General features: G+C 32.0%; 7 protein-coding genes and 1 pseudogene across 32 annotated transcripts; 3 read left to right on the forward strand and 5 right to left on the reverse strand.

The window, feature by feature from the left end:
• Positions 1-4,703: 4,703 nt before the first annotated feature.
• On the reverse strand, positions 4,704-17,466 carry LOC105768655 (protein MLN51 homolog). Of its 17 annotated transcripts, XM_052630601.1 has the most exons (13): positions 16,515-17,466; positions 15,953-16,055; positions 15,638-15,840; positions 14,710-15,542; positions 14,178-14,292; positions 13,650-13,772; positions 12,832-12,887; positions 12,706-12,760; positions 12,527-12,599; positions 12,370-12,449; positions 12,118-12,152; positions 11,817-11,906; positions 11,197-11,717 (listed from the first exon to the last, which is right to left on the reverse strand). In XM_052630601.1, exons 1-9 carry the CDS (start codon positions 17,051-17,053, stop codon positions 12,572-12,574), a joined length of 2,055 nt encoding a protein of 684 aa, XP_052486561.1. In that variant the 5' UTR covers positions 17,054-17,466; the 3' UTR covers positions 11,197-11,717; positions 11,817-11,906; positions 12,118-12,152; positions 12,370-12,449; positions 12,527-12,571. The 17 variants fall into 17 exon arrangements, with proteins under 17 accessions (XP_052486553.1, XP_052486560.1, XP_052486556.1 ...); XM_052630602.1 differs by lacking the exon at positions 12,118-12,152 and having other exon boundaries at positions 12,374-12,449; XM_012588717.2 differs by lacking the exon at positions 12,118-12,152.
• A 2,185-nt stretch (positions 17,467-19,651) lies between these two features.
• On the reverse strand, positions 19,652-30,336 carry LOC105768101 (coatomer subunit beta'-2). 4 transcript variants are annotated; one of them, XR_008195858.1, is made up of 26 exons: positions 30,149-30,335; positions 29,731-29,751; positions 29,551-29,612; positions 29,402-29,456; positions 27,845-27,881; positions 27,402-27,727; positions 27,173-27,304; positions 26,937-27,085; positions 26,516-26,584; positions 26,079-26,229; positions 25,912-25,977; positions 25,561-25,749; positions 25,051-25,191; positions 24,884-24,958; positions 24,574-24,750; positions 24,378-24,469; positions 24,152-24,268; positions 23,657-23,771; positions 23,427-23,498; positions 22,744-22,940; positions 22,566-22,659; positions 21,753-21,859; positions 21,370-21,499; positions 21,024-21,241; positions 20,433-20,499; positions 19,652-20,075 (listed from the first exon to the last, which is right to left on the reverse strand). XR_008195858.1 is itself a non-coding variant. In XM_012587848.2 (26 exons), exons 1-25 carry the CDS (start codon positions 30,149-30,151, stop codon positions 20,480-20,482), a joined length of 2,739 nt encoding a protein of 912 aa, XP_012443302.1. In that variant the 5' UTR covers positions 30,152-30,336; the 3' UTR covers positions 19,652-20,072; positions 20,433-20,479. The 4 variants fall into 4 exon arrangements, 2 of the variants coding, with proteins under 2 accessions (XP_012443302.1, XP_052486567.1); XM_012587848.2 differs by having other exon boundaries at positions 19,652-20,072; positions 21,100-21,241; positions 30,149-30,336; XM_052630607.1 differs by having other exon boundaries at positions 21,100-21,241; positions 30,149-30,336.
• Positions 30,337-46,725: 16,389 nt separating this feature from the next.
• On the forward strand, positions 46,726-51,156 carry LOC105768102 (probable sulfate transporter 3.4). Its single transcript, XM_012587849.2, has 13 exons — positions 46,726-47,193; positions 47,681-47,729; positions 47,834-48,041; positions 48,354-48,525; positions 48,913-48,978; positions 49,062-49,175; positions 49,263-49,379; positions 49,530-49,656; positions 49,744-50,030; positions 50,135-50,325; positions 50,468-50,553; positions 50,641-50,717; positions 50,819-51,156. Exons 1-13 carry the CDS (start codon positions 46,834-46,836, stop codon positions 50,960-50,962), a joined length of 1,998 nt encoding a protein of 665 aa, XP_012443303.1. The 5' UTR covers positions 46,726-46,833; the 3' UTR covers positions 50,963-51,156.
• A 14,362-nt stretch (positions 51,157-65,518) lies between these two features.
• Positions 65,519-67,694, forward strand: LOC105768104 (uncharacterized). Of its 4 annotated transcripts, XR_008195860.1 has the most exons (5): positions 65,519-65,663; positions 65,841-66,000; positions 66,090-66,161; positions 66,261-66,419; positions 67,384-67,694. XR_008195860.1 is itself a non-coding variant. In XM_052630608.1 (3 exons), exons 1-3 carry the CDS (start codon positions 65,621-65,623, stop codon positions 66,388-66,390), a joined length of 333 nt encoding a protein of 110 aa, XP_052486568.1. In that variant the 5' UTR covers positions 65,519-65,620; the 3' UTR covers positions 66,391-66,446. The 4 variants fall into 4 exon arrangements, 1 of the variants encoding a protein (XP_052486568.1); XR_008195861.1 differs by lacking the exon at positions 67,384-67,694 and having other exon boundaries at positions 66,090-66,175; positions 66,261-66,446; XR_001125770.2 differs by lacking the exon at positions 67,384-67,694 and having other exon boundaries at positions 66,261-66,446.
• Positions 67,695-67,774: 80 nt separating this feature from the next.
• Positions 67,775-70,421, reverse strand: LOC105768103 (uncharacterized). Its single transcript, XM_012587850.2, has 3 exons — positions 69,625-70,421; positions 68,582-68,805; positions 67,775-68,229 (listed from the first exon to the last, which is right to left on the reverse strand). Exons 1-3 carry the CDS (start codon positions 69,846-69,848, stop codon positions 68,222-68,224), a joined length of 456 nt encoding a protein of 151 aa, XP_012443304.1. The 5' UTR covers positions 69,849-70,421; the 3' UTR covers positions 67,775-68,221.
• Positions 70,422-71,203: 782 nt separating this feature from the next.
• Positions 71,204-75,909, reverse strand: LOC105769330 (MAR-binding filament-like protein 1-1). Of its 2 annotated transcripts, none has more exons than XM_012589883.2 (4): positions 75,553-75,909; positions 73,891-73,931; positions 73,639-73,776; positions 71,204-73,156 (listed from the first exon to the last, which is right to left on the reverse strand). In XM_012589883.2, exons 1-4 carry the CDS (start codon positions 75,830-75,832, stop codon positions 71,441-71,443), a joined length of 2,175 nt encoding a protein of 724 aa, XP_012445337.1. In that variant the 5' UTR covers positions 75,833-75,909; the 3' UTR covers positions 71,204-71,440. The 2 variants fall into 2 exon arrangements, with proteins under 2 accessions (XP_012445337.1, XP_012445336.1); XM_012589882.2 differs by having other exon boundaries at positions 73,891-73,943; positions 75,553-75,908.
• A 2,312-nt stretch (positions 75,910-78,221) lies between these two features.
• LOC105769482 (hypothetical protein) lies at positions 78,222-81,180 on the reverse strand. 3 transcript variants are annotated; one of them, XM_052631574.1, is made up of 4 exons: positions 80,984-81,180; positions 80,848-80,901; positions 78,891-79,987; positions 78,222-78,800 (listed from the first exon to the last, which is right to left on the reverse strand). In XM_052631574.1, exons 3-4 carry the CDS (start codon positions 79,901-79,903, stop codon positions 78,644-78,646), a joined length of 1,170 nt encoding a protein of 389 aa, XP_052487534.1. In that variant the 5' UTR covers positions 79,904-79,987; positions 80,848-80,901; positions 80,984-81,180; the 3' UTR covers positions 78,222-78,643. The 3 variants fall into 3 exon arrangements, with proteins under 3 accessions (XP_052487534.1, XP_052487533.1, XP_052487535.1); XM_052631573.1 differs by lacking the exon at positions 80,848-80,901; XM_052631575.1 differs by having other exon boundaries at positions 80,848-80,996.
• Positions 81,181-90,725: 9,545 nt separating this feature from the next.
• On the forward strand, positions 90,726-92,831 carry LOC105770987 (trihelix transcription factor ASIL2-like; annotated as a pseudogene).
• The last annotated feature ends 10,849 nt before the right edge of the window (positions 92,832-103,680 follow it).

The following is a 103,680-nucleotide window of genomic DNA, read 5'->3' on the forward strand; positions in this document are numbered from 1 at the left end:
GAAGATTATCAAAATAATAATAGTAATCATTTATCGTTTTATTAATAACATAGATATATCTAAAACAAATAAAAATAAGGGTTTGTCCTATTTGCTAATTTAAATTTTTTTTCTCAATTTTTAGTCCGTCTAAGAAAATTTTGTTAATTCATTAAAGTGTTGCTGTGGCACGCTAACCAATTGAATAACGACGCATGTAACTCTTTTTTACTTTTGACCAATGCTTAAGGACCTATCTGTAATTATTCCAATTTTTTCTTTATCTTCTCTTTGAAACTTGTCTTTATCCACCATCATGGAAACTAGTTGGTGGTAGTGATGGCGGCACTGGTGAGGATCCTCCACAAAGCGTCAATACCCACCGTCGAGTGACAACGAGAGGACGTCGATGGCGCTTGCACCGGTTTCCCTCATAGACAATTAAAAATCTCATTCCATTGACACAATTCTTTTGTTTTTTCTATTTTTCAGATGCAAAGCTTTGATTTTTCTGATACTTACTGATAACTAATATCTTTAATTTGTTTGGGCATATCTTAATTTTATTGTCATTGCAATTGTTTTGCTGCAATTATTGACTTGAAATTTGTTGATGTTGGAAGGGAAAGAAGTATTTTATTCTTCTCAGAACAATAGCTCTTAGTCTGGTAATTTTCTCTACATTAGAAACTTTACAATATGCTTTTCTTTATCATCTTGCCTAGAGCATTAATGATACCAAACTATGATTCCACAAGTAACAACTCCCATATTGGTCAAATGATACCTTATATGATAAACTTGGGTGTTCTTTTGCACTGGTTTCCCTTAGAGAGCAACTCAAATTATGAGGTCTCTCGCTTTTCTCTCTGTTTCAATTTGTATACATAATTACAGAGGTTGCAACACATGGATGGACCATCATCATTAACACATGGATAAATCATTCCCAGTTGTTGAAATTGATCATTCACAATAGTTTTTTTATGGAAGTATATAGCTATTTAAACCTCACTCAAATTTTTGCAAGAGAAAGTTTCCATCAATGAAGCGCTCAACGAGTATTGGGAGACGATATTTTGGCCGGTATAAAACGCGCCAGCAAAAACGGGGTCGACGTCCTCTCATTGTCACTTGGTGGTGACACTTCCTTCCTCGCGAATGAGTATTGGCGCTTTTTGGAGGGTCTTCGCCGATGTCGCCATCATTGCCACCAACTAGTTTCCTGGTGAATAAGAAGGACAAGTTTAGAGAGTAAGAGACAGAAAGAAAAAAAAAAAGATTTTGGAATAATTATAGATAGTTCCCTAAGCTTTAGTCAAAAACGAAAAAAACAAACTGCCGCGTGTCACCATTAAATTGACTAATGTGTCAGCTTAACAATCCGTTAGTGAATTAATAGATTTTTTAACAATGGTGATTATTTTGAATAAATATCTTAATTAAAGTGACTAAATTGTAAAAACAAAATAGAGTGATCAAAACAGGACAAACTCTATTTTAGAGTGACATTGGGTGTAATTTACCTAAAAATAAATACTTTAATTTTTTTTCTAAATATATTTCATTTTTTTTACTTTAACTTTAATGCTAACAAACAATTTTTGATCTAAATATATTAGGAGTTGGATCACATTTTATCTTCTCTACTAAAAAATAAATAAATTAATTTCGTAAATTAGATAAAATAGCACAAGTTACATGTGTAAAGGTCGATTATTCTCTCAAATAGGTCAGTTTTTAACAGTTGAAATAGATGAAATTTTTAATTAAAATGGTCATTTTGCTCTTTGATCTAACGATAGGATTAATTTATCTATTTTTAATAAATAGGATAAAATGTAATATAACTCCTAATACATCATCTCCATGGTACTTTTACCAATAGTTTTACTATTCAATTATTAACCATGCAAAATATATATATATTACAAATATAGAACGCCTTAATGAAAAAAAATTAATTAAGTTCCTCCGTTAATAATTTCCCTCTTTAACCATATTGACCAGATGGACCAATCAAATGACGATTAATCTTTCACTTTTCTAATAAAGAATACCATAAAATATAATAAAATATTAAATTTTATATAAACTTACAAAAAATATGTATAAAATCATAACAACTTATAAATATTATAAAACCCTATAAAAATTCTAATAAATTAAAAAATAATAAGAAAATATAAAACATATAAATAAATATTTAAAATTTTATATAAACTTACAAAATTATAAAAATATAAAAAATCAAATTTTATAAATATTATAAAACTTATAAAAATCATACTTTCTCATTTTGAAAATTAAATACCTGAAAAAATAAACACGTGACATCAAGCCAACCATTATATAACATGAATAGTTGTCATATCATATCATTGGGTCATCTTCATATTGAATCAAATGATTTTGACCTTCCACATATAAAACATCAATTATAGGACACTCTCATTTTATTGATAATTTTTTTATATCTGATATTTAACTATAATATAAAAGTTTGAACCTTAAATATTATATGTTGTAAAATAATTTTGCTACAACTAATTATTATAAAACAAAACTTCATTAATTCAGCTACTAATTTTAAAGATGCTTGATTCAAAGGATTTTTAAATTGAGGAATATAAGTTTTGTATCTTCTTTCTTAGTTTACAAATAATTTTGTATTTAGCATTTAAATTAATATTTATAATTTAGGTTTTCTTATATAATCATGTTTTTCATCTATTTACTATAAGACTAAATTCATTTGGACTGATAGTAATATAAATTCTAAACCCTAAGTTCAACCTCATTATTCATCAACTTTAAATCATAAATTTTAAATACTAAATCATAGAATACAAAACATTAAATACTTCATTAAAATTTAAACATTAACTTTACAGCTTTAAAAATATAATGACTAAATAATATTAACGTTTAATCCTTGTACTTAATAATTTTTCTATCTTGGTTCCTAAACATTTTTAACCTACACTAATTTTAGAACTTGACAGTTTTTACAAGTTGATCGTTAACCTTGGATTTTATTATTTTATGATGACGTGATACTTTGAGTTTTTACATCATCACTTGAATTTTCTTTTATTTAAAAATGCTATAATTTATTTAGATTTTAAATATTTTTTGTACTTTTATATAAATTATTTTTAAATTTTAGATGATGACATAATATAATCTTAAAATATTGCACCATCACTTCGATCGAAATCTGGTTTAATAACCAAATTGAAAAAATCTAAGATTTATAGACCAAATGTTGCTTTATCCTATTAAATACTATAAGTTAAAGCTTCTATTTGACATCTAAATTAGACGAGTTTAAACCCTATCATCCCTTTCTCCTCCCACGATATTGTAATAAATAAATAAAAATACTAAATACTAAATTACAACCTTAATCTAAAATAAAAATAAAATCAAGATGAGTTTTCCTAAAAGTACGTAGGGCTTGAGGAAAAAATTAAATTTTACTTTCATATGTATTTATGTTATAATTAAGTTATTTTGACTCATTTCATTTGTTAAAAAAATCTAATTTTTGCATAAATACATCAAATCCATAAAGTTAAATTGAATTGATTGGATTAAAATATTATTGTTTAAATTTAAAAGGAACCGAACTATTATGATTTAAAAAATGAAATAATAATTAATATAAAGTAAATTTTTGAATAATGTAAATTAAAAATAGATTATTATTAGATAAATTTTTGAGAATATTATTAGACTAATTCAACGTAGCATGTTATAACTCATAGAAATTGATTTATCATATTTTCTCTAGGGTTAAATCTCAAAATTATATATGAATTTTAATTTAATGTGCAATTGTATACATGAACTTTAATTTGGTGCAATTATACACGTGAAACTCTAATTGTGGTTTAAATGTATACTTGAAACTATAATTTTGATTTAATCATGCATATTTAAAGAAATAAATACATTAATTTATTTTTATATTAGATAAATATAATTATTTACCTATGAAATATATAAATATAAAATGATGTTATATCAATAATTGCGTTAATAATTTACAAAATTAGATCAAAACAAAATTTCACGTATAAAATTGTACAAAATCAAAGTTCATGTATACAATTGCACATTAAACTATAAGTTAGTCTAAATCAAATGCTCATAATTTTGATAAAGATGTGATGCAGTGATTGCTCACCTTATCCATTAACTATAAGGTTGGAGGTCCGATCTTTGCTTATGGAAATTGAACAAATTTTGTGATTAATTGTTTACCTCTTTTTTTTCAAAGAGTACCCACAATGAAGGAATTAATTACTAAATGTAAGAAAAAAACAAATAAAGTACTAGTTCAACTGAATTAACGTTCGATTGACTCGTGATACCTAAATAAAAATTTAAATAATAACATAAGAAAAGAATCGTAGAACTAAATAAACTATTAGCATCAAAATTAAGTATTATAAAGACGGAATTGAATAATTAACTCATTTATGTATAATTTAAACAAGTAAAATTCTATGGGATAAATGACATAAATAATATTCGATTAATCAACTATAATTTGTTTTTCTTCAAAATTGATCGACCAAACCATGTCGTGATTTTGATCTTCCAAAGAGAATTTGATAAATTTTCAATTTATTATAGTACCACAACACATGTTAAGTAAATCTCCAACAAGCTATGTGTATGATATGCATACAATTATGTATATTCTGACCAAAATATAAACATATTTTTAAAGGAGTTTACCATTGGAGAGATTACAAAGTTGAATATTGTTTCTATGTGCTTTTAAAGTCTTTAAACTGAATTAAAAGGCAATATCACATCTCCTGACAGGAAAAAAGGTAGCTAAAGAAATTGTACGACAAATGACAGGGGGTTGCAGATGACTGATAGACAAGTTCCTAAGAAATGAAAATAAATAAAAGAATGAGAGTGGTGTACCTAAAATAGACACAATAGGATGCTATCGGCTTCTCATACACCTGGTCAGAACCTCTACAAATCTCTTGTACATGTGCTTCTTTAGATAATTTCTTTCTACCTTCTTTCTTCCTTCCATCCCCATTTGTTTCCTTGCAGACGGATTTTTGAGAAAAAACCGGAGATTTTCGGCAAGAACTTGGGTCCCTGGGTGACCCATAGGGTGCAAAAGCCCTGTCACATTGTGATCAACTATCTCTTTTGTGCCTCCAGCATCAGTCCCTAACACCTGTGCCCAGTTCATATATACACGTATATCGAAGTAAAGAAAATCAATTGTCAATATAACAAGAAAACCGAGCATCTATCTTTTTATGCAATAAACCCAAATTTTGAATCACCTTGAACTTTAAGTGATAATTAACTTAGATCCACGCAAATCATAGGCACAGTGCTTGCGAAAGTAAAGACACTGCTTATGAAGGTCTAGCTTCCATGACCAAAAAGTTTCTAAATATACATTATTACCTTTGCCATTTATTTATTCAAGTCAATGTTACTTACAAGTAAAAAAGTTTATTTGATCTCGATATGGAAAATATCATTTATGAAATACCTTCGTATAATTGTCTAGAGTTAGCTTAGTTCATACTCATGTGGTCAAACTGATATAACACATTCTAAATAATCTATATGCATGCCATTAAGCTTGGAAATACATGCACAGATAAAATTTGCATGATGTATGGACACATGAAACTCAACAAATATCATATGTTGGACTTTCCAAAGGGCGGTTATAAGGAAGAATAGGATGAAAGCAATTAGAATGGAACTTCACGTACTAGGACATGCAACCAATAGAATCATTGAATCTGTGATTAATACGTAGCAGGGGATACTCCTATAGAGAAGAAGTTATCACTCACTAGTACAACCTTAATATAATACCCAACAAAAGCTGTCACATGCAGGCATAAACAAATGATTTCTTACCGGAAGACCAAATGCCATTGCTTCAACAGTCACTCTCCCAAATGTTTCTCCTAGTCCCTGTAAACAGAATGTAGGCATCATTACATGTTTCCCTTTAATCGAAAAGAAACCTAAAACTTGATAAATAAGTGTTAACTAGGTTGAATGTAATTAGAATGTGAATTCAGATTCATAATTAACCAGACTTATAGGTTTTAATCTTGCCAATATCCTATATGTTGTTTCCATGAAGAAAATCAATCTGTTGAAATCACATAGATTTCTCATCTCCGTAACAAAAACATGAAACAATGACAACCAGAAATAATATAAGAAACTTAAGTGCTACATGGAATCCAAGACCAGTAATGTTTTGATAAGGCATGACCCACCAAACAACCATAATATGTGCTTCTAGCACCAGATGATGAAATTCCCTCGTTAAGTTTATTTCAACTCCTCATGCAAAAATGTTTAAACCAGGTTAACATATGCTTGGTAAGGTGTTCCTTATCGAAGTTCTAGTTAGTTGGCTATCAGTCATCGAAACCAATAGCATCAGATATAGGCCTTTTTTGCTTGAAAATGCTTGGAAAGAAATCCACATTAAGCACTGCCCAAATGGTTCAAGAGTTTTTTTTGTCGGTCCAAATGGTTCAAGAGTTTAAAAAGAGAACACCAAAAGGAAGTTTGAAAATAATATCATAAAGTTTTAACACAAAGAAAAATATCACACTTCCATTTAGATGTGAGAGAGATTTTGGTTCTAGTTTCTACTAGTTTTAAATCATTCAGGACTGTAATCAAGTAACTAATCACCACCATAAAAAATGAGTCAAAGTGCTGCCATAGGCCTATCATAATGTTGAAGTCTACACCAAAGGCTATGAGAAGATCGAAAAGTTCCTGAAAAATCCCTATCATAATGTTGGTGACAACTCACTGCTCAAAAGCAGAAGAGATTTCACACCAGTAATTCTGTGTACACTTTCAACGCTTTTGAAATTTTTGAATGTACAAGAAATTGGACCTTGTAATTTTATCTGTGAACTTTGGTACGAGGGAAAGAGAGGATTGAGTCTAAACTTATAACCTGCTAACAATAAGACAAAATACTGCTACTTTTATGGCCATATCTCTTTTCTGCAATTTCGTGTGTTGTATTAATCAACAGCATAGCAGTAGAAATACAACTTCCTTTTTTCCTTCATTCAAAAAGTTTGCCATACAGTTGCACATAGAAACAACACGATATCAAAACACTTATATGCACTATGAGCACAAACTCTACCACTAACTGTAAAATGGGATAATTTCAGCAATGTCTTGATCAGACGAGGCAAAAAATGAATCTATGGAAGAGTAAATAAGTGCTAATTTTCTGCTTCAATCATATGGAAGAATACCAGCAAAGACATTAATTATATGGAAGATATAGTTAATCAGATGAAAGGATTGATTATATGCAAAATATTCCATCTGAAATGTAAGAAAACCAAAAAGGATTAGCAATAAAATGTGGAAGAAATAAGAGCACATCAATGCTAATTTAATCAAAAACCATATATGATCTGTCACCTGGGAGTTCATGACGTAAACATCTGCTGCTGAATATAGAGAAGCAACACGTGTAGTTGTAGGAGTCCAGAGTACAGACTCTGACAACTTTGCATGCTGAGACAAAAATCTAAGAATTTCTTTAACATAAGATATCTTATTGCTCTTAGATCCAACAGAACCAATAAGAACTTTAAGAGCTTGTTCTTCTGTTCCTTGGCTATCAAACAGCATCTTCCTTCTGTGACTGTTTCTGGTCCGCAAATCTCTAGACGATAAATCACCGTTGCTTGACTTCAAAACCAAACCTCTTAAATGATGCTTTACACCCAAGGTAGAATGATCATGCCTGATATCCAATGATTTTTTAACTTCAGAACCAGTTTGCAAAGGATACTGATCGATGAAGAGGTGTGCTGCCTCAAGAAGGAAGAGCTGGCCCTTTCCAGCATTTATGCTACTTAGGGACATCACAAGCATATCATTATCTTTCAAACCCATCTCTTTTCTTACTGCATCACGCAACAACTGCCTTTTCTCTAGCATCTTTTCTGGACTGGAAGATGGAGTATTTAAAGAACAAGGAATGCCAGCTACAAAAGCCAGCTCATCATTAACAGCAAGTGGAACAAGAGCAGGCTGAGATCTCAGCTTAATATTTTCTTCTTGACACCAGGTAAGCCACTGTTTACTCTGCAATTCAGATAAGAAAATAAGCATTTTCACCCGGTGTAGAACAAGCTTTGACCGATCAAAGTATTCTCTTCTATTTTCCATGATCCACCAAGCAATTTGACTTCCTCCAGCGGGAAAATGTGCAATATATTGATCTGAAACCAACACATCACATTTAAGCAAAGCACGATGACTCAGAACTCGAGATGCTGCAACCTTACATCAGATCATGGTTGCTCTTCATATCTGCATAAGCAATAACTTAAGAAAAAAAATCTCCTATAAATTTCTCACCTATCCATGATGCACAGACTGCTGACCCTGCAATCACAAGGTCTGCCTTCATTGCAGTTTTGAAGCTAAGGTCTGCTCTGTCTTCAAGCACTTTGATCCTTCTCCTTGCAAGCTCGGACGCAAGTCCTCCTTTCTTACTCAGAACAACAGCAGATACAGTGGCTCCACAGCTCAAGAGCTCTGTTGCCAACTCCATCATTGAAATCGGAGCCCCAGTCATTGAGAGTTCATGAAATACCAACACTAACCTTCTGGACCAAACAAGGCGTGCAAAATGCCCCTTCCTATCACATGTTCCAGACCGCTTTTCAGGACTCCACTCCAGAACTCTGTCCTCCACTGATCCAAATGGACCAACAAGCAATCTGTAAGTAGAATTTGTAAGTAGAATTTCCTGTTCTTGATCCTCGGTGTCACTAATTTCATTGTTCATTTTTTCCTTTGGTTTACCACGCATCTTGTGCAAATTACGCCTTGCTCTTTTACTCCTTTTCTTCCTTGATGAGACTTCATTCCCTTTCTTGGCCAAAATCACATTAAACTTTCTATCACTAGACACCTGAGTTTTATTAGTTCCAGTATTCACTGCTACCAAACTGTCATCAGCAAGCAAATCTCGTCGTGCATTCTTTTCAGCATCCAAAAGTTTATTTCTTGGATCACCAGTGAAGCCCAAAAATTCCTCCTTTTTATGACCATGAGCCCACCTGGATTGTACATAAAATCCAAGGTAAGCCCAAAGAGTAATCAAAAGCAACCAATAAACTAATCGATTGCTCCTAAACCATTGAATGCCACCAGCTCCACTTCTTGCTTCTCTTCTTGGAGTTCGGCTTGAATGCAGTCGCCGAAATGTAGGAGAACTCTTTGGAGTAGATCTTCCAGAAAGACTGGACTTAAAGCTCCCTAGCGTTAGTGACGGTGGTACCTTGCTGACACTTTCCTCCATTAGCTGAGGGATATAGCTACTTCTGACAACCTAAATCAACATTCTTCTTATCTTAGTGAATACCAAAAACAAAGAGCAATTAACGATCTGTGTCTGTTCTTCTAGCTCCAGAATGCTTACAATTACCGTATTCTACAGGTTTCTGAACTCCAAACCTACATTAACGAAGAAATAAAGATTTGATGTTCTTTGGGTAACAGATTAATATCTAATGCAAAAATTAAAGAAACAGAAGTAGAAAATATATGCAGAGACACACACACACACAAAGTTGGCATAGGTGAAGAAAAGATACAGATTAAATTTGTAAAAGGTCTCTGTCCGTTCCTGTAGCTCCAAAATGCTTACAAGTATATTATACAGGTTTCTAAACTCCAAACCTACATCAATGAACAAAATTCAGGTCTGATGTTCTTCGAACAACAGCTTCAACATCTAAAGCAAGAAAAGTAAAAGATAAAAGAATATAAATTCGTGGAAGTTACCAATGTTAAAAATAAAAAGTATATGAAACGATCAACGGATAAAGAACCAAGTTAAAAATTTTCAAAAATATCGTAATGTTCTAAAAAAGGCTGAACTTTACTTGCACTTTCCTAGAAATCAATCAAAATTTGCACTAAGAACTAAATCAAAGGATAAAAATCAAATACCTCTGTTTGTAACTCAGTATCTAAAACATCAAGGCAATAAATATCAAGAAACTGATCAAGAAGCAATTCACATTCTTCAAAGTTCATGAAACATTAAACCATCCTAAAAGAAAAATCGATTAATCTATTTCCTACCGAACAATGTGTAGAGAGAAACTATTTCCAACTTTCTGTTTGCACTCATTGAGTAACAGTTTCTTAGGACCAATCAGAATATTGCAAATGAAAAGCTAGATTCAATAACTCTTAATAAGCGCAGATCCTTTTTCCCCTCATTCCATTTACTTTCTCAGCAACCAAACATATTTTAAGAAAAAAAAGCACAAGAAAAGGTCTTCAATTTCATTACATACCACATTCTCTTTTCTTACATTTTCTCGACAACCAATGCATCTTTGCGTTTCTAACTTAGCAGTCGACAACCAAAGCTAGAATCAAACTTTTAACAGTTACAGGAACTTAAGAGCTGCAAAAGCAGAGCACTGAAACTTGAGATCACATATATTTAAGAAAAATATCTATCTAAAAAGTAAACGTAAAAAAGCAAATAGAGTTTAACTTACACTAAAAGAGTCGAAAGAAAATGAAGTTATCACTACATTTTCTCATATCTGATCTCCATTATTGATTGATCTAACTTCGAAGCTTACACTAAGCAATAAAGTTGCTAAGAACGGGAGAAACAGAGTTCAAAAATGTAAAAAAATTAAATAAATATTGCATATTGAGAAACATGGGAGGTTTAAGAGAGAGAGAGAACCGTCTGAAGGTTTTTTTTTTTTAAAACGGATCGCACGTGCCATAGAACACGAGCGAAAGGGGATCTTAGAACAAAATATTTGAAGGATGGGAGGGAGGCTGTATAACCAACAGTACGATAAATTTGTAAAGCTCAGTTGTTTTGCGGATGGTTCGATCTCTCTACGAGATGACGTATATATAAATCGGACGGTGGTAAAAGTTATGACGGGCAATTGTTGGAAGAAGCCGTAGAATAGTTGTAGTTTGTGTGAATATTTGCACAATGAGCTGTCGGTGGATTAAATTAATAATTAAGGCCGTTAGGTTTATTTAAGAAGATTTGCAAATGCTTTGATTGATGAAGGCTCACCAAACTCTGGGTCCCACTAGCGTCATTTCTCCATTTAAAAAAGAAAATCATAAAGAAAGAGAAAGATGACATAAGTATTATGTAGAACCATTTTTTAATTCAATGGATAAAAAGATCAAAGAAAGCAAAACTAGCTGTTCTTCTTTTACTAATTTCTGCCTACCACGCACCAAAACATTCTTAAACTCCAGTTCTTAAGGATTTGATCTCAACAATCTCTTCCACTATCTCCAAATATAACCTCCGTTGTATTAAGGTAAAAAAGAAATAAAGAAAAAAGGATCTTCCAACTTCAAAATGATTTGCACTCATAAAATTAAAAGAATCCACCGAACAAGAGCAGAACCAAGCTGTGCAATGGATCAGCCTTCAAAATCTCAAACATTGATCACGTCCTCTCAAAACCAGGCAAGCGTGCTCACCAAAGAGAAATAATAACACCATCTGTGCAAATAAAAAAGAACGAAATAATAACAATAAAACTAAGGTTCATCAAGCAAACAGCAGCTGCACAATCATTCTTGTTCATACTTCTTATGAATAAGCCCGCCTAAAACCTCTCAGAAGCTTCATTAGAAATTCGAGCCACAAGAAAAACCTGCCAGAAATTATAATATAGCAGTTTTAGGAAATTTTACAGTGGAAGTCGGACTGAGAGAAAAAGAAGATTATTTTTCTCTAATATCTATATTCATACCGCACATTTAAACAAAGCGAATGCCACCCGTCAAGCCACACTACCATACTTGAACTGACTGCAGCATGAGCAGGCGCTTGTCATATATAACTGCCAGAACAAAATTGGAAGCAAGAGAAAGAGACTTCAGTTGTAGAATGAAAGAAAAATGATACCTCCAATTAATGGGAGGGAATAAGTACTGCACATAATGAACAGATCGGAACTCATTTAAGCACAAACGCCAGAAAAAAAAAATTCAACACAGATGAAATGCCAACAGGGCCATGTTAAATCAATGCCACAGTCTCTGAAATGTTACCAACATTAAAACTGCACAGATGATGCCTAATCCTCCTGTGCCAGTGACAAAAGAAATCTTCAGTCTCTTACTGGAAGGAGGGGGAAGTGCAGACAAGTTAATTACGTAGTTACTTATTTTTGTTTCTATTTTTATCTTTTGAACATCAAATAATAAGGCTAATGAGTAATAACTTACTTCTAAAGAACATAAGATTTTAGATCCCAATCAGAATAAGCAAAACATTTAACTAGGGATGAAGCAATGATTTACCTACACTATCCTGGAACAAGTTGCAGCCCAAAGTGGTCCAGGTCAAAAGCTGGGGAACACAAAGGGCCTGAAAGAAAGGCCTGCACCACCAAGTAATTCACGAATAAGAAATTCCAACCATCCACAAAGACAATAAAAACTTTTGAAAAATTGTAACCTTCATCAATTTTTATTTGGACGGGCTCCATCTTCAATAAGCGAATCACTTGCTAAAGCTCATTTCTGAATATCTGCATGGATATTAATAACAAAACAATTCGAGAGGCTTAACAGATGCAGAATGAAGAAAAAAAATTCCAACCCTCCAGAGAAAAGAAGTTAAGATTTTCAACTTGCCTGCGAGGCTGTTTATTTGGGTTATTTTGTCGTTGCCCAAATTCATCACTAAGCTCTGCACGGGAAAAACTTTATTTAACTACCAAAGTTCAGAAGTCCACCAATAACAGCAAAATCATTGCTTACCAGTTCTCTGGGAAGGCTTCCATTCGTTATTTGGCTTGTTAGAAGTATTTTCTTTACTGCAAAGGGTAATTAAATATTAATAAACAATCAGCAAGCAGTGATAATGAGCAACTGTTTAACTAGTAAATAGCATAGAACATAACCAGTAACAGTGTATGTAATCTCATATTTCATGTACTTTTTGCCACCCTCCTCTCTCTCTCTCACACACACACACACACCTGCAGGTGTAAGGTAAATTGCAGAATATCTATCTTTAAGAGTGCACAAAGAGTGCACAGCTTTGACCATCAAACAATCTACAGATGAAAACATTGCAAAAGAAAGAGAGGCAGCAATGCGCTATTACAAAAATAAATTAACAAGAACTTCAAAACTAATAAGTACAGTTTTAAAACATCCTTCAATAATTATATTTTGTTTTAAAGTAATCTATGTGAAAAGCAAATAGTTCTATCTTCCATATAAACCAATTATACAATCATCTTCCAAAAGGTCTCACATGTCACAGCAAATATAGTGATTGGGATTCTACAAAAATGAAGACACAGCCATGTTTGTTTGAATAAACAGAAGAATGCATATAGCTAAAACACACAGCTGAGCTTAATCATGTTTTAATGCTGATTAAAGGGTTTCTTGCAAAAACATTCCAACCAGATCTTGACCTTCAAACCTGACAATAAAGAGGCAAAATATTGCATGCTTCCAGTTTCCAAGACAATTGGAAGCTAATATTTCCCTCCCCCGTTTGGGAAGAAGGAAAACAATGGGAACCAATGCTATTAAAAACACACAGGTTGAGTCATGCCACAAACCTTGAGGCTCCAGTTGAAGATATCTGTCCCGATGGACGAGCATGATAAGACCCATCAACTGCAATATAAGGTGGACAATATGTTGCCCCTAGAGCCCCAGCAGCACCTGTCAATACTGGCAGCCTAAACAAGAACATGAAACTCATTAATCCTTTTGGCTTCAACATATAAATTAATCAGAATAAAATAATAAGGATAAGCAATCAATTGAGGCATTTAGCATTGCAATGGTAGCCAAGTAAATGTCCAAGCTCTAAGCAAATCCTAACCCTTTCACTACTGTCAAAATCTATAGCAAATGAGATTAGCCATGAAAGGATTATCTGGAAATGAATGGGGAGGCTTAAAAGATGGCTCATAACCGAGCTTATTTTGCATTATTAAAAGGTGACTTCTCTCAAAAGAAAATCAATTTGGCAGTTAAAGAACTAACCAAGATGACCCTCATTTCTCACTGGAAAGCAGACGTAGTTCTTTTTTCATTTTTGGTGTGTGGGGGGTGTTCTACAGGGAAAAGAATTACTGTACCATGTCATTTCAGAATTTCCCCTTCCAAGTTGCGGCTGGGCAACATATCCAGGGAATGCCATGCCAACAGCAGGAACACCAAGGCTACCAGGGTGCTGACCCCCAAATTGCATAACTGCATGTTGATCATTCAGGGGATAAAAGCATCAAAAAATTGAGCTTAGAAAAAGTTAAATACCAGGAATGAGGAAAGAATAGAAATATTGAAGAGAAGATATAAAATAATAGAACTGAATATAAGCAACCCAGTAAATAAAAGCTATTCCTTAATAGTATTTCAAAGACAAACAAGCTCCAATCTCTAGCCAACCCTGAGCATATCCCAATTAAAACCAACTCCTTGCCAGGAATCAAAACTCCATCTGATGTCTTATCCATACTCAGATGAAAACTAGATCCATACAAAATTGGACCCAGTATTTTCAATGCATGGTTCCAGGCAAGCTGATTTCCCCTTCTACATTTTACTTTTTCTGGTACATGCTGCTATCTAGATAAACTATTAACGAACTAAACACATAAAAAGCTTTACCAGGCAAAAAGGCAGGAAAGTTTTGATCACCATGGTTAACAGCAATACTCCCAGTAGCTCCCATAATCTGAGCTCCACCATATAGAAAAGAGCCCCTTCCAGCTCCTTGAGCACTGCTTTTTCCCTTGCTCACCAATGCACCCTTGGATTTACTTGTTTCTGACGATTCAACCTCTCCAGATTCGTAGGAACTGACTGACATAGCTGTTTTTGGAGGAGAGGAAGCTTGAGACCCAATACCAGGATGCTGGCCCAACTGCTGAGCAGCTGCTTGTACAGAAGAGATAGCCCTGCCATGAACAGGATTTCCCTGAACAGAATTCACCTGTGTTGGTGGAGAAACTCTGTTTACTTGGTTCTGATGTGGAGCAGGATGATAGGCCTTCGGTCCTGGAATATCTACACCTCTACCCTGTACCCTGGACTGAGAGGGTTGACCAGTATTACCCGATGAAGGTCCTGAAGGTAGCATCTGCAGGTTGGATAAAGGCTTCACAGAAGTTGACGTGCTGGAATCATCTATATAAAGCTTTGCCATGCTGAGAGAATCGAGTACATTCTTCCCTTGTAATGAATTGGATTGTGACACAGAAAAATTCTCATCCGTAACAGAAAGGTGAAGCTTCCTGCTTAGGCCTCCAGCTTGCACGTCCTTCTTCTGAGCTAAAGTAATGTCTTTGTTGGAAGACCCTGAAGGATAAAAGGGTGGAGAAGCAGAACTCAAGCTTGATTCAACAATATGTTTCCTAGCAGAAGCTGATGCAGTGTCTGCATTTGTTTGTGGAGCTCTACTTGAATTGGTTTGTGAAGTTCTCTCAAGAGGCTTCCCAGAACTAAAAGATTTAAACTAATTCAAAATCATGCAGGCTTAATCATGGTAGGAAGAGATAGAAAATTGAACAAAATAAATGTGCATATGAATACTCACGATTTGTTTAGTGTTGGAGTTGCCTGACTGCTCTTTCTCATACTAGGTTCATACCTCCTAGGTCCTCTCCCCCTTACAGCCTTAGAAGCATGGGTCTGATTATTACTTTTCCCCAATGCTTTGGTCCTACTTCCCCTAGGATAACCACTATCTGGATCTGTATTTTTACTCCGAGCTCGATATCTACCTCTAGAAGATCTTCCCTGAATGTGAAAGAAAAAAAATAATCTCAATGTGAAAAAGGAAAGGATCAAATGATATTAAGAAAGGAAATGAACACTTTTCCTGCAAGTTGAATATGTACAAAACCCTTACGTCTTCATAATGCTTTTCTTGCAATGTCATCTCCTCAAATTTGTCATGTCCCCATTTCCTATCATCTTTAGATTCCCACAATTTTCTTCCACCATGTGTTCGCCTAAAATGGACATATCAAGTTGATACACGACTTAGAAACATTTGTAAAAGCTTTAACGGAAAAGGCAGAGCAAGGACATGGCAATGCAAGCCTAAGAGTATAAAGAAAAAAACCTAAGTACAATAGTGACTATCGAACCGCAAAAAGATCAAATTAAGACCAGAAATCAAGCAATGGAAACAAAGAAGTAATTGGGTTCAACAGTTGGATTATACTGCTAATCTTCACAAAATATGCACACGCTATAAACAACGTATGTCTTTGCACACATATCAATGAAAAATGTGGATATAAATAAAGATTTGGACCATAGTTATTAAAATTGCATGTAGTTGTAATGGCATTGCCAGTATAAGAAAGAGTATGTTGACAATTGAAAGTTACTTTTTATAAGTTAGTCATGTTATTAGTTAAGATGGCAATTTAGACCCAGAAAAGCTAAAGAAAAAGAATGGAGACCTATGACGACCGCCAACATTGTCTCGGAATCTATCATCGTGCATATAAAACGCCCCAGCAGTCGGCACAGCAAATGGCTCATTTTCCTTCTTTTCTTCATTTTCCTCTCCTACATGATTATTATTAATGTCCACTCCGTCATCCACATTCCTACTCTCATCAACCACCAGTGCGTCTTTTACATCTTCTACAGTTTTCTCCACATTCCCTTGCAACTCTCCTTTCCTTGCTTCCTCCATCTCCTCTTCATCAATTTCTTCCTCCTCTTCATCATATACTTCTTCTTCTACTACTTCGTCTTCTTCCAAGTCTGATTCTTCTTCTTCGTCATCATCATAATCTGCAGCACCGCCCTGGCCATCGGATTCATCGGACCGAATCCCAGCCTTCCGATCCATCCTCCCCTCAGTGTTATTAACCTCTTCCCTTTCACCTTCCTCATCGTCACTCGCCGCCTCTCTCCTCCGCATCCCCAGCGAACGCTTCACCTCCTCTGGATCACTCTCGTACTCCACCTCTTCTTCCCCCGTCGTAGCCATCACGTTATTGCGGACCGAAACCAACTCGACTAAACTTCAAAAAGGAAAAGAGAAGATGAAGCAAACTTTGTAATGAAGCAAAGACCAAATTCAAAACCGATCGCCTAAAAATCGAAGAGAAATCAATAACCCAAAGAGCCTTGAAATACAAGGGAAAAAAATAGATTTCTTATTTATTTTCAAAGAGTAGGATCTAGGAGGAAGCGTTATTTAGGAAAACCCTAGACTTTTACAGGATTTTTCTTTCTTTTTTGGAGGGGGCGTAAAACTAAAATTGAACGGTGAAAAGAGGGGACTTTCAACTTTGTTTTGTTATGAAGCTCTTTTTTTTTTTTTTGGTTAGAGAGGATTACTTGCGTGGGATAGGGTTATTTTAGGAAATTAAAGTAAAGTAACTCGCAAGTAAGATTGGGATTTGGGAGAGAGAAGAAGACTTTCGGAAACTTTATCCTATTCTATATAAAAGTAAATGTTAGTAGTTTTATTTTCTTTCTTATCAGAAAAGGGGATCGAGTATTCCAACATTAATAAGTTACCAAAATAGAATTGCTGAAGTATAAAAATATTACTATAATAATAAATAGAATATTAACTAATTCTTAATCTCAACGTCTATGTAGTAAACATTAAATTGCGAAGTGCAAAAGCTTAAAAAATATTGAAATAAACGACAATAGAAAATTTTATCAAATGAAAGGTTGAATAACACCTTATTAATTCTATCATATGTTAAAGGTGCACACGAAATGTAGAACAAAATTTCGAGTTAAGGTTATTGCACTTTGTGATAGCAGAGGAATTCAAGTAGTTTTCAAGAAATAATATGGAAACTTGGAAAAGAAAAACAGTTTATGGATATAAGAAGAAATTTGATTAAATGAGGAAGTTTTTACTTACCGGAATTAAGGTTGGCGGGGCATGGATTGAGCACAATTATCACTACAACTCCGAATGATAAAAAAGATAGGAACATTGCTAATGGAGGCAAGGGGATTTTCAGGAGGTAATAAAGGGATTGTCCGAGCCCAAGGACTATGAGTTGCCGCTGGCAATGAGGTCGGTGGACCCGAAAGAATGGCGATGGAAAACAGTGGCGAGGCTCTGCTAGCAGCTCGAGGAATTAGTTTTGGTTATTCATCTTTCGTCTCCGCATGTTAGCATTAAAAATTCATCCAATGTAGCTGTCTTCCACTGTACTAGAGGATGTTGCAAACTTCGTGCTGAATTCTTGTAGTCTAACAGCTATAAATTATACACATACACATACACATACACACGCACACATGTATATGTATGTATTCTCTACATTTAGTTAATGTTAAGAATTATACCATTATTTTCTCTATATAGTAGTCTTTTTCTTTTTCTGACACACTCGCAAAACAATAAGAACTACTGGTTCTTATTCCACTAGAAGTAAAATTAGCTACTATAAAATACTTAATATTATTCGGCCACTAAGGCCTTTGAGCCTAAATTAATTCTAAATTGAAGCGGAGAGGTATTATTGTTTCTTTCCTGTACCAAGCAAGAAAATAAACGTAAGAGAATTATATATACATTTTATTTCATTCTCTTAATACATTTTCCATTTATTATGGTTGATATTTCTGAGTTAGCTTCCTACTATATATTACAATAATCTCAAATATTTAATTGCCAAAGCCGAAGAATTGGTAACATATATTTCATGAGATGAGAAATTGAAAATATTGAAAGTTCTGGGTATCCTATGAGAAATGGAAAATTTTTACGATATTAACAGCTTAGAGGTTGAGACATTAAAATTCCACATTCATCCCAGGCCAAGGGCACGGGTTTATTAACAGTCAGCTTGGTAGATCATGGAATTGCTTAGTTCCAGGATTGGCACCAAAAAGAAAACCAGAGGAATAAGCATACCCAACTATGATATTTCCTCCAACAAAGGTAAGTACTGCCTGCAAATGGCAAGTTCAGGACAAACCAGATAGATCTAATGGGGATACCTTTTTCAGCATTCTGAAGCTTTAGGAGAATTTTCTGGTGTCTTCGCAACAACAGCCGCATGAAGCTCTCAGACCATGGAAGCATCCTTCAACTTCAATGCAAATGCAGACAGCTCCTCATCCTCTTCTACATATTTAGGTAAACACTTGCATTTAGAATCAATCTGTAATATCCTCTAGCTCCCTCTGTGACAACACTGGCTCTTTCTGTCCCAATTATGAGGACATTCACCTCAACTTTCTCCCTTCCTATCCCCATATATCAATTCACAGCTAAGAATACGACTCTCATTCTCTTTTCCCATCTCAACCGGGACGTCCTGTCGTAGATACAATTGAAGTCCCCAATGTGTTTTAGACGGAACAGCTTCAGTTCACTTTTTTATTTAAATTATCATTCTTTTAAGAGAAATTCCAGAAGATGTATCGTATTTGAAAATTTAATATTCAAAACATCTGAAACCCGAATGTAGTCACGTTCACTTATCAACTTCTGACATCTTGTATAAAATAGGAAATTTCAGGTTTGATTTGAAACCATTAAAATGACATACAGGACAGCTGTGCTATAAGACCAGCACAGGAGGACGAAGAGCAAGAATAGTAGTGATTGTGATTGAACAACCGTATGCGTTTTATGTAGAAATACGTTTACAGTACAAGTTCCATATGAAGAGACTAAAAACAGAGAATCCCCAAAAAAACCAACCAGAAGAGTCGAGGCCTCAAGAAGGGACCAAAAAATAGTGCCTAAAAACAACATAAAATGCACTGAATTGGGGAATCGTCAATAAATTCTCAAATTATTTCTACACTCACTATGGCACAAGAATTTTTTTTTAGGACCAAATGCCTCAGAAAGAATATGCTAAAACTTAAGACAAGCAACTAAAGTCATAATTTGAAAGCTAACCAAATAACTTGTATATGTTCCATCCCAAAATTCAATGTGCTTGAGGGATCCAAATCATCGGGAATGCAAAGACAATCAGCCCTTATATTTCACATCTTTCCAGCTTCTAGTTTGAAATCTGCTGATAAAATAAGAAGTTAATACCGTAATAATGACAAAAGGGGACCCCACTTTGAAAATAATTACTTATGGTCTAATTCTATTCCGGAATAATTAGAAATAAACTGTAACTGGTAAATCTTGACCGATAACTCCTATCCTATTGAAGCACTCCATTTACTTTTATTTGGAAGGGAACAAATACTATAATAGAGATACAAGAAGCTGGAGAGGTTCACCGTAAAGGTGAAGATGTTTATTGCCCTAACCAAAATAAGTCATGGGTCAAATGAATTCTATGTTTCTAATTGGTACGGTTAAAAATGCATTTTCGAGTAGTAGTAGTAGTAGTAGTAGTAGTAGTAGTAAAGTTTCTCACATTAAGTACATGCTGAATGGAGCTCAAACTGAATGTCTTCATGAAACCTAGTGATCTGGTGTAAGCACTGCCAACATGAAGGAAAATGGTAAAAAGTAAGAATTAAGGGATGACAGAACAAAAGAACTGCCAAAAACACCACATCAAAAAGAATATAACAAAATTTAAGGCTCTCATTAATGATCTACAGTTATTCAGAATACCAAAATAATAATACTTTGATATTAGAATGCAAAAAATTGATTGGGCAAACACAAAATAGATAAGAATAGTTACAGGGAAGGATGGATCAGAGCCACTAGATGAGCCTCATATTAGTCGATATCAATAGGTATCATATTAACTTGATCTTGCCCAGTTTGGCGCACAAAGTTGTCAATACAAAAAATAAAGGAGATACTTGCAACCAGCAGAGAACATGTATCAAATTCCAAATAATGAGAAAGATGGAAACAATTCAGGAAAACTGTTTAGAAGTCAGTTAGTGGTAGAGTGTTAGTTAGTGCTCCAATAAACGAATCACAAAAAATGAGTCAGAGAAGTCCAAAATAGAAAGAGGGTAGAGATGGCATGTTAGAAACAATTAATCACCAGAGACAAAATTTCGATTTTCACACTGCCCCAACCAATTGCTTTTAGGCTGACGGGGTTCCTTCAGTATTCGTACCCCACTCTTCTTCTGGCTCGTTACCATTAACGAGTACTGCACCATCGTTAGAATCAGCATCTACAACAACAGGCTCCTCTTGGCTACCATCTTCTCCATTCTGCTCCTCTGAATTCAGACCATGCCCATTTGGTTCTCCAGCCTGTGATGCCCACCAAATAAAGGACAGACAATAAAATCAAACCAGACTCCTGAACCACTCAAAGCAGTTCCTATTTTTCAAAATGTCGCCAACTTAAAAGAAAAAACAGATACAAATGGATTCTATACCTCATAATCAAGTACACCATTCACAAGAGGCTCCTCATCATCAATTTGCATGTTTCTGAAAGCCTCCAAAAGTGTCATCTTCGATCTATCAGCATGGTTCAAATAATCCGCTGCAAGGGGGTAAACACCCCTAAAAACCAATTGAAAGTAAATAGCATATCTATGTGAGACAAAAACCGGATGTGTCAACCATGAGGCTTTGCAACCAAGACAAAGTGATTAAAAAATTACAGCGCAACCAAAAATGACCAAACAACTGGATTCTGAAATGATTTATCCATAAAAGCGGTAACATTATTGAACAAAAAGGAATAATGTTTGACAAAATTGCCTAGAAAATAGTAACAAATAACAATAAAAGAAAAAGGAATAATTTTTTATACCTTGTTTCTGCCACTTTAGATTCAACAGAAAGAGCAAGTTCCCAATCCTCAAACAAGTTTGGATACTCTCTAGGATCAGCCAAAGATTCAGCAGCTTTTGGATTAACCTGCAGATAATGTAAAAATAACCGTCATTTTACAGTTTATACTGTTAAACAAAATAAGTAATAAAATGTCAGGGCAGGTAGTTTTGAGTATGACTACAAGAAACATGGAAGTCCAATAGATTCATGTCGCAAGGATACAAAGAAATTACATGTTATTGCTCTTAGGGTGCAAATAAAAAGACTCCAAATGCTCCACCCCCCATTGGTTTATTAGAAAAAACAGATTCCGACTTACGATTTCAGCAGTACATTACTGGTACATTATTTTAAAAAAAGAAAAGAAAGGATAAGAGTAATTTTCTTAGCCTTCAGATGCAAAAGCTCTATAAGCAGAATTTCATACCAATTTTTTCCAGAAAAGTACCAAGATGCTATGTAATAGTAATAACCATTATCTTGAACATAAAGGAAAGAAGTCAAGCTATACTAGTTTACTCTGGGATAACAAGGGGTAAATAGATATTTTGCCAATGGTATTCGGGGCAATGTTGAGACATGCTTGACTCATGGATTAAAGGAAAAGCAGAGGAAGAGGAATGCTTCATAATTTTTATTATAGACATGCAACTTTTTGAATCTTGTAAAAACTATACAGAAAATCAAAAAGAGGAATTAAAACAAACAGAAGGTTATGTACGATATAGCTAACCCCGTTATCAAGAATAAAGCATAAAAAAAAACAAAGAAACAAATAAGGGCAACTTACCTTGTTGAGGTCTCTTCTCCAGATTGCTACTATCTCTGAAACCTTGCTTGGAAGATAAGATCGCGCCATCAGAGCAGCCTCAGGTATCCGATTACTGTAAACAGAATACTTCAATATCCATAAATATAATAACATGAATGGCAGTCTACGATTTCTGGTACTTGATATAAGGAAATACCTTTCCACCAAAAGCTGAAGGCAATCCTCTAATTTACCCAACATGAATAAACAAAGAAAAGCAACATTGTTTTTCCCTTGCTCTTTGGAAAGAGATGCAAGTCTTGATATTCCTTCAGCATCTCCTAATGAGGAATAAAGCAGCAATAAACCACTCAGGTCCATTGCATGCTTCATGCATTGTTCAGCCATTTCTAGCTGAAATGACAAGTTTAGTATAATTAACAAGAATAAAAGATTTAAAAACAGGCAAGGAAGCAATTATCTGAGACTAACAATTCATATGACATGCACATAGCTTAATTAAAACAAACAACTACCGCACATGATAAAATTCAAAATCCACATTGGAAAATGTCAGTGTACAACATCCAGCATTAAAAAGACACTAAGAAAACATGACAATGTTTTTCTCGTACATCTCAATTACAGTTAATAAACTACAGAGACAAATTGATAAATTATTTACTGAAAGGTAAAGCTGCCTATTCCTACATCCTTAAGAGAGATTTCATTCAAGAGGAAGATAAAACATTGGATATTTTCACATTGTGACTTGCTAGAACATCATGAGACATATAAAAAGCAAGAAAAAACCTACTAAGATAGGTGATGGGAAAATCAAGATCTAAAAATCATAACAGAGAGAAATGACACTGAAACAAATTAGAGAATATACAACACCTTTCCAGTGGACATAGCCAATTCTCCTAATTGCTTCCATTTAGACTCACTCTGAACTTCCGCAGCTATTTCCTTTAAAAAATGAATACAAGAGTGAGGATAAAAAAATTTGTTACACAGCACAGTCAAAAGCTTAATACAACATGGAATATATTACTCAAAAATTCAAGAAAAGAACAGATCTATGAAGTTGTACTACAAACACAAAATTAATTTAACAAATTCCTTACCCTGGCAATCTCTAATTTACCAAGCTGAATGGCAAGCTCAAATCTGTAATCAGGGTCTGTAGCAACTTCTAGAGCATCCTCTATCATACCTCGTGATTCTAGGAAACGAGCCACACTACCATTGAGAACAAACCGTTAACTAAATCCAAGAAATATTTCAACACAACTTAGAAACAAAGAAACTGAACATGATAAAATTTTAAAATATAACGCTTTCAGGAAGATAAAAGGACCAGCCTTCTAGTCGGCTACTTATGGATACAGATTAGATCTGGAATTCTAAGTTTCTCAACAGACAGATATGACCGAGGTATTACCATAAATGGAAACAAATCCAAACACAAGGGGCATGAATGACTAACACAAACCAAAAATTCAAATTAAGTGGGAATGAAGGAAAAGAAAAGGAAAGGAGAAGAAATAAATTCTAAGTCCCCAACCAAATTTTGGGCAGTGGCTATTAAGGAAATTTTTTGAGAACAGACAACAACAAACCTATTAAGGTGCTCTTTAGGAATTGAAGGCAAAATCTCATTGGCCCTTTCCAAGTCTCCACGCATCACAAGTGTCTTGTACTCAATAAGGCTGAGAAGTAACGTGTATCCCATTACACTGTAACATATGACACGGATGAGGGCAAACAGATGTTAATAATGTATTTTCACAACAAAATTTAACGCGCAATTTAGATGTAAAAATTAGCCATGACTTGCTGACTTACTTAAACTCTTTGTCTATCAGATACACCCGACTTTGACTTGCAAGATATCCCAACAAGTACATAGGACGGTCCAAATGAAACATTGTGGTGACCTAAAACCATTTATTGTCAAAATGAAACCATCAGAACTTGAAAAAACCAAAGCATTTAAACCTATGGAACACTTCCAAGGCAAGGATAAGCAGAACACAAATACCTCTCCACCAACACAGTAATTAAGTCTCCATAAAGAGTTATTGTAAATGAAACAGTCCCCAACCCATATCCCGGTCCTGACACGTTCATTGGTTTCATGAAGAAGCTCAAATGCATCCTCAACTCCTTGTTCATCAACTGGTGTTCCACTATCTAAGTATGATTGAACTACATCCCGCTGCAACATTAAAATATTAAATTCAGTTCTGTATGTCCGCATGAAAGCATGCATGTATTTAACAGACAAAAGAAGAGTCCACAGTGCAAAATATTTTGCAGATCTAATAAGCAGATTATACAAGGTGACTTACATTGTACTTTAGGATATAGAACGATGTATCACTAGCAATTGCCACCAAGTCACCACTATCAGCCCAGTAAAGATTCTAACAATTTCAGTAACATAAACAAAAGTACATTTAGGATCCAATGTAGCCAAGAAGAAGCAAATGGGATGCACAGAGCTATTTTAGCTTACTTTAACGGTAACATCAATCCGACGAATCAATCTGCATTCAGCCCAACTATAAAAACAAATAAAATCATTGGAGCACATTGCCAGTAAAGTGCCCCCAAAAATACGCTCAGCAGAGAAGGTTGGCCGGACACTCTTCTTTTCCTGAAAATGTTAAATCCCCATCAATACCACCACATTGTAAAAAGAATCTTGAACATCGTATTAGATAAAATTCCTTAACAATCATAAAGGAAACCACTAGAATATGAAAAGTTAATAATCAGAATTATAGAAACTTGAAGAATTTCTTGTCAGTTAAAAAAACAAAAAATATCAGAAGAATTGAAATCCCTTCCCTACCCAAAATTTTATTCATACTCTTAAATCCATCTCTCCAGCCGCAATAGATATGTTGCGTATAACATACCTTTCAACAAGTGAAAACAAAGTTTGCATGGACACAACCTTTCTTATACTAAGGAATATACCATTTATAACAAGAAACCATATAAATGAAAAAATAGTCAAAACCTGGAAATTTTTGCTGAAAATTTTTATCTTTGATGAGCTTTCTCTGACAGCATACTCTCCATCAGATGACCAAACGAATTCCAATGCCGAACCAAATGACCTATTTCTCCATGCTAATGCTGTATATATGATGTACTCACCATCTCCACAGACAACAACAAACCTACCATTTGGGTTATGCTTTAAGCTCTGACAACAACAAGAAAGGAACGAGGGTAACTGATTGTGCAAGAATCCAACGAATCCAAACATAAACACATCTTACAAAAAGAATAAATCAACAAATTTTAGGAGTGAAACTTAATCGTATGCTCAAAACCATTTAAATAAGGCTAGAAAGCATCAACTCACTTGAGGATATAGATCACATGTCCCTAATTCCTTTACAGCCAAGGGCAACCTTTCTCCATCAGTAACCTAAAAAACAAAGCAAAAAGCATCTTAAGATGAAAATTCCTGTACTGAAAGTCGCACCATGAATGCAGAAAGAGAAATATTTTTACAATAAATACATTTACCTCAATATCTGCTCCTACACTCTTAATATTCACAGTTTGAATTTCATTGTGCTTAGCCCAAATGATTTTCCCACTGTTGTCCATACTTGCTACAGGAACTTCACGACCAATTTTCACCATAATAGTTCCTTCATCATACCCAATCACAATCCTGCAAGACAAAATTGTAGGGTACTCTTAGCCTTTTATGCATAGCAGATTAAGAAGTATCATGCAAACCAATCAACGCAAAAAGAAACATACAACTAAAGAACTCAGGTCAAGTAATCTAAATTAATTGTTTTTTCACCTTCAGTGGGCACATAGACATAATCTAAACTAATTAGAAGGCCCTATTCAAGCATTTAATGATCAAAAGAAAATTTTCTAGTATTTAAGTAGTAATAAACAACCCAAAAATAATAAACATGTTGCATCATTTAACCAAAAGTAATTACCTTCGTGAACCTTTTATATATCCAATTGCCCAAACTCTCTCGAGACCATAATTCAAAGTATTTTCAAGCCTGATCACAAATGATTTGGTTAGAAAAACAAAAACTTTAAGAATTCAAAGATAGCATGCATAAAAGACTATTAAAATTAAAATATCCTAAGAAAACACTGAAGTGTCAAGCAAATGAGGAAGAAATATAAATGATAGTGCACTAATGTGGCTCTAGACTGTGAATTCTACATCCATCTGAATGATGAGTAACAAAGAGGAAGCTAGATAAATATGTAGAAAGAGAACCAGATAAAATAAGCCCAGTCAAGAAACAAATGGGCACTAGAAATTGAGAGGGGTAATTTGGTTCTGTTCCTGCATAACAATTCAAGTTTCCTCTTCATTCCTCAACTTCCTATCTCAAGAATTACCTATATGTGGTAGCATGCCAGATTCGAACTGTCCCATCCTCAGAACCAGTAATAATTATTGGAAGTTCAGGATGGAAACAAACTGCAGAAACATTGTGTGTGTGGCCTTCCAATGTCTGGACGCAACTCTTGGTTTGGTAGTCCCATACCTGATCCATTGGATTTATTTGTGAACAGTTCCCTCAAAAATTATTTAAGATGAAAAAGATAACTGAATACAAATAGTAGCTGCTTACCTTAGCAGTGTGATCATCAGACCCAGTGATCAGATATGGCTTATCACCACCTGTAAAGTAATCAACACAGTTTACACCTTTCTGATGGGCATCCAAAGTAAAATTTGGGTCGGGGGAGCCAAGGTTCCAAATCTAGAATTTCAAACAGAGCCAAGGCAAACTTAGCATGGCTATACCATATGAAGTAGAGATATAATGAAAGAGTTACAAATAGAAAGGCCCTTTATACCTTTATGGTACGGTCAAGAGATGCACTGGCAAAAGTGTTTGTATCTTTGGGATTAAAGGTCACTTGCATGACATAATGGGAATGTCCCTCAAATATCTGAGTACACACCCAACCCTTCTCCCAGTCCCAAAGTTTTATGAGCATATCATCAGATGATGACAACACGTATGGAAGAGTAGGATGGACAGCGACACATCTAATGTAATCGGTATGTGCCTCAAATACTTTGACCTTATCCATGGTGTTGTAATTGTATACACGAATAAACATGTCATCAGCTCCAGCGACAACCCATTGCTTGCGTGCAACAAACTTTGCTGACCTAACTGCAAATGCAAGATGTTGAGTTTAGAGACTGATAATAATTCTACCACAAAGCATATGGAAATGGAAAAACAGTATCATCAGACCAAGATAAGTCATCACAAAAACAGATAACATACCTGGCAACTCAGTGACCTCAAACGACTTAGCCATGGTCTGTGAAGCAAGTTAACACTAATCAATAAGTGAAAATCCAAACAGCACAAAAAGTTCAAAATAAGCCTAATACGACTTAAATAACATGTTAAGCTCAAAAACTTATACCGATTAGATTCCATGAAATTACAAATAATTTCTATAGCCTTATATTTGAATAAGCATGTCAAAGTGCAAATGAAACTGGTATCGTTCAATTTCTTTTTTTTTTAATTTTACAGGTACTGGACTGGCCATATACATAGAGCTAAAAGGATCCATGTTCCTATGTTCATTAGATTTAAGCAAAGTATATGCTTAAAGCTTTGCAAATAGCACTCAAAAGAAGCTAAGAATAATACATTAATCATAAAATAGAATCATGTCGGAGTTATACAGTGTAAAGATTTAGGGTTAAGGAGAAACATATGGAGCGCAATTCAATTCATTTTAGAATATTACAGTAAACATGGGGTCAAATTCATGGCTCGTAGGGATGAAAAAAAGATGGAAATATATCCACAAGATGAGCCAGACTAAGAATTAAGTGCCTCTACATCCTTCAAATAGAGAAAAGCATTGGATCAAGCTGAATGGACAAAGATCAGCATGGACTAAGGTTAATTTAGGCTTAGTTTAGCATTGCTTCTCAAAAGTGCTTTTGGGTCAGAAAGCACTTTTGAGCAAAAGCTAAAAATTTTCTGCTTCTGCTTTTGGCTAAAAATGTGCTTTTGCAAAGCATTTTTGGTCCCAAAAGCACTTTTGAAAAGCTCAAAAGCATCTTGTTTAGCAATGCTTTCATCTCAAAAGTGCTTCTTAGAGGCAATGCTAAACTGGCCCTTAAACTAATTGAGCACCATGATATTCTTTTAAGGGAAAATAATCATCTGATAGGTCAACGCTAGTTTCTCACATAACAACCACCAAGGATTTAAAAACTGGACAGGACCAAAGTGGTAAGACTCCAATAGCCAGTCCGACCAGTCTTTAATTATAATAACATTTAATGTTAAATAAGAAATAAATAAAGTAAAAAATCAATAAAATATGCATTGAGTTAATAGTATGGTATTTACAAAAATAATAGAAAAATGTAAAACTGGTTTTACAGGTTGAATAGGTTTATTACTGGTTCAACCAATATCTGGTTCCATGCACCATACCGGACCAAGCCTCCAGTTCCCAATTGAACCAGTCAGTCCAATCCGGTTTTTTCATCCATGCACCCCACAGCACCCAAGGAAGTGCAGTATGACAGAAGGTGGAAACAATGCTTCAAAGAGTAACATAAAATCAAGCTCTGTGATGAACTTTTCAAGATTGCTTCTTTTACTAAAAAAATATATTATTGAAAAAAGTGACCCCCCAAAAAAAGCAAATAGGATAGTTATTTAACTAAATTTCAGATGCTAATCTAACATTAAATATATCCATTTATTCATCTATTTTCCTGCTCTACCATTTAACTAACATGGAACTGGGTAAAACTTCTAACTTTAACGGCTATTTTATATAGATTACAAAATATAAAACTTGCGCACCTGTGACTGGTAGTTCCAGATGCAGACAGTTCCAGAATACAAACTTGCTAGAATCCTTCAATAACAATCACAATATATCATATTTCGGCTCGAAGCTTGAAAGGTTAATATTCAAATAGATATGAAACAGAATGAAGGGTTGAAATTACCATGGTTCAGTAGGATGGAGATCTACGGATTTTACTCTCTCTGATCTTTGAGCAAGTTTCCTCTGATCAAAACATCACAATTAAGAATGTTACCATACAATTTACAGAACACTCGTACAAATGGAAAGAAGATCAAATCAGTGTACAAAACTGAACTCAAATGATACGAATAACACGTACCTTAATTTCAAGTCTGAGTGGCTGTCAAAGCACCAAAGCAAAAAACAAACAAACAAACAATTAGCAGAAGGCCAAGCAAGAGATCTTAAATCAAACTCATCCAATAAGAGGTCAATTCTAAATCGCCGGATCCATATGCAAACATCCAGAAAAGAAAACCGCAAAGAAAATCACGCGCCAGATCTCAATTATATTCAAATCCCTAACTCTCCGTCTCAGCTGCGTAATACTCAAAACGATAACAGAAAAAGAAATGGCGACGTTGCAAAGCAAGTAAAGCTCGAATTAAACATAATTCAAAAATCTTCGCACTTCAGATTCCATAAATTAAAAAAGAAAAATGATAAATGGGTGCAAATCGAAGGGGCGTCGAACCAGATCTAATGCCGAATCAAACAGATCGAGTAATTAAACTCACCATCTTTGAAAATAAGAATTAAACAAGAAGAAGCTCTAGATCGAGATCACGCTGTTGATAGAGAGAAATACAGAGCTCCTCTGTGTGTGTGTCTACGTCAACAAAATATGAATGAGAGAGAGAGAGAGAGAGAGAGAAGAAATGCTTTAGAGTTAAGGGATAGATTTACGGAAGTGCCACTCAGTCACTGCCGTGGTTGAGCTACGGTATATACTGCCTCAGAATAGAATGTGGTATCAACGGTTATCGATTGCTCTGGTGTGTTACAACGGACGGTGATAGCCTTTTAGGATTAGAAAAGCTGTTGGGCCATAACATGTTGGATTATTGATGGATTGGATAACTCTTTTGGGTTTCAAGATTTTTATATTATGAACTTTTCATAGGATAGGCCTTTCCATTAGCAATTTTGGGGCTTAATTTGACATTGTTGCGGTTGAAAAGAAATGGATCCCGAAAATTATATTCAACAAGTTTCAATAAACTATAGTTCGTGATGTTCTTTAAGTGTAACAAGTGTGTCGGGTCGAATTAAGATTAGGTTTCAAAATATCTTTTAAGTTCAAGTTCGTTTTCGAGTTGAATCGTCCAAAAAAATTTATTTTACCATTTAAAAATTAATAAAATATTAAGAATATTTTTTTAGTTTGTTATTTTATATACTTTTATAATTAATTTTTAATTCAAAAATATTTTTTTATTTTTAAATTGATTTCGAGTCAAGTCAGCCCGGTCCAAAATGCAAAAAGTCTTTATCCAAGCCTAACCCAAGTCGGGCGAGTTATCTAGTCCTTGGATAAGTCTAACCATAAGTATCAAACTATTACAAACGGACTATTTGAGTAGCCATCAAACAATAACTAATACAATCCAATTTAAACCTAACAAACTGGGACTAGCTAAACTAAAACTCTCATACATGATAGGACTTAGAGACATATGCATATAATTTTCAAGTAAGTCAAATCCTCATTGGCAATTCAAGAGTTTTTAATGTTTGATATTCTAGTGAAAATGTTATATCAAAAAATTCTAAAATCACGTCATATTATAATAAGATGAGTACTTAATACATTAACAATGTAACTTTTAACTTCATAAATAAAATTATAAATTTATCATGCATTTCATTTCTTACATGCATATATATATATATATTACTATACATTATATATACTTGCCATCATCCTAATCTTATTTATGTAATTTTTAAATTTCACTCCACTTAATATATTGTCTTCATAATAATATAACAAAACTAACTTAACTAATAAGTTAACCGAAGAAATTTGCCAATAAATTTATTTAAAATTTATAAAGATATATAATTTTAAAAATAATTATATTTTTCAATTAAAGAAACCACTCCTTACAGAATATTTAAAATAGAACCATCATGAGTTTTGTTCCAATTTTTCTAGTTACTTTTATCTATTATGCTTCGTAGTAATTTGATCTTTAGCTTTAATTGTTGACACATATATTCATACTTATATTATATTTGTAAGTATATTCTATTTATAATAGTAAAAATTTAAAAATAATGTAAAAACATTTCAAGTCCCTCTCAAATTTGATACTGTGTAAATTAGTTCATTTCAAAAATAACTATTATCATATGAAAGTGAGCAACTAAAGATAATTTTAATCATAAAATTGTACATAATTTTGATAGATATAATAACAAATTAAACCTTCTATATTTATATATTCAATTAATTTAATCATTATTGTAAAAAAATTCTAAAACATGCATAAATTAAAAAAGTTAAAAATTCAAAAGACTATTTAAAATTTAAAAACTTTAGCTTCAAATACATATATAAAAATAGAGAGAATATATTAACATTGAAGGCTAAATTTGTTATTATACCAATCAAGTTATGTAAAATTGATGAAAAATATTAATACTAACATTGATTGACTTTAGATATTCACTTTTAAAATTAACAGCATTTGAATTATTTTAATTTAAAAAAAAAATTACTGGATATCAAATTTGAGATGAATAGGTGGCTTTACCTAAAAAGAATCTCATAGGTCTAACTGTCTTCAGACATTGATGGACAAAAGCCAATGCTCATTGGGCTTGGCGTGAAACATGGGCAGCATCCGATTGAGCCATGACCCATGAGAGATTGAAAGCTAATGCCAATCTTTTTATTGCAATTTCTCCTTTTATCTAGCGCAAACAATTCCTATGATAACAGTGACAAGGAAACCGAGAACACACCTAAGATAGTGAACACTTTAATAATTAGATTAATATATAAAGTTTTATTTAAGTTATATTTTTATTCTCATTTTGATACTTTAATTTTTATTAATTACAAGTAGTATTCAAATTATTTTTTTTCTCCAAGTTGGCACTTCCATTAGTTAAACTATTGAGTTTATTTTAGAAAAAAGGTTCAACCCACGTATTGATACTTAAATTATATATTTTTTACTATGTTACTTAAACATTTTTTTGTCATAAGTGGTACCAAAATTATCTCTTTTTTTTCTCAAATTGGTACCTTTATAATTTAATAGTTAGTTAAATAGTTAAATCTATTAAAATATATAACAAATTAAAATTTAACACGTAAAAGTCAAATATTATTTTCTCTTACATATATATAATTTTTTTTATTTCTTCAAAACCAAAACAGTCAGGTCACCAGTTCTTGATTTGATCAATTCGAATGACTTGATCAAATAAATTATTAAAAATTAATAAAATAAATTTATTTTAAATAGAGAAAATCAATTTAACTGATCCATATCGGTTCAACCCCTAACTCCGAACCAATACTTGATCGATTCTCGGTCTAATTAGTCTTACTAATCGATTCGGTCCGGTTATGTAACCACTAGTTTTGGTTGATGAAATAATATTCTTGATCCTGTCAAGTTAAGCAAGCAGACTATAAAGTTCGAAAACAACAAAAATAGGTTCTTTTATAACTTATTTACTATGTGATTTTTAGTTATTTTATTCAATTTTATATAAAATATAAAAAAATTTAATTATGTTTCCAACCCTTGTACTTTTTAATTTTCTTAAATTTAACCTCTTTATTTTTCTTGACCATCGACTTATATAATTAAGAGGAAAAAAAGTTTAAAGTCAATTTGACAACATTATTAATGGATTTTCATTGAATTTGAACTAATGATGTTTTAATATTCAATTAACTATTGAAAATTAATATTTAATTTATAACACATAAAATAAATAATGCTATCAAATATCAATTAGCCTTTTAACTTTTAATTTAGTAATAATGAGTTTTTCTTTTCTGTTTTTGAAAATTGGCTGTCCATCCAATTTGGTATGTACCATCCAATTCGAAATCTTTCAATCCGATTAAGGATAAAAAAATTGAAAAAAGGAACAATAAAAAATGTAAAAAGAAACATTTTAAATCTTAAAAGAGAATTATCTCGTCAGTCACCCTAAGAATAGATCATTCTATTTTTTCTTTTGTTATTTTAGTCATCATTATGCAAACTAATTACTCCTCCTTTTTCTCCCTAATGGAATGCTAACTGTGCATTCCCTCTTTATGTTAGAAATCTTATCACATGCATATGTGTGTAAAAACAACAATTTAAAACACATATATGCGTTTAAAATTAATATAAAATAAACAATGAAACATATAGTTTGAAATTAATTAATCATAATAACACATGTAGCTATATATTACAATATAAATACATCGATTAACAATACTACATGCATTACAATTATTTATCATGACGTTGACATCAATTGTGAGTTAGTATCAAGTAAACTTGCGACACTAACTCAATTTAACAATATTATTAATATATACAATTGATAGAGATAATAAATTGTGCATATTAAAATAAAAATGTATAAAATATATCAAAATGAAGCTTTGGTTGAGTGGTTAATTTAAGATTTCATTAATTTAATTAGGTTGGGTTCACATCTCACCACATCTCACTAAAATACCCTTGAATAATATAACTTATTTTAGCTATGAAAGGACATTTTTATAATTTCCCTAACCGAGTTGGTGACCTAATTGAGGGTGACACCAACTCAGTAAAATGCTTAATAAATAGCATAAATAATATTTATTTTATTTTATTTTTTAATCTTCAACAATAAACCTTAAAATAAAATTTCCTTCCTCTCATGCAACCACAACCATTGCTTCGCCGTTGGTGCCACCTCTGACCCAAAGAATGAGATTGATCCACTCTTCATTTTTAAAGTCCTAAACACAGATGTGTGCTCGGATTTTCCAAAAAGCTTTGAGAATACCCTAAAAGTGAGCCTTGAGCTTTCAATTATTTTTTCTTCGATCTCTGACACCGAAAATTCAAATGGCCTCCATTCAAGAATAGTGCTTCCTCACAGTCCCCTTTGCAACTCTATCATTTGGATTTACGAAGGGATGATCAAAACTCTTTTTTGTTTTCTTCTCTTCTGCTTTCAATTTTAATGTTATAGTTGTCTAGGATGCTTGGTATTACATATATGAGTATTAAGTGAAAATAACAACATGGTATTATATATGTGACCATATGTTTGCCTAATAAGATTTTAGAAATAATATAATTTAATGACCATTGTTTGACCATGATTGGAATTTTAAAATTTGAAAAGTATAAGAACTAAAAGGTTAAAATATTCTCACAAAAAAGAGGGTTAAAATATGCTCTAAGTCCCTATATCCTTCGACCACTTGAAATTCAGTTCATTTACTTTTCAAATTTCAAAATTTAAGTCTAATTATTAACATCGTTAATTTTTTTGTTTAACTTGCTAGTATTATCTTGAAATTAAAAAAAACTGACTTGACAACCATGCAAAAAAAAACACAATGATTTCAAATTTAACAACACTTTAACAAAATTAACAATTAAACTTACATTTTAAATTAAAAAAGTAAAACAACTACATTTAAAAAAAGTAAGACACTAAATATCAAATATAGAAAAATACAAAAATTAAGTATATTTTAATATATTAAAATGATAAAATTAGAATTTGTGACTAAATTCTCAATGTAAACGAAAAAAATCACGTGGCTTTGACTTTCTCGCTATATTTTCATAAAGTAGTATTCTTAATTTCTTTCCTTCTCTTTCTCCCTACTCTTTGGAGTTATTTGATATTTTTTATAATTTGGGCTAATTTCTTATTTCACCACATTCATTGTCTGATTAAAATAAAATTAACTATTCAATTTTTTTTGCGTAATGTTTTAGCTATTCAATTTTTGTCTAATGTTACTTTTTTCCTTTTTTTTTTCAATGAAAAGGCAAAAAATGGAAGGAATAAAATAAAATAAGCGGTTCGTGATGAGAGCAAGCATATATATAATCTGAAACATAATAATGACTAATTTGGATGAATCAAACACTGGGAAAAAAAAGTGGTAGACAGAACCGCTTTTCTGCTTCTTAATTGCGCGATTAGGTAAGTGGTATCATCGGTCATAATGTTTTATCCTGCACCTCTTTCTCAACCGGATCATTTGTTCAAATTAGGTTAACTCTCAATTAATTCAACATTAGTCCTAAATTTTTTTTTACACTCTGCCACCAACCCCTAACATTGTTTTTCTTAATTTCTTATGATTTTTGTTAAAAATTTATAACGTTTAGGTTTAAATCAAAATCAATATTTTAGTGCCACCACCACCACAGGATGTCAATGTCTATATAGAAAACATGAAAGATTGTTTCGCATATACAGATGGCCTTAGTTGACTTGGAATTGGATCAGTTGGTGACAAAAAGAAGAAGAAAAAAAGCACATGGAAGTAAATAAGTCAATTAGGGTAATGATAATGGCTCGGAAACTACGTCGTAAAAGTGGGTTTTACTAATTTGAATGGAAGCGAATATACCAAAGAATAAACTTGCCCACTCAATAACCCCCCTCTCAAGTGTCCCCTATGATCTTTCCAGCTTCTTCCTGAGAAACTAGAGTTGGGAGTACTGATTGGGACGCTAGTCAAGCACTACATTAATGTCAAATGATAGCCTTAAAGTTAAAATGCCACCACTAACAAAATCCTTAGCCTTATTTTGACTTGACAAACATATCCTGCCCCTGCATACTGATTTTCGCACTTTTTTGCTTCCTTCAGAACCTGGATTCATCTAGCATTATTGCTTCGCCTTGCAAGGACTGACTTATATACGCCCACGGTATCTCATTGTTAGTGAAAGTTTGTTTTTTTTTTCAGGCACAACGTACGCTGCATGCAATCGAGATGTTTAAGTGCGGTTTTAGAGGTTAGATATGGTCTGAAAGTTTAGAACAAGTTTTATTACGTTCAAATTAGATCAGCTATACATAATCACTTGATTTTAAGTTAAGAGGACTAGTAAATAAAAATGATAATTTCGGAAATTGCCATAAATGGGCATGGAGCAGGTGCAGTTAGCGTGTGGGGATACGTTTGTGTGTACTTATCTGTCATATTTTCGATTCCTTACACTTTAGAGATATGTTTATGATTAAAACAAGTAAATTTGAAAGCGATTCTCAATTCCCACCAAAGATGCTTGTTCAGCCACGTATGTTTTCATCACTTTTCAACCACCTAAATGCAATCGATACATAATCAATGAGGCAATAGGTCTTCTAATTAACAGCATCATGATGCCTTGGTTTCATGCACAGGTGCCCGCTGGGATTGACGGGCCTTTGTTAAATTGACTCCTCAGAAAAGAAAAAAAAAAGTGCATTGTTGATGCTAAACCAGAGCTTTATTAGGAGTGGGGTTATTATTTAATGTGTAATTATCAAACATTAGGCTGTTATACTTTAAAATCTATTGCCAGCTGAGTTTTAGGTATTTGAAACCAAGGGCAGATTCCCCATTTGATTGCTTGATTTAGTCTTGTGTACTGTAGAGTCTACCAGTATTGGATACATTCATATACGAGTATAGGATAAAAAATTAAATGTACATGCGTTCCAAATAACATAATTAATGAATATAGTCGGAACAAAACTATGACTCCATTGTAAATGGGAGTTTAGGGTTCTTGTTTTTGTTTCTCTCTCTTTTGAGTCTAGCTAAGGGGCATGTTCTATGCAAAAGCAAGCATACCACTTCAACTGCTGATCTAAAAGTTGATAAAGAAAGAGGGAAAAAATAATATTTTTTTCTGCAAGAGGATTGAAAATGTAGCATTTGAGCTGTTGAAATAATGGCCCTAGAAACTGGTGTAGAATTGCAATATTAAAAAAAATCTTCAGTCAGATATTCCCAGAACTGGAGCCCCATTTAAGCCCAATCAAATCCTGCCAACGCTGCCACGGAATATTCTCGTTGGTGGCTTTTATCTGAAATGATAGAAAGAAAATAAATGGTGGTAGTGAAAGATATTGTGCTTAATTCTGGTTCATCAATGGTGGGAACCTATATATATTGCTTAACTAAATGCACTGCCTTTTACAATCCATTTATCGGTAGCAATCAAAAGCCTTCTACTTCTCGCCGCATATAGGTGAACAAGGCCATATCCTTTTGTCCTCTCTATTTTGATTGCATATACCTTGTTTAGATTCGAGTGTGAGTGTGTCCTATAAATAAATATATACATATATATCTCACCCATAAATATATTCAGTTTTTAATTTTTTTCCATGTATTTTAAAGTTTCTTAAGAAATATATTCTCCTTGAAATTATATCCGATAAAAAATGGGAATAACGTAGAGTAGAAAATAAAAGAAAATTCTTTTGCCTTGAAATATTAGTGGCTCATGTCAATGATATTATTTTGTGGGAAAACGAATCACTCTGATCGTTCAATAAGGGCGTAAACTTTTGACTGCCAGCGATTCTTGGCCTCTGATATTTCCACTGCTACCACCTCAATACTGGGTCTAACTTTTTCCCCCCACTGCTTTATATATAGTAATATTTTCTGAGTGGAAATGGAAAATATGATGATAAAAGTATAAAACGTATGGAGATTGAGAAATACCATGAGGAAAAATCCCTAACAAAAAAAAAAAAAAAAGTAGTAAAGACTAGCCGGCCAGTGGCACGTGGCCTGCTATTGATCGTGAACTTGGACATTTCAAATTTTCAACCCTATGGGTTCTCCACCATAACTAAAATATACAAGCAATTGACCAGTTGATAAATAATGCAAGAAAATTGAATATACCTTTTTTTTTCTTTTTTATTGGAAGATTTCTTTTTATAAACTAAGAGGGTACTGTCTACTTATTTTAATTAATTACGTGTAAACCTATGATTTTCTGTTTGAGCTACAAAACTGATTCAAATTAAATCAAAATTCTCATATATATTTTTCAATTCAATCCAACTGTGTCCAATTTAATTTTAATTCATATGAAATTTGTAACTAAAATTAATTATGAAAATATAAGTATAAGTATAAATATACATATATATTTATTTTAAGTAATATTCTTAACGTGATATAATAGCAAATTCAAATGTCAATAACTATAATCTCTTTGTTCTGATATATTTATTTTAAAATAATAGTTCTAAAACTGTTTTATAGTTAAGAAGCATCCAACGACATGTATCAAAGATGTTATGCATACCGGAATGCTCTTATAAAATTTAATTTTCAAATGCTGATAAGTTCTCTAAATATTAGATGCAATTCCATTTACTTTAAAGCTGAAAGACAATATATTTTTAAAAATAAAAATATAGAAAATAAAGAACATGCAAAAGTATAATACATTTGCTAATGGTAGGCGTATTTAAATTTGGTTAAATTGGTCAAAAGAAAGGTGCTCTTTTTTAGTTCAAAGAAGAAAAAGTGTTATATTTATAGTATTTTTATTAGCTTGAAAGTATCTTTATCTCAAATGATAGTAATAATGGAAGTGATTTTATGTTAATATTTATCTTCATTCATCGTAAAAGCGAATATAAATGATATCTTCATTTTAAAAATTATAATAAATAGTTTAATTTCAAAAAAGAAAGCAAGATGCTCTATTTTTTATTTTATTTTTCATATAATAAAAGTGCTCTATTTATTTTAATTTCACAGAAGAAAGGTGCTCTAATTTAGTGAGTTTGATCCAGCAATGAAAGCACAAAGCATTATTGCAGCACTGTTTTGAAAATTGTCAATCCATTAATGCTTTTCACAACATATTGGAAGCAATTAGAACTGCTTTTTCATAAATTTTTTAAAAAAAAAGAGCACTTTCACATATATAAATATAAACAAAATAAAGGTTATTAAATATATCAAAATTTTAAAGAGAAATATCATTGCATATTAATTATACTTAAACATAGTATATTATATTCATTAAAGTATTTTAAAGATAATATGTTTTGATAGTATTTTTCTTGAAGACAACTGATGTTTTAATACATGGATTGTCAGAGTTAACATAACTGGTTGTGCATGTAAACTTTTAAATTCCTAAAATGTCTATTATTTTAGTCCAATGTTATTCTTAATATATTTAATTATTGAAAATTTTACAATTTATTTAAAAACTTAACAGCATAAAATAAAATGAGATTGGGTTAAACAAATATAACGTATGTGTATAAAAATTATTAAAGCTTATAAATTTAATTTTTTTTATCTCTACTTTCTTCCCACATGTGTACGCACATATATTATATGAAATATTATTTAATACATGGTTAATAAAAAAATTTTAAGTCTAGGCTGTCTTTTTTATTGGCCATTGCATATAAGTCAACTTTAGCTAGTTTCCAGGCATCAAACAAATGTCAAAATCCCTTCACTCCTCTTTGACCTCGTTACCCTCATTAGGAACTTGTAATAATATCGTTTGTTGACTTCTTTTGACCGCTGTGTTCACATTAATTCCGTGCGATACGTGGAACCAAATTGGCTCCGTTATGATCATCTGCTTCATTTCACTACCTGAGGCTCAGCTTTGTTTTAGACTTTTGCTTTGTAAGTTGAATATATATAAATAAAATAAAGAGAAAATTAGAAATATGAAGAAAAAAGTTACATCATTTTATTTTTATTGGTGATGGATGCGTGGGGATGATGGAAAATTTAGAGAAGAAAATAATTTTCTTTTTATCTAATGGTACAGTTAATATATATATATATATATATATTATTTTGTCATCATCATTTCTAAGTTGAAAGAATGTCGAAATATGATGTTAGTCCATGTATTTTGACAAATTTCAAAATTTAGTCCCTATATTTAAATAAAAAAGTTAAAATTAATTTCTCTTACTTTTTCGATTAAAAATCTCAATCTTATCATTAACATTGTTAGTATTCTTTGTCAAAATTTGTCAATTTAACATGTTGACTAGGTTGTTCTCTTATGACATTGTAGATAATTGACAAAAAGATAATAAACATGTTGACAAATTTTGACAGAAATTACCAATAACGATAATAATTGGACTAAAAATTAAAATTGAAAAATAGAAAGATTAAATTTTAACTTTTAAAGTACATGGACTAAATATCAAATTTTGAATAAGTACAAGGACTAATAACGATAACTTAATTCATCTTTCTCTTTCTGCCTCTTATCTTTTCATTTTGAAAATAATGGTGAAAATAGTTATCTTTCCAATTTCTTTCTTTAGCACTTCTCTCTATTTTTTGACATTAATAAAAACATTTTCTTTCCTCTTTTCCATCGGCCTTCTTCTCTCTCTCTTTCTTTTTTATTTTTTTCATTTTTCTGCTTTACCAAACAATGCCACAAATAAAAACATTTTCTTTTCTCTTTTCCATCCGCTGCCTTTCTTGTTCTCATTTTTCTGTTTTACCAAACAATGCCACAATGTCATGTGTTCTATGGGCAACGTTATCTTCCAAAGCTTTATTTGCAGAACATGAAAGACTACAGGTAACACGATATACGCACAACGAACCCAAAAAAAATATTTATATTTTTTTGTACAGAAAATATCGCAATTTAGAATAAAATGTCAGGGTATAAATATCCTTCACATTCTAAAAGTGATTATTTCAATGCGGAAATCGAAACAAGTATTCGTATTCAATAATTAATACGATTAAATGATGAAATCGGTGGATATGGCTGTCTTGGTTTGATTTTCAATTAGGGTGGACTTTGGTGGAATTAGAGCCTACCAGTTTGAGACAAAAAATAATATAAAAAGATAACCAATTGCTTTCGTTTAATTGAAATGTGCAGATTGTTTAGGTTTCGTATGATGTTTCCTGCTCCATCAAAGCACTATATATAAAGTCAAAAACATACCGCTGCGATAGGTAACCCATTCCTCGGATATGTCCAATTAATTTGTATGCGTTTTATTTTGGCATAATGATATGTTTAGTGTTTAATGTTTATATTTTCTGTTAATTTAGTTTTTATTTTATATTTTTTAGTTAAATTTTTAACGAAAATAATAAATTAAGTAATAATTTTAACATTGTTGGTTTAGCAACTTGCATGGTAATCTATGTGCATGTCATGCTAACATAATATCATTTGTCTTATATTTCATATCAATAAAAATTTAAAAATTATAAAAATCAAAAATCAAAATAAAACAAATTTAAAATTTAAAAATAATAACATGAAGTACACGTGGACTATCATATAGGTTGTCGTGTTTAAAAATTAACATTTAATTAGTATTCTCGTTAAAAAATATTTTAACTCTTTTACAAAATTCAATTAAATTTGACTCTTTTAAAAATTAAAGACCAAATTTAATTAAAAATCAAATCGACAAAAAAATATAAATATTAAAAGTTATGTCTTTTATTTTAGTTGGAGACTTTTGATTTGGTACTGTTTTTGGTGACATGGTTTTGGAAAACATCACCCCTCGTGCCCTGCTTTTGACAATTATTATTAAACAATTATTACCTAGTTAATTCAGATTAAGATGTTCAACAAACATGTGCATAAGTATACAATGGAGGACTTTAAAATATTATACACAATATAATTATACAATACTAGGTTATGGGACAAATATAAATAAAAATAATAAATAAAGTTTTAGTTTAATTATAAAGTGTAAATATTAAAAATTATAAATGTGGCTATATTTTTATATGAAATAATAAAAATAATCTCAAAATAATATTTTATTATTACAATTAACATTCGATTGACTTATAACATCAACTCAATTAAGTGTTTAATATACCGAACAAAATAACATACATAAATCTTAAAACTACTTAATTTAAAAATACAAGAAGAAAATAATATTGCAAATACAACGTACATAAAACCTATAAAAATTATATAAATAATATAAGATATCTTAAACACAATAAAAATCCGACAAAATGATTGAATATGACATAGCTAAACAATTCACGAGGTCTAAATTCAATTATAGGAGATAAACTACTATTAACCATCAATATTGATAACTACACGTTAAATAATAATGTTAAGCTTTTTTTTCTTTGGTTAATTACATATGTACACCCACGTTAATTACAGGTTGAAGAAAAACATTGTGCAAAAATAAGAGCGTTTTGCAATACAAGAAAAATAAATTATTGTAGATTTTAAAAGGTGGCTAACCATTTAAGAAAGAACCAGATGATTTGATATTATAAAATAAAATAAAACGTGAATATTGTGTATTATTTGATTTTTCAAAGGAAGTGGCAAGCCTTTTAATAATAAATATTTTATATAAATTAAATGATCATATCTGAGTATTAAAAATAATAATACTCTTTAAATTGAGTAAGAATAAGCGAAGGCAAGAGTCAATGCTAAAAGAGGTGTTTCCATTAACTGAATTTCTTTTTCTTAAATATCATCCAATTAATAAACTCTCTCCACAAAAAGAAAAGGTGAAATAGTTAACTTTGTAGAGAATAAATGTTTAATCAAAAGTAGAAAAGAGAAGGAAAGAAAATATGTATTCTTTATACATATTTAAAAAAGTGTAACAGAGGCTAGAATCTTTCTCTACTTGGTGCAAAGCCAAAATTAAATAGACGGTCCAGATTAATTTCTCTCCTCCCCTTTGAAAGCAAGCCAGATTTGGGAACTGAGAAATTTCCATTAACCTCGACCCGTTAATTTGGACGTGTTTATCGTATTTTTATTATTTTATGTTAATATAAATAATACAAAAATTGTTAAATATATAAAAAATTTAAACACATAATGAATCTAGGGGCTGACAGGCATCCGCGGATTTTTTTTTATTTCGACTCTTTAAAATTTTTAAAATTTTAAATTAATAAAAATAAAATTATATTTTAACTTCCTAAAATGATAAAATTTTGATTTAATTCTTTAAAATTTATATTTTTACTGTTGTAAAAATTATAATTTAATTTTGACCCCTAAAAAATTTTCTGACTTCGCCCCTGCTCATAATCATCATATTCAAACCAATAATCTTATTTATTAAACGAATTATATAAAATTATCATATAAATATATACATTAACCAAAAATCTTGGACAATTATCCTAGTGAATTGATTTGATTGGACCATATTACAAAATTTCAACCAAGAAGCCAAAAGTTATAATAGTGATAATATTGATGTAACACACCAACTCCATAAAATCCTATTTTTTGGGTCTCTTGATTTTAACCGTTGAGATGTCTTTTAAGCTTCTAAAGAGCTTCCTTATGTTATGACCCTCCTGAATGGATAGCTTTCAGTTTAAGCAGCTGCATTTAGGCGGTAGATGCTCCTTGCCAACTTCGCAAAATTCTAAATAATCAACACTCCGTTTATATACACAAAATTTGTTAAACAAATATTCTTCGCATAATAATTACAAAAAATATATAAAACTATTTTTAATTAATATAAATATTTCTGTGTGTTTATATTTTACATACTCTACAAAATCATTCAATATATCAAATATAAATATGTGTGTTCTACTTTGATTACATGTTTCAGCATGTGATAATGTGATAATAGAAGAAAAAAAAAGAAAAAGGAAGGGATTATAATTGATAGGAAGGCCTGAAGTGTGCATGGGCCGGGTTGGGCTCAACCAAAATTTTAGGCTCATTTGCTAGGCCCGAGTCCAGCTTGAAAAATGGGCTTAAATTTTTTTCCAAACCCGACTTGGATACAAATGTTAAAATCCAAGCCCAACCCGGCTCGCTCATTAATTTTTATATTATTTTTTTATATAATTTTAAAATACTAAAAACATCAAAATAAATATTTCCCAACAAATTGAAAATAAAATTTAAAAAATATGTATACTAATTTTTTTTGTCCTTTAATGAATTCGGGCTGGGTCGGGCCCTGAGCTAAAAATACTTTACCCGATATCTGACCCGTTTATTAAATGGGCCCCATTTTTTGTCCAAGCCCATTTTTTGGGTCTATATTTTTGCCCAAATTCTCTTACATTGGTAACCCAACTTATGAACAAGTCTACTTGCAAATAGATGGGGTGGGAATGAATTGATAATGTCGAAAGTAGTAGCAATTAGAAAGAGTTCAAAATATTCCTTTTGGCAAAGGCAGTTGGAAAGTCATACGTCTTTCTCTAAATTTCCTTTTAGCAAAGCTTTTGAGTTTAAGACACTAGACTAGACTTATATGTAAATTCAGAATAATCTTTTCTATTGTCGGCCTTTCAAACCTAATCAACAAAAATTATAATTTCACAAACAAAGACTCCAAGATTTCATTTTTCGTTAATAGAAAAAACTTAAAACTAAAAAAAAACACTTCATTAATATTGGCAAGTAAAGTACTCCACAAGTATGGTTAGCTAATAATGAACTTAAAACTAAACGTCATGTTATTCGACTAATATCAAAGTTCTGTTTGATATTTGAAAAGAAGAAGAAGACATAAATATTAAATTAAGCTAGCAACCTAATATGTAGCAAAAATACTAGGATTTAAATTTGTAAGTTATAATATGACCCAAAAACTAAATTAAAAAATATGAGTTTAGGTAACAAGTTAAAATTGATAAACTTTTAAGAGTGACCGATTTCTTTTCCAAAAATTTTAAATAACCTTCTCATAAAATCGAACCAAATTTAAATATGAAATTTGATTGATATTTAAGTGGAACCAGGTCTAAACATTTTAATACATTGCCTAAACCTAATTTTAACTTGGTCCATTTTACATGATTTATCTCTAATAAAATCAAGTACTAAAGTTAGGTTTGAGCATATACTAACCTTTATTTCATGCCAGATCACATTCTAATATCCTATCTAAATTTCACTTATCTTATTTGCTATTAGTTATATAAAATTTAAGAGAGATTTGTTTTATAAGGTGAGATTATTATGTATGAGATAATAATTTGTCTTTATTTCAACATGGACCAAATTTGAACAATCACAAAACTTCGTCTTGAAAAAATTTAAAAAGAAAAAATAGTTAAAAATGAGAGCAACTTTAATAGTACTTAAAACAAAAAAAGCTTTTGCACTAAAATCTTGATGATAACCGAGAAAAGAAAAGTTTGTAATGGGGGAGTTAATTCAGGGAAAAAAAATGTATGCCTATCAATTGTTTCAATTTACATACTCTATATTGCTTGTGCTCATTTTCGTTTGTATTTTAGAAACAACAATTCACATGCTAATTAGTCTTCCGTTTCCATCATCACATGGCTTAATATTTTAGCATTTCATTTTTCTTTCCTCCTCTTTTTATTCGTTGGTTAAGTTGTAATCGACTATTTATTTCTTTATTGAGTTGGTGTTGCTCTAAATCAAATCACAATTTAATTTTGAATTTACTAAAAATATTATTATTTTTACAAAAGATAAATATTATTTTAAAGATGTTTTTATTTTTATATAAAATATAAAAAATACATAGAATTCAAACCTAAACTATTATAAATCTTACCCTCAACTTTATCATCTCAATAAAAATATGTTTAATATCTATATCAATTTTTATAAAATTATTAAATAATCATTTTCATTCGCATGTCACATAATCTAATTATGTTATTGTACATTATTGTTTTTTGGTGTGTTAGAGACAGAGACAACTGGCTAATGACCCTCCCAAGATTTAGTGTGATGAATAAGAAGAAAAATATTCTTTGTTTCTTATTTTCTCACACAAAATTTTCCTAGTATTAAGAAAATCCACTTTCTTTTATCTAAAATTTGGCTCTACTAAAGATACTACATTATAAAATCCAAATTTCTGTCAAAATAAAAACAAATAAACGGGAATTGATGAGATATGTTATAATTTCTTAAAAGAAATATAATTTTTAAAATATGGTGCATCAAATTCAGGAAAACATTGGGCAACATCCAAAATCACCCTGTAAGTAAGGTATCGAAACTGCAACAAAAACAAATAAAAAAGTGCTTATTGGGGGCTGTGAAAAATACTACTGTTCAATAATACCCCTGTTATTTAGCGTGCCTGTGTGTTTTTTTTGGGTCATTATCCCATTTAGTTTAGTAAATACATCAAAAATCATAATGCAGTTGAACTTCAGTTTCATTTTGCTTTTAGAACCGCGAATAAAAAAGTTGAAAAGACTAAACTACCCCCATTGAGGCACATACCAACAAACTGCACAATAACTACCCTCCGATAGATACCCTCCCAAGTTTCGTTTCTCTATAAATTCAAAGCCAATGCTCATCTTCGTTCCACCAAAACACCAACACCAAAAACCAATAAAATTTCCTTGTTGAAAAGTTTCATTTTTGTTTTTCTTCTTTCTGGTGAATAAGAAAAAGGGGAAAGTGAAATGGGTTTAAACTCTAACAGGGTTGAAGATTTCTTTAGCCATTCTGCAAATACAACTGTAACAAGTTTGAAGGTTTCCACAGAGATACCAATGCCACCACCAGAGGAAGCAGTAGAGGTACACAATGTTTGCTTGCCACCAAAGAAAACCACTTTCCAGAAGCTAAAGCACCGCCTCTCTGACATATTTTTCCCTGATGATCCTCTCCACGGATTCAAGAACCAAACGTGGTGTAAGAAGCTGGTTCTCGGACTTCAGTCTTTGTTCCCCATATGTCAGTGGGGTCTCCACTACAATCTCAAGCTATTTAGGTCGGATATTATCTCTGGTCTCACCATTGCTAGCCTTGCAATCCCACAGGTAAAATATCACCAACATTAAACCACAAACAGCATCTCTCTCTCTCTCATGCTTGTTCATGGGTTCATTAGTGGACAAGTTTCTGAATATATACCGGTTTCTTTAAGATCATTAGAGTGCTTTTTAGGAAAAGAGAAAACAGAAATGTTTACCACTGAACTTGTTGCTTATGTGAACTTGGTTTTTTTTTTTTTTTAATAATAAAAGAATTTGCTTTTAATCTTATCATATTTTAAATAAAAATTTATGTTTGGTTATTTATCTAAAGATGATTTTTTTCTCTCATTAATCAATCCTCATGTGATTTTATTTTACATGGTAATGATCTTTGGGTGCCAGATATGGTAATTTACTGAGTTACTAGATTAAATCAATTACGTTCCGGATCAAATAATTATTAAATTGTCTTATTTTACAGAATTGCTTCATATTAAGAAAAAACCCTCCATATTCTTTTATGGTAATCTATTTTGTTTTGATGATGCAGGGTATCAGTTACGCAAAGCTTGCAAATTTGCCACCTATCGTTGGATTATGTTAGTATCGGAACCGAAAAGGCTCTATGTCCAAATTGAATGCAATAATAGATAAATGCAAATAAATAACTTCTATTAATATGGATTTCTATCAATTCATGCAGATTCGAGCTTTGTTCCCCCTTTGATTTATTCAGTCCTTGGGAGTTCTAGACATCTTGCTGTTGGTCCAGTGTCTATTGCATCCTTAGTGATGGGCACAATGCTCAGTGGAAGTGTCTCCTCTACTGATGACCCAATTCTCTACCTTCAATTGGCCTTCACTGCTACCTTCTTTGCTGGTGTATTTCAGGCATCTTTGGGTCTCTTAAGGTACTTCTTTTGATGTTCTGAAGTCAAAATGTATGAAGTTTGATATAGTTGAGTGGATGAGTTTTCATGGGTTTTTCTCATTATCCTTGAGGAGTAATTCATGGTTAAATGTATTAAGTTTGATAGCTTAAGATTCCTGCACCGTGGATGCACATCGATCTGTCTTAGTATCCGTTAAACATGGGTGTTCCTGAATCTTAATCATCATTTTTCTAAAACAGCAGAAGAATTCCTGAACATATTGGACTAGCGAGACAAAATTTACTTCATTTATCTATTAGGATTTTAATTGATTCGGGTTTCGATTTACAGGTTAGGCTTTTTGATCGATTTTCTATCGAACGCCACACTTGTGGGATTCATGGCGGGTGCAGCAGTCATTGTGGCATTACAGCAGCTAAAGGGGTTGCTTGGAATAGTTCATTTCACTGGCAAGATGCAATTTGTTCCTGTTATGACCTCTGTTTTTGACCACAAAGATGAGGTAAGTGGGTTCACCAAGGGAAAGCAATGTAAACTTCCCTATATTTATTTGCTTCTTTTTAAAAATGACTAGGTGTTAGCCATTGTGGAAGTGCTCTTCTTGCTTTTTGGCCAAGAATCTGGTGATTGTTTGTCGGAAAGGGGCACTTACAGATGCTTCCGTAATCATTGCTTGGACTATTTTGATGAATGAAAATCTGCCCCTTTCAATTAAACCAATAAACTAACACACTGAAGCAATGACTACAAGGCTTGCGCCTTTTATAATTATAGATATGAGATGCCTTCTATTCATGTTATTTATGCTTTCAAGTAGAAAAGAGGCATATTCTACTTTTGAAAAGTAACAAAATGTTCCCATGTTAATATTGGTTTAATTCATCTGCAGTGGTCCTGGCAAACTATTGTAATGGGGTTTGGCTTCCTGTTGTTTCTGTTGACAACAAGACAAATTGTAAGTATCTCTATTTTTACCACCAAAAAGTTTGTCCACATTCTACCTTCTTTAACTTTTGATGTTTGAAAATTTCGTTGCAGAGCATTAAAAAACCGAAGCTTTTCTGGGTATCAGCAGCTGCCCCATTAACTTCCGTGATTCTCTCAACGATCTTAGTCTTCTGCATTAAATCAAAAGCTCATGGAATCTCATATGTAAGAAGTGATACAATACTTTTGTGTAAAATCTTTTGAAAAATTTCTCCAAATTCTAAGTTGTGTCTTTCCTTTTATATTTTATAGATTGGACACTTGCCAAAGGGTTTGAATCCACCTTCGTTGAACATGCTGTACTTTAATGGCCAATATCTGGCTTTGACTATCAAGACTGGCCTTATCACTGGGATCCTGTCCCTCACTGTAAGCTTTTCCTTAACCAGCACTTTCATTGATGTCTAAATGACTCAGGAAATTGTGTGGATTTGCATGCAACTGCAGCCATGTTCCTGATATCTAATTTCTGTATGATTTTTTCTCTCTAGTATCCCAATGATTTATAATGTTTTGCAGGAAGGGATTGCAGTGGGGAGGACATTTGCTTCTCTACAGAACTACCAAGTTGATGGAAACAAAGAAATGATGGCCATCGGTCTCATGAACATGGCTGGTTCTTGTACTTCATGTTATGTTACAACAGGTGTTGACTCTTTCACATAATACTTCCCATATAAAAACATGGTACTTACAGAATCTAAAACTATTCTCTTTGACATGTCTTGTTCAGGATCCTTTTCTCGGTCTGCGGTAAATTACAATGCTGGAGCACAAACAGCAGTCTCTAACATAGTATTAGCTGCAGCTGTGCTTGTGACTCTGCTGTTCCTGATGCCACTCTTTTACTACACCCCTAATGTCATCTTAGCGGCCATCATTATAACAGCAGTTATAGGGCTTATTGATTACCGGGCAGCATACAAGCTGTGGAAAGTCGATAAATTCGATTTCTTGGCTTGTATGTGTTCCTTCTTTGGGGTTCTTTTCATTTCTGTTCCTTTGGGACTTGCCATTGCAGTAAGCATTTTGAACATCCACCTGTTCTAGTATTATACTGTTAAAAGCATCAACATAGAGTAAGAAGTAATAAGAAAAATTTCGGTTGGTGCCTGAAAATGCAGGTTGGAGTTTCTATATTCAAGATTCTCTTGCATGTCACCAGGCCAAACACTGTGGTATTGGGGAATATTCCAAGAACACAGATATACCAAAGCCTTAACAGATACAAAGAAGCTTCAAGGGTCCCTTCATTTCTCATATTGGCCATTGAATCTCCAATCTACTTTGCAAATTCAACTTATCTACAAGAAAGGTAACTTCATTAATGCCTTCTTTTAATCTTTCCATTGCCAGGTCAATAAACTATCCGGTATGTTTTATCAGTCTAGCAGATTATAATACAGCATCTTATTGAGCAAATGTTTGACTTGACTGACGGAATTTCTTTGTTATAGGATGTTAAGATGGGTTCGAGAGGAGGAAGAACGAATTAATGAAAGCCATGAAAGCACTTTGAAATGTATAATTATTGACATGACTGGTAAGTTATATGAATTATGTGGAAAAATTATATATTCCCAAGAATTTCCTATCTGTATTTTGGCTAACAGTGAAGCAAATTTCTCAGCTGTCTCGGCAATAGATACAAGTGGCATCGACATGTTATGTGAACTAAGAAAGATATTGGAGAAAAGATCACTTCAGGTAAATGATTGTCAAGTGTCACCCAATGAATTACATTACATTGTTGGTTAGCTTAAGGTTTTAACGCTTTGCTGATATGGTTTTCGTTTCTTCCATTTCAGCTTGTATTGGTAAACCCAGTGGGAAGTGTGATGGAGAAAATGCACAAGTCCAAAATCTTAGAGTCCTTCGGAATGACCTCCATGTATCTCACAGTAGGGGAAGCAGTGGGAGACATCGCAGCTTCCTGGAAGCCTCAACCATGAGTCTGTAGAGAAGAAACAAAGCGCTTCACTAACCCTTTTAGACCCTTTGGCTGTCTTGAAAGAGGTTTAGCATAGTCATGACTGTTGTTTTGTTTTGTTCCCTTCATTTTGTGAGAAAACCCCTTAATCGATTAAACATTATGTTTTTGGTTTAATAGAGAAATGAAAGTTAAACCTTGTTGTATTCCATAAAACCAAGTTGTTGCCTCATGGTTTCCCAAAGTTATATCTTCTAGAAATTAAATCAATAAATCTTAAAAGAATGTTGGCAAAAATAAGAAACTTTCGTTGCAAGACATAAAACACGATCAAGATGAAGTTTTGTGGTAATCCTGGAAGCAACTCAGCAACTTAACTCTCTTAATTCACTTGGCTTTAGTTTTAATTGTTCTGTTGAGATTCATGAAACTGTTATGGATGGTGTTATTCATATTTGAGAGTAATCTTATCCAAAATAAAAATAAAAATCACTTCACTTGTGTGACGTACTGTGAGAGACCAGGAGATCAAGTTTAGTCGTACACATGGGTTCACTTCCTTCATCAAAAACAATGACTTTCAAAACAATCAGTTTCATATTTTTCATTATTTATTTGGAGCAAAATAAACTAAATCAACAAAAACAATTAGCTAAGTTTTACCCAATTAAAGCAGAAAGAATCAATGACGCCTCCTTAAGAACATAAGAAAATATTTTATACATAATTGTCATAAATAATTTCTAAAGTGATAAATTTTGGATAATTATTTGGTTTAATTTTTAATTTCTAAGCAGGTATTATTTATCCATAAATTATATTTAAAATTTTTAAAATAAATCAGACATATATTAAAATTTTGAAGTTAAAATATATTATCCATAAAATTTATTTTAAAATATTTAATATGATATCAACCCCATATTTATTGTGGAATCTAATGTTCAACACTGTTAAATGTCAACTATAATGTGATCCATTTAAGTGCTTCTACCTGGTAACCCATAAATTGCTAAAATTAAATATAAAATATTTTAGTAATATGAAAAAATAAAATCATTTTAAAATATAAAAGTAACTTGGATAATATTTTTAATAAAAATGCTTTAAATTCACTTGTTGAAAAATTTAAAACTTAAAAATATTGCTATTTTTATTTATGTAAATATTTATTAAAATAAATAATAAATAATTCTGAATATTTTAAAAATTCATTTCTAAATAAACCATATAAATAAATTCAAATATTATAGATTTTAACGAGTACTTTTTATGTTTTTATTTTAATTTTAGTTAAATATTTAAATGTTTTAAAATACTTTTTTTCAAATTTTATCAAAATTTATTTATAAAAAATATCTATTTAAAAATAATTTATATTAGCATCATCCTAAAATATATAGTTTTTAAGCATCAATAAAATATCGCTACATCATTAGTTTTAAAAGTATATAAATATTATTATACACTCACTCATATAGAATATTATCTCTAATTTAATATAACTTTAATTAAATTATTTAAAAATAATTAAAATTTTGAGGAAAAACAACCATGTAGAATTATATACCGAAAAAAACTAAGAAAAAATTAAATTTAAAAATACTTAAATCAATAATTAAAATTTAAAAACTGATAAAATGAATTGAAAAGAAAAACTAAAACTGAACATTAAAAGTTAAAAAACCTAAAAAATGTTAGCAGGAAATCGAAAATTGAAAACTACTGGCTCTGGAATTTGATTAAAATTAAGAAATAGAATTAGAAAATTAAAAATAGAGAAAAAAAAGAAAAAATTTTGTCTGCATAAGAAGAATTTACAAAAAAAAAAAAAGTTGACATGATTTGGAAGCCTAGAAATAAAATACGATCAAATTAAACAAAATTAAAAATTATTTAAAAATTATAAAAGAAGAAAATATGCTTATTTTGTTTACTAAAATTTTAATTTGTTAAGTAATTTAATTAAAGTTAAATCAATTCAATATGATTGAGTGTATAATAATACTTATATATCTTTAAAAATTAATTATGTGATACTGTTTTATTGGTACTTAAAGATTATATATTTTAAGATGATGTTAATATAATTTACTTCTATTTATTTTAGAGGTATTGATATTAATTTTTCCTATAATAATATCTCAAATAAAAAATATTTAGAAAAACATATCACATTCTCAGTTAATTATAAAATATATATTTTCTTGACTGAAGAGAGAATGAGATCTCAATTTTGAGTTGCGTTAAATGTTGATTTTTTAGATTTATTTCAATTTAAATCTGAATTCAATTATGTAGTATAATAATTAATTTTAATTTATAACTATTCAAATGCATTAATCATTATTGTGATTATATTTATAATTGTACTCATGAGATTAAACTACCATATTAAAACAAATATTAGCTATTGTCTTGCTCGTTCGAAATAAAATAAATAAAAAAAGTCTCTTCAAAAATCGAGAATCTCAATGATGTATTGTCTTTTATTTCTTTTTATTTATTAGCCTATCCATAAGAATACGAATGGAACCTCAATTCCTCTGTTTGAGCTAGAAGAGATTGTACAAATATTCCTTAAATATTCGAAGTTGTAATTAGTTTCTTATCATTCAATGAGTGTCTTGTATTTTATAAAAATTGGGGGCAATGTACGTCGACCAATCCTTCCTAATTCACATATTTGCTGAAAGAATTTCTTTTGTAATTCCTTACATAAGGATTCAGAAAATACTGAATCCCCGCCTACACAAGAAAATTGTTGATAAAACTCCAAAATGACAGTTTCTTTTGACCCAATTTTTTTTCCTTATCGGTAAGGAAATTGCAAATAACTTACACTCTTATTCCAAGTTTCATTTCCTATAAATTCAAAGTTTTATATATATATATAAGTCTTGACTTAAATGGAATGGTGGTTAAAGCAGACACCCGTTTAACATCGATTTGAACCATGTTACCCTAATCTCTTACCCCTAATATCATATTAAAAAATTATATATTAAAGTCATTATTATAAAAAAATTATTTTTATGGTCAATCAATGCCGATCAACCATAAACAACTACATTGTGAAAAAAAAAAAAAGCAAAACATGTAGGGTTGTTTATTGGTTGGGTGTATCACTTTTTTTAACACAATTAATTTTTATCTAAAAAGTATAACCTAGTAATAGTTTAGATAGAAACAAAATTTTAAATATCAAAATGATGAAATATAAATGAAGATAAAACCTTGTGTAATTCTTTTCTGAAGTAAAAGGGAAGGAAAATTGGTTCAAAATTAAACTAAAATGAAGATGTTTTTACCATCTTGGAAGTATAACTGTAATAATTGTAACGATTCAGTTTTTAGTGGTGTCAAAAATTACGATTTCGGATTTCATTTCAGAAATCAAATCCATAAATATTAAATAGAGATATTTATGGAGTTATAATATAGATGAATTAAATTTTGGATAGTCAATTTAACTAAAATTGTAATTAAATAAGGCCTAGGGACTAAATTATCAAGTCCAATCTCTATAGATTTTTAGTTGACAAAAATTTGGGGACTTAAATTACAATTAGTTAAAGGTCTAAAATGATTATTAAACCATTTTTCACGCAATTAGTAGACGGTGATGATTAATTGTTTATGATTAATTTATTAAGTAAAAATAGATTAATTAATGAATAAACTAAGGTTAATTAAAATTAATTAAGGATTAATCTTTGGATATAAAAAATAATTAGTTGGAAGTTGTCATCTTCCTCTCCAAAACCACCAAAACCATTAGGAAGAAAAGAAGAAAGCCCATTTTGAAGCTAAACCATTCGATCAAGTAATTTAGGTTATTTTCTTGTAAATTTTATAGATTTGAGGTTATGAGATCTTAATTTAGCTAGCCCATGTATCAATTTGTGCAACTGTTAAAATTTTAGAAAGTTGTCACTGTTGATTTCTTGAAGAAATAGATGTGAAATTGATAGAAATTAAACTTAGATTAAGAAAATAAATTAATTGTAAAACTTAATTGTTACTCTCGTACATTAGGGGACAAATTGAATAAAATGCAAATATGTTATGAAATTTCGATAGGAATAGAAAGTAGAGGGTCCCTAATGAATAAATGTGAGATCGGACTTTAATCTGAAGCTAAGAATTGAAAGTTATGCTTGTCCCGGGTTTAGAGACTAAATTGAATAAATTGTAAAATATATATGAATTGGTAATTGGTTGGAAATTTATTTTGATTATATGTTATATGATTGTACGTAGTTAACGTCAACGTTGTGTGTAACACCCCTAACCCACATCCGTCGCCAGAATAGGGTTTCAGAGCATTACCGAAGCTTATTGATCAAACAGACATAAATTTAAACATTAATATTCAGGTCAAAAACCAATTAAATTCATACATAATGTCCCTTATTTGAGCCATCGGGGCCCAAAATACGTGTTAGAAGCAAATCAGGACTAATTCGAAAACTCAGAGAATTTTTCGAAAAATATTAAAATTTTGCAGGGTTCACACGGCCGTGTGACTCACATGGCCAGAAGACACGCCCGTGTCTCAGGCCGTGTGGACTCAAAATGTACCTTAAACAATAAGTTTACCATTCCCTGCAAGCTTGGACAATAAGCAACTAAAAAATCATTCATTTAACCAATTCAAAACACATTCAAACACCTCCAAATCATATCAAACAAACATTTTAGGTGCCTAACCAATGTACCCTCATAGATACCACAATTATATCATAATTTCATATCATTAAAGCATCATTCAAATCCAATTTATAAACATGCCAAAATTCATCAATTTGACCTATTTCATATATATACTTAGCCAACATTATACTTATAACCTCTTATACATTTCATCCACAAAATAACTAACATTTAGACACCCTAGGTACATGCCGACACAAAAGGATAAACATCACCACGTTTGAGATCGAGATTGTTGTTGGATGCTGAATCAGTGATCAAAATTAAGTACCTAACCTGCGCATGGAAAACAAAATCATACGCTGAGTAAAACTCAGTGGTATTTCTATAATCCGAATATTTAAAGATAAACAATATAATATGTATAATAAAATGTTAAACACAATTGAACATTTAAAACCATACAATACTCAATTTCCATCACTTGCTATGGAAATAGCCTTTCACAATTTAACCCACATTTCATTTATACAATTGCTTTATTCATTCCATACTCAATTCACTATTTCATTTCCATTTCTCATGCCATACCATTTCAATATCAGTTATAGAACTTATTTATTCATTTACCCTTATTAACACGACTCGGACTTGGATGGATACATGGATCCAACCAAAACACACCAGTTTGGCACCCAGTGCCTCATCGGATAATTTGAAGTAATAAATTGATACCCAATGTCTCATCGGCTAAACTGAAGTAAATTGGCACCCAGTGCCTCATCGAATTAATCCGAAGTAGTAAATTGACACCCAGTGTCTCATCGACTCGAAGTCGAAGAAATCCCTGAACTCTTCTAATCCTATGGCATGCCATCTATATCCGACTCAGCCCGATACAGTTAATATGGTTTAATTTCACAATTCAAAAACAATCAATATCCAATATCAAATTTTCATATAATCACAATACATATAAATTTAATTCAATATAAAAATATCTAATACTCACCTCAATCACTTACCATAAACATTTAACCAAAATACAACAATTAATAATTAAATTCGGATTATAGAAAAACAAATTAGAAATTTCGAGTTATTCCTTGTCGACTTTATCTTCCCCTTTTTAGTCGAGGGTTCCGGTACGACGTAAGCTACGGAATAAAAACAATTAAAAATCATCAATACAACACAATTCAATTTCATATTGAATATTTTAAATTTTTACTCAATATTTGTCTAAATTTCTATTTAGTCCTTAAACCAAGACTAACTTTATTTCTTCACAATTAATCTTATATTTTCATACAAATTCTACTTTAAAATAAATTTAACTCCCTAATTTCACTTAAATCCCTAAATTTCAAAATTTTCACAACTTAGTCCCTATTACTCAAAATTTACAATTTATTCTACAATTCAATCCTTTTTTATTTCTAACTTAAAAATCTACCAATTTAATCCCTAATACTAAAATTATTGAACATAGACAACACTTAAAAACTTAATAATTTCTAAAATTTTGACATGGGTCGGGTAGTACTAACACCGGGATTCCAAAAACATAAAAATTACAAGAAAAATGGACTAAATTGACTAACCAATTAAGTTTTGAACAATTTGAAACCCTAGCTTATGTCTTTCTCCTTTTCTTTCCTTTTTCTTTCTTTTTCCTTTTTGTTTCGTTTCTATCTTGTTTCTTTTCTTTTATTTAATCGTTTTATTATTATATAATATATTATTATAATATATATACTAAATATATTTTATTATAATATACATTAAATTTTACATAGATTTTTTTAACTTATGCCGCCTCATTTAAGAAAAATGGCATAATTTCCTCTTTAGTCCCTTTAATTTTTCTTTAATCTATAATTCAACTTTAACCTTATATGCAATATAGTCCTTTTACCTAATTACTCTTAATTTATGCAAATTCACCTAACTAAAACCTAATTAGCCACACAACTAACTTCGTAAATATTTATAATAAATATTTATTATAAATATTTACGAGTCTGATTTACGGTAACGGAGTCTCAGAAATGCACTTTTTGACACCCGTGACTATCGAGTCGTTACCCTATGCCATCGAGAGGGAAAACAAAATTGAGAGTTGTCGACAAGTGACACGGGATCCCAATTTGTATTTCTATAATTTGGGATCAATTTAATTTCTATATATTTACGATGTTTTGCATGATATAACATTGAGGTGAGTTGTCAATGACTATTTGAACTGAATTGCTATGATTGAGATTGAATGTCGAGACATGGACTAAATTGAATGGAATAGAAAAATAATATGATTTAATTTATATGTGTTATTTTATATAAATTTGTGTTGAAATATACTAGATGATGTGATGAAATAATGAATTGATGATAACTTGAGAATAGAAGAATGTGAATTGAGTTATATATATAATAAATTGGAAATTAGTTACCCTACTAGCTATTTGGACAGAGTCAGAAATAATGGCATGCATAGGGTTAGGATATTAATTAGGAACCATTGTTGTCGCGCCATTAGGGATGGTAGAATGTTCAAATGTTAAATGTCATCGTTGTCGGGTCATTCAGGATGGTAGAATATTGGAATAGAAAGTCATTGTTGTCGGGCCATCCGGGATGATAGAATACCGAATAGAGTAAACCATTGTTGCAGGGCCGCTTAGGCTGATAATATATTGTATAGCGCAAACCGCCATAGCTGGGCCAGTCGTGATGGCATAGATAGCAAAAGTCATCGTTGTCTGGCCATCAGAGATGACAAGAGTAGTATAGAAGTTATGGAATGTTGATGAATTGGTATATTATGCTTATATGTGCGTTAAGATAGATAAAGTGTGTAAACTACTATATGAATTGGTTGAAAATGAATCTTGGGGGTTGAACAAATACGAATGAATCGATAGACTCCTAAAAATGATTGAATGGCGGGTTAAACGATATATTGATGTTAAATGAGAATGGAATTGAATGTATTGAAATTGGAAATGGTTTAAAGATAGGTAGTTAATAAGTGACTTGAATTGATTTTGCTATTGTTATGGTATGCTCAAATGCGAATATATTAATAGAATTATTTGACATCATAGAACATGTTTTGAATAGTCATTGATATTATATACCTTATGACAATTTACTAATACATATGTTATTTTATCTTAAATCATGGAATTACCACTAAGTGTTTTCGCTTAGTGTACGGTTTGTTTTTTCCATGCACAAGTATAGTTGATTTCTAAGAGTTCAAGTAGTAGATCGAACATCTAGTATAAGCAATCCCCGACTCAGCAAAATTTGTGTAATTCTGTTTTGTTTTAAGTATGACATGTGTCTGGGTTGAGTCAATTTTTGACATAATATGTGACTTATGAACTTTTGGAGTTGGAATTGGTATTTTGAAAGTGACTATATGTTTGAATTATGCAAAATTTGTGTAATTCTGTTTTGTTTTAAGTATGACATGTGTCTGGGTTTAGTCAATTTTTGACATAATATGTGACTTATGAACTTTTGGAGTTGGAATTGGTATTTTGAAAGTGACTATATGTTTAAATTGTGCAAACTAGGTTGTCATAATATTTTCTTATGTATAAATTGTGGTGTGCTGCTAGTGTATATGGTAATGTATGTATATATGCATGTATACTTATGTCAAATAGTTAAATGGTTATTTTAATGAAGTTGTTTAGGTGTTTGGATGGAAATGGTGAAACAAATAGAATGTATATATGTATGAAAGGTATTATGATTTAAAATTTAACCAATTGGAGGTATATGTTTGGCTAAAAAATGTGTTATGGAATGTATATTGGTTGATTGGTACTTGCAGGTTGATGACCATTTGTTACCATTCAAAAATAGTAAGTCACAGCGACATCAAGCAATTGTTGTCGTGGCGAGATCAGACCACCACATCACAACGCGACGTTGAGTATGGGTTATTGCGACGAGGCCAAGTCAGTATGTTGCGTTGCAATGAGGAACCCCCAAAGTCATGACGTCAACCTGAAACTTTGTGAACATTACAGTTTAGTCCTAATTCGACCTCGAGTTAGCATTAGAGCTCTCGTAAGCTTGTACATGACTTGGAAATGATTATGTATTGTTATATACACTTGTTTTACTTACAATTAAGTGTTTAATATTGTAAATCAAATTGTGATTTGGCCTAAGTTGCTTCAGCAACAAATATGGCACCTTACAGCTTGGACCCATCGGTCGAGTCAGGAAAGGGTGGTTACAACAACTATCAAGGTTACAGAAGAGAAACCAATACCCCACCAGAGGTGGCAATTGAGATATATAATATTTTCTTGCCACCAAAGAAAACCACTTTCCAGAAGCTAAAAAGACCAGCTTTCAAGAATATTTTCTTAATGATCCTCCTTAACGATTCACCATTTCTAGCCTTGCAATCCCACAAGTAAAATTCATCATCATTAAACCACAAATAGTGCCCACTCTCTCACTCACTCATTCCTGGGTTGTTGTCCATTACCACTAATGAATATTATATTAGTGGACAAGTTTCTGAATAAATTCTAATTTCTTCAAGATCATTAGACTTTTAAGGGAAAAAATTGTAAAAGAAAAAAAAAGAAAAATGTATACCACTAAATGTATGGTTTATGTGAACTCGCTATTTTTCTAATATATGATATTTTTTCTTTTTACTTTTTAATAATATATAATTTGCTTTTATTGTTGTCATATTTTAAACAAATAAATTATGCTTAGAACTTATCTAAAAATGGTTTTAGTATCAGAACAAAAAATACTTGTTATGTCACCCCTACTAAAGGGGACACGTGGTAGAACAAAAGGATGCCTAAAGTATACGCCCCACCCATTATAGATTAAGAGGTCTCCAGGAGCTTAACCTCTAGCCTCAACCATTCGATCAGGCGAAAGGTAGCTACCATCCACTCTTCTAGGCCCCAACCTTCTGTTAGGAATGTGATCATTTTGGTCACCAAATCTCATATGGGTTCAATTACTTCGTACCTTCGATCAAAGTGAATGACAAGATATCTCCCATCGTATATATCCTCGTCCCATCGAAGACATCCTTTGTAATAGCCCGTTTTTAGTGAAATCGGAATAGTGGTTTCGGGACCACAAATCCGAGTTAGAAAGAAAATTTATTTTAATATTATTGTATGGTCTGCATTATGATAGGAATGACGTATGAAAATTTCGATAAAAAAATTTTACTGGTTTCATGTTTAATTGTTAGTAAGGACGAAATTGCATGAAATGCAAAAGTTGAATTCTAGTAGCTAGAAGGATCAAATAGCTATGGAATTCAAAATTTGAGATCCTTATATGGAAATTAGACCATTACATGTAGTTAGTAGATAAGCATGCTTAGGCATCAATAAAAAATTAAATAAAAAAGGACTAAATTAGAAAGATGAAATAATAAAAGATATATTTTAATTAAATAGAAAATATCATCATTTTATATCATCTTCCCCAAATTTTTCTATGGAAACCCTAGCTAAGAGAGAGAAATTCAAGCAAGCTTAATTGGGTAAGTAATCATGTCCCGCTTTTAGTAATTTTATATTTCGAGATCGTAATAACCTAATCTAGCTATTTAGGTATTAATTTGCAAAGTTATCAAAGTATTAAAATGTTTCCATGGATGAGTATGCTGAAATTTTGAAATTTATCGTAGAAAATGAAAGGTTGTTTATAGATAAACAACTTTTGTAAAGGAAATTTTATGAAATTGTGATTTAAGGACTAAATTTAAAAGATGTAAAATTCATGGAAAATTTTTATTTTGTGAAATACATGGACTGTTATTGTTATATGAAAATTCGCCACGCTTGTAATAAGGATTAAATTGCATGAATTTCATTTTCCAAGTTTAAGGACGAAATTGAAATTATTCAAAAGTATAGGGGCAAAATTGTACTTTTTTCTAATATGTAAATTGAATTGAATTGGATATGAAATGTGTTAAATTGATGTTAAATTTATTTATATAGATTCGGAAAGATAAAATAAGGAGCTAGATCAAGCAAAAGAAAAAGTGTCGGATTAGTAAATTTCTAGATACGAGCAAGTGTCGAGGTAAGTTCGTGTAACTAAATTGTGTATATTTATATACTTGAATTGAATGTTGTATGTGTGGATTGTATAAATGCCTTATGTATGAAATTGATCACATGTCCGATTATGCCCGATAAATAATGTGTCCTGCATATGTCGTGGGCACACCATAGCTCGGAAGAGCGTCCTGTTATAAGCCCTCTCGAGCTTCCTATTATATACTTCCTGCGAGCATCCCGATCTGTATTGATACTGCATGTGTTGTGGACATACCACAGCTCTTTGTGAGCGTCATGTTATATGATCGGTATTGATTTTGCATATATTGCGAACATACTGCAGCTCTTTATGATCGTCTCGATATAAGGCTCTTAATGAGCTTCCTACTATGGCTGGCTTGAACTTCTTGATATATGGCTATCCAGAGCTTTCTGATAATAGCTCTTTGGAGTTACCTGTTAAGCTCACATGAGCTTTCTGTTTCAAACTCTTCTGAGTTTCCTGTTATAGCCCTGATAAGCTTCCTATTACATGGCTCACATAAGCTTCCTTTATATGGCTCGAGAGAGTGCTTCATGATTATGTACTCTAATGAGTACCCCTGAATATGAATTGACAGATTATAGTTTAGTACACTTCAAGTGTACCACATGTGTGTTCATCGCTATTTCAGAAAAAAATCAACGGGCAAAGTTATGACATGATTAAATTGTATTTGAGATGATTTGTCATGGAAATGTATATGTTATGTGGAAATATGACATGGAAAACATATGTGTATGAAATTTATTACATGATGAGCTCATTCATGTTCTTAGTATTTATGTGAATTACTTGACCAACATGATTAGTAAAGTTGTGTGTTTTAGGTTGTTAGCCAAATTGTTTGGATGTCATTTATATGTTTATTTTAAATGAACATGATTGGTAAGTTAGATTCTTGTTATACTAACTTACTAAGCATTAAATGCTTATTCTGTTTATTTCCTTTGTTTTATAGTATTCGAAAGCTCGTAAAGGTTGGAAGCTGGTCAGAGCATCATCACACTATTCCTCCGCTTATTTTGGTACAATTAGAAAACTAAACTAAATTATAATGGCATGTATAGGTTATTTAGCCAAAGTTGGCATGCTAAGATTTGGTTGTAACTAGCCATTGGAATGACTAGTATTAGACATATTTTGTTGTAATTATTAAAGCCTTATTGTGCTTGATGTGTGTATTGAAATGGTTGATGGTGGAAGTTACATAAGTATGTTAAAGGTTGCAATGAATTGATAAGTATACTATTATGCTTATATGGCCAATTAGGTAAGATTGAATACTTGTAAATATTGGATGTTATGACATGTATGAAGCTTGAGATTGGCTTGAAATGAAGGTTTTTTTGTGACTTGTAATGGTGCGAAATTGGTTGGTTAGGTTGATGCCATATTGGGTGAGAAAAGTGGCCTTGAAAATTGCTTATTTTTTGTCCACACGGGAAGAGACACGAGTGTGCGTCTCAGCTGTGTGTAACACATGGCCATGTGCATGGGCGTGTAGTTTGGACGTGTGTCCCCTGCACCTAATTTTCGAAAATTAAATTGTCCACACGGCCTAGCACACGGTGTGGCTAGCCGTGTGACTCAAGTCAAAGAGTTACACGGGTAAGGACACGGGCAGGGACACGACTGTGTGCCTCACATCGAATACGCACACGGCCTGGGGCACAGGCGTGTCATTTGGTCGTGTGAGCCACACGGCTTGGCCACACTGGTGTGTGTCCCCTGCACCTAGGAAATTTTTTTTTTTTAAATTTAGCGAAAAATTTTCTAAGTTCCCGGTTTAGTCCCGACTTGTTTCTAATGCATAAAATGAGCCTCGAGTGTCCATTTAAGGGACAATATGGTTGAATATGTTTGGTTTCGAATATGAATAGTAAATGACATGAATTAACTGTATTTATTCTGTAAACTCCGATAATGCTCTGTAACCCTGTTCTGGTGACGGATATGGGTTAGGGGTATTACATCCTCCCCACGTGTTCCATAATAATGACCTAATTGTAGGTTTGCCACGTTAATGCCACCCAGCACAGGACCTCACCTATAAAAAACCCCCAAAACAACGAAGAAATGATCGACTCCTAGCATATTTTCCTACACTTTGCTATCTTACCTTCAACACTCGATCTTCATTTCCTCTTCACCTCCTCTCTCTGTAATCTTCGACTCTTCATCCTGATTGGGTAAACCAACCTCCATCAGCATCACCGCACTCTCCTTTGAACTTTATCCATGTTGTACCTTTGTATCAACTATACTCTTACCTCCAAATCTAATGCAATGATAAATGAATGCAAATTAATGACTTTTATTAGTGCGGCTTTATATCAGTTCATGCAGATTCAAGCTTTGTTCCTCCTTTGTTTTTTTCTCCTTGGGAGTTGTAGACATCTTGCTATTGGTCCAGTGCCCATTGCATCCTTAGTGATCGGCACAATGATCAGTGAAAGTGTCTCTGCTGGTGTATCAGGCATCTTTGGGTCTCTTAAGGTACCCTTTTTAATGTTGTAAAGTCAAAATGTATAAGGTTTTTCAAAAGAGTTCTTGAACATATTGAACTATATATAGAGACAAAAGCCACTTCATTTATCTATCACTGTGATTTTAATTGATTCTGGTTTTGACATACAGGTCAGGCTTTCTGATCGAATTTCTATCCAAGGCAACACTTGCTGGATTCATGGAGGGTGAAGCAGTCATTGTGTGATTACAGCAGCTAAAGGGATTGCGTGGAATACTTCATACTAGCAAGCTGCAATTCATACCTGTTATGACCTCTGTATTTGACCACAGAGATGAGGTAAGTGGGTACACCAAGGGAAAGCAATGTATACTTTCCCTATAGTCATTTTCTTTCCTTTCAAAATAACTAGGTGCTAGACATTATAGAAGAATGTCAACTAAGCTAGTAATTAGCAGCATCTTGGGAGTGCGCTTCTTGCTTTTTGGACTACAAGGCACTTTACAAATGCTTCCACAATCATTGGTTGGAATGACTTTGATGAATGTAAATCTACTCTTTGCTTCAGTCCAATAAACTAAACCACAGAATCAACGACTACAAGGCATGCATGTGCCTTTCATATTATATATGCTTTCATTTCATGTAGTAAGAGCCCTATTCCACTTTTGAAAAGGAACAAAATGTTCCAATGGTAATTTTGGTTTTAAATTCATCTGTTGTAATGGGATTTGGCTTCCTGTTGCTTCTGTTGACGGCAAGACATTACAAGTATCTCTTTTTCACCACCAAAAAGTTTGTCCACATTATAGCTTAGATTCTTTAATTTCTGATGTTAGAAAATTTCGATGGATCCAGATCATGAGGAAACCAAAGCTTGTCTGGGAATCGGCAGCTGCCCCATTAACGGCCGCGATTCTCTCGCCTTCTGCATTAAATAAAAAAGCTCATGGAATCTCATTTGTAAGAAGTGATACTCAACTTTTATGTAAAAGATGTTTTGAAAAAATTGTCCCAAATCTAAGTTGTCTCTTTCTTTTTATATTTCACTGATTGGCCACTTGCAAAAGGGTTTGAATCCACCCTCGTAGAACATGCTATACTTTAATGCCCATTATCTGGCTTTTGCTATCAAGACTGAGTCCGGTCCCTCACTGTAAGCTTTTCCTGAACCAGCACTGTCGTCGATAACTAAAATCTTTGTTATTACCTCATATTATTAGACAACATATATGGACATACTATTCCATACCATGTTACGGATGGCCTACGCTAACTATAAATGAACCACAAAATCATTGATATCTGTATGATTTTTAAATTTAGTCTCTCATATACAAATGTTTCACAACCTTTTGTAGGAAGGAGTTGCCCATTTGCTTCTCTAAAGAATTACCAAGTTGATAGAAACAAAGAAATGATGGCCCTCGGTCTCTAATGAATATGGCTGGTTCTTGCACTTCATGCTATGTTACATCAGGTTCGGACTCTTGCTATTACTTCATCATAACATTGATTACTTGCCATTGCAGTAATCATTTTGAACTTTTCCAAGTGACTGCTTTTCATCTCTCTCTTCTCATATTATTGTACTGTTAAAAGCATCGACATAGAATAGGAAGTAGGGAAAATTTTCGATCAGTGCTTGAAATTGCAGGTTGGGGTTTCTGTAGTCAAGATTCTCTTGCATGTCACCAGGCCAAACACTGGAAATTGGGAATATATTCCATCAACACAGATGCAAAGGTGCCTTCATTTCTCATACTGGCCACCCAATTTCCAATCTACTTCGAAAATTCAACTTATCTACAAGAAAGGTAACTCCATTAATGTCTCGTTTTAATCTTATCATTGAATAGGTCATTAAATTTTCCAATGGACTGTCATGCCGAAATGTTTTATTCAGCCTAGCAGATTACAGTAAAAGCATTCTAGTGAGCAAATGTTTGGCTGAATAAAGGAATTATTGATATGTCCCGTAAGTTGAATGAAGTATAATATTTCTTCAAACCTAGTCATTTTCATCCAATGAAATTTCGCCGCATACATTGCTGATGTGGTTTTTCTTCCGTTTCAGCTTGTGTGTGAATGTGATGGAGAAATTACATAATTCCAAAATCCTTTGGAATGAATTCAGTCTATCTAACAGTGGGAGACATCTTAGCATCATGGAAGCCTCAGGGAAAGAAATAATAATTACGTATTGATAGATATTTGATGGGAATAAGATGAGGAGGTAATAGATATTAACTAGTTTGATTGATTGAATAGACTAAATAAATAATAGTATTACATAATTTGATTACATAAAAGAATATGCAAAGAATAACTTAAAATAACAATTTTATCTTTAAATATAATTTTTATTTATATTATTAACATCTAATAAAAATTAAATATTAACCATAATAAGATAGAAATATTTAATAATATTTTATTTTTAATTAAAAGACAAGTATTAAATCTAAATAATATTTTTTGGGTATTACAAATAGTATTTTTATTTTCTAGTTAGCAGTTCGTATTATATCAAAATATAATATAATACTCCATCTTGTTCATTGGAAATAATATTAGAAATGTTTTCATTTTGTCTTTTTTAATTTCAATTTTAGTTTTTTTCAACTTATTTCTGCAAATTGTCTCTCCTCTCTCTAAACAATTTATCTTCTCTCTATCTAAACTCATAACTCATCATATTATCTATTTTTCGTCATATTTACTTCCACCAACCACCGTGGTTTCCATTGCCAGTTACCGTGTCCTTACCCAGTAAATACTTTAATTTCTTTTTCTTTTTTCACCTCTATTCCTCTGTCTCCTTTCCAGATTTCTCACCCAAACCTTCTTTGACATTTTTTGCTTCTGAAATTTTGATTACCATAAGGAAAAATTGCTTTGATTTTTCTCACTTTTTAACTACATGCATAAGTTCCGAGATACCCAACCTCATTTGAAATTTACAACAAATGGCTAACATCATTCAATACTACATGGAAGAGGTTCCCCTAGTTGGGTTGGCAATAGATCTCCTCTTGAATCATCTTCCATTGATTTCTTTGACATTAGCTCTTGCTTGCATTGAACTGTAGGAGAGTTCTTTTTTTTTTTTTTTTTCTTATAGCATTTTGATTTCCTCTAATATTTTTAAGTTATAAGACTGAAGTTTTGAGTCGTTGTATTGTTGTGGCTGAGTTCAGTGCTTGTTGATGGCGTTGAATAGCCGATTCTGATGGGTCCCAAGTGCCTATTCAGGCCACATTCATCATTGCCTGCAATGAGTTAATCCAATAAATAGAAACTGTTGCTTTATGAATCAGTCCTGAATGAGTTGGCGAGGAAAGTGCTTGTCTAATCCTTCCAGACCCTTGGGCAGTCTTGAAAGAGGTTTAGCATAGACCTGACTTCTTTTTTTTTTAACTTCATTTTGTGAGCAATACCCTAAATCATTTAAACATTATGATTTGGTTTAATGAAGAGAAAAAAATAGGTTAAACTTTGTTGCATTCCATCAAACCAAGTTGATGCCTCATGGTTTCCCAAAGTAATATCTTTCTCAATTTCATATTGGAATGTAAGAAACTAAATCAATTTTCATGTTACTAGAACCAATTTATTTTGGAAAATAAATTGTATACTATCAAACAATTCTATTAGAGAATGAAAAACTACTCAGTTATGCAAATAATATCAGAAAACAGTATATTAGATGCAATGAATCATCTTTCGCAAAGCGGCCTATGATTGTATTCTTAGATCTACCTTGAATGAATGCATATCTAGCCTCGTATGCTCCAGCTTCATATCACTTGAGCACCACAAGTTCCAAGCTTTTACCGCTCCTCTCTGCCATCCTTAGAATCACTTCTTGATTATAACCAGAAGCACTGAACACATATTATTTAACTTAAGCTAGTGCTTCCTCGTAGCGCCTTTGAATCCATATCTAAAGAACTATATCCTTAAGCTCCTCCAAAGAAGTGAAGAAATACCATGAATTTTAAATAAGGGATTTCTTCACACATGATTCTTTGTCAGTCAAATATCTGCATGGAATAGTTTCAAAATTCAACCGATATTATGACATGTTAAACTTCAACTCAGAAAACTAGTAAGGTCTTAGGTCAATGACTAAACAAAACGAGTATCTGAACATTTCTGTTTTATGTTTTAACTTTAAGCTGAAGAACTGGATCCTTTTATTTTCAATGTTTTCTTAGATAACTAAGATGAGAATGAATTCTTTTAACAGTTAGGGGTCAAGCATTAAAAAGTTTTTCTTTCCCTGGAAATGCCTCCAAAAACATCACCGATATAATCCAATAAAGAAAAAATAATTATTTATTTCAAATTACAATCAAGAAGCTACTTTTAATATATAAAGGAATTATTTCTTACTTGATCTGTATCGAGTAGGAATCTCTCTCTGTTCCCGTTTAATGCATAAATATTCACCTAGCAAAGCCATCACTGCAACTCCAGTACCATTCACAACCCACCAGGTTACAGAGGAAGGCCAACCTCCATATACAAGGCATATAAAAAGATGGATAATATAGAGGGTGGCTGAAAAATCTAAGCACTTATTTGCCCTTTCAATCAAATAAATCATGTATCCAGCTCTGTATACATCCAAATAAAGCAAAAACGCAAGTTAAAAATAAGCTAAGTTTAGAAAATGCCTAATATCATTATTATCTCCAAAATTCTTAGTGGAGTATGATGGAGTATGATTCCAAGTTTTCATGGAGGTAATATCTTCCTAGAAGTGATATCTACCTCTGGCCATCAATTCGCAACTAAGTAAAACCTCCCTCATGCCAAACACAAACTGAATCAGCAAAAAATAACAGATACAATGACTTGGGCAGAGAGGTAATTACTTTAAAGCTTAACTATAAATATCCTTAAGAAAAGAGTTCGACATTCAAACTTCTCACATGTCGACATCAAAATGCATATGCAAAGATTTCTAAATCCAAGTTTTTAGTATCAGAAAAAGTATACATATCATAAAACTGACGACACGGACCATCACGAAACATCACAGTTGTACAACATAATCCATTTATTGATCAAATCCAGTCCTACAACCTATAGCAATGGATGAAACAAAAGAAAAGGGGATTATATAATTCAATCATAATCAACCAGCAGATTTTACAAGGATGGGGTACAATGCTGAGGCAACAGGAGGAAACATATAGATTTTCTAATAATAAACACCCCATAGTCAAGCAAAATAAGACTTAGGCTTAACTTTAATACTATTTATTCTTTTATGGCAACAATTACTCGTATCCAAGGAAATCTAAAAATTACTACATCCAAAAGGCATCATATAGGAACCAACCATTTCTGCATTCAAAAGTTAAATAGATAAGCATAAAAATGAAGTGCAGTTAAAAATCAAGGTGGGAACTATATTCTCAGTATCTCACCCTGCAACAGAGCTGAACAGAAAGGAAGCAATGACACACCAGCCGACAACGGTTGAGGATGTAATAGTAGCAAAGTCAAAGAAATAGACTAAGCTCATATGAGAAACATGAGTGCCAACAAGAAAGGACAAAAAGACTCCAAGGGTGAGGTAGTATAAGCATTGAAGGCAAACAATTTGGGCTACAATAAGCCAAGGATCCCATACCATCGCCCCATAGAACATGACTACAATTGAAATACAACTTTCAATTTCCGAATACACAAGATCAGCAAAAACCTCAAAGAATTTCCAAACCAATTCCTTAATACGATTGTAAATTTTCCTTATATCCAAGCGCCAGATCCTAAAAACACTAGTTTCTTTTAATAATTCTTCTATGAAACCCCAATTCTTAGAAAATTACAAGGATCAAAGGAAAAAACCATTGATTGCCCCGCTGAAGCTTTTCGAAGTTAAAGAAAAACCCAGTTTTCAAACAAACAATGCTAAAACTGAGTTCGATGCTATTTTTTTCCTTAAAACATTTTTGTGTACCCAAAATCGAGACTTGGCGAACTCGGATCTGGTAAATCAGTGAGTCCTGAAGAAAGAAAACAAAAAAAACAAAGACAATGTGAGGATTAAATACTGGAAATCGAGATCGATACAAGCGAGAGACAAGGAACCGTATACGAGCGAATTCTGCAATTTTTGTTTTTCCAGAACTTTTTTTTATTTTTTTTACAATTTAAAGAAATACAAACTTTTGGGAAAAACTTTCTTTGGGGATGGATTTAAAATGAAGGTTTTAATTAATTTTTATTAAAATGAAAATATGTAATAAATTCACATCTTTGTTTTTCTGTTTTCAGTTCAATTTTATTAACAATTATTTCGTTAGATTTGCCGCGGGTTCGGTCATACCTTGGTAATTATTTATTGAATTTTAAAAGTCTTAAAAGCTTATTATGATTTGGATTTGGATTGTTCACAAATTAACTAATTTATGCATTAATAATTAGAATAAAAATAACAGTGAAAGAAACAAAACTAATTGTATATATAGTTTTTTAGAAGAGTAGCAAATAGGAAGTGTGAGTTAGTAAGAGATTTAATTTTTAAAATTTAAATTAATTATATAATTTGGTTCTTACCTACCTATTTAATTGTGTTGATAGCTAATACTTCTATGACTTTATAAAAATTATTATTAAGTTCGTTATCACATAAATTTACTTAAAACCATTTTAATAACTATTTTAAAAACCCATTTTAAATCTTTCAAATATTCAAATATTAATAACCAATTAAAATTTTACTTCCCATTTTATGTATCACTAAATAATATCTTGAAAAAATTTTATGCACACAACATTATACAAATACATGATACAGTGAATATAATAAACATAAAACATGATTAATGTGCCTTTATAAAAGAAGATTAGCATGACATGTATCATACTCGTATTTAAAATTTTGGCATTCTTAATTTATTTATATTTGCATAACTGATGCAAAGGGAGAAATGCATGAGAAATGAAGAAAATGGTTCAGAACGTGTGTTGGTGCTTTGGCATCAGTACGAAGTAAAGACATTCCTAAAATAGCATACTCGGTGTCAGATTTATATAACAATGATACAATGTTATTGCTAAATAATTCCTTAAATAGCATACAGTGGATCTTTACATGCATATAAGCAAATTCCTTAATTACCATTCTCGATGTCAGATTTATGAAACAATAATACAATGGTATTGCCAAAAATTGTCAAGCAACAATCAAATCCAGGATAATAAAATATTATAATTCAGGATGGTTACTTGTGAACCTCATTGTGAGCTACTTTTTCTCCTTCTGGTAGTTTTCCTTGAACTGACTGTCACTTTTGCTTCACCTTCATTGTCACTTTCCTGTCCATGCTCATCGTTTACAGCAACTTTGGATGTATTTATTTCACTCCTCAACCGTAGTATTTCACCCTTGGCGGATGACAATTCTTCCTCGAGTTTCTTCGCTTGCTTTTCCAAACTCTCCCTTTCTTTACCAAGTGACATGACAAGGTTGTGGGCATCTTCCATGTTTTCTCGGGCTTCTTTAGCTGCATTCTTCTGCTCTGTAAGTGTTTTATACAGAACCGTTTTCTCATCCTCGAGACTAGATATTTTAGCATTAGTGCTTTCGAGATCTTTAGAAAGTTTCAGTATATTTTGGTTCACCTCATCAAGTGACTTGGTAGCCTCTTCCAGGTCCTTTTCAAGTGATTTTCTTGCTTCCTTGTCCTTCGAAATCTGCTTCTCCAAAGCCTGTACTTCTTTCTTTAAAGAAGAAACAATCGCTTTCTCTTCTTTCAAATCACCGGCTGTAGTTTCTGCCTTTTTATAGACATCTACCAATTCCCTCTGAAGGCTGTCACGATTTTCTGTCATAGATGCCAGCTCATGAGAAAATGTCTGCACCTCCTCCCTGGTTTTGTTCAGAAGCTCTTTCGCAGCTGCAAGCTCGTTGGCAAGAACTTTGCCACTTTGCTCTGCCTCATCAAGGCTACCTTGCAGTCTTAGTTTAGTTTCATCAAACTCAGCCCTAACCCTTGAAACCTCTGACTCAAGCTCTTTACATTGTGTTTGTGAGTTCTTAAGTTGCTTGAACAGATCAGAAGCCTCACTTTTGGACTTTGCAAGAGTTTCCTCAGCAACTAGGAGTTCTTCTTTCAGCTTCTTTAAATTTTCCAATTCCACCTCCAGTGCTTTCTTCAGGTTCTCTCTTTCCTTCTCCAAATCCACAACAATTGCTTTATTTTTACTTGCATCATTTACAGCAAGCTCGAGTTGGTCCTTTAGCAAGTGAATTTCTTTTTCTCTTTCCCCCAAAAGCTTAGCATCTGCTGCCACCTTATTTTCTGAAGACACTTTGAGATTATTATAATCCTCTTGAAGAGCACCAAATTCCTGCCTAGAATTATCTTTTTCAACTGTTAAAGAACTTATCCTTGCATTTAATTCATCCACTGCAGCATTTTTCGATTCAAGTTCACTTTGATTTCTCTGTAATTCTTCTTTCAAACCTTCAATCTCTGAATTTGCTTTCCTAAGTTCTTCCTTAGTTTTCTCATAAGCAGTGTTTACGTTCTTTAACTCTGATTCCTTTTCATCAATGGATGAGCTGAGCTTTTGAATGTTACCTTCCTTATCTTTGAGTTCTGAACTGAGCAAGTTAACTTTTTCTTGCAAGACACCCACTAAATCAAGCTTTTCCTTCAATTCTTGTTCAAGAGATCTTTTTTCTTCCCCGGCCTTCAAGAGGTTGCTTTGAAGACTGTCAATTTGAACTTTAAGGTTCTCAATTAACCTCTTCTCATTTTTAAGTTCCTGCCCTAAGCCTGCAATTGTATTGTTAGCTGAATTTAGTTGATCCATTATAGACAGCTTTTCTTCCTTTGCCTCTTTAAGTTGCTTGGTTCGTTCTTCGCGTTCATTTAGCAGTTTTGATTCAAAGTCTTTCTCCATTGAGACAATTGCAGCTTCTTTTTCTTTCAATTTGATCTTTATCTGCGTGTTCCAATCAATGCAAAATTAATTTTAAACTAATCCACGGAAATGGAAGTTGAAATTAATTAAGAACGGCAAAATATTACATTAAGTGAGAAAAACCAAAAGCATTCTTTGATCTCTAATCTTTTGGTTTTTGTCTTTACCTTTCTCTATCCGGAAAAGGGAATACTTGAAAGGAGGTAGGGAAGTTGAGGAAAAAGTAGTCTGAGGACTGGGAGAGACAATAATATTGTAGAAAACTATATTGCTATGATTCTTCATTTTCACTCAAGTATCTGAGTCCGACGCAGGTTTTGACATGGAGGGTATACGACCCTCCAAATACATGAAAAAACTAAGAAAAAATTGAACACACCCACGTCCAAGTAACATAGGTTGAAAAGGGTCTGAGTACCCATAACTTCTTTAACTCTTCTTAAATGCTCAAAACCATCTTATGGTGTAACAAAATTTGAATTTGAAGGTAAGTGATGACTTACTGACTCTAGGGCTTGATCAGTTTCTTTCTTCTCCTTCTGAAGCAAAGCATAGAGCGGACCAAGCACACTGACTCCAAATATCCCAAGACCATTCAGAAAAGATAGAAAGGGATTTGATGGCGAACCTCCCCGTGCTTCCTGTCCATGGAAGCTACCCCGTTAAGAATTTCGAAACTTAGTCAAAAAGTCAAGAAATAAACATAATTAAAGCAAATAGACTGAATGGGATAATAAAGCAAGTAAGACTCAAACCTCTGCTTTTTGGTTTTCCTCCGGCTTGTTTAGCTCACTTTCTGTCACATTTTCTTATGAAAAAAAGATGAATAAATGAAAAAAGAAATTGAAGGTGAACAGTTATTAGACCAACCCTAAAAGGGACTTAAGAAGAAGAATGCATATAGGACCCTGATAAGAGATCCAATATATATGAAATTTAAAGAAAATGATATGCAAATTAATTCGAAAAGAACAAGCATGAGCATAAGAACTTGTTTTGAATATGAAAGCAATGAGTAACTTATACAAGCTTCACTTGCAATTATACCTCAAGCCAATTAGTACAGAAACTGTGAGTTCATACCTGATTTCTTCTCCATGAAAGGTGACTTGTTCAAATACCAAAATAAACCACTCAGCATTTTACTAAATTCTCAATCAGGTCACCTCTTACTAATTTCATGGACCATTGAACTTTTCCTAACAAAACAGTCCTAAAAGTTGTTCCACTACCATTTGGAGGAATATTTCCCTTTTTTCCCTGGAAGGGGATGGACTGATTTAATATTTAACTCAATTATATCATAGTAATAAAAGCCAAAACAGAATTCTTAACACAATAAGGGCGAAAAGAAAAGAAATCAAAATAAAGGCAATTAGTCCCAGAGCTTCCCCACAAGCAACTGCCATTGGCAGCTCCATTATTCCTTCTTATCTACTTCTACTTTTCTCCGCTAAGCAATCTCTTGCAGTTATCATGGAAGATTCTTCCATCTAATCATCTATTTCTAACACTAATAATATAATGGTAAGTTCATCTAGCACATCCATCACTTTTATACTTTGAACCTTAAAGAGGCTTACCTTATCAGAGATAGATTGCTGAAACCAAAATACATATATAGCAATCTCTCAACATGTATTATTTCTCTTTCTACCACAACACATGTCCGTATAGAATTAGAAAAATACCAAACAGCATTACAAAGTTAACAAAGATAAGTCCCGATGGCAAAATAGAACCAATTTAAGTATGATGTTAAAGTTGAGTGCCTAAATTGACATCAGGTTCAGGCCCGTTAACTGCTATGTTTGAACATCACTTCAAAGTGCAGAACAACCATCAGCAGAACCTTGTTACAATTTTCTTCAAGAAACCAATATTGTTTACCCAAAAAAGTCCAAAAGGAATATATTTAAGTACACAAATTACAGTAGAACATCACTCCTATGAGCAAAAACATTAGATATCTGTGCTCTCAATGCATCCAAATCAAATTGATGTAGCAAAAATGACTAAAGGGTGATAATCTGACACGTATATAAAGGAAAAAAACATAGAAGTAACGTTTGCATGGGTGTGTAAGGATATGGATAGATATGACAAGACAAAATCGATTAGGAAATTATATCCATTTTTATCTAATTTCTCTGCATCCATAACAAAAGCTACTTCATCTTAACTAGAACTTAAGATATACTTATGCGCGAACCAATCTATAAGATGTGAAAACAATAAAACCATAAAATTCAAAAGAACATTTCTCCAACTAAAGCATTGCCTACTCATTCAAGTACAACTTCTAAACATGGTTTAATTAAAACAATAACCCAGTTCAAGAAGTTCAGTAATATGATTAAAAGGATCAAATGTTGAAAGAAAGAAAAAATATTACTTCAAAAAAGAATGAGGCTTACTTAAGGTGGAGCCCTCGACAGCGTTGGCTCTGAGTTGCAGGAAAGGAAGAATGGAAATACCCACAAGAAGAACCGCCCTCCTCTTGCGGGAAACGTGGTCGTTTGGATCTTGATGGGACAGAGAAGCCATTGGAGGCCTGAAGCTTCTACTTCTTCGCTTGGACTCTGCATTTCTAAGGTTAAAGAAAATGGATTGCGAAGAAGAAGAAGAAGAAAACAGTAGCTGACAGTTGGAAATGGGAGTTTGCAAATAGCAAGAGCTCCCTATCACGAAACCCATTTCTACCTTTTTTCCCTTTTTTTTTTTTTTTTTGAACTTTTCTGGGAAGTTGAGAAAAAAAGAAAGAAGCTCGCCTGCTCTCTACTTTGCTCTATCTTCATTTTTTTTTCTAATTTCCGTCAGTGAAAGCTCGTTGAAAGGCAAAAAAGCCCCTTTCAGTTTGTGATAATTACGAGGAAAATCCTTATTTCGCTCTATAAAATATAAATTTTTCAATTTTCAATTTTTTCCCCTTTTTCATGTAGTAGATTTGAGAATTTTCTTGGGGGGATATTTGTGCTTGTGTTTAAGTATTGGTATTTTTCTATTGCATCTCATATAAATTAGGAAAAACATTTGGTATATTTTCATCAGAGTTTTTAAATTTTACAATCAGGATTAGAAATTAAAAAATATATTGTACGAATATAGTAAAATATAAAAAATATTTTAAAAACATGGAGACACAAAATCAATTTTAAAACTATTTGTAAAATAATAAAATTTTATGAATAAATCAAATATTAACTCTAAATTTAATTTAATGGTTTCGGATGAATATATATAATCATTATACTTAAGTTCAATATAAATATATTTATGAAAATAAAAAGAGTAGTGCATTGAAGTGATTCTTGACACGGTCAAGTAGATTGTTTTGCTTTTGAAGAGTGGTGAAATTTTATCAAAGTAATTCATTTTTTAATAAAAAGAAATACTCTTAATTTTTTTTTAAAAACACTGTTGAGTAATATATAATGTTAGACATGAGAGGGCAAATGGGTAATTTGGAATAGAGATATGGGTCCAAAAAAACAGATCCATACATGCAGTATTGAGATTCAACAGCTTCTAAACCCAATGTCAAATTGCCACGTAAGAAGAAGTGAAACTTTTTATCTTCAACATACAGGCCGGTCAGGTTGCCACGACATGCAAATTGTTTTAGTGTATAATCTTACTTTTTCTTTTTCATAACCTCCTATGTTTATACAAAATTATAGGTCAGATGGTCGAATAAATATATGTTCTTCGTGTATTGATAAAGTAGTCATGTTAATATAGTGAATGATAGAGGCTTTTAACATGCAAGATCGTAGATTGAAGTAGTCCTTTCTTGTCCAATTTTTTTTAATTTTGATGTATCCGATAAGCTAGCTCTGATAAATATTTTTTCTTGTTTGAGGATGTTCTTACATTTGTGGGCTACTAAGCTTGACTTCTGTTGGTCTTTTCTACTTCTGTGTTTATTATTTTTGGGCCTTTTGAACCGATAACCAATCTCCTTTCCTTGATGGAAGTTTCATTAATGTTTACTAATAAGCAAATAGTGAACAATCTTAATATTAGGTCAGATATCACCTTTTTGACAAGTCATTATGGCTATAACACCCTCTTTTTTGACACTTGTTAATGATACAGATGAATGCATTGGACCATTTCATATGCATTGTTCTTCTTCTATTATTATTTTTTATTTTTTAAAAGGATAGTTGATTAGGATTAATTTTGCCTCAACACCGAATTCCATGGTTCTTATTTCACGTTGTGCAAAGCAAATGTTAGAAGAATTATGCATGCAGAAAAGATGCAATGCTTTTCTACCCGATGTGAGTGCCTTTGACTTCGCATCCATTAAAACAATTACAAATTATTTGTTTGTGTGATTTCTTTTTTCTTTGGTATTCCATAGTCATATTAACTCGAGTTGGAGTAAACCATAAACAAAAAACCAAAAAGTCTGCTAACACTCATTCGAAGAGCAAGATTCTAACCCCTTCCCTGCAGATCAAATAAGTGGTTTCACCTTAGTCTAAGCTCTTGCAAGATTGGAGCTGAAGATTAGGCTACCATATGCAGATTAGCAAATCCAGCACTAGACTTCAACCACTGTATCAAACACATCCAGATCATACCCGGAAAAAATTTCTAAAAAATAAATATACCCAATTATAACCAATGACAACACTCACCCACGTAACATACAGCGTTCCACAAAAAGTATAGTTGGTTCTGAGATTGAGACACCAGTTATAGGAGATACATTTAACCTGTGACGATCTTCTTCAGCATTACCAAGTGAACCGTGAAAACCCAGATTTGCATCACTAACCAGGAACAAGATTAAACCCACTAACATTCATAAACAATAATTTATTACAGACAACTAAGGTTAATCGAGTGAATGTCGAATACATTCAAGATTCAACAATGAGTTTTTCAAATTGGTAATTGGTCAAGCTCGAAGAGAGGTTATGACCAATTTTCATTTTCAACCAAATTCGAATGAGACTCGTAGTTAATCTGTTAAAGGATACATAATTTTGAAAAAAAAAAAAGAATATTTTATTATATTAATAGTCATTTTTCTTTTAATTATATGTAAATAGAAAGAAAATATCGGATAGTCTTTCCTACAAGAAAAGGTTCATTTATTGTAGTGGAAGACAATCAATCAGTTCCGCTATGAAAATGAACTAGTTAATAAGTTCGAATAAACAACAAGTTCCAAAGTTTCTGCAACAGCTCACACAGGAGCAACAAAAACAAAAAAGATATAATAAAAAGAAAACTGATGAGATGGGGCTTCCTGCCGCTACTAACTCATCTAATCAAAATTATAATGCAACAGTCTAATGATATTATATCTCCGGATTATAAATTAAACTCTATGCTGTGCTATCCATGAATTGTGATTTATGCTCCGATCATCCATGGCTGCAGATAGATTCACATAAACAGCTCTTTTTATGAACAGATGATCATCCAGGTTAATTAATGTTATCACTCTGGGCATGAATGCCTGCAAAAAGCTATCACAACAATAGTCCATTACATGTTAATGGACATACCCATTAGGAAGACATCTTCATCATTGCTCTGTTCTGGAGAACTGTTGGATGAGGAATTATTACAAGTTTTCTCCATTTCCTCATCGGCAAAAAACTCCTCAGTGCGGCAATCAAAACTGCAAAATGCCTTTTCACCTCTGCAAGAATCAGAAGTAAAAACAGTCTCAGCCATTACATAGAGATGCAACCAGAAGTAAAAGTTGAAAGCGCATACGAAGTGTATAAACCTGTGCCTGTAAACTTCTTCATCCTTCTCTAGTTTTTTCTTGCAAGTGTAACAGAAGCTCAAATACTCATCAGAGAGGTGAAGTGTTGAAGTCTCTCCGCTCTTAGTTGGTGGGGGCACATTGGTACCAGATTCGGCTTTTCTGTCAAAAATGGTCAACTCATTGTTGTGACATTCCAAAATACAGTCACCGAAAAGATGAGTTGTTTTCGGGTTCGGACCGTGAGAAATTATACAAGTATAATCCTCGGAAAGCTCTAGCTCATGTGTGGAAAGAGACACCATGCTATGGCTGAGGAGTATAGGAAGTGAACTTGGTTTACTTACCAAAGAATTATCTACTTGCAAAGGTCTGCCAATTGGCAGAGGTGAACTGTTAGTACCGAAGGTTGCATTTTCTGAACAACAACTTTCGGAACTCATATTCAGGTTTTCACTAGAGGAAATAAATGAAGGGGAAAGCCCAAGATCTGTTTTGGGTTCAACCGGTACTTCTTCATTTCCAAAGTCAAGACTAGAATCTGCTGACTTGGTGCTGGATTTTCTGGCTTGGAAAAGCTGTGAAATTATGTAATTCCTAGGCAAAGAATTGGATTTCATGGAATTACCAAGGTATTCACGGGAATACCTTGATGAATAAGGAAACTTTGTCTTCACCTGTGGTCCAAATACAATATTCATTCTCTTTGGAGAATCAAGGTCTCCACCATCTGGTTTAATTTCATCGGCAAGCAAATTCACAATGCCCAAGCCTATCTTACTACAATCCCACTTCTTTTGACAACCACTTTGAGATGATGATCTAGGAGAACTAACAGTAAAGGGGTTGCTAAAATTTGCAAACACTCTCAAATCAAGAGGAGATGTAGGGCTTCGTACAGCATCAGAATCCAAAGAACCCTTAGTGCTAAACCCAACAAGGAAACCAGGAATATTGAATAGTGAGCTGCTAATATGCCTTAAACCCAATGTAGACGAGTCTGGATCAGGATCAGCCATCACACTACCATCCATTGAACTTGCCTATGAAGTATGTTTTCTCACACTGCATTATCTATAAAACCTCAACCTTTTAGCAAGAAAGCCAGCAACTCCTTACTGCATTAGAATCAAGAATCCATCAATATAAAACAAATGCCATTGATGCCAAAACTATAACAAAACAAATACCATGTAAGGAAATGCCTCATGAAAAAGAGTATAAAGAACATTGATTTATCTACCCAAAGAAAAACAAAAGCCCACAGGATTATACCCCAAAATCATGAGCATTTTTTGCAAAGCAACATCGGAATAGCCAATAAGCAGAATAATATCATAACAATTTCACTTCAAAAATCAAAAGTTTGACAGTCCTTTAGAAAAAGTGGAAACAGGACAAGATCCTTGAATCATATCAACAATGCAAGATGAAGATTAAAAAAAGAACACTGGAAAATGTCATTAAAGATTAATCTAATGACATTTTTGAGCACCGATGAAGAATCTAATGAAGCAAACTAATCCTCAATAAGTTCGTTTAATGTGAAAAAGGTAAATCCAAATCAACAAAAGGGGGCGACCCTTTTACATAGCTGATATGCAACAGTGAACTTGTAAATAAACAAAGCAAATAAACAAGAAAGCCAATAATTTATTTTACATTCAACATTAACCAAACCCCAGATTATCATTAACAAAAAATTTTCAAAGATTCCTAAAAATCAGACAGATTTGAGGAGCTTTTTGAAGATGGAGGACTGAGAACAGATTCTTAAAAAAATGAAGAAGAAGAAGAAACTCAAACAAAAAGCACAATCGAAACAAGATGCAAAATTTATCCCCCAAAAAAAAAGTAAATGGGTACTCAAAAAATGGATAAGGCATTAATATTTAACAAAAAAAAAGACCTTGCATGCATCAAAACCAACATAGACAACAGTTAAGTCAAAGTTAAAACATGAAGGGAAAAAAAGTACCTTGAAAATCAAACTGGTTTCAAACAAAGATCCAATCTTTTTAACACCCAGATGCTAAAAAATGCAGATTGATCAAAAAAAATAAAAATAAAGAGCTAAAACAAATACAAAATGGCGAAAATTGAAAAGAACCCACCTGGTTTTCTTCTCTTAAAACTTGGAAGGAGAGAGGAGAAAAGAACACCCAAAATGCAGATGAGAATGAGATGATAGTCTGGCTTAGCAAAAACATATATAAACTCTCAAAATATATTTTTTCCTGTCATTTTTATTAAACTTTTTAGTTAATTTATTTTTGCTTCTTCTGAAATGCATCAAAATCAGGGAAATAGTAGACGACTGAGGCTTCTGATATACTCTTTCTCTTCTTCTCTCTAATCATTAAGAGAGAAATACGTATTTTTATACGATGTAGATGTAGTTCGTAGAAAACAGTGTCCACCGTATACCTTTGTGAGCTTGAATGTTGTTGATAACCTCGTAAAAGTTACTGATAGGCGGTAAATAAAGTAACCTTGATTATATATAATAAAACAAAATAGAAATAATATATTACAATAAAACAGTAAACCGACTCAAAACAAGCTTTTATGTTATTAATAAACGAATTTTTCTCGATAGAACTAAAATAATTAAAATATATCTTTAGGATTCTTTTAGATTATGTTTATTCCTGGTACGTTTAGTTTTTTATTTTATTTCAAATTACATTACAGTTAAAGTATCTAATATTATAGTTATTATTTTTACATTAATACATTATTCATCCAAAGAGGCATAGGATTAATAATCGAATTTTTCTCGATAGATTAAAAGAATTAAAATATATCTCAAGCTCCACTACCGTTATTTTTATACTTGACTACAAATAAACTCACCTTTCATTCAAAAAGACTTAAGATTTAATATGGTTAGTAAACAAAATTTAAAAATTAACAATTTATTTGAATTAATAAGAAACAAAAAAATTAAATTATTTTTTCTACTGTTTATCTAGCTCCCTAATAATTTATAATCAATTTATTATCCGACTGTAAGAATAATAAACAGTGTATATTCCATTCCTGTTAGAGCTGAAGACAAAAGGAAACAGAGTTTCTTTTATATGAAGCAGTCACGCTTGCTGTGCACGGCAATTGTTGTCCACTTGATCTGCCCCACGTTTTTGCTTTTAATTGTCCTCTCCCTTCATCAACTTTTTATTTTATCTTCTCCTTTTTTACTAAAAATCTTATATTTTTGCATTTCCATAATCATGTAAATATAAATATAAATTAATAACTTTTATATTATATAAAGTTTTATCATATATTTGCATGTTTTATATTGTAATAGCCATATTAATGTTTTACATTAAATTATATATTATATCGTATTATAATTTTTTTACAGTTCATATCGTATAATATAATTCACATAAAATTCTCGAGTCTAGATTATATACTTGAAAAAAAAAAGGTCTTTGAATTCAGACCATAAAATGGTGCATTGAAGATAGACCATAAACATTCCAGTTGTGTTAAGAAAAAAAAAGCTTTTGAAAGAGTGTATTACGGTTTTGCCCTTTCTTAGAGAGTGTAATCAGCACAAAAAACCGAAAAAGTGAAGAACACAAAGCTGAACAAAAACGTCTTTGTCAACACCAATTTTTCTGTCCTGTTGCTTTTAACGACGTTAATCGTTAAGGGCTAGGAGAGGGAACCTAAAGATCTGTTTGCTTTTAACTTTTGCAAACTTCTTACTATGCCGTCGGTGTTTAAGAACTTCGAGACAAAGCCAAAGTTGCTTCTGGATTGATCCAAACATGGTGCTATTTGTTTTAAGGGATCAAAGCCTGCTCACTAACGTACTACTTCTTCCGGCCAAAAAAAAAACCGTACTGCTTATACTCTTTCTTTATACAAATTTTTTGTATCTATGTAGGTTCGTATGTTTTACGAAATATAAAAAAACGTGTTTCGAATTATTAAAATTAAAACCCAGTTCTTTTATCAATAATTATATGATAATTGATAAAAATATTATTTTATTGATTTAAGTAAAAATAAAATTCCATTTTCAAAATATTCCTACTCCTTTAACTTGGATAATGCGTGTAAATAAAAAATTACGAAAATTAATTTAATTTTTAAATATTTTTACGTTAATTTTGCCATTCACATTTGTAATTTATGGTTACTCTTTTTAATAATTTTATTTTTAAAATTTTAACTTCATTCTTACTTTAAAAATGTCGTATAATATATTTTACTATTACACTTTAATAGATTAATTTAATTTTATATTGCGTATAGCTCACGATGACATTTTTGCCTTGTTTTACGCAATCAATGGTTGTAAATAATTTATTATACCGTAAGAAGTTTGAAAATTTTGCTTTGCCACGTCCTTTGTGGTAGAGACAAACAATAAATTAAACGGCGTCGCCGTCAAACTCTATGATTTAGTGGGTCCAAAAAACGTGGACCCCACTAGAAAAGACCTCGCTCCGAGTAATGATTCCTCGCAGTTCACAGACCTATTTATTTTACAGTTCTGTTTTGTCGTTTAGCTTGACTCAGCTCTTCTTTTTCTTTTTTTTTTATAAAAAGAAATCTAATTCACTAATATAATTAATTACACCAAATAATAGTAATAATAATAACAATAAAGATATGTACACGAGAGGATCCACATGTGTTCCCTTTTGCCGTCAAACCTGGTGCAATCCAACGGATGAAATATGAAGATTCGCTGGGGAAAGTAAGATGATCTGACGGATAAAAATACATAGTTAACTGCTCCCTGTAAGTGAGCCCACCACACGTGTCGTGCAATGTATTGAAGTGCCTGAAATTCTTTTGTTTGTTTGTGGCGCACGAGATCGTAACCACATCGGGATGCCCGGAGTTTGCAACTTTGCATCATTCGCTTTTCGTTTTAATACTACTATTTTCTTAATTTTTCTCTTTCGGTTTCTTTTTGCAGGCCAAGGATATTCAGGGTTTAACCTATGAATTTGATGGTAATTTCACAGTAAGCAAAGTCATTTGAATGATTTGGATAAAAATATCACCAAGGCTTTTGTATTAAGAGTTTTTTATTTAAGAAATAGATAAATTAATCTCTGTATGCCAACTAAAAAAAGAAAACTACTCATTTTGTTAAATATTTTATTCATTTCTATTATTAAAAATTGGTTCTTGTATGTTGATATGAGGTACATGTGACATTGTTTGGTTATTTTGTCAGTCGCACTAGTTTTTAATAGTACAAATAAATAAAATTTTTAAAATAAGTGACCAATTTGCTTTCTGATATAAGGTATAGGTATTAAATTACCTATTTTTAGTAGCGGACAAAATGCAATCTAATTCTTAATATTGAATCTTTATGATACTTTTACCCACTCTATTTGTAAATCAAAGGCCTAAAGTGTAAAAAACCTAAACTTTTTCAAAAAAGTAATTAAGTCTTTGTTTTTTTTTTCACTTAATTAGATACTTAAGCTTTCAAAATGTATAAAAATGTCCTCAACTTAAAAAAAGAAGAAGCAATTAAGCCTTTTTTTTTGTACTCAATTGGTACTTAAAATTTCAAAATGCATAAAAAAATACCCTCAAACTTTTTCAAAAAAAGCAAGTAAGCCACTACTTTTTTTTTTCGCACTCATTTTGGTACTTTAATTGCTAAAATGCAGCAAAAAGACATGTTGACAGTTAACTTTAATAGTTGAGCACTAAAGTTAATTGCCTCTAATTTTTTCAATTAAAGCCACCCCGTGCCACAACCACGACGTGGCATGTGGCAAAAAATTATAAAAAAAACAATAAATGTTATAAAAATTAATAAATTTTAATAAAAAAGTAAAAAATATTTAAAAATTAAAAAATATATAAAAATCATAAAATATTGTAAAAATTTATAAAAATCATAAAAAAATTATAAAATGCATCAAAAAGGTCTTTTAACCATTAACTTTAATCGTTGACCATTAAAGTTAACGACCCCTAATTTTTTCAGTTAAAGTCATCACGTGTCGCAACACAGCATGACATGTGGCGAAAGTTAATAAAAAAATAAAAATCAATAAAAGTTATAAAAAAATTATAAAATGCTTCTTTTGGTACAATAATTTTTTTACAAATTTTATATTTTTTACAAATTTTATAATTTTCTTACGACTTTATAAAATATTATAATTTTTCTATATTTCTATATATTTTATAATTTTTACAACTTTTGTAAAATATAATTTTATCATTTTTACGATATTTGTAATTTTTCTAATTTTTAATAAAATTAAACATTTTTATATTTTTATTAAAAATATTAATTTTTATAAATTTAATTTATTTTTATTTTTATCATTTTTGTCACGTGTCATACAATGGTTGTGACACATGGTGACTTTAATTGAAAAAATTAGGAGTAATTAACTTTAATGGTCAACTGTTAAAGTTAATGATCAAAAGGCCTTTTTAATGCATTTTGATAGTTCAAGTACCTAATTAAGTGCAAAAAAAAGGGGCTTAATTGCTTTTTTTAAAAAGTTTGAGGGTTTTTTTTAGGCATTTTGAAAGTTCAAGTACCCAATTGAATATAAAAAAAAACAGAAGTTTAAATTTTTTTTTTAAGCTTGAGAACTTTTTGCACCTTTAAACCTAAAAAGAAAATTTCCTTATTCAAAATAAATACGGAACCATTAGTATCAATATTTCTATTTTAAAATCCAATTCTATATAATTGTATATTTAAAATGAATAAATTGTAAATTGTACATTTACCTTGCTTTAACATGTAATCTTTTTCTTTACAAATCATTATAAAAATTTCATTTATGAAAATTAAAGTTTAAATATAGATTGAAAATTTGAAGGTGAAATAATCTCACATAAATAATTTTATGTATAATAAATTCAACTTCTTAATGATAAATATATAAAATTATTAAAATAAATAATTATTTATATAATGATGATGAAGGTTTTAAATTTTATAATCTGAATTAAAAGTTACTATGCATCTCATTTATTTAGTTTATTATTATTATTTTACCTTCGTTTTTAAATTAAAAAACAATTACAAATGTTCCAAATAATAACCCATTAAAATTACCCCAAACAACAACAATGATTTTATTTGAGCCTTTTGCATCTTAAGTGTAAGTGAAATTTAGTTTTTTTTATTAAGGCATTTTGTATTTTTTTATAAACTTAAAATAATATTTCAAATAGTAATCAAATAATATAGTAAACAATGAGTATTGATTTTATAATATTTTAATATTGTTGAGGGAAGGTTAGACTCTTTATTGGAAGAAGTTTTCAAAGTGTAGTCTGTTTAGGACCGACGAATCCCTTAATAAAAATTATTGTTCTTGTGTCAAAATTTTATCCCTTACCTCTACAAAGAGCCTTGTACAATTCATAGAGGAGGGAGTCTTAATTGGTGGAGTAAATACTTGCAAGCTAATGGGAAAATTGTTAGGGGATGTTAGGTTGAAGGTAATGGCTATGCCCACTTAAACAGATGTTTGGTTTAAGGGAATACCCTATTACGGGTGTATTCCATTCTGGGCTTAACCAGAGATATCTGAGGATTTCTATTCTCTTCCCTCTTCATCGTTTACCCCTTCGTTGCTTGAAGAGCCCCATCTTACCCTTTCATCATTCAACTCGTGGAAAAAGAAATTTTCTTTTTCCAATTTCAATTTTTGCCCTCGCCTCTGCCCAAAGTATGAATAAACTGTAACATTATTTTCTTCCCATCTCTAGCTTTCCTTTTTTTTCCTTTGGTTGAAAAGTTGCAACCCATTCTTTTTCTTTTTCTTTTTTTTTTGGTTTTTCACTGCATTTCTGATTTCATTGCTTTGATTTAACAAATGCTGGAAAGATTGTAACACCCCTTACCCGAGACCATTTCCGGAGTTGAGCATGGGGCGTTACTTGACTTAACTTATTAGTTCGGGGTATAAAAATTTGCTTTTAAAATTTATTTCACTGTTCACCATAATGTTGTGCACCTGCGCAACAGTAGCTAATTTAACTATAAATCGAGTTAAAAAACTCGAAATTTAGATCCGTAAATTGTACCTGAAACTAGACTCATATACTATCTTACCATAAAATTTTCAAAATTTTTGGTTTAGCCAATTAGTACAGTTTATTCATTAAAGTCTCCTCTGTTTCACTGCCTGACGGTTCTGCCTTTATTCACTAAAAATCAATTTTCTCATCATATGATTTTCATATGGTGTTCTCACTTATTTATATAGAAAATAGACTCACTAAGGAATCTATACATATAAATTATAACTCATAATTATTTTTGTACAATTTTTAATGATTTTCTAAATTCAGAACAGGGGACTCCAAAAGCCATTCTGACCCTGTCTAACGAAAATTCAAATATCTCAGAATATAAAATTTCTTTACCCACACCGTTATTTTTATATGAAAATAGACTCGATAAGATTTAATTTTATATATCATTCACTCTCTAATTCATTTTATACTATACTTGGTGATTTTTCAAAGTCACGTCACTGCTACTGTCCCAAAACTGTTTCATTGCAAATTTTTACTCTTTCATAATTTCTAGGTATAAACTATCACCTAGGCATTCATAATACCAATCATATTCTTACTTAGCCATTTTAATAGCTAAACATTATTACATATTTACACATCATCCTTTAGCAATATCATAAGGACATACATTCAAAATGACTAAGTCCCTATACATGCAATAGCTCAAACATTGATCATCATAAAATACCTAGTTGTTATTGTTGATAGTGTGAGCGCTCTCCAACGTCTTTAAAATCCCCGAATTAGCTTTACAATACTATAAAAGAAGTAAGCATAAAGCTTAGTAAGTTTATAAGCAAATAAATAACAACATTTAACACAAATAAATATACTTAAGTGTCATGATCTCTAATTTTCTCTTTACTTAATCTCTTACTCGTTCACTCACTCGTTTACTTAGATAACTCATGATTATAACTTACTCTTCTCTTGGTGAAATGTTGGTTCTCAATTGATAACATAATATGTTCTTAACTCTTATAACTCACCTGAATTTACTATTTATGCTTTTACCTGAACTTTCATGGAACATAATTTGTTTACTAGCCCGTTGAGCCACATTGGAATAATAAGGATACTTGGGTCTCTTTTTTGATAATAACATGCCAAAGCCATGTCCCAAACATGGCCTTACATGAGATGTTTCCTGTACTGCCAATGCCATATCCCAGATATGGCCTTACATGGGATGTTTCCTGTACTGCCAATGCCATATCCCAGATATGGTCTTACATGGGAGTTCTCATATCGGTGCCCATGCCATGTCCCATACATGGTCTTACGGGGAACCTCTCATCTCAGTGTCAACGTCATGTCCTAGACATGGTCTTACATGAGACCTCTCATAATCTCAATGATACCAATGTCATGTCCCAGACATGGTCTTACGTGGGATCTCTTTACCCAAATGTCATGACATTTGTATCCAATACATTCCTTGTGTTTCAACGGGACTTTTTAACACTGATTCTCTATCATCTCATACTTGAGTCAACATTAAATAATTTCATGAGATAAATACATAATTATTGGAAAATAGCAGCATTAATAATTATTATTAAATATTGTATTTATTTACCGTAAACTTACCTCGGTACAAAATATGACCAAATCTATCAACTTAGTCTTTAACTTTTTTCTTTTCCCGATCTAGCTCCGGATTTCGTTCTTCTTGATCTATAATAGCAAATTTAGCTTATTTAATACTCACATTCATCAAAACAGTCCTTGACTCAATTTTTGAAAAATTACAGTTTTTCCCTTAAACTTTTGCATATTTACACTTTTGCCCCAAAGCTTGGAAATTAAATTTCATCTCTTATTCTTATGTTTTATAACATGCTGAACATTTTTTCCTTCTATGACAACATCAAATTCTTACTCTAACACTTACTTATGAACATTAGGTATTTTTGCCGATTATGTCAATATACTCGTTTTCACTTAAAATCGACTAGCAAAAGTTGTTTAACATAATTCCTAGCTTCATATTCTACTATAAAACATCAAAATAAACATATTTCACCTATGGGTATTTTTCAAATATGAACCCTAGGTTAAATTATTGCTGAAATAAGCCAAATTAAGTTACCGGGATTCTAAAAACGTAAAGAACATTAAAAACGAGGCTTGGAATCACTTACTATGGGCTTGAGAAACTGAAAAAACCCTAGATATGGCTTCCTTCAAGTTTTGGCAGCAAGCAAGGATGATGAACACAATTTTTACATCTTTTTCCCTTTTAATTCTATTTATTTACTAAATGACTAAAATACCCTTACTTAAAAAAAATCCTATTTCACTTATCTCATGTCCATTTTTGTCCATCACTAACTAATGGTCTAATTACCATATAAGTACCCCTAATTTATAGTTCCATAACAATTAAATACCTTTAACATATAAAACTCAACTTTTGCACTTTTTACAATTTAGTCCTTTTGACTAAATTGAGTGCCCAAATGTCAAAATTTTTGAACGAAATTTTCACGGAATCTTTCCATGAAATTGTAGGCCATAAAAATATAGTAAAAATTAATTTTTCGGATTTGTGATCTCGAAACTACTGTTCCGACTATGCTCTAAATCGGAATGTTACAAAGATAACAATGCGAGTTGTTGTTAAGTGAAGATGGAAGACTGGGGTAAGTTTTAATTTTGGCCTGAATTTGTTGTTAATTCTTTGACTGATAAGTGATTCTGTTTTCTTTTGTATGTTTTATTATGTATGAACTTGACTGTGGGAAATTTCTTTTTTTAGAGCAAAATGCTTGTTGGGTTTATTGAAATTTAGGGCTTTTTATTGTTTTTGGTTTTGGATTTTATGAGATTAAGTTGAGATGTTTCAAAGGTGTTTGCTTTGAGTTGCTTGGAAAATCGGCTATGGTGTTACCAGACCAAAAAGAGAAATTTAGAGGTTTTTTTCTTTTTATTAAAAAGAAAAACTGCATGTAGTGGAAGATCAGTAATTGTGGCAACATCTTGGGAATCTAGTCTCAGCTTCAATTGCTGGGATTCACTAGTTCTTTTCTTGAAACATTACCTAATGGTCGCCTCGTAGTTTTGTATAGGAATTTTAAAGTGTAAAGAGACCTTAAACTAGATTCATTTCTATTCTGTAGTTTTGTATAGGAATTTTAAATTCTAGATCTTGCAGGTTTTTAGGAAGAAGATTGAAGATGATGGCGGACATTTTCTTTATTTGATTAGTGATAAATTAGCTTTTAGTCCTATAGGTGGCACAAAAGATTGATGACAGCGGAAAAATACAGGTATCAAATCAAATCAATTAAAAGTATAGACAATTTTAGTAAAACACAGAGGTAAATCTTGTCATTATTCCTAGCTAAAATCATTACTTAAGCAACACTAAACTTAATATTATTCAAACCCCTCAAACTGACGTCTCATACAAAGTCTAAGCACTATCATAATTCAAAACCGATGACTCCAAACCTTTAAAAATTATATATATGATTTTTATTGTAATAGTTCTTAGCAATTTTAAATATTTTTATCATTTTAATAAATATATATTTATAGTTTAATGATATTTTAAAATTTCTAAAATCAATTAACATTCCGTTAAATAAATTAAAATTTTATTAAATCTTTTATATCAATATTTTATTTCACATCAACCGTTATATTATCATTTTTCATGTTAATTATCACATTATCATTTAATTATACGTTAAGAATTTTAAAGAAGAATTATATTTCAAAATTCAATTTATTGCTACTCTAAATTAAATACTCAATCATTTTGGATTAATACTTATTCTTTTAACTATTTTACGCACAAAGCGTATAATAACAGCGATCATCTTTTTATCTCCCATGAATATTTTTCCTTCCAATTTTAAAACTTTCCACAAACACAATTTGTTTCAATTTCTTCAAAGAACAAATTGAAATTTCAGTTTGCCTTCATTTTTTAGTTAGATCTTCTTAGAGCTTCAATTAGGAATTGATGTTGAAAGGTAGTTTGAGAAATTTGAGAGCTTTTTTTTTTCCAGGTACGTTTTTGATTCATTTGTTCCTTGATTTGATTAAAGGTTTAGGGGCTTTATCGAATTTTATGATGAGTGGGTTAATTTTATTTTTGGAAAAGTTAATTTGGTCATCAAGAGCTGAGTAGTAAAAATGATCAAACAAAAAGAAAATAACTTGAAATTTAGTTTTTAAAAAAAATTATTTGTATAATGAACGCTGTTGATTTTGTTAAGCTAGACATTTACAGTTGAGAAAGTTCATTTTTTAGTAATTTTTAAGGTTTGTTGGTTGATTCAATAATAAAGTAGGAAGCTTGATCTTGAATTTCTTTCCTTTTATGAAGAGAAAAGATTCAGAAGGATTTTAGAACTTTAGGGATTTTATGGCGATTTTTTGGATTGTTTTGGAAAATGTTGTTAAAGCTTAACTGTTTGGGAAAGAGGAAATTTGAGATTGGAGGTATTACGTTGTAGGAGAAGTATGTTTTTGTGGCTTTTCTGTTTACAATTTTGTTTCTGAGATAAGCTTGAATTTGAGGATACTTTTTGGGGTTTCTCTTTGGCGAGCTGAGTTTATGGTTTTAATGGATGACATTGAGGATGATGCTAGATATCCTCCGAACCAATATGGTGTTAGTCACCAGCGGTGTTATGGTTCTTTGAGTCGCCGGAAGCTTCCTGTAAGAAATTTTCCATATTCTAGATCAATGGGGAATCAAGATGTTAATGTTGATGATGAGGTAGAAGATGAGGAGGATTTCAGAGGGGAAGCGAAGAATTTTGAACAAAATAATGTTGTTTGGTATATAGGAAAAAATATGGATAATGAAGATGACGATGAGCTTGATGATGGAGAGGATGATGATGATGATGGCAGTGATAAGCCAAAAGGCTATAATGAAAATAGCAATGATGTTGACTTGGAGAGACACCCAAAAAAGAGGAAATTGAAGAATTTGCTATTGAGTTATGAATTTGCTCCTCGAGTACCTGCACCAGCAGTTGCAGCTTCGTCGATGCCGAAGCCTTCGCATGGTGGAAGGAATTCTCTTACGGACTGGACTGAACATGAGACATTTGTTTTACTAGATGCATGGGGTGGCCGTTTCTTGCAACGTGGGAGGAAGAGTCTTCAATCCGAGGAATGGCAAGAAGTTGCGGAGAAAGTTTCGAAGGTCTCAATGATTGAAAGGACTGATACCCAATGTCGTAATCGGTTGGATACATTGAAGAAGAAGTATAAGAAGGAGAAGGCTATGCTGGCAGAGACTAGTGCTACCACTAGCAAATGGGTTTATTTTAAGAAGGTGGATATGTCCTCCACAGCAAGGTGGTCTGTCTTGTGGCATGGACTTGGGTGAGCCTATATTTGTAAACCCTAGGGCTTATTCGAACTGTGCAAATGGTATGGACAAAATGAGGGATAGTCCAGCAGATTCAGAATCCGCTGACAGTGATGAGGACATCTCAGATGGACAGCCACCTAAAAAGAGAAGGTTCGGGAGGCAATATGACGAGGGTTCTTCTTTCCGAATGCTTGCAGATTCAATCCATAAATTCAGCAATATATATGAAAAGATCGAAAATAGTAAAAGGCACCAGATGTTGGAATTAGAAAAAATGAGGATGGAGATTCACATGGAGTTGGAAATGCAAAAGAGGCGGATCATGGAAAATGCACAAGCCGAAATTGTAAAAATACAGCAGGGTGACGAAGAGGATAACGATGTCTCCATCGAGAATGCTAGCGGATAATGCAAAACCTGATTATTTAATATTGACTACTAAATGTTGTTGTATATCATATTGAAAGCCTATTGCCAAATGCTACTGTGAGTTAGAAAATTCTTTTTACCGACTTTCTCACTTGTATTGCTTTAATAGCTATAGTTCACAGGTAATAAATCCTTTTTTTTTATGTCCAGCATGCAATTTGGTTGAATAGCATCATTTTTGGTTTGAAGAAGGGCAAGTAGATCTCATGATAGCTAGCAGTGCAGCATTATCCAAACTAGGGCTAAATTAAGATTGTTGTATACCAATTGAATGAGAAGTTTTCGATTAGTTTGTTTTCAACTTTTCCTACCATTTTTCAGTAAATCCAACAGGAAACAGAGAAAACAAAATGATCTTGCTATGGAAATAACTCAAGGGTGGAATCGTCCTCAATCATGTTAGCAAAATTCATCAATAAGTGCCTTGTTAATAGCAAACTGATTGTCTGCACCAGATCAGCTTTCGGAAAAACATGATAAATAAGAAATAACTAAACCCATTTCATAATTCATAGTATTCCCACAAGATTGCTGCAAATATAATTTCGATTTAGTTTTTCCTAAAGAAATTATAGGGTTGATGGTACAACTTGGTTATTGGGTTGTATTTATATGGTTATTTGTCTCTTATATCTTATAAAATATTAAATATATTTTAGATAATTAAAAATAATATAAAATAAGTCGATTTTCTGTCGGTCCGAAACTGAAAAATCCAAACGGGTCCATTTAATTTTTGTTTTTTTGGGTTAAAACTGAAAATTGTTCTCCCCTTCGCCTGCCGGGACACTCTTACTAGGGGAGGGGCTGTGGTTAGGACTTGTATTTACATTGGGATTAACATCTGCGCCATCTGCTCCCTGTGGTTGAGCCTCACTTCCCTGGGGAGGTGGGGTTGGTGGTGTTTCAGGCATGGCTGGCTTAGTTGATTTAGGGTTCGTCATCATTGGTTTGCAAAACCTGTTTTAAAGCAAAATTCAATGTCTTAGCATCAAGTATCATGCACGAATAAAAGAAGAACCTACAAGCTGGATATAAAATCTAGTACTTCACTCCTCTACTGCTTTTTGAACATCTGTAGCCTGTAGGTAACATTGAACCATAAACCAACTCTGCCACTGGGACATTTGTTTTCTTCACCTTCTTCTTGGGAGTCTCAACTCTCAACCTATACGACAGGCAGAACATATATAAAATTTAAACCAACCAAACGCATACAAAAACCAAAGACAAATGCTCCAAAATTATTCTATATAAGACCAGGAGTAAGCTCTTCCTTAAAGGCTAAACTATCAATCGTTACAACTCATTTATAGACTGCAGACCAAAAACACCTACTTTAGTATTGGTTTCCATTTAAACAGTCTTGTTCCTCATCAACACCATTTTCAACCCCTGTTGCATTAGTTGTACCCTTGACATCTTGCATGTTAACATTTGTCTCATTGGCACTAGAGGCAACAGTATCTTTGTTGACCAATTACCATGTATGTACTAATCTTTGCTGGGACCAGCAAATCACTTGCATCAGAATATTAAACATCGACACTGACTGAAAGTACTTGTCTTATGGAATGTCACAGCCTTGACACTGAAAGTAAGGCATGGAAGATTTTCGAGACAAAATCTTAACCTCCAAGACAATAACTAAAAGTCAACTGAATATCATACTATGATGCGTGTTTCTCAAATAGATAAATGAACTTAAATTAACGTAGAAAGCTGAGACAAAGCTTGACAGGAACAACAAAACGATGATAATAAATTAATAACTGCAAATAATTACCTGAAACTCCCGAAACTTGAATGTCAGATTGAGAATTACACATTGCAAGGCGCAACCTCTCGCACACATTCACTAGCATTCATTGCGCACGTAGGTTCTTTACTAAAGAACTCGGTGAGGATGTTTAACATAGCAGGATCACGAGAGACTGAACCAACAGCCTCAACCATGTGAACTTCTTGAACTACAAGTTCCAGCATAAGTAAGAGCCTTCTCTAATCCCCTCTTCACACTTTACTACGGAGCATTTGGTTAAAATAATGTAAGATTATGTAGCACATTATTAGGTATGTTAAATTACTATTTTGATTCATTTGATTGGAATATAGAAAGTCGATAATACCAAAAGGAGTTGAATTGATGTTTAAAAATTCCCAAAATGAAATCAAGAAAGATTGAAAACAAATCAATTCCTTAGCTTTTCTTACTATGAATTTTTCTTGTAACAATCCGGTTTAGACCCTAGACGGAACAATGGTTTCGAAACCATAAATCTGAGATCGTAAAATTATTTTAATATCATTTTTGGTATTTACAGCATATTATTTGACATGTGTGAAAATTTCGAGAAGTAATTTTACCGATTGGTTGGTTAATTTGATAAAAGGACTTAATCGCGCAAAATGCAAAAGTTGTATGCTATTTGTTAATGTGCTATATTGCTATGGCTTATTAATTATGAAGTCCTTATTATGCAAATGGACCATTGATATGGTTAATGGACAATAATGACCATCCACTAAGTGTTTATAAATTATATTCATTAAGGTTGAATAAGTAATTTTAGAAATAAGGTTATTATTAAATAAAACAAAGTTAAAATATGCTTATATTCTTGCATGTTCAACGGAATATAGAGAAAAGAAATAAGGTTTGAAGCTTGGTGAATTTCGGCACCTTTAAATCTTGATTTAGGTATGTTCTTTGCTCGATTTTTGATCATTTTTATGTTTTTCAGATCGTTGCTTTGTATTCTAGCTAGCCCATGCTCTAATTTTAAGAATTTATGATGAATTTGTGATTTGCCATTGATGATAGCTTGATTTTTTTGTTGTTTGATGATGAAAAATAAATATTTGTTGATAGATTAATATGTTTAATTAAATGATTTTAGATAAAAATGTGTTTTAAGGATTAAATTGTGAAATTTGTAAATTGAAGGGTCAAATTGTGAAATAAATTGAATAAATTGGCTGCTAAAGACCTAAGGTAAATTTGGCCTAACATGGGTTTGTTGAAATTTTGAGTAATTTGTGTTATTTTGAAATAGGGACTAAATTGTAAAAATGTAAAATGTTGGGGGCTAAAATGAAAAATGCCTAAATGATATATTTTTGGATAAAATTGAATGAGTATGTGTAATGGCCCAAATTCAAAATTATCGGATTAGTGGTTTCGTAACCACAAATCCAATTTAAAGAGAAATTTATTTTAATATTTTTGCATGAATATTGATATGATAGGAAAAATCGTATGAAAATATCGATAGAAAATTTTCTTGATTAAGCGGTTAGTTAGAAAAAGAAATTATTGAAGAAATTAGGTAAAAATAAGATATCGAGACTTTGATCTCGTAAAACCGAGTCAAAAATATTTTTATAAATATTTATGAAGTGTTAGTAATATGGTATTAAAATTTCGTTAGAAAATTTTAATGTTTGGGTAGTCAATTAAGTAAAAGGACTAAATTGAAAAAGGTGTAAAAGTTACTAGAGGATTAAATAGCTCAATTGTGAAATGAGGAGGGACATAAATTGCAAATAACCCCAAAAGGAGATATTTTGGGCGGCATACGCTGAGAAAAATCAGGAGAATTGAAGAAATAAGGGTAAAATTGGAATATTACAAAATTTACTTTAAAAGTTAGGACTAAAGTGGAATTATCTAGATTTCTCTTTATTTTCTGCACTCTCATCAGCCAAAAACGTCCTAAGGGTTTCTTCAAGCTGGTTTTCATAATTTTTGCACCAAGTGAGTTAATTCTTGCATTTTCTTGTAATTTTGTGTTTCTAGGACTTTTACAACTAGGTCCTATTACTAAATTCATTAGTTTTGATTTTATGAATGATATTGAAAGTTGATATGAATATGTGCTGGAAGTTTATGAGGAAATAGGATGAAATTGATGCTTTAATTTGTTTATGAGATGATTTTATTAGGTAATTCCAATAGAAATTGATTTGTAGGACCTAATTGTGAAAAAGTTTGGAATTAAAGTTTAGTGCTGAAATTATGATTTCCAAAGGTTATAAGGTAGTTTAAAGTGATATAATAAAGTGTTGATTGAGAAAAATCAGCTCAATTGAGAGGTTAATTGATCAGGGACGAAATTATCATTGTTGAAAGTTTAAGGGAAAAATGGTAATTAACACCATGCACTTAAACAGTTTTGGACAGCAGCAGTACTCTAACTTTGAAAAATCACCAAAAATTGTAGAGATCGAATTAGAGGATGAATAAAATATGAAATTAAAGCTTATTGAGTCTAGTTTCTTATAAAAGAAACGGTGTAAGCAATGAAATTGTAAATCATGAGATATAATAGATTTTGTGAGACAAGGTCAGAATGAATTCGGGTTCCCCTGTTCTGACTTTGGAAAATAATTAAAAATTGTAAAAAAATGATTATGAGTTATAATTTATATGCTTGGAATCCTTAATGAGTCTATTTTCTGAAGAAATAAAGGGAAGCATCATCGTAATTCTGTACAGTGAGATAATTAATTTTTGGTGAAGAGGGGTCAGAACTGTCATACAGTGAAACAGGGGAAACTTTAAAGAATAAACTGTACTTATTGGCTAAACCAAAAATTCTGAAATTTTTATGGTAAGAATATATGTGAGTCTAGTTTCAGGGAAAATTAACGGATCTTAATTTAGAGTTCCGTAGCTCAAGATATAAATAATTTAGTGACTATGACTCAGTGAGGCGCTTTGAATGCACTATAAATAATAATGGAATTGTAGAGAAAGTTACATATGAACATGAAATGTATTAGATTAATGATTAAATTTATTTATTTAGATCCGGAAAATTCAAATACGAAGCAAGATCGAGGAAAATAAAAAGTTCGGGATTAGTAGATTTTTGTTTACGAACAATTGTCGAGGTAAGTTCGTGTAACTTGAATTATCTTCTTAAATGCTTGAAATGTTTGTTATTGATGTGAAAATGAGTTGGATGTTTATTGTATGATAATTGATGAAGTATTGATATTCTTGATGAAAAGAGAAAATAAATCCCGGTTGAATGAAAGGAAAATTTGATGGATCTCTGAAAAGGAATTGACGGTAAAAAGGATCTACCCCGGACGGGTGATCCTATCCTGATATAGCCCTCCCGAAGAATATGTGGAAAATGGATTTAGCCCGGACGGGTAATCCGAATTAGGGTCTCAATTTAGCTTTGGACTGTAATTCGGATCCAAGCTCATTAGAGTAATTGTCGTTGCAGGATTTAGCTTGACCGGTAATCCCGACAATACTCGTGAGTTTATATTACTGTGATTTAGCTCGACCGTAATCCATTGTAAGGATGAAGTTCATGGAGTGTGCTCTCTGAAATGGAAATGTGCACATGAATATGAATTGACGGACCCATTTGTACACTTAGGTGTACCCTGAATATCCATCGAAATTCCAAGTAGTTCAACGGGATAAATATGGAAAAATAACAAGGAAATGGAAATCATGGAATTGATGAGCTCATCAATCATTTATCTGTGTAATGAATTTGTATGAGGTTGAGTTTGTATGTGATAGGTATATGTTTATGTGAATTGGATGTGTGCTTGTGTTATTAAATGATGGATGTATAAGTATGGTAAGTATAATTCCTGTTGCATGAACTTACTAAGCACAAAGTGCTTACCCTGTTTCTTTTTCTCCTGTTTGTAGAGTTAAGAGCTCGGAGGTCGAATTTGGTCGGAGACACATCACACTATCAATCTCGAGATCTCGATACATAAAAGAACTTTATTTTGGAAATCAATGGCATGTATAAGCTAGTAAATTAGATGTTAATGTGAAATGAATGTATGGTTAGCCATTGGTATGGCTAACAAATTTTGGTTTTGATATGAGATGAAATTTATCTTATGAATATGATAAATCTATCTTGAAAAAAAAAATTTCGAAAAAATCTGGTAATGCCTCATACTCTATTTCGGCGACGAATACGGGTAGGGGGTATTACAGTATGTTATTAAACAATTTTCAGATTTGGATTAGATCAAGAAAAGAGAAGATCGGATTTGGATCGAAGAAAAATAAAAAATTTTCGAATAGTCGTCCGGTTTGTTCGTGTCCGTACGAGGTAAATTCATAAGTAAATAAATGTTGTTAAATTCGAAAGTATGTGTGTTATATGTGCTGAATTGAATTATAATAAGTATATGTGTATATGCCGAAATGAATTAAACACTGGACAACTAGTTACGAGCTTGAATCGATCGAATTATGACGTCCGAAAGCCCTGTACGAACCATGGGAATAGTATAGGATACATATGTCATGGCATAGGATTTCGATATGAGTTATCGTGTAAGACCACGTCTGGGACGTTGGCTTCGATTTGAGATTTACGTGTAAGACCATGTCTGGGACATCGACATCGTATACGATTCGTGTAAGACCCTGTCTGGGACAGTGGCATCGATATTTGATTACATGTAAGATCACGCCTGGGACGTTGGCATTGCAAGAGCTTCCGAGCTATCCGAGTATCCTTATTGATTCCGAACGGTTCAACGGACAATATCGAGAAATTAATGACTATGTGAAAGTATATCCGATTTAGGTACGTACGAAGTGTATATGATATTCAAGAATGAAAGGTGAGTATTTTTCAAATGACGATATGTGAAATACATGACAATGAATGAAGTGAATGTATATAAATGAATGTTGTGATACATATGCTCGTTATATGAAATTGTAATGAAATAAACTTAATTATATTCAAGAGTTCGAATACCATGAAATTGTGGTCCTATGTTTTGAACATGGGATTTATGAAACATGAAACATGGTTTTGAGGTATGCTAGTTTGGTTTGAAAGATGATTAGATAAATGTTATTGATAAGGTTAAATTATTAAATATGTTATGTATATGTGAAAGAGTTAAATAAGCATGTTTTGATTTGTTAGTTATGTGTTTTGTATGACCGAATGTGATATATTTGAATGAGGAGTATATATGGTTCGATCAAGGAATTATGAAGCATGTGTAATATGACTTTGATGTATGATAGTTAATTTGGATTTTGAATTGATAAATAAGATTGAAATGGTTGAATTTTAAAGCATGGTTTATATGTTCATTGATAAATAAGGTAAGTGAAGTTGTGTAATGTGACAATATGGATTATATGAGAAAAATGGTTGTATATGTGTATGAGATTAACTAAATTCAGTCTATTCGGATTGAATTATATATGTTATTGTGATGAATTATTTGCTTATGGCTTACTAAGCTTTCAAAGCTCACTTTGTGTATTTTCCCTATGTTTATAGAGTTTCGGAGACTTGCTCGGATTGGAAGTCATAGGAGACCACATCACACTATACAGTTTTCGCTTCGGTAAATAAATGCTTTGAGTTTTGGTTATGTGGCATGTATAGACTAGTTTTGATATACTGGTTTTGGAATTTGTGTATATATATAGACATGCGAAAATGGCTTAATCATGATGTTAATGCTTGTGTGTATTCGGTCATATCTCAAGATTATTATGGAAGTATGTTTCATGGTGTATATATGTGTGGTATTTGGTTATATGATTCAGTTTGAATAATGAGTTGGTTGATGGTTTTGTTTTGCTAAAATGCATGAGTTTCTATAAACTAAGTTTGGTATAATTGATGACTTGTATATTAGTTGTTTAGGTACGGTTGGTGATGGCAAAGTATGCACATGTTTTATGCTTGAATGGTTGGTCATTTAGGTTCAGTTTTTAAATGACTCATTGGATGATTGAAAAGGGTGATGTCTAGACATGATTTTAGCATGCGAACTAGGCATGATATGTCTATTTATTAGTGTTCGAAAATGGTTCAAATTGATATATAATTTGCGCATAATTTTGTAATGTGAAAAGAGGTATATTTTGGTAATGTGATAATGCTAGTTATTATCTATTTTGTTAATGAAAATTAAGCTGTGGGAAATGGTCGAATTGGTATAATATACAAATGTGTAAAGCTTATAAATTTGGTATACTTGATTCAAAACCGAGTTTAGGAATAGTTATTATTATTGTAGCATATTAGCATGAAATTATAATGTATTAAAACTATATTTGACCATCGATGATATTTGATAATGACCTATATTTGGATAATTAATAGGTCGTATAATATAGAGTGGTTTGACTTGATTTGTTAACGCACTTAGGTTTATGAAATGATATGTTTAATAATTAGCCATTGAATTAGATGTATACAAAAGAATGAGATGAATTATGTGATTGTTATATGGAATAAAATATATTTGATTATATTTTAGGTATTCGAATGCCATGAATAGATGGACATATGCTTTGAACATTGAATTTATGAAGCATAAAAAACATGATATGGATATATATTAGTTGGTACGAATATTTGAATAAGTAAATGGTAATGACTTGGTTGAGTTTTAGAGCATGGTTTGTAATGCGAATTTGGTTTATGTGATTGAGTGAATTATGGCTACTTGGTTCGTGAATGACTCATGATTTATTTAATTGGATATGTGATATATATATGTAATGACTTGACATTTATGAATGATTGGTGAGGTGTTATTTGAGCTTGAGAATTTTGATAAAGAAGTTGATAAAATTTTATACATGAATTGTAATAAGTGATTGTTCGAAAATGTTTTTTTTTTGTTCGGTAATGCCTTGTAATCCTAATCCGGCAACAGATACGAGATACGGGTTTTACATTTGGTTGGTATCAAAGCTATGGTTTAGTCAGTTTTAGGACTAACATAGCTAATATAGTCTAGCTATACATGCCACATTTAACTTGCGATAGTGTGAATATCTCCCAACTCTGACGAAAATTATTTTGATGAGACAGATATGTTTTCCAACCAAGTTAATTCTGATAGTACAGAAGTAAATACTCAGATGTTTGAGTGAAAATATGTTGATTATGAGTTGAAACTCATAAAGGTATGGATCAAAGAGTATGACACTTTGTTATTGAAAAATGTTATAATTATATGAACACATGAGTTATGATATTTGGATTATGATGCTATATGGAAATGTCAATTGTGAATTAGTGATTTGAGTTGGTATATGAATTATGTGTTAAGAACAAAAGTAATTAAAAACAAATGTTTATTAAATGCTTTGAGAATGTGAAATTAGTAATGAACTGGCTATTTGCGGTAGTATGTGTTATGTGCATTTATGTGTAAGTTAAATTTGAGGCTTTACTACCCTCACCCCCTATATCAGTAAAATGTTACAATGAAATCTGTAAGATTTGGGTTGAATAAGCTCATGAGTGTAGTGTTACAGAAGTTTGTGTACGGAAGATTAGTAATGTGGTCAGAAAAGTGAATGAATCAGCAAATGAAGACAGTATTAAAAGATATATTGGATAGCTCTGAAAACTACTCAGATTATGCAAAGTTACTGTTACAAAAGAAGTTAAATTCGATTAAATGATCTATTCAGGTATGTTATCTAAAGCAAGTATTAACTCGAAGCTTTTCTGAATTGATTTCTGTTAGTGAAGAGATAATGTGAAAATTTTTGATGATAGAATTAGACAGTTGAATAATATTTGTATTGTATTGATAGCTGAGTGCAGTGGCTATAGTCGGGCAATTACTATGATTCATTCTGGACATTCTGTGTGTACAATTATCCTCAGAAGTATATGTGACTGACCTTATTAATCGAAAAAAATTCGGTTAAAAACACATAATTTTCGGTTAATTCGGTTAACCGACCTTATTAACCGAAAAAAATTCGGTTCGGTTAATTTTTTTTAAAAAAAATCGGTTCGGTTAACGGTTAAAAATTTTGGAAGGTCGGTTAATTCGGTTATAGCAATTTCGGGTCAGTTAACCGGTCGGTTAACTGAATGAACACCCCTATCCGTGACGAGTCCGGCATCAGATAACCTCCAATTAATTGAAGAATGTATGCCCGAGCATATCAAATTCTTTCTATTTCGGTTGAATCTTCATCCGGATCTGGGAATGTGTCTTGTAACCAGCTCAACTCGATCTTACCTCCGTTTATTTTCTTCGGAATAGCGCCCAAAAGCTCGTAGCACACCGCTCCCCAATCGCTAGATTGGGCAGACCCGGTGACTGGGTACCCGTCCACCGGCAATCCCAATTGCAGACTGACATCTTCCAAAGTGATAGTGCACTCTCCACATGGAAGATGGAATATGTGCGTCTTAGGTCTCCACCTCTCGATCAATGCACTTATTAGTTTCGGGTCCACCTTGCATCCCCGGCCTACCATCGCCACGTGCCAAAAACCCGCTTCCCGCAGTAGTTCTCTACCAACGGTGATGGAGGAGCATGCATATTCCGGATATTGCATTCCAATATCTGATCTAAAGACTTTTATAACAAATAATAAATTAATAATTATCTAAAAATGCATAAATAAAAAAATCTTAAATAATATTTAAAAATTATATTTAACGCTTACCATTTTCATTTGTTCCACTGATATGTGCTGCTTATCAAGACGATTCAATTCTCCGGCCATTGCTGGAATCGTACAAATTTTTACGGTTTTAAAAAATTAAAAAAATAATTTTTTTAAATTATTTAAAAATAGGGATTTAAGAGAAATTTAAGAGGAACTTGAGAGCAAATTGAGATTAAATATGAATTTGAGAGAAATTTGGAAGGAATTTGAGAGCAAATTGAGAGGAAATTTAAAGGAAATTGAGAGGAAATTTGAGAGAGGATTAGTTTGTGGAAAAAAAAAGGGTGGGGGTATTTATATATATATATATTTGGACCGTTGGGGGGCAACGGTCAAAAAAATGACTGTTGCACTTTTCACGCGCGGGGCAAATCGCGTCCCCAGGAGCGCGCTACATGTCAGCAAATCGCGTCCACGTCAGCATGCTTTACTGATGTGGACACAAACCGCGCTTACGTGGACGCGATTTGCTGACACGTCCCCTGACATCGCGCTGACGTGAACGCGATTTAGGGGAAAAGGGCCTATTCCGG

The sequence above is a fragment of the Gossypium raimondii genome, chromosome 5, assembly GCF_025698545.1.
Source record: "Gossypium raimondii isolate GPD5lz chromosome 5, ASM2569854v1, whole genome shotgun sequence".
Taxonomy (NCBI): domain Eukaryota; kingdom Viridiplantae; phylum Streptophyta; class Magnoliopsida; order Malvales; family Malvaceae; genus Gossypium; species Gossypium raimondii.

Bases quoted from the DNA above. Each gene is read 5' to 3' on its own strand.
- LOC105768104 (XM_052630608.1), top strand. From the start codon at position 65,621: ATGAATATGGCTGGTTCTTGCACTTCATGCTATGTTACATCAG. The intron at 65,664-65,840 runs GTTCGGACTCTT...TTGAAATTGCAG, and splicing joins TTCATGCTATGTTACATCAG to GTTGGGGTTTCTGTAGTCAA. The intron at 66,001-66,260 runs GTAACTCCATTA...CTTCCGTTTCAG, and splicing joins TCAACTTATCTACAAGAAAG to CTTGTGTGTGAATGTGATGG.
- LOC105768102 (XM_012587849.2), top strand. From the start codon at position 46,834: ATGGGTTTAAACTCTAACAGGGTTGAAGATTTCTTTAGCCATTCTGCA. The intron at 47,730-47,833 runs GTTAGTATCGGA...CAATTCATGCAG, and splicing joins GCCACCTATCGTTGGATTAT to ATTCGAGCTTTGTTCCCCCT. The intron at 48,979-49,061 runs GTAAGTATCTCT...ATTTCGTTGCAG, and splicing joins TGTTGACAACAAGACAAATT to AGCATTAAAAAACCGAAGCT.
- LOC105768103 (XM_012587850.2), bottom strand. From the start codon at position 69,848: ATGTTCTATGGGGCGATGGTATGGGATCCTTGGCTTATTGTAGCCCAA. The intron at 68,806-69,624 runs GTGAGATACTGA...GGATGTATACAG, and splicing joins CTGTTCAGCTCTGTTGCAGG to AGCTGGATACATGATTTATT.
- LOC105769330 (XM_012589882.2), bottom strand. From the start codon at position 75,832: ATGGGTTTCGTGATAGGGAGCTCTTGCTATTTGCAAACTCCCATTTCC. The intron at 73,944-75,552 runs GTAAGCCTCATT...TTTTTTCATAAG, and splicing joins TGTCGAGGGCTCCACCTTAA to AAAATGTGACAGAAAGTGAG. The intron at 73,157-73,638 runs GTAAGTCATCAC...TGGAACACGCAG, and splicing joins CTGATCAAGCCCTAGAGTCA to ATAAAGATCAAATTGAAAGA.
- LOC105768655 (XM_052630587.1), bottom strand. From the start codon at position 9,355: ATGGAGGAAAGTGTCAGCAAGGTACCACCGTCACTAACGCTAGGGAGC. The intron at 8,268-8,406 runs GTGAGAAATTTA...TGTTGGTTTCAG, and splicing joins AGTCTGTGCATCATGGATAG to ATCAATATATTGCACATTTT. The intron at 5,959-7,458 runs GTGACAGATCAT...TTCTGTTTACAG, and splicing joins TTTACGTCATGAACTCCCAG to GGACTAGGAGAAACATTTGG.
- LOC105769482 (XM_052631573.1), bottom strand. From the start codon at position 79,903: ATGGATGGTAGTGTGATGGCTGATCCTGATCCAGACTCGTCTACATTG. The intron at 78,801-78,890 runs GTTTATACACTT...TGATTCTTGCAG, and splicing joins GAAGAAGTTTACAGGCACAG to AGGTGAAAAGGCATTTTGCA.
- LOC105768101 (XM_012587848.2), bottom strand. The intron at 24,959-25,050 runs GTAAGCTAAAAT...TGAAATTGTTAG, and splicing joins GGATTGATGTTACCGTTAAA to AATCTTTACTGGGCTGATAG. The intron at 24,269-24,377 runs GTAAGTCAGCAA...CATATGTTACAG, and splicing joins CTGATAGACAAAGAGTTTAA to TGTAATGGGATACACGTTAC.